General features: G+C 33.5%; 1 protein-coding gene and 1 pseudogene across 4 annotated transcripts; one reads left to right on the top strand and one right to left on the bottom strand.

The window, feature by feature from the left end:
• Window positions 1–8,701: 8,701 nt before the first annotated feature.
• On the top strand, window positions 8,702–19,763 carry LOC144367603 (dehydrodolichyl diphosphate synthase complex subunit NUS1-like; annotated as a pseudogene).
• A 19,252-nt stretch (window positions 19,764–39,015) lies between these two features.
• Window positions 39,016–111,995, bottom strand: LOC101973713 (complement factor H-like). Of its 4 annotated transcripts, XM_078022684.1 has the most exons (18): window positions 111,782–111,983; window positions 98,034–98,219; window positions 97,443–97,548; window positions 94,851–94,927; window positions 93,265–93,456; window positions 90,438–90,608; window positions 86,402–86,575; window positions 80,475–80,669; window positions 79,890–80,063; window positions 66,639–66,815; window positions 61,330–61,506; window positions 60,394–60,576; window positions 60,110–60,289; window positions 57,477–57,653; window positions 52,454–52,636; window positions 51,856–52,065; window positions 43,306–43,488; window positions 39,016–39,267 (listed from the first exon to the last, which is right to left on the bottom strand). In XM_078022684.1, exons 1-18 carry the CDS (start codon window positions 111,837–111,839, stop codon window positions 39,059–39,061), a joined length of 3,012 nt encoding a protein of 1,003 aa, XP_077878810.1. In that variant the 5' UTR covers window positions 111,840–111,983; the 3' UTR covers window positions 39,016–39,058. The 4 variants fall into 4 exon arrangements, with proteins under 4 accessions (XP_077878810.1, XP_077878811.1, XP_077878812.1 ...); XM_078022685.1 differs by lacking the exon at window positions 66,639–66,815 and having other exon boundaries at window positions 111,782–111,982; XM_078022686.1 differs by lacking the exon at window positions 93,265–93,456 and having other exon boundaries at window positions 111,782–111,982.
• Between the last annotated feature and the right edge of the window lie 25,826 nt (window positions 111,996–137,821).

Here is a 137,821-nt window from a genome sequence, read left to right as displayed (position 1 = left end):
AGGGGTGGGCAAAGGGACCACTGCCCTGGTCCATGGGACACAACAAATGACCCAATTAGAAACAGCAATGGACCCAAACTTAAAGATATTAGAAACCTCCATCACAGCTTTGCAGGAATCTTTAACCTCTCTCTCTGAAGTTGTTTCACAGAACAGGCGAGGGTTGGACCTCCTCTTCATGAGAGAAGACGCCTTTGTGCTGCATTGAGGGAGAAATGTTGTTTTTATGCCGACCATACTGAAGTTATAAAAAAACTATAAGTAAATTAAAAAGATGCCTTAAAGTGCGTCAGCGAGAGAGAGGCCCAAAAAGGGTGGTATGAGTCTTGGTTCACACAGTCCCCCTGGTTAACTAAACTTTTATTAGCCCTGGCTGGTCCTTTAATAATTCTTATATTGTTGCTAACTCTAGGACCCTGTTTGCTCAACCATGTAGTTCCCTTTCTCCAAGCCCAAATCGGACAAGTCAAACTTATGGTAATCAGACAACAATATACCCCACTAGCAGACACAAAATGTGACACCCCCCAATGATCACTTTTATGATTAAAAGTAGCCAGAAGAAGAAGTGGGGAATGAAAGGTTAATAAAATAGGTACTTGTCACTCCGTTTGTTTTTCTGTATACTTTGTAGATTCAAACAGCAATTCTTTATTCCCGAACTCACACCAGCCGTCTACAAACACGTTCTGGGGAAATTCAGGTTCTGCCTGCAAAATTCATGTACTCCACCAGGATTTTAATCCCCAAAACTTTCTGAATTCCAGGAGAACTCAATGGGAACTCAGGCAGCAGGATACGCCCTATTCCCAGCAGGAATAACCTTAAACCTGGAACCGCCCTAAACCCAGATTGTCCTAAACCTGGATACTTCCTAAAACCTTCAGGATACAACCTAAACCTGGATACACCCTGGTCCTTGAGCAGGGTCACCTTTCTCAAACATACATGCAATGTCACAGCGAATGTCCAAGGCAAGTCCATTTCCACGAGTCCTTCCTCTAAGCAACATGGGGTACGCTGGCAAGGAAATTTCGATGTGTCATTCCTACTTGGCAATGGCTCTCAGCAGGTCATTCTGTTAGCATCACTAAGTCTTGTGCTCTAGAAGATATTGATAGAAACAATGACTAAATTGGATTGTGATATCCTTAATAATCAACTTGGTCACTAATTAATATAAATTTTATTCTGACATAATTTATATTATCTTTGGTTTGCCCAGGAAAAGAATGGAATTCAATTTTGACCAGATAAGGTCTCTGTAGTGTGGTATTTTGAGAACCACATTGCTGTTGCATTACCACTGCTTTCTTCTAGAAGGGGCTAGTTTTTGAGTGACCAACATTTTCATGGGAGGAAACAATGTTTCTAATATTACATAGAGAAGAAAGCAATCTGATCTTCTTTGTTTTATTGCTGCGTTTTCCGTAATAGGTCATGTGGTTTCATGCCTCTTAGGTTTATACTAAGAGCTCATTAACCTGGTTATTTATCAAAGCATACTAATAGAGTAGAATATTGTCATTTGAATATCCATTTACATGTGGAAAATTTCATATAGAGAGGGGCAGTAAATAAATTGAACTCGGCAACAGAGTCCTTAAATGTGTTACAGTGACATCAGTAGCCCTGATGATAAATTATTGGCATATATCACAATTTCCTCCTTTTTAATTTTTTATGTCATTTATCAATATCATAAACATTGAATTCAGATAGTTATAATGAAAATTCAAGAATGTATGTTCTCTTTTGTTTATTCTCAACATTTTTCTTCTTTTTTTTTGTTAATAAGACTCATTACAAGTTAAAGAGTTTCAGAATATTTAAATCAAAAAATGAAGTTGACTCTTGAATGATTCTATTGATGTCCAAATAAATTACGTGGAAAATGTAAATACCACATTTTCCTGTTTCTTGCTTGGCCACTGCAAGTGTTTATGAGCTATTCAGAGTCACAAGGAGTTGTTCTTGGTTGCAGTTAGTCTATACTCTGATGCTTTGAAAAAAGGTCTTTGTTTTGCAATCACCATGAAGTAAGTAAATATGAACATGTGATAAGGCATCCCATTTCTAAGAGAGAAAAATACTAATGATAAGGAGGCTTTGTTCAGTAAAACAAACTTATTTGCAGTGTTGAGCAAATAAGCTAAACTACAAACTTGATTGTCTTGGTGGCTATAACCAGAACAAGAAAGTTGACTTACAGATAAGTCTATTCCAATACCCACTGATTGCTACTTCATGTGATTTCTGAATTCTAGGAAATACCCCTTTAGTAGTTACTGCTTAACTTCTACAGCAGGCATTTATTAATTACATAAATTACTGAAATATAAACATATTTCATTACTTTACAGAGAAAGACTCTCATGTCAACTGACTGGAGATTGCTGAATTAATCACTGGGCTCTAAAGTCATTTTCATTAATTCAAGAAACTTGCCATTTTTCTCTGATAATAATATCATGTGGCCTTACTGAAAGTCTTTTAGCTTTTAAGTGAAGCTACTGAAAGTCTATTAGCTTTTAAATGAAGTGAAGCTTGATATACTTATAACCAATATTATCAACCTTCTCTGATAATATTAGTTATAAGTATATCAAGTTAGTAAAGACATAAGATAGTTGAGAAGCTTTTCCTTGTCAGTTTCTATAATAGATAATTCATGTACATTCTCATTTTTTTCTTGTTAACATTAAGAAGTAGGAATCACTACCTCCATTGTATGCAGAAGAAACTGCAGGTTTAGGAAGAAAATTTATGATTCAATTTGAACTTTGGGTCATGTATTATAAATCTAAGGGATGAAGTTGAGAAAAGACTTAGCTGCATGCTTGGCATGTTTAAGGAACAGCACGTAGATCAGTGTGCCTAGAAGGTATAAGTAACCGAACTCTATTTAAAGATATCAGAGAGCCAGAAATCTAAGAGATTGTTTTTGGGTTTTTCTCCCCCTGACTATGATAAAAGTACTTTAAGATTTACAAACAAGAAAGAAAATCTGGCCTATTACTTAAAAAGATTTCTCTGTTCTTGGGCTTAAGTATTTTCTACCTTATTTTTTCACTTGGATAGAGGAACTAAATTTATTTAGTTAAAATGATATTTATTAAGAAGATTATCTTTAATTGACAATATTAATTGGGTATACTTATGGGATCTAATGTAATGTTTGAGTCTATGTATACATTTCGGGAAGATGTAACTAAGCTACTTAACATATCATTCAACCAATTTATAATTTTGTCCTGTGTGGTAAACATGTTAAAATTGATTTTAACAGTATGGAACTATATAATGTATTAACTATAGTCACTGAAACTGTGTACCTTCCAAGCAACAGTTTTTTAAAAAAATTTCCCATGACTTTTTTCCTCACAACATCTGGTAACTACCTTTCTGTTCTGTTTCTATGAGAATGACTTTTTGAGGGGTGGTAGATATAAGGCTATCATGAAGCTTTCCTTCAGCTAAACCTCAAGTTGAATGCTGTTACAGCTCAACCCAGGAAAGACCATAAATGACAACCTCACAGCTACATTATTCTCAGTGGTGAGCAGTTGAAAGTGTTTCCCCTAAGATTGGAACAATGCAAGGAGGCCCACTCTCACCATTTCTATTTAATATACCACTAGAAATCCTTGCCCAGAGAGTTAGGCAAGAAAAAGAAATAAAAGGCATTTGCATCGGAAAGGAAGAACTGAAATTGTCTCTATTGATGATAACATGAGTTTCTATGTAGAAAACCCTGAAAAATACCTGAGAAATCTGATAGATGAGAGCTGATAAACAAATTCAGTAAAATTACAGGTCACCAACTCAACATACATGCAGCAATTATGTCCCTATAAACTAACAGCAAGGTATCTAAAAAAATTAAGAAAACAACTGAATTTATAATAGCACAAAAATAATTTAAGAGTAAAATAATAACTTGACTAAGGAGGGTAAAGGTCTCGAAATTCAAAACTACAACAAAACTGTTGGAAAAAAATTAAAGAAGACACAAATAGGTATAAAAATATCCCATGTTCATGGATTGAATGAATTAATATTATTAAGAGGTCAGTGATACCCAAGCAATTTATAGATTTAATGTAATTCCTATCAAAATTCTGGTGTTATTTTTAACAGAAATTACAAAAATAGTCTTTAGTTTTGTAGAAGATATTTTAAAAAGCCTTTAAAAATGTAATGGCCTTGGTATTTGTGAACATAAGCAGTGACCCTTATAACATTTTACATGAGTCTATTTCCACACTCCTTCCATTAGAGTAGGTCTTGTAATGTACTTTGATATAGAAAAAGGAGATAAAATCTAGATCTTGAGAGGACTTGCATCATCCATCTTGATCCTTTTGGAGTGCTACTCTGATAACAGCAAGGAAGCCAGTCAAGCCACCTCGAGAATACAAGGCACTCACGAGGAAGGACTGAGGCACTCTCACCAATGCTGAATCCTGACCATCCAGCACAAGAGTGAAGCCACTGCAGGGCTTGCTTTCCAGCCAGAGCTCGAGCTGAACACAGTCACATATACTAGTCTAAGAAAACCTCAGAAGTTTCTCGGACAACTGCAGAAATCTGTAAAATGATAAACTGATAGTGTTTAAAGCTGCTATGTTTTAGGGAATTTATTAAGCAGTAATAAGAAATCAATACATATCCATGAAATATTTTTTGGAGTCTAGTCTATATTATTTGGGAAGAGTTTAACCAGTTCTTTTGTTGTTGTTGTTCATTTTTGGCTATTGTGTATTTTGTGCTAAATACCGTTATACTGTCAGAAATTAAAATATAGATAATGTATAATTATTGTCACCAGGGTAGGTGATAGTTGAGTAGGGGTGATAAATATTAAATGTTAAATGTACATATTATTGTAAAAGTTCACCTAACTAATACATGAACTTATACATACATGAAATTCAGAGGGAACTCTGTGACTTAGTGTTCAAGACAGGCTTCATGAGGAAAGTCCCACTGAGGTAGTTCTTAAAAAAACTGGATATATGTCAAGTATTGGAAAGAGAGATTTTAGGAATAGATTGAAAAAAGGTAGACATATAGGGGACAAGGTTTATATGTTATGCTAGATAAATAGTCAAGCCATAAGTGAAGGAGAGCTAATGTACTCAAAAATACAAAAATAAATTAGATCCTTATGCTGGAATCTATAGTTCAATATTTAGCATGTATCTGTTGTTGAATAACAAGATGTCCCAAAATGTAGTGCCTTAAAGCAGTACAATTTGTTATTTCTTCCAATTTCCTGGTTGGTAATTAAGCTTTCTGCTGATTTCAATTACAATTACTCTTTTGATTTTAGTCATCTGATAGCCTGACAAATGAAGGATTCTAGATGATCCCACTGTCATGTCTAGCAGTTGGTGCCGGCTGAACATGTGGCCTCAAGTAGACATTACATTAATCCATGGCTTCCATTGACCATACCAGACTCCACAATACGGTGGTCTCAGGGATTCAAGAATACAAGAAAGAACTGGCAAGGACTCTTAAGGCCTAGTATTTGCAATCACACAATGTTATTTCCACCATATTTATTGTATTATGGGGAGACCACTCAGAAAATACACTAAGCTTGAGTTTGAAATGAATCAAGGAATTTCATTTTATCTATCTTTTCCTGGCTAGGGACTACTGCCAGAACCCAAGTGGCTTTCTGATAGAAGTGTGCTGGGCAGTCTGTGGTTCCAATATTTAAGGAAGAAAACCACATCCTTTGGAATCTGAAAATTGCCAGCAAACAGGATACAAAGACTGAGAAAAGTAATTAGTAGAGTAGAATCATTAGTCACATCCTGGGTTTGAGCACAGTTGTGGTTGTACATTCTGGGTTCGAGTACATTTGCAGGTATATGAAACTTAGAAAAACAATTTTTAAAAAAATACTTCTTAAAAATAGCTTATATAACAGTTTCACATGGGAACCATAAAATTGGAGTTACTTGGCTATATCTATTTAGGCTTGTCTATAACTACACCTCATACTTAACTCTTGTTTTATTGGCCTATACTTACCTGTGACTTAACTTATACTTGTCTGTACCTGTCTATAACTACAGTTAACCTATGAGCACACACTTACCACCTTATATTGTCTATGTCTTACTGCTAGCGACATTAAATCCTATCACTTAAAATTGTATTATTATTTTATTGCTACTTCTTCTACTTTACTGTTAACTTCTTTTACCTTATAACTAGGGCAACTAAGGTAACTTAACATCACTAATTTTATAACACTTATCTTAGAATCCTGTTATCTGTATTATTTCACTTATGTATTTTATTTATATATTTCCTAATCTTATAACCTATAACCTATTACTTGTATTGATTAACTCAGCAATTGATCAAAGCATATCATTAAACCAGGTTAGATTCAAGAACATGGAAATACAGACGTCACATCTTGACAGGAGAAACAATATCATTATTGCAAAGGGGAGAAGAACCTAGGGAGATCTGATTATTTTGACAGCTATTATAATAATCGATTATAACACAAATTCGAGATTCTCACTTTAATCAGTGAGAATCCATTAGCCTTTTTGAACCTGTTATTGAGCTGCCTTTAAGCTGTGTTTACATAATTTGAATATGGCCATTAACATTAAGTTACATTAGTGAATGGATAGATTAAGACCAAGAAGCACAGTAGAACACTTTTTGGTAACTTAAGTCTAGATAACCAGTCAAGGAAAATGTAACAAACTCAGATAACATTTGACTCCTTAGAAATTTGTAACTTGGTTTCATTATCTTCCTTTCTTTATTCTATTTTCTAATGAAGCTTAAAAGTTATTTATAACTTGTTCACATTCTCAGATATATCTTATTATATATAACATTTCAAAAGGCCTAACTCCACAAAAATATCTGTTATACATTTCTTCTCTTTAGTTATATTCCATCTGAATAGCTTCACAATTAGGTGGTTAATATTGCCCAGGAGTAGCAGAGCAAATAAACTTGATATGAATCAATTTTCTATTTTGGGTATTCTTATGTATCACAAAAAATTCCAAAGCATAGAACAAGGGCAATTTTCCTGAACTATTTTGGACAACGGGAGTTAAACAAAACAAACCAAAACCCCAAAACACAAAACAAAACAAATCAAAAGAACCCAAAGCAAGAATAGTTTCTCTTTCAGAAGTAAAATAAGTGCCTTCCTTCCCCTCTTCTGTTTCTTGAATGATCTACATATGTACTTATTCTTTTGCCTAACAATTCACCACCTGAGACTTTGATGTTACAAGGGTGGGGGGGGATAGACATATTTAGAGATTTCAGACAACTGAATATTTTTGATATGTAATAGACAAACAGGGAGAATATCTAAAAAAGACTGGAAAATGAATTTTGGGATTTAAACATTGAATCACCATCATAATTGAGCTGTCTGCTTGTTGTACACAGAAGCTCTAGTGGGTGTCCAAAACCACACACTGATATTTTTTGACAGCTTTATAAAAGCACAATTTATACGCCATAAAATTCATTCATTTTAAGTGTAAATTCAATCCTAATTTAACATATTTACAGGGTTTTGTAGCCATCACCACAATCCAGTTTTAGAACATTTCCATCTCCATATTCCCACCATCAGTTCCAGGCAACCACTAATCTGCTTTCTGTCTCTTTTCTGGATATTTCACATAAACAGAAACATGTGTGTTCTTTACATCTGACTTCTTTTACTCAGGAAGTTTCTGCAGTTTATCCATGTTGTAACATGTATCACTACTTTATTTATCCTCTCCCACCCTTCTTTCTTTTTTTTTCCTGAATTGTATTCTATTTTTGTGCTAACTGTTATAACAAAATATTTGATACTGGGTAATTTATAAAAGCATAAATCTATTTCTGACAGCTCCAGGTTCTAGGATGTCCAAGTTCAAGGTGCTGCATAATTGCTGTCTGGTGTGGACCCTCTGTCTACTTCCACCATGGTCCCTTTTTGCTATGTCCTCACATGGTGGAAAACAGAAGGGAAAAAATGGTCCTAGCTCATTCTCCCTAGCTCTTTTATAGAGTCACTAGTACTACTCATGAAACCTCTGCCCATTACTTAAATCACTTTCCAAGTCCCCATTTTTTAATAGTATTACATTGAGAATTTAGGTCTCAACATAAATTTTGGAAGAAACACAAATGTTCAAACCATAGAATTCCACCTTGGATTCCCCAAATTCATATCTGACTCTTCTGTAAAGCTCATTCATTTCTTCCCAATAGCTCCAAAAGTCTTAACTTGTGTAGTCATCAAGTCCTTGAGGAAAACAGCACTAAATCCTGAGGTTTGAAGATTTAATTGATTACCTGTTATAAGTTTTGGACATTCTGGCCAGGGCTTGGCCACTAAGACACTGAGAGATTCCCACTTCCATGGCTTTTTTGGATACATCCCACAAAGTGGACTTCACAGTTTGAAATCTGGTGGTCCCGGTGTCCCAGGAGAAACTCCACCCATGGGTCTCAGGAGTTTCCCGAGTGGCACCACTGTGGCACTTCTCCCGAGCCACAAGGCCGTCCAGAACATCCTTTGAAGTCAAGGTAGAAGCAGCCCTTCTTTCCTAGCTCATGTAGTCTGCATACCCGCGGAGTCAGCACTGTATGCCTGCTCTGAGGTTGACCACTTGTATCCTCTGGAGCAGTAGCCTGAGCCATGTCTGTGCCTCCTGAGGTTACACTTGGGCCCCTGTGAGTCACACCTGTGGCTCAGGAGCACTGTGCTAGAATGCAGGGATCACAACTGAGGTTTCCTTGGGCACAAAGTGCCACAGGTATCTCGGGTTCCTCCCTTGAATCCTCTTTGCTCCAGGGTGGGCTCCATAATACCTTCAGGGTTACTTTTTCATTGTCTGGGTGAGTGGCATCTGGCTTCCTTCTGTCCCTACCATTCTCCCACCCTTGGAGTTTTCTCCTGAACACCATTTTTATTCTTTGCAATCTGGCCAGGATGAGAATTTTCCATATCTTTATGTTCTGCTTCCCTTTTGATTATAAATTCCATCTTTACTCCATTTCACTCTTCTCTCATTTTAGCAGTCAGGAGATACCATGCAGCACCCTTAGCATTTACTTACAGATTTTTTCTGCCAAACGTTCTAGTTCATCACTCTTAAGTTCTTCCTTCCTTCTGCAAAGTACTAGGATATAAACATATTTCAGCCAAGTTATGCCACTTTGTATGAGGATGGTCTTTCCTCTGCTTTCCAATTAAATATTCCACGTTTCTAATAACTCTTCAGAATGGCCTTTACTATCCATATTTTTGGTCTGCTGCTATAAGAATACCTGATACTGTATAATTTATAAACAAACAAAGAAACCAACAAAAAGCACCTTATTTTTGACAGTTTCAGGGGCTGTGAAGTCCAAGATCAAGACCCCCTAGGTTTAGTGTCTAGTGAGGACCTTCTCTCTACTTTCAAAATAGTGGGGGTTTTTTTGCTTTATTCTCACATGACAAAAGGCAGATAGGCTAATAGGGCCTAGCTAGTTCTCTCCAGCCTTATCTAGGCTCTATCCTCATGATTAATTTCCTCCTAAACAGCCCACCTGTTAATAAATATTGCCTCATTAATAAATATTGCCTCATTGAGGATTTGTTTCACCGTGACTTTTGGAGAGAATGTCATCTTTCAAATCATAGCAATTATGCACTAATTTTCATATTGCATTTGCTGTATTTCTCTACAACACGCACAATATGTTTATCATTCTTAGTCATAATGATTTTTGAAACTAGTACCAGCAATATTTCTAATGCCATTTTAACGATTCCAATTTGGGGGTACCTTGTAACAGTTTCTTACTTTCACACCATTAATGGCTTTGCTTAGATGATTGTCCCATTTATGGATTTCTTTTGAGAGTCACTTGGCGTGTTAGTTCACTTTGTGCTGCTATAATAGAACACTTCCATGGATTAAAGCCCACTTTCTTGGAGCTCTCAAGGATGGGTTTAAGGTTGCATGCAGTGGTGCAGGCCTGTAATCCTAGTGGCTCAGGAGGCTGAGGCAGGAGAACCACAAGTTTAAAGTCAGCCTAAGCAATTCAGCAAGGCCCTAAGCAGCTCAATGAGTCTCTGTCTCTAAATAAAATACAAAAAGGGCTGGAGATGTGGCTCAGTGTATAAGTGTCCCTGAGTTCAATTCCCAGTAGAGAGAGAGAGAGAGAGAGAGAGAGAGAGAGAGAGAGAGAGAGAGAAAAGAATGGATTTAATATCTTGGCAAAAGGGATTTCCCTGTCCCTGTCCCTTCTGCCACACGAGGACATAGTAGGACAAGTACCAGGCCTTACCCTGTTTGACCTCAGACTTGTTTCTCTTTTTTTCTTGGCTCTATCCATTTTAACAGGGATCAGATCCTTATTTGCTGAATTTCCAAGGTCTCCCTGTCACATGTCTGTTGTCTGTGATCAGCCATTAGAGGGTTTGGAGGGAGATTGGCTGATTGAATAGAAAGGTCAATTTTTTCCCTTCCCCATCTTTATATTGTATCTGTTCATCAAAGGCAGCTCTTCTTGTCTGTTTCTTCCACTCAAGACCCCTGCTGTGGTTCCAGCTTGTTCCAGGTGATCTTGGGTTTTGGACTCTGCACTTTGTCTTTGGGATTGTAATGGCTTCTTGCTGTTGCTTGTCTCTGGATTGCTATACAACCATCTGTTTGGTCTCTCAGTTCTTCTATCACCTCATATAATGAATTCTCCGAATTCAATTATTATTGAATTACTATTCTGTTTAATATAAACAGAATTTCCACTAGAACTTTCTGCAGTGAAGGAAATGTCCAGCACAGTAGCTACTAGCTACAATGGCTATTAAATACTTGAAATGTGGATAGTGCAATGGAAGATGTAAATTTTCATTGTTTACCAATTTAAAATCAATCTAATTAATGGATTTAAGTAGCCACATCTGGCTTGTGGCTATTATATTGGACCACAGAACCCTATATTAAAGATATAATTCCTTTCTCCTAGTTGCAGAGATTAAATTAGCCTCATATATATATATTTTTTAATTTAAAAGTGAACATTTTTTCTTTGAATTTTATCCCAGTGCTTTTAGGCTTCAAGCTCTTCCCATTTACAGCCCTGGCAAATGACTTCTATTTTTTAATTTTTTTCTTTACATTTACATTTTGTCATCTCAAGTCTATTTTGGTGACAGGTCTGTCTGTTTTAAGTCATCTGAAATGTTTTATGACTGCTTTTTAAAATTTCCTTTTATTTTATACTAGGTCCTTAGTTTTGAAAGAGATAGGATTTAATGTGGTCCAATCTTTCCTGAGTTGTTAGTACCATATTTAGTGTAGTCACACCCTTCTTCCACAGTCCTCCCTTACCCCAGCCTTTTCTTTTGTGGCTGTATCTAACTTTTAGAAAATTAAACCTTATATTAATACTGGATTTATTTTTCTGTAACTTCTATCAGTTGATTTTATTTACATGATTGCTCTCAGTGATAATCCTACTGAGGACCTTTTCTCTACTTGCAAAATGGTGTTTTGTTGCTGTATTCTCACATTATAAAAGGCATGATTCTTTTTCATGATAGTACTTTTGAAGTTTGCTACCATCTTCACTGGAGTTCTTTTTTCTATGTTAAATGTTCAAAGTTATTCATTATACCTTAGTTAGTACAATCCTAGATTCCATATGTTCTCTGCATGGCCTTAGGCTGACTGGATCAAAAGTCTTTCTAGGGCTCTCATTTAACCTACTTTTATATAATATAATTATATTTCAGGACATGGTAGGATATCTGGTAGGATTAGCTAAATTCTTAGTTTTCCTCTTGGTTGATTAAAAAGCCTGTTTCCCCTATACATTCTCTCTGTCCTTTCATCAAGCATAATTGATTTGACAGGTTTTTACTAAACATGTAGTGCTGTTGTCACTGGAGATAGAATTGGTTGTTTGGACTCAAATGCAGGATGTTATATTTTACTCCTACAGAATTGTATTTTGTTGCAACCTTTATAAAATAATAAAAAAAGCCTACTCCCACAGGCATTAATCCATACCAAGAGTGGACATGTCCCACTTCTTAATGCATAATTACAATGATAAATAAATTTGATCATGTGTTTTGTCAGGGACAACAAACTATAGCATTGGATAATTATTAACTCAAGACTTTGCTGTATATATACAGTAAAATGACTTTTGATATTTTTACAGAAATTAGATTTAACAAATTCTTGTCCTTTGTTTCCTTAACGTGCCTTCAGTATCTTTGTGTGTTATCCATGAAATTAACTCTATTCATTGAATCATTATTCAAATATACTTTATGATATTTTTGGCTAACATTTTTGGCTGTTAATCAAAATAAGACTATATCTGGTTAGTATAGAAAATACTTCAATATTATATTTCTCTGGGAAAAATATTGTGAAATATAAGAGACCAACTGTTGAATGGTTTTATTAAATGTGCTTTGACTTTCAAAATAATAATGGTGAGAAATAATATGTTCAATTTGCAGTTTTAATTTTAATGCATTTTTGCTTCTTTAGCATTTGTGGAATCCAACATTTGGAACCAATAGGAAAGAAGCTGAATCTCTTTGATTCCCTTTATTTCTGCATTGTGACGTTTTCTACTGTGGGCTTTGGGGATGTCACTCCTGAAACATGGTCTTCCAAGCTTTTTGTTGTTGCTATGATCTGCATTGCTCTTGTGGTTTTACCCATACAGGTAAATATAACCTTTCTAAATTTTATAGAAGTGTTCAAAGTCTTGTAAAGTTGAATATTCCATATTTTAATAAAAATACCGGGTGCTTTATTCATCTAGCAGTAATATACCGCTACATTCTCTTATTATATCTAATCAATTATGTAAATTATTTCAGGAATTCCATTTTTTTTGCTTTATTAGAAACAGTGAGGTGTTTTCTTCCTTCAGACACAATTGATAGCTCACATCTTGTTTTAATTATTTGAGTTGCTTTTCTTTATATGGACAGTGTTAAATCACATTAATTATGGGATACTATGATTCTATTATTGGATGATAGACAAATTTGTGAAGGGTCAATTTCTCTCAACTCTTGAAAATAAACCTAGAAGCCATAAACTTCAATGGATTAGAAGTTGATTATCTATGTTCAACTAAACCAAAATTTGAACATGGTATTACAACTAGTATACAGCATTTTGGGAGCTGAATAGGAGGTTGCAAAAAGATAGGGATATAAAATGTGACTTAAGATAAATAGAAGTAATTGCCAACTCCTTCTTGTAATGACCCCTGGGTGCTCCTAAGTGAGCATGTCAGAACAGAGATATGATAAAGTGTAAATTAAACTTGCATGTTCAATCCCAACTTTGACAATGAGTGTATCTAAATACATCCTTTGCAGCCACAAAAATTACCTTCTATGTCTTGTTTCCTTATACTCTTCCCTTGCTCCTCCACTTCCTCCAGATAGGGTGTGGTGTGGCTTTTGTGTCTTGATAAGGGAATTTCCCATTGCATGACATGTGGGTAGAACTTGACAGGAGAATGCGGAGGGATGCTGACGATTTTGCTCAGCATATGGCATAACTTATCACATTCTACTGTATATAAAGAAGAGGCATAAGCCTTTTAGTGGCCTGATGTGATATAGTAACACAATTGTGGTAATTTATTTCCTTAGATACCTGAAAGTCATGGCAGACACTTATAATCTCTGAAGAAATCATATGACAAATCTGTTGTTGAAGAGAATACTTAGAATCTCAATGAGTTCACCTAAGAAATTGACTGTACCTAATAAATGATGATATACTGGATTGATTTTCTTTTGTATTTTCATGTATGATATTATTCATTCATATTTCAAAAATATATTTCAGTTTGAACAGTTGGCTTATTTGTGGATGGAGAGACAAAGGTCAGGTGGCAATTATAGTCGACCTAGAGCTCAGACTGAAAAGCATGTTGTTCTGTGCGTCACTCACTGAAGATCGATTTACTTATGGATTTTTAAAATGAATTCTATGCTCATCCAAGACTACAGGTACATTTAGTGCATGATACTGGATCATACCTACTAATATATTATCAAATTCAGTTAACTGACAGTGTAGCCTGCATTTGGAGGTTTTTAATTTATACAACCAAAGGTATAGAGAGTAAATGAAGAACTACAAATATAGCCAAGAACATAAAAAAAATGCTGGAGGAATAAACAGCATTTTCAGATTCTTTCTGTATCTAAAAGACAGATGGAATTATGTTAATTCAGAAAGCAAGATTTTCTTTGAATTAAATGTTGCTTTTTCTCTCTTGGATAAAACCTAAATGACATTTTTATGAAACAGTGAATTTTAAACATAAAGTATAATAAAACAATGAAGGAACCATTTCAATATCATCTGTTCACTTGAATGCTACAGAATTTCATGAAGTTTTGCTGCTGGAAATGTGGAAGTCTGGAAGTTCCTCTTTATTCATTTATTTTTGTTGGTTTGTTTCCTGGAGTATAACTAGGTATTATTTATAGTAGCAGTAAATGACCCAAAATTGTACAGTAACTAGATGAATTGAGAACACGAATTCAGAAGGGTTTCTTCATTTGCCTAGGCAGATGAAATCCTTGGATATTTCTATTTTTCAGGATACATGGTCAATGTAGATTTATTGGTCCTTCCTCAATATATCATTGTCATGGGGTTAAATAGTTCCAGTGATGGAGACATTGCTGATAGTATGTTTGTTCATTCTTCCTTTATTAAAAGGAAAAGCATAGATTTGTGAATATTTTTTAGAGCTTTTAAATACTATATTTTTACATTTAAAAAACATACTTTAAAACTGATAACTGTATCATATAAAAATCTTCTGTTTTCATATCAATTAATGGTGATTTTGAGAAATTTTCATTCGTATTTTGGATTTAAAATTTTTTCTTATTATAATTTCTAGTTTGCTATGATAACTAATAAGGAAAATCTCTTTTGTGGAAAATTTTGATCCTATAATCATGAGTTTTATCTAGTATCAATATAGAGAATTCTTAAAACTCCATAACTTCCACCAGGCGTATTTTAGAGCAATAAAATAGTGAATGGTCACCAAAGAATTTCAAGTCATACTGATCCATTTGTTTTAAACCATATTATCGCTTTGAATAATTTAGTATTTTCTCCAAGGGACCATGTATTTTGAAAATTTTTTTATCCCAAGCTCTTTCACGTACTTTGCCAGTCTTTTCAATGTTTTTATGAATTACTCATTCTTCAAAAATTATTGTAAATTATTGTCCATAATATATTACCAAATGATAATAATCATCACAGTTTTGTTTTAAAAAGTAATAACTTGAAGGAGAAATTGGTTTTTAAACACTTCTATGTGCCATTCAAAGTATGTATGTTGGGATCATTCTATAGTTGCAACTAACACTTCATAGGCTAAAAGAGGGTTTTGTGTATGTGGTATAATCGCTTCCATTTGTGGTACTAATATGATTGAATGAGGTAAAGAGGAATGATTTATGAAATTCTGTTTGTCTCAGTTGTGTTTATTATAGTGTAATGCTATTAAATGTAATTTATTTAATATATGCTGAAGTTTATATATAAACCTCTATACGCAGGAGATCATTTCAATTTCATTGTATTTCAAAACATTCAAATATTTTAATTACCTAGGTAAGACAACATAAAGCATTCTTGTTTTTTCCCCATTTCCCAATTTGTTTTGAATAGGATTATTATGTGGTGATTTTGTGTCCTACTGAAATGGATGTGCAAGTTCGAAGGGTATTACAGATTCCAATGTGGTCTCAAAGAATTATCTACCTTCAGGGTTCCGCTCTTAAAGATCAGGATCTACTGAGAGCAAAGTGGGTATCCTTATCTGTTTTCCATCTTGTAGCTTGTGGTTTTGAGTGCTTTAATATCTTTTTTATCTTCCAAATCTCAGCAATTTTCAATGTTACAAAATGTGTTAAGGATGTTTGAAAATAGAAATTAGCCTTAGTTCTGCTATGAGTCCAATTAAAATGTTAAAAATATAAAATTGGTTTATTTGCTCCTCTTTCCCAGCCTTACCTTAGGGATGTTCAGCAGACTGTGTCCACAAGTTGCAATGAGAAGTGTGGCATGGTCTAATTCTCAAGCTGTCAGAGGTGGGCCAATGTATCCAGACTCACTGTTACAGTAGTCTCAGAGTCCCTGCATTTTGTTTTAATTGTGAAAATAGAAATCTTGGACTAAGCATTATTTGAGATATCAAAGTAATGAGTCAAGGGCTAGGGATATAGCTCAGTTGGTAGAGTGCTTGCCTTGCATGCAGAAGGCCCTGGGTTCAAACCCCAGCACCAAAAAAAAAAGTAATGAGTCAAGTTTTAAATTTTAAAGAGTTTACAAAAATATATTAGGCAGAAAGCACTTGTGCTTTCTGGGATCAGGGACAGAAGAATCCCTGGAGGCTGAAGGAATCTAGAGGGTTAGAGGTCTTTCTAAACTGTCCTCTTCCTGTTGTACATGTCTCAGCCAATTTAGCTTTAGGTGATATAATCTAGGGCATGGAGGTTCTGCCACATGAGCAGAGTGAAGCAAGAGTGGGCAGCCCGTGGGCCCCTGGAAATTAGGGCTTCATCAATACTAGGTCCTTGGTTTCAGAAGTGAAAAGAAAGCCTTAGTTTTGCTAGATGTTTCCTGATGCTGGAAATGTTTTAAACATGTCTTCATGTTCATCCTGAGTTGACCTATGTGCTACTTAAGATTTAAAAGTCTCATGAATATTAGAGCATAAGCTTTTTTGCCCCCCTGCAAGGCGTGTGTGTGTGTGTGTGTGTGTGTGTGTGTGTGTGTAGAGAGAGAGAGAAGGAGAGACAGAGCTTGAGCAAGCGCATGGTCTGATAATAAAAAGAGCAGAGGAAAAGTAAAAAGCTCTTTTTTGTTGCTTAATCATTCAAGTGGTGACTACATACCTAGCAATTAGGTACTCTGACATTACTTTTGATTCATAAATGGCAGAGGTTTGTTTTAATGACTCACTTTCTAAAGCATGAGGTCACATTAGAAACTATCAGGATATAATGAAAAGTAAAACTGGTAAATAATTGTTTCTGAGAGTTTATTTAGTACTATGGTGGATGAAATGTGTTGTTTTATGTAAGAGAGTTTTTGGAATCACAGATGTTTCAAGCACCTCAAGCAATCCCTGAATTTAGGTGTTTGACATGAGTTCTGTTCATCATTATTTGGGTGCTCTAGAGGAATTGTTGCTTAGACGGTAATATAATTTGTATGTTCATATTCATTTGTGTAGATAAACAGAATGCTTGATTTATTGTATGACTTAAGTTCTTCACCCACTAAGCATACATAATGTCTGTAGAATGTTCATTATTAATTTGTGTGATAAATGAAGGATTTTTTTTGGTCTCAGAAAGTAATCTGAACTGTTTAGATCTAAGCTAGATACTGTTTAGGATTAACATAATCAATGTCTGATTAAAAATTCGAAAATGGTTTCTCAGAAAAAGCAATCACACTTACAGGAAACAGTGCTTCACTGGAATCTCCACAAAAGAAAGGGGATGAAGGGTGAGAGGGAGCCAGCTGGTAATACTCAAAAAAGGATGGGTTGATAGACTTAGGGTGACAGTTTCCATTTTTGTGTTCATTTCTAGTCCTAATTTCATATAAAAGATGTGGATGTAATGTTAACTAACACGTTCTTCAACACAATGCCCCATGCAAGGAGCAAGGAATAGGGTTCTCCAAATAAGTTTCAAAGGTCAGTTGCATGAGTTTTGATTTGCTTTGTTGAAAGTGATGCTTAGAAAATGTTATCTTCGTAATCATGGCTCAACATTTATTCTTCCTTTTTCTAAAAATTTCTTACATCTGCTTTCAGTGTGGACATTCTTTATAACAATTCAACTTGGCTAAAAACAAAAACTTACTCAATACTGATAAAATTCTTCACTTGTCCTTTTCATCAATCTCTTGCTCTATTTATATTTATTTTTCTCAAATTCTTTCTCTATATGTCAGCTTAATTATCATTGAGAAGAACACTGTCCAGAGTCTGCAAAAGTTCCAAAATGGAGAACAAAAGGAATGACAGGGTCTCTGATGAAAAAAAGTAAGCTACATCATCTGCTCAGAGGTTACCTTCATAATAGCACAAATGCAGGACTTCCACAGAAAAGAGAAAGTTTAAAGATATGAAATCATATGCCATCAGGATTTAAGAATAATGTAAAATTTGTCATAGTTTCTTTTAAGAAAGGTCAATTCTAATTGCCTAATGAGATGAAATTTATCTACCTAAAGGTAGAAATTTATCCGGAAGGCTGAGACTCTTATGTGAAATGTCATTGTTAGCAGTTTTCAGGATGTTTTTGCACTCATTGGTACGTTAGAGAACTTAGTCCTGTGACATCAATTCTGTCTTTAAAACTTATGTGTAGTCCCTTTTCATAAGAGTTTGAGAATTTCCTGCACTTTTTAAGTGTTCGGTAGAAATTGTTGAAGTAGATAGTACAGAGCATGAAATCACCGGTTATCAAAAACTTGGGGAACTTTGAAAGGAAGATTATTTTCTTTTTATTAGCAGAATCCTGGAAATAAACACTTGTCCTGACTTCCTAAGAGTTAAGTAAATTTTTTAATTGGGGCTAGTGAGATGACTTCCTACTTTGGAATTTTCAGTTGTTGACCTTTTTCAGTTGTCCCATCAAATGTCTACAACAAAAGTACAATCATTATTCTGATGGCCCGCGACGGCAGCAGGGGAGGATAAAAAGCCATCACCCGCGGGTGCGGGTGGGAGGGACGGGTGGGCGCCCGAGCGCCACAAGAGTAAGACCCGGCTGTAGGCGCTGGTGCGGCGGTTGCTACTCGCGCTGCTCCGCCTGCACCGCGCGCTCACCTCCTGGCTCCGCCTTCGGTTGGGCACCTGGAACTGCATCTGGAGGCGCTGCTACCGTGCCGCCTCCGCCGCGGTCCTAACGCCCCTCGGCTTTGCGCTCCACAAGCCCCCGGCAGTAGGCAGAAACCGCCGTCACCACCGGCTCCCGCGCGGGGGCCGGGTCCAGCCGCCGCCCACCCCCGCGCGCAGACGGCCGTTCCCTGGAGAAGCTACCAGTACTTATGGGCCTGGTGATCACCGCGGAGGAGCAGGAGCCCAGCTTCTGGGACGTCGCCAGCATCGTGGTGTGGTGTTTGGCTGTGGGGATCTCCTACATTAGCGTCTAGGACCACCAAGGTATTTTCAAAAGAAATAATTCCAGATTGATGGATGAAATTTTAAAACAACAGCAGGAACTTCTGGGCCTAGATTGTTCCAAATACTCACTGGGGTTTGCAAATAGTAATGACAAAGATGATCAAGTTTTAAATTGCCATTTGGCAGTGAAGGTGCTGTCCCCAGAAGATGGAAAAGCAGATATTGTGAGAGCTGCTCAGGACTTTTGCCAGTTAGTAGCCCAGCAGCAAAAGAGATCTACAGATTTGGATGTAGATACGTTAGACAGTTTACTTAGTTCAAATGGTTACCCTGATCCTGATTTAGTATTGAAGTTTGGTCCTGTGGACAGCACATTAGGCTTTCTTCCCTGTCAAATCAGATTGACTGAGATTGTCTCTTTGCCTTCCCACCTAAACATCAGTTATGAGGACTTTTTCTCTGCCCTTCTGAAACCCTGTGCACACCTAGTTCATATTCCTCATAATTTATCGACAAACACAAAAAAGTGTCTTACTTGAGAGTGAGTGTATGGAGGTGTGTGTCTGTGTTTGTGTGTGTGTGTGTGTGTGTGTGTGTGTGTGTGTGTGTGTGTATGGAATTAAACTTATAAATGGGGGAAGTATTGGATAATGAAATATATAGACCTACAACTTTGAGCATATAGCAATGTTATAGGAGCCAAGATTTCAGATATAAAGCTTTGGGCCCCTACTACTTCCCTGTTTTTGTGAGGAGTAGAGGGAGAGAGTGACTAGAACTGTTTGGGTTGTTTGGGGAGAAGGGAATAATTTTTGTTCAGTCTTTCCTAGTGACCAAACTTTAATATTTAAAATAATATATTATTAAATGAAGGTATTCTCAGTTTGAGGGAGTTGCAGGGGAGTGGAGTTCTGTGTTGCTCACTTGTTAAAAGCTTGCTCCTCTTCAGAGGAGAGAGAATATCTATCTTGAGATATCCGTCCACTTTCATTTCTTACTTCATTGTAGTTAAACAGTTGATGGCTTGAGAATGTTCCTCTGGTGGTCTGGGTTCTGTGTTGTGAAGAACATTTGAAAAGAACTCTTGCTACACTGAAATGCAGAATTTAAAAAATTTAAATGTTGAATTAGGCAATCAAAAGGGAAAAAAGTTGAATAAGTTGTAATCTTAAAAGTAAAGATGGAAAATTTCCTAGAAAAGAAAAGTTTTGATTTCCTATTTTGTGTAATGAGTAGTATGCTGCATAGTACCCAAAGTTGGTTTAAAAAATATTTCCAGTAACTATTTTTATTTAAAATGAGCATTTGAGAGAAATTATCAGGGCAGCTCTTTTCCTTAGTAGTAACCTATTCATCTTTGAAATAACACCTGGGATTTTTTTTTTCTTTTCCAGTAAATTCCAGTGGTGACTTTGCATAAAAAAATAAGTAGGATTGAGACCTGTGTGTGGGGAAAAATATTACCAAAGTCTACAAAAATAATTTAGATTAATTTTATATGTTCTCTTTTATGACAGAGACCTCATTGGTTCTGTTTTTTTTTAATGAATAAATGATTTCTTGAAAGATGTTTGAAATTTTCCCCTCACTGCTGTTCCTTGGACAGAAACCATACTTTATATTTGATGGACTGTTTTCAGAAAACTCTCTTACAACAAGTGTACAGTAGTTATCTAAAATTGTACTTTTAGAATGGAGTAGTGTAAATACTAGGTCTCAGAAGTCTGAAAAACAGCAAAGAAGACAGAATTTGGAAAGCATGGTCTGGATTATAAAACCCCATTTATGATTTTAAAAATACACTTGAAATAAAAATGATTAAACTAAATTTTGGTCCATTGACATTCCTTTGCACTTCATAGTTCTTTATTCAACCTTTTTCCAAAGTCTTAATTTATTACCAAAAGTTTTGTGTGAAACTGCAGCATATCTAAAATTTTTGGGAGACTTTTTCATTTGTTTCTCTGTGCTGTGATCCATGTTTCATTAAGAGTCTCTGTTTTTGTTTTTGGCTAACTTAAGACAATTTTTGCCTTTTACAAATACTATAGATATGTTATTTATAACCATTCTGGAGTATATTCAGCTTTAATGAATTAAATTAATTGTCCCAGTTGAAGTGAAGGGTTGTAATGTTTGTTAAAATGAAATTAGTCAAATAGATTACCCATTGGGATATAGCTCAGGTACCTAAAGAGTTAATATTGAATTTTTATACTTTTCTCCTATTTCATAATAGTGTTTGTACATCAAAATAAATCTATAGCCCATCACCTGAGTCTAGGAAGAAATACTTGAAACATGTTGCTAAAGGTTCTGAATTTGGATATAGACGTTCCAGTACCTCCTCAAATGAGTTTGACTTCTTGTACAATCTACAATTTGAATAACATTGGTCATTCTATCATCCCTGCCAAAATTATCACAGCTTCTGCATCTTCAGGGCTCCCTTTGCACTCCCCCCACAAGAATTGATAGCTGGAAAGAAAAATGTGTCTTTATATGTATTGAAGTTATTTTCTTTCAGTTTTTCTCAACACTCCCCACAATGGAAAAAAATTACCAAATTAAAGCTACTATATGGATGGCAGCTTGTAGCATAGCAAGAAGTTGGAGAGTTTGAATTCCATTCCCAATTCTGGTTGTGCTTTGCTTCTTAAAACTAATTGGTTCTGTTATAAAGTTTAAAAGCTGGTTTTAATGTGAATAGCAAATTCTGGGATATTGTGACAAAGGCTTTAGAATGCCTGTCTCTGAGAAGATGTCATATTAATGAGCAGTGCCAAATACACTGTGCTATCTTATAATTTAATCTTTGAATGTATATTACTTAATTAGCTCCCTCCTGTGATGGTACCATGCATAGAGTCAATTAAATCCTTGTGATGTTTTGTATGGCTGTAGACTTTGGCGCAACATGTAAATAATGTGTACAGCAAGTTTTTATGATTAAGGAATTAAATTTATTGAATTTTATTATTGAGAACAACATGTACGAACAAAAGCCAATAAAAGAATATACTCTTTTCATGAAAAAAATATCCCTTATCCAAAATGCAATCAAAAAGTAGTATTTCAGATTTCATTTTAGATTTTGGAATATTTGCATATACATAATGAGAAATCTTGGGGCTAGGACCCCAGTCAAACTATAAAGTTCTTTCATTTTTCATGTATACCTTGTGTGCACAGCTGGAAGGTAATTTTTTGTAATGTGTCTTGTTTTGACTTACAACTATCACATGAGGTCAGATGTGGAACTTTGAATTTGTGAAATGACATCGGAACACAAGAACATTTGGATTTTGCATCTGAAAGATTTCTGATTTTCAGTTTAGGATGATCAAACTATATTTAAATAATAATTTTCTGAGAGCCTACATTAAATAGTATTACACTGATTTGTGTCTATGCTCTTTGTATGTTTAAGTTGAGGAATCTGATTGCTTTTTCATTTTATTTTACTAATAAGGGATGACCTTGAAAAGAGTCACTGTGTGGTCTAGCCTTCTTTTGCTGATAAGTACTCAGGGAGGTGCATTTGTTGTGGAGAATTTTGTTGGGACTCTGAGAGGGGTAGCCAGGGAGAAAGAAAAAGGTAATTTAACTCAAAAATGTTAATCATGTATATATTTTTAGAATAAGTCCATCTCTCAAATTTCACTGATAGATCCCTTGGGATCAAGACACCAAATTCCCCATTGGATGTGGCAGCATGGACATCAATCATTACCTTGAAAAGAGTAGATTTGGTTTATGTTTGGGGTGGGCAAGGTAAATCTGCACAATTTCTCTTCAGGAGAGAGTGGGATATAATTATGCACCAAGAGCAAAAGCAACTCAGATTGCAACATTCTTACATATGGAGGGACCAGAAAATTAGAATAATGTATGAAGGATATGTGGAGTCCAAGGAGGCTTTTTAAAAAAATTATATTGAGATATAGCATTTTGGTATGCTAATGTGAATGTTCTAAAAAATGATAAGATAAAATTGCAGCTCATTTCTGGACTAATGTTTCTATATAAGTGAGAGTCATTTGAGATCCATTCCAAAAGTAGAGTGTGTGGACTAAGGCTGGTTAATTATTCCATTTTAGGAGAAAAATCAAGGTTTATGGGTACAGCAGGGTGGAAAGTATAATGGTGGCAGGATGACAAATTCCCTTTGGTTGCATTTATCTTTCCATAATGAAATAATTCAAGGACATTATCTGTACATATGAAGGAAACACGTCATAATGGTGATGTAAAGAAATAATGATTGAAACCATTCTCTTGAACAAGAGAATATTAGGAATCCTGTCCATTTGTCCTGAGTTGGTGGTTAATTTCTACTAAGTCAGAGTGGTTGGCATTCCCCCTGCACTGTTCAGGTACAGACTGCAAATAAGTAAGGAAACTTTCTGGGTAAATGTGAGAGACAGAGACAGAGAGAGACAAAAAGAGGAAGAGATATATGAAGGAAAGAGAAAATAGATTATTTCTATAAGTCTTTCTATATTAAGGGTTCTATGGACATATAAGAGAAGAGATGGTCAGTGAGTTACTGATTGTCTCTTTGGATTGGAGCTCCTGGTAGGCGCAAAGAAAGTTTAGAAATTTGTTACTGAATGAATTTTAGTATCTCTCTGTAATATTGTATTGCCATTTTAGCTATAGCTATTTGCACTTTTTTCAACATTTCTCTGAAGATTATATTTCTACACTGAAGTTGTCAAGGTCCATTTCAAGTTACTGTTATACTATTTCAGAGAAAATAAAATAATCAAAAAGCAGAGCAGTTACTGTGTGCTTGTGTATGTGTGTGTGCACATAAACTCAATGTGCTATAACGTTGTAATATTTGTTTTAAACAACTATTATTGATTGAATAAATTAGAAGAGGCAAACATATTTCAAAATGTTTTCCTTCATACTTTCCACAGTGGGGGCTTGTTCTTCCTCAGGTCTGAGTCTTTGTTTGGTGTCAGTGCCACCATCTGAAGGCTTTCTGTTGTGTTTCTTAAAGTTCAGGTCTGTTGGTGACCATTTGTCAATTTTTCTTATAAAATGACATTTTTTTCTTACCTGGGGAGGAATATTTTCTTTGTATTGAGATTTTTTTTTTCTTTTCAGAACTTGGAAGATATTGTTTCACTGGGTTCTGATCTCCTTTGTTTCTGAGAAGAAATCTGAGGTAGCTTGCATCATGATTCTCATTATGTAATATAATCCATAAGTTTTCTGAACTTCAATTGAATTATTATTTAATGTTTCTCTTCCAAAGACATAATGGAATGAACTTACATAATCTATCATTTTATTCTCATTAATTTCAAGATTTTATTTTTATTTTTGGTATTAGTAGTTTGATGATTAAACATCTAAGACTAGTTTTCTTTCTTTTTATTGAACATGATTAGAAAGTTTATGTTTTTTATCATATGTGGTATATTTTCAGTAAGCAATTATTCAAATATGCATTCTCTTAATCTCTACTCCTACTGATCCAATGTTGACTGTGTTTCTTCTGATTTCCTTTCAGACTTTGTTTTTGTCTCTCTTTCATATCAAATTATTTTCATTGTTCTATCTTCAAATGCACTGACTTTTCTTATTGCCCTTGTTTTTGTCTGATTTTTAAGGTCATTCAGTGGATTTTACTTTTCAGATATCACAAACTTAGGCTCTAGAATGTTCATTTGTTCTTTTAAAATTTTCACTTCACTGTCAAGCCCTTTCATTTGTTCTACAGTTACATTTCCTTTTCAACTATTTAGTGTTTAGACATAAGGAAAAGCAGCTCTACTGTTTCCATTCAATATCTGAGTTGTCCTGGTTGGCTCCCGCTGGAAGCCATCTCCCTGCACAGCATGGTGTGTGGGGTCTCCTAAATGTGTCCCTGGATGGCAGTGGTCCAGACAACTGCTCCCAAGACTCTGATTTACACAGAGTAGAAGATGGATGGGTTGAATCTTGTGGCCAGTAGAGCAGTGGAGTGTTCTTGAAGGTATGCCCCGGGAAACTTGATTACATCTGCTGGTTCTACAAGAAAGGAGCTTGAGATAATCAGAACTAATTTATTTTATCTTTTTCAATGAATATAATTCCTCAGTGACTAACTGGTTTAATGACATGGGAAGTATGATCACATTGGCTGACTAAGTTGCTAAAGCATTTGGATTCTTAATCAACAAAGACCGTGCTTTGGTATATTGCCCTTAGCAAGAAAGAAGGGAGGACCTTGTAGAAAAAGCATTGTTTTCAAGTAAACCCAAAGTAATTTTATTTCAGAAAGTAATTTACTAACATTTATTAATCTATTGTCTTCATAACTTCGTTGCAGGACCATTTGATGGAAAAAAATTAATTCTTTTTTTTAAGAAAATTCATGACTTCAGTTCACTTAATTTAGCAGTTGCCATTTTCCTAGGGAAATTGGCAATCTTCTGTTAAAAACAGAGGTTGAGAAAAAGAAGTATTTCTATAATTTTTTTCTTTCAATCTCATTCACTTAAAAAATTATTTATAGAAACCTTAACACATGTACATACACACATGTACATATAAGAGAGGAAGATAACACATTTGATTTCCCCAAACAAATATCATTTTATTATAATTCAAATATTAAATACATTATGTAACACAGAAATAACTCCATAATTCAGCAATTACTTTTATTGAGTAAAATTTATGCCTAAATTTTGGGGAAATGATTTCTTCAATAAATATACAACAGGTTTTTAAATATATTAATACATGTATGATTTCAACTTTTAATACATTATATGTAATGCATATGTAACTTATGTATGTAAATACATACAGTGTATATATAATTTATCTTAACAACCAAATTCCTATTTAAGAATAAATTAAAGAGATTCTGGCCTCAAAATAACAATGGATGGCTACAAACAACTCTATTTAACAGCTGGATATTGTCATTAATACTGAGGTTACCAAAAATAAAACCTAAGATGACAATTTGTCTTCATTTCTGGAATCTTCTATACGTAGTATCATGAGTTCTGATATTTTCTTATGTTGTCTTTAAACCTCAACCTTCTTACCAAAAGACCAAACTCACACTTTGGGTTTCTATGGCTTCATTGGGCACCATGAGAGGATGCCATCTCTTCTCTCACACGGTGATCTGACTTGTTTGTCCTCTGATCTTCCTCAGGTCACATCTCTCACTATGACAAAGCTTTGACTTCATATGATACCTTTATGGTTGGAGTAACTGACTTTATCCCTTTTGTCTCATGCAATATACATCTATTAAAGATAAAGGTACATAAGTTGATACTTTACCCATATTTAGAGTAGAGAACATTTTACTCTGCCATTTACTTTGCCTTTCATTTGAGAAGTCATTTATACAAAATACATATTTTTTCTGTTTTGCACAAGTCTCATAGTAAAGCAACTACCTTCTGCAGCAAAATGAGAAATTTACGAATACGTTCTGACATTTTGGTTTAGTATGTGTCTTACAAAACAGATTGGTTTTGGTTTTCATTGAGAACACCTATTTTGCAGTCATGTTTCAAAGGAGCTACCTTCCTGAGGAAGTTCCACTCATTATTCAAAACTACTCAAATGTGACTTCCAATCTGAAGCTGCTGCTGACCTCCCAGGTAGTACTGAGCTGTGTTTCAGTCTTTGCATAACTATCTCCTATTCCAATTACCCTATTGTGATAATTATTTGTTCATATCCCCTGCTATCACTCTACTGCACTAATGTAGATAGAGGATTATATTGCAAACTTTTTTTTTATAGTCCTGTCTTTTGGTATATGATGTAGGAAAATAACATAAACGTACATTCGCAGAAGAAAAAGAAAAAGGTTACCTACATATTTATTTAAAAATATATGAAAACCACTGGGCACGGTGGCACACACCTGTAATTTCAACAATCTGGGAGCCTGAGGCAGAAAGATGGCAAGTTCAAAGCCAGCCTTAGCAGGTTAGCAAGGCACATAGCAAAGCAGTGATACCCTGTCTATAAATCAAAAAGGGCTGTGGATGTGGCTTAGTGGTTAAGCACCCCTGAGTTTACTACTCCATACCAAAAAAACCCAAAAAACAAACCAAAAAAAAAAAACAAAGCATATAGGAAAACATAAGTACTATATCATTTCAATGTGCATAATTGAAATTCTATGCCTATCTCTTGTTTGCAAAATCAATCTCATAGGCATGAAAAATTACAAAGATACTTTTAAGTATCTAATAGACTAAATATTAATTTATAAAGACATTGCAGCTAAAAAAAAAAAAAAACAACAAACAAACCTAGCATAGAATCTTAAAGAATGAAGGAGAACGGGATGTCATGCAGTTGAGGTAAATCTTGGGGGCAATTGCTTTGAACTGAGCCTCCAGCAAACCAAGCCAAAATGAGGCTGCTCATTCTAAGGTTCTGTGTCCCAAACAGAACCTGGACTCCTTAACCTTCTGAGGAATGAGGAGAAAGATTACAGTGAGATACTGAACAGGCCAGTTTTAGCCTTCATGGTAAATAAGTCGGCTTTGCTTTAGGGTTTAAAAGGAAAGAAGCCTGAAGTAGTCTGAGGCTCTTCAGTCCACGTTTGTAACATCCTCTTTGTTTCTTTAATGCTACTTTATAAAGCCAACTCCTCGGCTGTACTCACAGGAACCTTTTTCTGCACCTTCAGATGAGACTGCTAAATCCATGCCTCAGTAATAGAAGCCACTGAGATCTTTGTGGTGATTTTGTCTTTTGACATAATTTTACAGGCAGAAAACTGGCCTTCACTATAATGATGGATGATGCATTGAGATGCAGTAAAACAAGTTTTCTTTAGGTCATTTGTTATTGGATTCCCATAGTTGAAGTTGGCTCATTGGGAACTTAAATTTAATTACTCCTATTTCAAACTTAAGGGCCACTAATAAAAGCCTTAATGGAAATAAAGGCATATCTATCTAATACTAATGTGTTTGTCATTAATATAGATGATTTTATTGGTAGTATTATTATTTTATGATAAGAAATATTTTATATAACATAAGCATTTCATAGCACTCAGGTATTTTCTGAATCTGCATGGGAAAAAAGTAGAAGATTGAGAAGGAAGAATTTCAACTTTCAATTTTACCAAATTACTAGAGCATTATTATTCATATCTCAATGTAAAGATGACACATATTCAGTATTTACCACTAAAGAGAACCTTTTCAGAAAATACTAGAAAATACACCTTTTAAATATAGAGGCAGTTGTATTTAGTATCAAAAAAGCTATAAAACACATGACATGCTTCTTGTATACCTTTGCTTTAATAGTTCATAAAATGCTATTTCTTCTTCTGGTAATAAAATTTACTATTCCTTATCAAGGTCAATAAATAATGTGTGTGTATATGTATATGCATATATATGAAATGTTATAAATTTCCAGAGTTCGACCATTGAATGATGCAGACTCAAAAGAATCCATAGTGAACTTATAAAAGTCAGAAGCTTTTAATACTTGGAAGTACAGCAATTCATTGTTAGATAATATTGCTAAATTAAACTAACAGAATATTTTTCAAATACAAGGAAAACTATATCCCGTAAAAAATGTATTTTGTCTTATCAAATTTAAATGCATATTATTTAGATAGTTTATATATTCTCCATGGTACATAGTAGAGGCTCAAAGGTTAAACAAGATTAATTCACTAACAAGACAACAGCAAGTCAGAGAAAAGCATGCATATTTCCCTAATTCATGAAACGCCAAAATTTTGCACTGGAATATTAAAAGTCTTGACAACATATTGTGCCATTTTGTTCTTTCTGGAAAAAAAATCTTCTGTTCTATTATTGCACTGATTATTTATGTAAATTTAAAAATAACAAATCAAGGAATATACATGGTAGAATATTACCTGAGTTTTATACTAGCTTATATTTAACTTATACTAATGTAAGGGTACGGCGAAACGTCGGAGTAGAGACCACAAGAGACTCTCTTATGCAACAGCAGAAGGGTGGGTTTATTTGGAGACCAGCATGCTGGGGCTCCCTCTATAGCAAAGAGAGATAGAGCCCTGAGAACCGCTTGAGCAGAGTTTATATACTTTTCTTGGAGAGGGCAGGGAGGGAAGTTCATTGATGGGTCAGGGTGAGTGGGCAGTTTGCCTGCAACCGAGTGAGGGAGTGCATCCTGCAGTTTGGCAGTTGGGGACAGCACATTCTGGGAACAAGATTAGCAAAGAGTTCACAGTTGGGGACAACACATCCTGGGAACAAGATTTCAACAGTGTTTTGTTAAGCATATAGAAAAACAGAGTGACAAGTACCTATTTTATTAACCTTTCACTAACATCACAATTTTATACTTTAATCTCATTTTATTTTTTATCTCTGTAATCAAGAAATATTCCCAAGGGAAGATGACTTAAACTGCTAATGTCATTTGAAAAACACAAACAATAATCTACACTGATGGGTATGGGCTCTAACCTGAGATTGCAGGTATTACTTGCTGTGCAAAGAAGTATACTTGTAAAAGTAAATAATCATTTGATTTTCTCAGGTCATCGTTATCAGTTAAACAGTCATCATGATTTCTGCTAGGCAGATTACTAGGCAGAAATTTTTCTAACTGGTAGAAGAAGGAAAACTTATTCTAGATATTTAATCAGGTTTAGATTTATTTAAACTCTCAGTCTAATATATGCAAAAAGGCTTTCTCAGTCTGCTTCCAGGAATGTGTGAACAGGCTTCAAAAGAGAGAGAATAGCATGATCAAAATGAAAAGAACTTAGGGATCTGGGAGGGCAATGTTAATTTTTTATGATATATTTTAAGAAAATAATGTAAGGTAGAACGGAGTGAGACATTTAAAGCCAAACAAGAACAGCCTTGTGACACATAGTCCAGAGATCCAGAGACCTGACTGCCACATCTTGGCCCATAGATCCAGAGGAGAGGCCCACCACATGCGGCCAGGAGGTCAGGAAGAGAGACCTGTCCCAGGCCCAGAGATATGCATTGAGCCACCCCACACTGGGGTTCCTTATTCACCAAAGCATGGCTCCACAGCCTAACATCAGGGTACATGTAAGCTTGAGGCTGCCACCACCACGAAACTGGATAACATCATTTGTATCAAGGGACAATGATAATGACCTGGTGAGATATCATAAAGGTCCCTGTGTGCCTGGCTGCACCAGACGTTTCTCTACTAGAGGTGCTAACAGTTATCCTGTTGTTGAGGTAACAGGGAGTCTTGCATGGGGTTACCTGTCTCATGTTTCTCCTACTAACAGCCAACCTCTTATGATTATACTTTCACATGTCGTATAATCTAATACCTCCATATTCTAATATCCTACTTCATAAACATCTCAGCCAACCCCCCATGCCCCACTTCTACCATGAGAAACTGTAAACCATTATGCAAACCTACTGACTATAAGGTTGAAGATAACCGAACTCATCATTTCTGATGAGTAAAATACAGAAAGATGTAAAAATAGAAGCTAACTGATATATGGCTGCATGTTGGGTACATTGAGTGCTGTAATATTGATCTCTCCCTTAAAAGTGAGGTATTGGTAACCTATAGGAACACTATAAGACAGTAGGGCAGAAACTATCATACCTCAGGTCTACACTGCAAGAGAGGAAGACTCATAGACATCATGAAAAAACAAGGGAAGAAAGTGCCTCAAACAAACCAAGATACTACAACAATAGAATCCATAGATAGTGAAGTAGGTGAAATGTCAGAGAAGGAGTTCAGAATATGCATAACTAAAATGCTTCGGGAATTAAAGAATGACCTAAGTGAGCAAAAACAGGCAAAAACGGATCACTCCAACAAAGAGATAAGAGAGCAAATACAAGTTGCAGGAGATTACTCCAAGAAAGAGATAGATATTGAAAAAAAGGGGGGGGGGAATCCTTGAAATGAAAGGAACAATAAGCCAATTTAAAAACTCAATAGATAGCATCACTAACAGACTAGATCACTTGCAATTCAGGACCTCAGACAACGAAGATACAATATACAATCTTAAAAGACCTCACAGGGAAGATAGTAATGAACCGTGAATAGAATATCTAAGAATTATAGGATACCACCGAAAGACCAAATTTAAGAGTTTTCAGGATAGAGGATAGTTTAGAGATTCAAAGGAAAGGAATGTACAATCTCTTCAATGCAATAATAGCAGAAAAATTTTCAAGCATGAAGAATGAACTGGAAAATCAAATACAAGAGGCCTATAGGAAACCAAATGTACAAAATTACAACAGATCTACATCAAGACATGTTATAATGAAAATGCCTAACATACAGAATAAGGATAGAATTTTAAAGGCTGCAAGAGAGAACAATCAGATTACCTGTAAGGAAAGTCCAATTCAGATCTCAGCAGATTTTTCAACCAAGAGTCTCAAAGCCAGGGGATCCTGAAACAATATATACCAAGCTCTAAAAGGTAATGGATGCCAACCAAGAATCTTATATCCAGCAAAATTAAGCTTCAAATTTGACAATGAAATAAAAACCTTCCATGAAAAATAAAAAGTAAAAGAATTTACAGCAAGAAAGCCTGCACTGTAGAACATTCTTGGCAAAATATTCCATGAGGAGGAAATAAAAAACAATAATAAAAATCTGTAAAGGGAAGAACTACAAAAGGAAAAGCCAACCAAAGGAGAAACCAAGTCAAAAATAAATATCAAAAATAAACGAAAATGACCTGTAATACAATTCATGTCTCTTTCAACTCTTTTTGATAAATTTTTACACATAAAAATTTAAACAACAATATCTCATTTTTCAGGTTTTTGTTTATTTCATATTTTTTGTTTCCCATTTCTCCTCATAAAGTTATATAAATATGTTCTTTAAAAATGTTAGCATTTTATATGTTATATTTTAATATATAATTAATCTAGTATGTGTATATACATTGCCTGTGATATGAGAAGAGGTATAATTTACTCTCTTATAATTAAAAAGCCATTATTTAAGATTCAAAGATGGAAAAGATGAATCAGACGAAAAATTGTTTAGTAAGGTATTTATAAAGGTAAGGGCAAGGTTGAGGGTAACTAATAAATTTTGTGAAGCTCCTTTCCTTCTGTAAACTTGGAGAGGTAGGAGGTGAAGTAAGAGAGAGCCATTATGAAAATCTTGTAGGAGAAGGTGACCTAATTGAAGTTATTCCTACTAAAAGCATGTAGAAACCAACTCACAGTCTGTAATAGAGTCTTATAGGAAGGAATAAAACACCTTGCTCTTGTATATTTTAAGTTCATCTCCTTGGTGTTTTTTTCTGATGGAATGCAACAAGAAACCACATAACAAGGAGACTTATCATGCAGCCTACAGCATGTGTCTCATACAAAGGTGAAAGATGGATAAAGGAGCCAATATGGCAGCCATTGGTTACAGGAGGCCACTGAGTATTTGAAGTGTGTGTAGTCTGAATTGAGGTGTGCTCTGTGTTAAATAGACATTAGATTCCAGAGAATTACTAGGACTAAGAAAATGAACATGAAATATCTTGCTAACAATTATTTTCTTTGCAAATGATATCGGTTATCCATTGGGTTAAATGAAATATATTAAAATTAATTTCTCTATTTGTTTAAAAAAAAGAAGTAAAGGAGAACAAGGTAACATTCTGTACCTTGCTGGTAGTACCATATATCCATATATACACATTGTCACTTTTTATATTTTTATTATCAAAATACATATAACTCTAAACTAAATGGGGTAAATTGTATCATATATAAATTATATCTCCACAAACATGACTTTAAAAAGAAATCTAGTTTATGAAGTGTTTTAACAGTTTTGGGCACACACTAACAACCTGATAAATAATGACTATTATTGTGATTCATTAAAACAACCAGCATCAAGCTGTTTCATAGTCAGGTAGGAAGGGGGAGAAATAGACAAAGTCTAGATAGAGTGGGAGGGGAAGGGAGGAAACATGGGGTTAGAAATAATGGTGGAATATGATGGACATGATTATCCAAAGCACATGTATGAAGACAGGAATGGTGTGTATATACTTTGTTTCCAACCAGAGATATGAAAAGTTGGTCTCCATATATGTAATATTACTTGTAATGCATTCTGTTGTCATATAAAACAAATGACAATAAAAAAATAAAATTTTTTTAAAAGTTAAGAAATGGAAAAAATGTAACTATAAATGGCTACATGTGGACAATGGCTATGATATTGGACAGTGCCACCATTTGAGTCTCTTCTCCTTCCAGCCTTAAATATGAGCATGACTCCAGGCTATTTTTGATTTCTTGCCTTTAAGCTTTCCTTTGAAGGCCCATCTGCTGGTTTTTAAATTTTTTGTTTATGCTTTGTTTTTGTTTCTTTGTTTAGTAATGGGGATTGAACCCATGGGTGTTTTACACTAAGCTACATTCTCTGCATTTTTTTCTTTTTTTCCTTTCTTTCTTTCTTTCTTTCTTTTCTTTTCTTTCTTTCTTTTTCTTTTTTTCTTTTTTTTTTTTTGTTGTTGTTACTAGGGATTGAACTCAGGGACACTCAGCCACATCCCAGGCCTATTTTGTATTTATGGACAGGGTCTGACTGAGTTGCTTAGTGCCTCGCTTTTGCTGAGGCTGGCTTGGAACTCCTGATCCTCCTGCCTCAGCCTCCTGAGATGCTGGGATTACAGGAGTGGGTCACCTCTCTCAGCTTTTATTTTATTTTGAAACAGGGTCTTACAGTGTTGCTAAAATTCTAAATTTCCCAGGCTGGCCTGAAACTTGCAATCTTCTTGCCTCAGCCTTCCCAGTCCCTGAGGCTTAACTTTAGAGAGGTGGGCTGGAATTGCAGGAATGTTGAGCTTCCACATGAGCCTACAAAATCCAGTGTGATGGTGCATACCTGTAATCACAGAGACTCAGAGTGCTGAGGCAGGAGGGGTCACAGTTTGAGGACAGCCTCAGCAATTTAGTGAGAACCTGTCTCAAAATAAAAAGTATTAAAAAGGTGGGCGATGTAACTCAATGACAGAGCACCTCTGAGCACCAAAATCCTCAGGAATAAAAAGAAAAAAAATATTATAGAGTTGGTAATTGTATTAGGTGGTAATTGGCCCTGCTATGTTTTATTGTTATGAATTTCATAGTCCTAAGGGTAAACATATCTTAATAAGATAATAGCTACAGATGCCTTTGTGCCAAATAAACATAATATTACAGGGCAGTATTCAATACACATTTTTAATAAAATGTTTTTAATAAAATATTTCACGGTGAAAGGTTAATAAAATAGGTACTTGTCATTGCGTTTTTCTGTATGCTTAACAAAACACTGTTGAAATCTTAAGAACTGTTTGCTAATCTTGTTCCCAGAATGTGCTGTCCCCAACACAGTGGCTGGGAGAGAACCCGCAGAGGACCTGGGCTGGAGCCCTAAGTGCACAGACTTCCGCTGGACCGTGAAGCCCACCACCTGCGAGTGCTGGTGCCTGAGCAGGAGGTATGTTGCCATGGCTTCGTCAAACTTTTGGCCCTTCAGGGACGTCCAGGTGTTAGTGAGGTGGAAACCCAGGTCAAGCATGACCTTCACTGTGGAGGGATCTGGGCAGAAGCGGCACCGGGACTTCCTGGCAGCAATCACAAAAGGCTCTGACCCCATTTCAGCCACTGGTGCATCGTGACATCAGCCTTGCTGGGCCTGTCCATGGGGTCCACGGTCAGCATCTCCGCCACCAGGTCCTGAGCTTGCAGGGACACGTGGGCCGGTAAGGCCCAGGAGCAGTGCAGCACCTGGTCCCTCAGCTCCTCGAAGGTGACCCCTTCAAAGGGCAGGTGCCCCGTCAGCATCAAGTAGAGGTCGACACTCAGGCTCCACACGTCCACCGCGGGCCCATGATACTCCTCCAGGAGGAACCTCTCCGTGGCCCAGTAGGTGACCGTGCTGCACACCGTGTCCAGCAGCTCTCCCTGCCTGAACTGGCAGCCCAGGCCGAAGTCGCATAGCTTGACAAAGCCTCTTCCGTCCTCACGTCCCTGTGCTCGATGCCCTGGGCGTGGCACGTGCGCAGGGCGCTGGCCACCTGCTCGAACAGTCCCTGGGCCGCACCTCTGGCTCTGGCAGGCCCACCCCATGTGGGATATACTGCAGCAGCTGGCCCCAACCAGCGTACTCCATCACCAGGTACACGCGGTCCGTCTCCATCACCTGGAACAGCTGCACCACGCTGGGGTGCTCCAGGGCTTTCATGATGGCTACCTCGACCCTAAGGAAGGCTGGGTCCAGCTCGCCTTTGCGCACGGTTTTCACCGCCACCTCCGCCCCCGTCAGGATGTGGCGGGCCAGCCTCACAGTGCCAAAGCTGCCCTGCCCGATGCACCTCAGCACCTCATACTGGCCCTTCAGGGCATCCTCCGAGGACGAGCTGGCCTCCAGGCCCCACTGGGGGCTCCTGGGCGCCCTACTCTGACTCTCACTACTCTGTCTACACATCAGGAGCGGGCACGCCACCCGAGGATGCTACCTTAAAACAACACAACAAAAAAACCCAACAAACAAAGCAAGACTAAAACAACACAACAACACCCCAAATCAAAGAACAAAGACACAAACCAGAACCGCCAAACCACCAACCACCAAACGCACTAACTAGCTGGGAGTCCGACAGGTCACCACCAAGAGCTTCCTGCACAATGGACGAAGCCCAGCTGTGGCCCCTGCCTTTTATAACGCCCTGTGGAATGCCTTGACAATCGCTCCTTGTGAGGTCCTGGCCACAAATGGCCCTGTGCGCCCTGCCTGGCCCATGGTGATCCTCTCCCTGGGGGTTCTGGCCCCCAGGACCTGGCACTGGTCATGATGTGAAGATCAAAGTCCACAAGCTCAAGGATAGGTGCGTCCTGCCCACCCACAGTGTCTCGCGCACCTACCAAAACCAGTAGTGGGCTCCAATGGCCCTGGTGTGTCTGGTCCCAACACCCAAAGCTCCTTTGGCCTTCGGCCCATAGCACCTCCACCCTCCTTTGTCTGCCGCCTCAGGGAGGTTGGTGTCCTAATGTGGTGGCCCTTCACTCACATCACCGCACCCTCACACAATGCCCTGTCCCCTAAGACACCCGGGTCCAGCTTCTTCACTCCAACAGGCTGAGAGCAAATGTGCCTTGGTCCACATTTCCCCCAGAATTTCTGAGACACCTCCCTCTCCAGGAACCCTGGAACCCCCAAGGCAGTGCTTTCAACTATGCAAAGCGATCCAGGACACACCTGTAGGCCACCAATCCTAGACTCTACAAATGGGTCCTGCCGTGGCACAGAGAAACACAGGTGTGTCCAGAGGCCTTGCCCTGTCACACTCCTGCCCCTCGCCATCTTAGGCTAGCTCATCACAATAAATCCAAGCGTTCAAGTTCTGGGTTTTCCAGGGTCTGATGAATCCAAGGTCAGGTGGCCAGGAGATTTGGTGTGTGCACAGAACTAGCTTCCTTCTCCCTCACTCGGCTTCCTTGCTTTGTCCTCAAGAGGTGGAAAAGAAGAAGGAGTAAACTCAACTGTACCTCCTCCTTCCCCCAGCTTTCCTACTACCACCTTCCTTTTTTTTCTACCTTCCTTCTTTCTTCCTTACATTTTTTTTCATCCCACTAGTTGTGGACACCGGAGACTAATATACCACACAAGAACTTGACCCCTTAGCTCTACACTGTTTCCCAGATGAACTTCAAAATGGTGCTCCCAAGTCCTCAATCTCAACCTTTGAAGGCATTTCAAGTGGGCACCATCTTACCAGGCTTCATAATTGTGTCTGCATGTGTGTGTGTGTGTGTGTGTGTGTGTGTGTGTGTGTGTATGAAATGACCTTTTTTTTTATCTCTGTCTTCCAATGTTTGGCTGAAATTCCTCTGTGAATGAGAAGACTAAACACTACTACTGCCTTTTGGTTCTGTGGCACGGACTGTCTTTTTCCTTCCCTATTCTCTTCTATGTCCTGAATGTTTGTGTCCCCCTAAATGTCACCATTTCATTCCTAGTGACCACAGTGAGCATATTAGAAGATGAAGTCTTTTTAGGTGAATAGGAGATGGGGTTCCATCCTCAAGAGTAGAAACAGTGCCCTAACAAGGAAAGACTAGAGCACTTCCTTGCCGCTTCTACCTAGTGAGAAGACGACATTTGCAAAACAGAATAAGTTCTCCTGGGACACCAAGTTAGCTGGTGCCTTGATCTTGGACATCTCAGCTCCAAGAACTGTATGAAAGATATGTCTTTTTAAAATAAGCCACAATGGACAAGTTATATTTGTTATAGTGGCCCAATGGGACTGAGTTAAGTATATTCAGGTGTTAAAATTAAACACAAGGATTACTTGCTTGTTATAACCAATTTCATTAAAATTGAAAAATCTGTCTCAATTCAATTTATCTAAATCAGAATCTCAAACAAGAGGAAAGCATTTAATATAAGCTTTATGATTTTATGCAATAAGAGGTAACAATTTATCACCCTAAAGTTTTGTACATTTTTATCTTTATCTTTATTTTCATCTGAAGATTATAGCTTTTTAAAAATAAAAAATGTTTCTAGACAAAGTGATTTTAACTAAATAGTGCTGTCTGAAATGCAAAGATATAAAATTACCCTTCAAGATCTTGCTACTGAAACTTTAAAAACAGAAAAAAAAATTCTGCAACAAAAAATCCATTAAAGCATTATTTGACCTTGAGATCATTACCAATAAGGTGTTTATATTTCTCCACATGATCACCTTGGTTTTTAGGCATTATTGTCTTAAAATGACTTATTCTCAAATTTCAAAACTGAGTATATTAAAGGTTTAAAAATTGTACAATTTAATATAAATGTTGATACTCAATTTAGAATGTTACATCCTGATTAACTCATGATAAATCAAAAATTTTTTAAGTTGAACATGCATTTAATATACCAACCTATAATATATCATAGCTTAGCAGAACAGTAACCTGTAGTATAGTGATTGCTCACTTTTTTGATTACAAGGCCAGTTGGATGCTTAACCATAAAAGTTGTCTACCATGTATTTCTAGTCGCAGAAACAGATTAAAGTACAATTTCTACTGAATACATGTCACTTTCATACTACTGTACAGTAAAAAAAAATTACAAATTAAATCACCATAATTTAGAGACTGTCTCTTTAAAGGAATTAAACAAGTAAATCCTCTCATCTCTAAGCACAAATATAGTTTTTACAGATTTTATTGCATTTTCTGCCAATCATTTTTTCTATAGTTATATAGTAACAGTTATGATAGTTTTACAGTTATATATCCAATTAAGCTTCTATTCCTCTTTATGATTTATTTACATAGTTAAATGTACTAGATTCATATATTTTAGAAGCTCACATGTCATCTTTTTACATTTGCTTATGGATAAGTAATAATCAGTGATTGATTATATTTTTGACTAATATAAGTCATTACTTAGTTTGGTATTTAGATCTTTCTGAATTTTATAATTTTGAAGATGGAGATTCTATCTTTTCTGAGACTCTGTTCCACAGAGAGTCCCAAAAGTTATGTAGAAAACTTTCAGTTTGGAGAATGATGGATACAGACAAGCATGAAGTAATTGCATCTAATTTCTTGCCACAGATGTTTTATGAATAGGATGCATGGCACTTTGGTTTGCCAAATTTGAATGCAGTGCTTTTAAGATGTGGGGCTCTAGCCTCTCAGATTCTAAACACATCAGCACGTTTCAACACAAATTCTAATTTATGAGTAAAAATGAGTTAAACAATATTTTAAAATAAAATTGAAAACTAGATTAATAATAAAAATTCTGAATTTAAGTGCACATTTTAATGAGATTAAGAGTATCTGTTCATACAAAGGGGATATTCCAGGTGACCATCAATACACCTTGTAAGAAATGATTGACTTTGAGTTGATGGAGAATATCCATATTTACACACAAATTCAACTGTGTCCCCTGATGAAGCATAAAGCTTTTGCTGTTCTTTCCACCTGAAGGTAATGTGGTATCTTTCCATGATTTCTTTTGATATTACACATGCATCTGAAAGAAATGAGTATAATATTAAGTTAGAAATGAGTCTTTTACCAAGACTTTGGGGTTTTCAAGTAGAATGGTTTTAATATTTCAGAAATTCTTCCTGAAAACTCTTCCTGAACAAATTCTGTATGAATAACAGATAGATTAAAATAAAGTTAAAATAGTAAATGATGTAAGAATTAGGTGGCTAATGTGTGATAATTATATTTTATTACCAATTCTTAAGATCATTTATCATATTAAGACCTTAGCATTTTAGAGTGTAAAACCATTATGGTATCATGGCTGATCTTGTTTTTCTTTTTTGGACTGGAGATTGAAACCAGGGGCACTTTATCCCTGAATTACATCCACATTCCTTTCTTTTATTATTATTATTTTGGGACAAGGTCTCACTAAATTATTGAGACTTGCCTTAAACCTGTGATTATCCTGCCTCAGGATCCCATGTTTCTGGGATTACAAGAGTGAACTACCATGACTGGCTGGTTTTTCTTTAATTAAAATATTGGTCAAAAGGCTAGGGATATAGCTCAGTTGGTAGAGTTCTTGCCCTGCATGCACAAGCCCTGGTTTCCACCTCCAGACGAGAGAGAGAGAGAGAGAGAGAAAGAGAGAGAGAGAGAGAGAAAAGAAATATTGGTCAAACGCTATAAATTTTCAGTTACAAAATGTATAAGATAGAGAGGGTGTCACATACATAAGCAGTAGAAAAGACTAATGAAACAACAAGTTGGTTATCATAAAAGGTAAGAACAATGAACACACCTTTAATAAGACTAACCGAGAAAAAGATGACCCAAACAAAATAAGAGATGAAAAAAAATGAAAGACATTACAACAATACCTCAGAAATACAAAGAATCATTAGGGATTACTATGAGAAAATGTATGGTAACAAATTAGAGAACCTAGAAGAAATTTGTAAATTATTAGACACATAGGTTCTGCCAAAATTAAACCATGAAAACATGCAATCCAGAAGAGATTGAATGAGATTGAATCGGTAATAGAAGTTGAGGAAAGCCCATGACTAGAGGCTTTTACTGATTAATTTTTCGAAATCTTTAAAGAAGAATTAATTCCATTTCTTTTAAATTTGTTGAAAAGATTTTAGAGAGAATCATTCCCAACCCATTATCTAAGGCTAACATTACCCTGGTACCATAGCAACAAGAACACAAGATAAAAGAAACTGTAGACTAGTAACCCTGATGGACATAGATGTAAAATTTCTCAATAAAATATGAGCAAATCTGAGCAAATCTGAATGTGATTCAACAGAGAATCATAAAGATTATTCACCACAATCAAATTGGTTCCATCCCAGAGATGCAAGGGTTCAATATATTCAGATCAATAAACATAATACATTCCATTAACAGAATGAAGGATAAAAATCATGCGATTAATAGATATGGAAAATGCATTTGAAAAATTTCAGCATCACTTCCTGATAAAAGTCCTAAGCAAATAAGGTTTGGGAAGATCATACCTCAGAATAATAAAGGCCATACAAGACATAGCCACAGGCAATATACTGAAATGAGAAAAGTTGAAAACATTTCCTCTAGGATCAGGAACAAGGGAATGTATTCTCCTTGCTCTTATTCAGTATAGTACTAGAAATTTTAGTCAGAACAGTGAAATAAGAGAAATAAAGGGCATACAAATTGGAAGGAGAGAAGTCAAATTATTTGTGTCTGCAAATGATATGTTTAAATATATAGAAAAACCCAAAGACTCCACCAAAAGACTATTAGAATGGATAAAGTCATTAAGGTAGCAAGATACAAAATCAATATGCAAAAATCAGTGAGATTTTAATACACCAATAATGAATGTGCTGAGAACCAAATAAGAAAAGCAATCCCATTCATGAATCTTTAAAACAAGCAAACAAAACAGCAAAGAACAAAAGACATCTACCACACACTGATTAAAGAAATTGAAGGAGATACAAAATAAATAAGAAATTCCCCATGCTCATGGATTGGAAGAATTAGTGTTGGTAATAATACTTTAAACATATATTCCTTCAGCAATAATACCTTAAGCAATTTACAGATTAAAAGCCATTCCCATTAAAATATGAATGCTATTCCTCACAGAACTAGAGAAGAAAATTCTAAAATTCATATGGAAACACAAAAGACCCTGAAGAGCTAATGAAATCTTGAGGAAAAAAATACACAAAGGCTGTAAGCATCACAATAACTTATTTCAAGACATACTACAGTACCATAGCAACCAAAATAGCATAGTATTTGCATAAGAACAGATGCAATCACCAATGGTACAGAATACAGACACTCTCCTTCTCTCTCTCTCTCTCTCTCTCTCTCTCTCTCTCTCTCTCTCTCTCTCTCTCTCCATATATATGTGTATTGATAGATAGATAGATAGATACATACATACATGCATACATATAGATATATCCATGCCTCTGTATCTGCTGATTCCTAACAAAGTTTCCAAAAAAGAAAACATTGGATAAAGTACCACCTCTTCAATAAATGATGCTAAAAATGGATATCCACATACAGATGATTGAATCTTTTTTTTTTTTAAAGAGAGTGAGAGAGGAGAGAGAGAATTTTTAATGTTTATTTATTTTTTAGTTCTCGGCGGACACAACATCTTTGTTGGTATGTGGTGCTGAGGATCGAACCCGGGCCGTACGCATGCCAGGGAGTGAGCTACCGCTTGAGCCACATCCCCAGCCCCAGATGATTGAATCTTGACTTCTCTTTCCATGTACAAAATTAAATTCAAAATGTACACAGGCTTAAATGTAAAACCTGAAAACTCTAAAACTACTAGAAGAAAATATGGAGAAATAAGAAACTGGTTCAAGCAACAATTTTCTGGATAGAATCACAAAAGCACAAGAAACAAAAGCAAAAATTGACAAAGTTGATATATTAAATTGAAAACCTTCTGCACAGCTAAATAGTCAACAGAATGAGACGAGCCATGGAATGGGAAAAAACTTGCCAGCTATGCATCTCACAAAGGGTTAATATCTAGAATGTATAATGACCTCAAAAAAAACTAAAAACAAGTAATCCAATTAAACATTGGGCAAATGATTTGTGAATAGACATATCTCAAATAAGTACAAACAGTCAAAAATACATTAAAAAAAACCCAGTCAATATCATTAGCCATCAGGGAAATGAAGATGAAAACTACAATGAGATACCATATCGCCCCAGTTAGAAGGTCTATTATTACTAATAAACCCTAAAATTAATAAATGTCGGTGACTATGTGAGAAAAAAAGAACACTTACACTCTCTTGGTGGGAATTTAAATTGGTAAGATCATTATGGAGAGCAGAAGATTTCTCAAAAACTTAAATTAGATCTGCCCTATGACCCAGCTATCCTGTTTCTGGGTACATATCCACAGGAAAAGAAATCAGCATACCAAAGGGATATCTGCATGCCCATGCAGTGTTATTCACAGTAGCTAAGATATTGAATGAGAACATGTGTTTATCAATAGGTGAGGAGATAAAGACAATGTAGTATATTTACACAAGGGAATATTATTCAGCTACGAAGAAAAATTGGCTCTTGTCATTCACAGCGAAATGGAAAAAACTGGAGGACATTATGTTAAGCAAAGTAGGCCAGACACAGAAAGATAAGTCCCATACATTCCCTCTTATATACGGAATATTAAAAAGGGTGACCTGAATGTAGAATAGTGACCAATAGAGATTGAGAATGGATGTAGGGTGAGTAAATAGAGGTTCGATGTGATCATGCTGAGTGTATGCATATATGGAAATATATGCATTAATAAGGGCAACTATTACATGCTAATAAAAATTTTAAAAAATATATAATTGTATTAATTATTTTAAAAAAATAACTTACTAATCTTTATTTCCTCACATATGAATACTTGGTAGAGAAGCATTCCACACAATATTTCTTTTTTAATATGTGAATTATTGCTATTTTACACAGAAAAGTATCATACTCAAGGTGCTGATTTTCCCAGGTCCCATGAGATTACTGAAGTACTTACGTAAACATTTTGGTGGGTTTGACCACTTTCCATTTCTACATATTACTGTCTTGCTACCCTCAAGTTGATATAAGGATTGGCACTGATATTCAACTGCTGATCCCGTAGGATATACTGCTAATGGGAATGAAGTGAGGTCTCCATTGTCAATAGGTGGAGGAGGTCCACATTTTCCTGAGGAATCTGGAAAAATACCATTTCATTTATGGAGAGAACAAATCAAAATACAGGATAAAATTAAAGCCAGGACAAACACATCACTTTAGATAGCATCAAGATTTTATGATTTCTGGTAACAAATGATTGCTCACAGAAATCTTAATCATAGAAAATGAGAGTTACATTTTAAGCTCTTCTTTTCCTCTCACTGAAGGCGCATATAAACCATCGACAAATGTGTCTGCTTTGTAGTGATTCAATACTAAAAAACGTGTCTTAACATATAAATCCTGAACAGGTAGACAGTGAGGACAAACTAAGAAAGTTTCTTGTTATTATATATGACATTACTCAGTATTTATTGTGTTCCTACTGACTTCTTTTTAATTTTCTTTTTTATTACAAAAGAAACAAAAACTCCTTGAAAAAAGTCCGAAGGAAGTAAATTTGTAGAGAATAATAGGGAAATATTGTCTTCCTAATTTGAACAAGATGAGTAAAAATCATTGTTACCTATTCCTTTTTTTTCAGGTTTTGTATGTTGAGTTTTTTTAAATTTTAATTTTTTTATGTATGACAGCAGAGTGCATTACAATTCATATGATGCATATAGAGAATAATTTTTCATATCTCTGTACACAAAGTAGAGTCACACCATTCTTGTCTTCATACAAGTACTTAGGGTAATAATGTCCATCTCATTCCACTGTCTTTCCTCTCCCCAAGACCCCTCCCTTCCCCTTTTGCTAAGTATAATTTATAATCTTGGACATAGTAATTTTTAAATGCCAATATAAAAAGACTCTAGAAGGTACAGAGAATTCACTCTGGCTATTCAGGACTCAAGGAATGGCAAATAGGTTGCTATATGAGTTCACTTTGGGGCTCCTGTGTGTTCTAGATGGAGCACTGGAGAAGGCTGATGATCTCAAGAATGATATCAGGTAGAGATAAATAAAAAAGCTCATGCAGAGTCTCATCCCTTTAACTTAAGGACCAGGAAGAGAGCAGCCTTGCAAGACTAAGAGATCTTTAAAACAATACATGACCTAATCTAGAGAAAATAATAAAAACATAATGACCAGAGACCACCCACATATAGGGGTGGCAGAACAGATCCTGTTTGTCTGTAGAGGCTGAATGAGAAATCTGGACTTAAATCCAGCATGGCTGTAAGGGAGAAGCACTGAACAGGAAATTTAAATAAAATGGGGGGGGGTCTCAAATGTAATACCTAAAATATCAAGTGTAAAATTAAAAATTATTCATCATATTAAGGATCAGAAACATTTAAAAACAAAAAAGAGAATAAAAGAGAATACTGATGTGATAAAGATATTGATAGTCAATGTTTCTTAAAAGCTCAGTAGGATTTAGAACAGATAAATATAACAAATTAAAAACAAAACAAAATGTCTCCCTGGACAGACTGAAGAGTTTGAGGCTGCAGAAGGATAAATCCATGCACTTCAAGATATAACAACATAAATTACCTAGTGTGAAAATAGACTGAAAAAATCAGTCAATGAATCAATCAAACTTCAGAGAACTTCAGAGGAAAAGAAAATGCTGGAGGCCCAGAAAGAGGGAAGAAAGGATAATTGAGCTATCAAACAAATGAACAAACTAAGGAGGAAAAAGTCTATTATATTATATATTCTTTCTTTTATCAATTACATTGTCATTTTCTCTCTCCTGTAATTGCTAAAAGGAAGAATATATAACATAATACACTGTTCCCTCCTCAGTTTGTTCATTTATGTTTGATGTTTGAAAGAAGTTTATATCATTTGGTAACAATGTTCAATGTATGAACAAGAAAAACACTAAAGGGTAAATGGATTTAAATGGAAATAAGGTTCCCATATTTTGATCAAAAATAAAATGCCGTTACTAGTAGAATGGTAAGTTGCAAATATATTATGTATATATTGTAATTCCTAAAGCAACAATTTTTAAAAGAAAGGTGGTGGGGGAAGCTATCATAGAGATACACTCAAAAACAGAAAGATAATCAAAATGAAATCTTTTAAAATGTTCCCTGAAAAGAATGGAAGAGATCAGAAACAAGAATGAGAAATAGAGAAAATAAATAAAACAAGAAACAAAAAGCCCAATATTTATTTTAAATATAAATGATCTAAATATTCTAGGTGAAAGTGCAAGTAGGGCAAGATAGATTTGTAAACCTAATTCTGTGGTGTACATAAGACTGACTTCACCATTAGCAAATGGTAGAATCAAAGTAAAGTAAGAGAAAGTAAATTAGGAAAAAACATTTTTTAAAAATAGAAATGGATGATGTAATATCTTCATTATTCATTTCCTGAATTCTAAAAATTAGAATGCTGAGGACCAAATATCCAGACTTATTTTTATAAATATAGTGATTCCCTGGCTGGCCTCAGTCACATATTTTCAAATATACGCTATATACTGAAGATGCCCAAATGTATATCATATTCTATGATCAATCTTCAATGACCTATTTTCTGTTTCTCAAAGTGGATATCTCTTGGAGTTGTCAAAATGTACTGACTGTCTCAATGTTTAAGATGAGGAATTTTCTCAGATTGTAACTGGTCTATTAATTTGGTCAAATGTATCTTGAAAATAATATACCATATTTCTTAGTTCATTTTGCAGAAAATAAATCTTTAGCAAAATCATATTATTTACATTTGAAAAATATAATCCATGAGAATGACTTTATTTTATCAACATATATTTAAATTTTATATTTATTTTAAATATAAATGATCTAAATATACTAGGGGAAAGAGCAAATAGGGCAAGATAGGAACTTTCATTCTCAGTGGCTTTCAAGGGGATAAAATATCTATCAGTGTTCTAGAAAAGGATAGAGAAGAGATTTAAAGGCATGAAAGGTTAGCTCTGACAAAAAAAATATTGCTAGATCCATATTTCTTAGTTCATTTTTCCAGAAAATAAATCTTTAGCAAAATCATTATGTCCTCAAGCAAAGAAAAATTAGAAAATATGGACTTCTACCTTCACACTGAGGTGACTCTAAGTTCCATTTAGACACATCACTTCTACTTCCCCAAACATTTCAAAAGGTTTGATACATTCATAACCTACTCTATCACCAGATGGATACTTAAGCATCTGGTTTGATATTATGTTAGCATTTTACACTCTGCATGGATTCACACAGGAAATATCTGAATAGAAAGAAAAGAAAGTGTCTTCACCTGGTGTTCATTTTGAGTAGCTAATCAATGAATAAAATTCCAAATACATTTTAAATAGGATTGAAGTAGTTCCTCTTTGTCATGAAGAACTTTTCTGATTTTAATGAATTCACATGTAACACAAGGAAAAGAAGATATAGCAATATTTTTTTGTCAGAGCTAATCTTTCATGCCTTTAAATCTCTTCTCTATCCTTTGCTAGAACACTGATAGATATTTTATCCCCTTGAAAGACACTGAGAATGAAAGTTCCTGAATATTTCCACTTGGTTTGAGTACAACAAATATTACAAGTTCCATAAGTGCAACATGAATTTTAAAATGCAAAAAAGGAGTAATAAGATTATATTACATCACTCTTTGGTATACAATTATTTTGCTCAATAATTAACTTTTTAGCCTGTTAAAATAAAAACTGAAAGAGGCATCTCTTTAGAGAATAAGTCAAGAATTAAGAACACAGTTTGAAGAATATTTTTTTATTCTTAAAACACAGTTCAAAAATGTTATGTACAACTATAATGCTCCAATAAAAGCAAAAAAATAGTTAAGTTAAAGTTTAAAAAGAGGAAGATTATCAATTAAAAAACTAAAGATGTGAGAAAGTAACAGAAAAGTACACCTATATTTATAGAAACATAGCTTTTAAAATTTATTTATAAGTGCTTTTGGATACTATGATGAACTATGTGTAATTCCTCAGAGAGTTTTAGGTGCATGGATAGTAGTAACAGGCTATAGCAATGGTTCCCAAATTTTGGAGTATGTAAAATCCTTTTTTTCCCAGTAGGCCTAAGATGAGCTCAGGAATTTTCATTTGAATTCATAAAAATCTGTTCAAAAATTTGATGCTGCTGATCTAGGGACCACACTCTGAGAACCATTGGGCTGTGAGATTAACCACTGTATATTTAATTAGCACCTTTCATTTCTAATCTTAAACTTACTTTGTCTTGGCCTGAAAATTAATCTATACTCATTTTTAAAATGGTATAGAAAATTTAATATTTCATAAGACACTATACATAAATTTATATTGCCATCAAAGTACTTTTGCACATTGGCTTTCCTATCCATTTGCCATTAATACATGTTATAGTGTTGGACCCATCCACTTGGTAAAATTTTGGACATCTGTAAGTCACTTGATCTCCTGACTTATATGATTCTTTCCTCTCTCCTAAAAGCGTGGCACTATCAAAGTTGGGTAAATTAAAACAATCTGTTCCTGAAACAGAAAAATATGTATTTGTTTACTAAATTATAAAATATGTAATAATATTCTAAATAATACTTAGCTACCTATAGATCCAATGAATAATGAATAATATACTTCTGACAACTTGGCAAAATACGATGTTTTGACTTAAATTGAACTGTTCTAAATTTATCAAATGTATAAGATAGGAATAATGCTTGAAGAAATATTAGTAGTTCTAATGGATTAGATCAGATTTTTACATTCAAATTATTTTTTGCCCACACTTGCCAAATGTATTATGTATTTCTACTTTTGGCTTCTGCAAATGTGAACTACTTACAATAATTATTTCAAAGTTTTATGAAATATGTATTTTGTAGTGAGATTGGTGATGAACTGAGCATGAGATGGATGAGTAGGGGCCAGTTTCTCTTAGAACAGAGAGAAATAAGAATTCTGAGAATTGATATTAGAGGATGCTAAATGTTCACACAAAATGATGTGAAAGTGAAACAATTTGGCTCACAGTGTCAAACTTTTTTTAATTATTAGGCTATAATTCTCTGCCAGATTCAAGAAACTTCAGGTACCTTGTAAAATTCTAGAATTACAGCTTACTTTCTTATTTGTACTATTTATACTTTGAATGAGGGAATCTATCACACATATTATAAAATTAAATACAATGTACTTATGCATTCTGGTGAGGAAGACCATTTTCCTCCTAAACATTTTATAAATGCAGGTCCATCAATTCCAAAACCTTCAGAACAATTATAAATAACTTCTTGTTCTTATGGGTAACTGTCTAACTCATGAGACACGACACCATTAGGAATGCAATACTTTTCAAAACATAGAAAATTCAACAAATAGAAAATTCCTTCACAAGGAAGTCCTAAAAAATAAAATAATGAAAGAATGAATCCATGTTTCACAACTCCAAAATTCAATTTTATAAGTCAATTTTGATATTTCACAGTTTTTGAAAAGAAATAATAATAAATAAGCTATTATAAAGTCACAGAGAATGTGCATAAAGGCTTCTTAAGTCCACCTTTCTCATGTATGTCCACCTCTCAAACTGTAAAAACATGTGCAAGAATTGAAGGCATTCCCTCTAAGATCTGGTACAAGACAGGGATGCCCTCTCTCACCACTTCTGTTCAACATAGTCCTCGAAACACTGGCCAGAGCAATTAGACAGACGAAAGAAATTAAAGGCATAAAAATAGGAAAAGAAGAACTTAAATTATCACTATTTGCAGATGACATGATTCTATACCTAGCAGACCCAAAAGGGTCTACAAAGAAACTATTAGAGCTAATAAATGAATTCAGCAAAGTGGCAGGATATAAGATCAACACGCATAAATCAAATGCATTCCTGTATATCAGCGACAAATCCTCTGAAACGGAAATGAGGACAACTACTCCATTCACAATATCCCCCCCAAAAATAAAATACTTGGGAATCAACCTAACAAAAGAGGTGAAAGACTTATACAATGAAAACTACAGAACCCTAAAGAGAGATATTGAAGAAGACCTTAGAAGATGGAAAAATATACCCTGTTCATGGATAGGCAGAACTAACATCATCAAAATGGTGATATTACCAAAAGTCCTCTATAAGTTCAATGCAATGCCGATCAAAATCCCAACAGTATTTCTTGTAGAAATAGAGAAAGCAATCATGAAATTCATATGGAAGAATAAAAGACCCAGAATAGCAAAAACAATGCTAAGCAGGAAGTGTGAATCAGGCGGTATAGCGATACCAGACTTCAAACTATACTACAGAGCAATAGTAACAAAAACAGCATGGTACTGGTACCAAAACAGGCGGGTGGACCAATGGTACAGAATAGAGGACACAGTAACCAATCCACAAAACTACAACTATCTTATATTTGATAAAGGGGCTAAAAGCATGCAATGGAGGAAGGATAGCATCTTCAACAAATGGTGCTGGGAAAACTGGAAATCCATTTGCATCAAAATGAATCTGTATCCCTTTCTCTCGCGATGCACAAAAGTTAACTCAAAATGGATCAAGGAGCTTGATATTAAATCAGAGACATGGCGTCTGATAGAAGAAAAAGTTGGCTATCATCTACATACTGTGGGGTCGGGCTCCAAATTCCTCAATAGGACACCCATAGCCCAAGAGTTAACAACTAGAATCAACAAATGGGACTTACTCAAACTAAAAAGTTTTTTCTCAGCAAAAGAAACAATAAGAGAGATAAACAGGGAGCCTACATCCTGGGAACAAATCTTTACTCCACACACTTCAGATAGAGCCCTAATATCCAGAGTATACAAAGAACTCAAGAAATTAGACAATAAGATAACAAATAACCCAATCAATAAATGGACCAAGGACCTGAACAGACACTTCTCAGAGGAGGACATACAATCAATCAGTAAGTACATGAAAAAATGCTCACCATCGCTAGCAGTCAGAGAAATGCAAATCAAAACCACCCTAAGATACCATCTCACTCCAATAAGATTGGCAGCCATCATGAAGTCCAACAACAACAAGTGCTGGAGAGGATGCGGGGAAAAGGGTACACTTGTACATTGCTGGTGGGACTGCAAATTGGTGCAGCCAATTTGGAAAGCAGTATGGAGATTTCTTGGAAAGCTGGGAATGGAACCACCATTTGACCCAGCTATTCCCCTTCTGGGTCTATTCCCTAAAGACCTAATAAGAGCATGCTACAGGGACACTGCTACATGGATGTTCATAGCAGCACAATTCACGATAGCAAGATTGTGGAACCAACCTAGATGCCCTTCAATAGATGAATGGATAAAAAAAAATGTGGCATTTATACACAATGGAGTATTACTCTGCATTAAAAAATGACAAAATCATAGAATTTGGAGGGAAATGGATGGCATTAGAGCACATTATGCTAAGTGAAGCTAGCCAATCTTTAAAAAACAAATGCCAAATGACTTCTTTGATATAAGGGGAGTAACCAAGAACAGGGTAGGGACGAAGAGCTTGAGAAGAAGATTAACATTAAACAGGGATGAGAGGTGGGAGGGAAAGGGAGTGAGAAGGGAAATCGCATGGAAATGGAAGGTGATCCTCAGGGTTATACAAAATTACATATAAGAGGAAAGGAGGGGTAAGACAAGATAATACAAGTGGAAGAAATGATTTACAGTAGAGGGGGTAGAGAGAGAAAAGGGGAGGGGAGGGGAGGGGAGGGGGTATAGTAGAGAATAGGACAGACAGCAGAATACATCAGTCACTAGAACGGCAATATGTAAATCAATGGAAGTGTAACTGATGTGATATGGCAATCTGTATACGGGGTAAAATTGGGAGCTCATAACCCACTTGAATCAAACTGTGAAATATGATATATTAAGAACTACGTAATGTTTTGAAGGACCAACAATAAAAAATAAATAAAATAAAAGGTAAAAAACAAAAACATGTGCAAGAAATTGAAATTAAAAAATGTTGATGCTTTTAAGACACCACCAGAGATTCTCTAATCAACCATGAGTGATAAACAGAAACATACTCAGAATGAATAACATTGAATAAATTGATGAGATGGATTTACCAAGTATTTTAAGACATCAGAAGGAACATTGTAAGGAAAATATTTTTTAAATATTTATAATCTTGTTTGCCAAGCAGACACTAAAACTTACATAAACTTAAATTCACTACATGTTTTATTTTTGAAAAAAAATGCCAAATTAAAAAGTGACTCTATAATAAAATTAATTAATATAAATAAAAAATTAATAGAAATAGGATTGATTCAATAATGCAATAGTATTTTAATGGTAAAGTATTTAAATGATTAAATACATATTATAATCTATATTATTCTATACCCTGACTTTGACAAAAGCATATTATATTCAATTATTTGTACTCTCAATTATTTAAGTATTTGTATTCTCAAATCAGAATTCGAGTTTTCATGCAGTCCTCACCTACACACCGAGGTGGAGGACTCCATTTGCCCATGTAGCATGTTATCTCATCCTCCTCAGAGGCTGTGAAACCATCTTCACAAATATAATTCAATTTAGTGCCATGTGCATACTGTCTGGATTCAATTGCTTCTTTCCTTTCTTCTGAAGATCTAGATGGACTAATTCTTCCATGGTCTATGTCAGGTGGTTGAGAACATGAAAGTTTTTCTGTATGAAAAACAGAAATCAAAGGGTCAAACATAAATAAAATGTTTAAATTAAAACTAAAATCAAATACGATTTTTAAGTCTGTCATCACTATATCTATGCCATCCTATTGCCCCAAATCTCCCTTGATTTGTGTCTATTTTATTATATGAAAAATATTCATAAAGAGGAGGAATTTGTCTGCTGGTTACATAATATCCCAAAGAGTTGTCCAATTTTGTTCACAGAAATGAAAATTGGTGACTGGTTTATGTACCTAGATCATAACTTATTAGGATCAAGTGCAATAGATAGAGAAAAGGTCCTCATCTTTTTCATTTACATAAAGCAGAGGGGATTATTAACTTCAATTGAAAGCATGTTATAAAGCAAGTTGCACAGTACTGACCAACACAGTGTGGTATTGACTGCCATCTTCCATTTCTGCACACAATTTCTTCTGCTTCCTTAATCAGATAATTTTCTTTGCAAAGAACAGATACTTTTTGTCCGTCCTGATATTTCACTGTGGTTTTCATATCTTCAGCATTGGGAATCTGAGGTGGAGGTGGGCAGAAGTTTATCTCCACTTCTAGAAAATATTAAAATTAGATTTCTTGAATAAAAAATAGTAATTTAAATATATTAAAATACTTTTCAAAAATTATAACATTCAATAACTATGTATCACAAGTGATGATGTAGTTATGTTCCATGTTTATATATGTTATACTTTTCAATTTGGATGGCAGTTTAACATTACCTATTTTGATGGTCCTCCCATTTCTTCTTTTTTAAGCAAACTTCTTTATTTACAAGAAATTTATTATTTGTAATCTTTAGATAATCTTAACTGATTAATAGATTTTTAATCACAAGTATTAAATAAAGTATGCAATGAAGGTGTTTTTAGAAATATACATGAACAAATGTATTGGGACTGTATTAAAACCCTTTTGAAATCTACCAACAGAAGCTGATTAACTAGAGTAAAAATTTGAAGTCAGTTAACAATTTGTATTGCTTCTAGATCATTAACCATAATTGCAAATAATTTACAGTGTGCCATTTGAAGTTTCAACCCTTCTGAACCTACCATTTAGAAGCACACTTACATTGCCTAGGGGTATATAAATTCAGGGTATTTTTTCAGTTTAATGACTACACAGTTTAACTGTAGTTACACAATTAGTAGGGTATAAAATACCCCTCTGCAAACTTATATCTCAGTTCTCATGAAGCTAAATTCCTCAGATGTATCTTGATGATTTATAATGTGAAGATGAACTATATCCCTTTTGACTGGGAGAGGGCTCTGGATGAATCTGAAAGCAATTGGACCTCTGATTTCTTGAGCTTGCTTTCTCCTATTTTACTGTATTTTTTAGTTCATTAAAAGCCTTATGCAAGTGTACACTGGGAAATACTGTAAATCTTTTCAAGTGTTTGTTATGCTGTTAATAGCTCTTAGAGATATTTTACTGAATAAACTTGATTCATGATTATTATTTACTCCAAGGTTTCTGTTTCTGTTTAAGGCAATATGAATCATATTTTATCAATAATGTTTTCTAATTTCTATTCTTAAATATTTTGACATATTTCTCAATGCTTTCATTATATATTTTCATAATTTCATACATTTATTTTCCTCAATTATTAATAATATTTAATTATTCTTCCCATTTGCCTTAAGTGTGTTCTTATTTGGCTTCTAGATTGTTTTATATATTGCTTTTATTTTGTTCTTGGTATTCTAATGTATATTTTAATGCTATAAGTATCTCTGCATTAAATCTGTTCCATAGATTTCAGTTTATACTACAATTACTGTAATTTAATTTACAGTAATTTTTGGTAGTAAGCAACTGATAAGGAAGTTATTTGTTTGTTTTCCTATTTTACAAATTTGCAAGATGAGCATTTAAGATATGTAGTTAGCACTTTTCATTACTTTAATTTTCAGTTTAGAGAAAATACTTTAGGAAGTAGATTATTTAAAATTTATCTAGATTTCCTGTATCACACAGATATGATCAGTTTTTTAATGACCTGGCTACCTTAAAATTAGATAGTATAAAATTAGGATAAGTGTTTAAAAACTTGGAAAAAATATTTTATAACTATAAAAATGGTTACTTCACAAGAACAAATGTTGAATACATGTCTAAAAATATCAAAATACATAAAAATAGGCAGAAATAAAGAAGAAAAAGGCAAATCCCTAATCCTACATAGCAGTATTGACACTCTTCATGCTATGACTTACTGAACAAAAAGGTAAAAGATTTTGAAACAATATGGATAAATTTGAAAACCACTATTCACTTTAACCTTATATTACTACTAGAATATATGCATATTTTTAAAAAATAATTATTTTTTAGTTGTAGTTGAACATAATATCTTTATTTTATTTATTTATTTTTATGTGATGGTGAGCATTGAACCCAGGGCCTCACACATGTGAGGCGAGTGCTCTACTGCTGAGCCACAACCCCAGTCTCATAAATGCATATTTTAATGTGAAAATGGGGCTATAAATAAGATAGAAACATAGAGTGGAACTTTTTAAAGAAATCATAATATTGAAGTATTGCATAGTTTCCTGAGAACAGAATTAAATAACTACAAAGTCTGGTAAGAATAAGTTATCTACAAAAAATAAATATTTGAAAATCAAAGAGCACACTTCAAAATAATAATTGTTGGGCTAAAGGACAAATCACAAAGAAAATCATAATACATTTCAAATGGAATACCAATTAAATATAAATTATGTATAATATGTATACAAAATTTAACTTTATCAATAAATACATTTTTAAATAAATGTACATTTTATTTATAAAATACGTAGTTAGATATTCATATACATATTTATATAAGTAACTCTGGGACACAGCTAGGGCAGGTCTGTAAAAAGTGGAAATTTGAAGTTTTTATTTCAAATGTATGGTGATTTAAATACACACACTAATTTCTAACTTAAAATGGTAGCAGTGGGCTAGGGATATAGCTCAGTCATGGAATGCTTGCCTAGTGATGGAGGTGCAAGGCCCTGGATTTTATCCCCCATACCATGCACAGAAAAAAATGAATAAAATAAAGGTGAATGGTCACAGTAAAATTAAACTCAAAGTCTTTAGAAGGAAGAAAACCATAAAGTTAAAAAAAATGACAAAATTAAAAAATGAGAAGACAGAAAGTTGGCAAAGCTAAAAATTAAAACTTTAAAAATCCAAATCTGAATGAGAGAAAATGGAAAAAATAGGGTGTTATTGGTTACTAAAATTATTAATATTAAAATTGGAGAAAACTGTTATGATTTGGCCCCAAACTTCCTGTGTTGGTGCAGAAATGTTTAGAGGTGAAATGATTTGTGACAGCTTTATCTTAATCAAACCATTCCAGTTTGAGTGGACTACATGGTAACTGCTAAAAGGCGGGGGAGGTGTGTCATTAGGAATATGCCCTAAAAGGATGTTCACCAAGCTATCATGATTTAAGCAATACTTCTCTGCCATGCTCTTCTGCTAGGATACCCTGCCTCATCTCAGGCTCAGAGCAATGGATATGGTCAACCATGAACTGAACCTCTGAAACTGTGAGCCCCAAATAAACTTTTCCTCCCTAAGCTGTTCTGGGGTATTTTCATCACAGCAATGAAAAGCTGACTAACAGAAAAATGATAAAGAATCATGATAGAGGACAACATATCAAGAATGTAACAAAGAAGTGACAGAGCAGGAATCCTCAATCCTCCTTTTCCCCATAGACACACTGGTCAACAATACATGAACCAATTCTGTTTGAGAGAAATCTACAAAGAGGTTGAAAGGTACTTAATGCCAGGTGAGTCCTAAACAAATGCATCAAAGCCAGTAGTAAAATTCATGTCTTTCCATATCCTCTCCCCCAGCACAGAGCTACACAATTGATAATAAAGTCCATTTCCAGACTTTTATTGGGCAAAGAAAGGAAGATTGGAGCTTGTGTTAATGCTCTGAATTTTCTGAAATTTTGTGTCAATTGTCTCAAAGCCATGATGCGATGGAATATACTTCAAATGCTCAAAGACATGCCCCCAGTGATGTGCCTCCTCCAGTCATATCTTACCTGTTTTTAGTCACCTGCCTCTATAAATTCTTTTTAAGCTGGAAGTACAGTACCGTACTTTTAGTCAGTAGTCTTTTCATATTAATAATCCATCAAATGGATTACTCCACTGATTAGGTTACAGCTCTCATTACCTAATCATATCACCTCTGAACATTCCTGCATTTCATACACATGAGTTTTTTGGGGACAACTTATCTAAAACATAAAAATAACCAATAAGCCAAAGAAGAAATCAAAAGAAAATTGAGACAGTATCTTGAGACACATGGAAATGAAAATATAACTTGCCCAAACTTATAGAATTCAGCACAGTAGAACTGAGAATTACATCACATCATGTACCAGTAGAGTTTTTCCTCAAGAATGGAAGATCTATGGGCTGCAGTTGTGGCTCAGAGGTAGAGCACTCTCCTAGCATGCGTGAGGCACCAGGTTCAATCCTTAGCACCACATAAAAATAAAATATTGTGTCTATCTACAACTAGAAATATAAATCTTTTTTAAAAAGAATGAAGGGTTTAGGATTCTTTATATGTATGTGTGCACACCAACATGTAAAATTCACTGTGTTTTCAATAAAGAAAATGTATTTAACATTATTCAACATCCCCCAATGATCAAATTTTCTTAGCTAACTAGGAACAGAAAGAAACCCCCTCAATTTGATAAACAGCACCTATGGAAATCCCAAAATAAAATGACACTTATGGTAAAATATTGAATGAAGAGTGCTGAAATAAATCAATACTTTCATAGTAATTGATTCTTTTTCATACATATTGCTTGAACAACTGGCTATGCATACAGAGAAAAAAATCAACTGCTACTTAATCCTATATTCAAAATTAATATAAGGTGATAAAACTAAATTCTAATACTATAAAGCTATAAAGCTTCAGGAAGAAAAATGTAGAAGAATGTGTGTGCTTCACTGCATGTAAATTGTTTCCTTTTATAAAGAAAATTATCACGTTGAAATATATGTCATAGATTTGTTTTTTTAATTGATATGGCAGTACTTCCTATATATTGGTATGGCAGACTGTCAAAACTATTGAACCTAGTCCTTATAATTATAGAGAAAAACACAGATAAAAACTGAAAGACTAGAATGCTCTTTGCTATTCAACTGGAATTGCAAGTGTCAGTACAACCCAGAATTTTCAAGGCAGATAGAGACAAAAATTACCTTCCAACTTAAAAAGAATTTATTTCAACACATAGCTAAATTTAAAAAAATACAAAATATGACTTTAATAAGTGAAGAAAAATATAATAAATTTTCAAAAACATTGTACACAAGAACTTACTTGTGCAGGTTGGTTCAGGGTCCCATCGTCCGTTGACACAGATTGAATGTTTCTGCTCCAACTTTCCCCTACATTGGTAACTGAAGTTAAAATTATGATTATATTCATTTTTATCTGATTGATTTGCTACATTTGCAGTTAGTCTTGGTGCTTGACACTTCTTAAGTTGATCTGTTGCTATAAAATGAAAATATTTCCATGAAAAGACCAATTATAAGAATCAAGTCAATGTAAAGTAGCTGTACAGTCAATATCAAATGAAATTTTGATTTATGCCTTTAAATTCTATCAACCAATTTATTCCTGGTCACCACTGCATGAGATGGGCCTTTATGTCCTATCTTTGAATGATCATATCTGAAATAAAGATATTTTGTACTTTGGTAACTGAAAGAGCACAAGAGACTCATTTTCTCAGAAGATCTGCATACTAAATAGTTATCAAAGGACTAGATTTGAAAAAAAATTTTTAAAAGACTAGATTTGGTTCCATATTTTAAATCTGTGCAAAAGATTCATACTTATTTGTTTTCCTGATTGCAACCACCACCTTATCTATAATCCAGAATCCTTAAATATTAAAATAAAAACATCCTCTATGGAAACATAATATAACAAGTTGTTCATTTAAATAGATTTTTTGAGAGTGCTAACATAATATAATAAAATCTATTTAAAATATATTTTGTAGGACATGAATAGTTAAGCAGATTTGTTATATGATGAGAGAGAGAGAGAGAGAGAGAGAGAGAGAGAGAATACTTGGAATAAGAAATTGTGTGCTTTCAATAGAAGTGTAGCTTGGTAGAGGCTGGCCTGTCATTTCCAGGCTCTAAGTTCAATCCCTACCTCATAAAAAGAAAAAGTAAAAAAGAAACCAGGTGCTTTAAAATCATAATGTCCCTTTTTCCATTCTTAGAGTCTTTGAGAAACTATTATATATATCAGATCATACTATAATCAAATAATATTATAATACCATAACAACAAAATTTTGCTGACTCTGTTATGAGTTCAATAAGTACTACAGGAAGCTTTCAATGTACCATATATTTCAATAACTCAGGTAAGATGAGAGTTATTTCTGAATTTGATAAAATGTCTATACTGGTCTCTGATAATATTGGTTATTAACAATTTGAAAAGCAGAGTCAAGTGAGGATGAACAGAGCAAAGAAAAATCAGTAACTAGCAAAGCACAGTAAGATTGTAAACCAATCTTTAAAAAATAATCCACAATGAAATGGGAAATACTTGAGAATTAGTCTTATCCTTGGAGCTGGTCCACTGTGTTGAAAAGGAAAAATAAGAGGTAGTAACTAAAGGAAGATCTTTGGTCAAGGGAAACTGTGATTGTGCCCTGGATTTTATCAGTTTCTGAAAGGATTTCTTTCATTTTGGTGAGTAAATAAATACATTGAGAAGCACGAAAAGCTAGAGTGGTGGAAAGTACAAAATGAATATTGAAAGGGTAGAATTATAGACCAAACTACGAGAGCTGGAAGGACTTATATGAAGCAGACTATAGGCAGTAAGCAGAAGATGACTCACAGGATGAAAAACTCTGAGATCAGAAGAAATAATAATTGTAGCAGAAGTTTGGGTATAAGTTAGAATGAAAAGTTGAGAGTTCTCGTGCCTAATATTAGTTTTCCTCCCATATGAAATCAGATAAAACCATTTGTGTAGGAAAAAGGATAAGGATGAAGTGAGATTCAAAAGGATTGAAGACACTTTTATTCACAGAAATGTGTTTAGCAAAAAATGTAAGGGTTAATAATTAACACAATTTATTGATTCATTTGACAAAAACTTAATAAATGCTTCTGTATGTCAATCCATCTTCATGTAATGAGAACAAAACAAAGGTAAGTCCTGTTCTGGAGGAACTCTACCTTGTTCTGAGATTAATTAGGTCTAGAAATCCGATGAATAAGTAAGACTGGATACCCAGGACAGACTTAAAATGAAGGACCCAGGGAAACTCTAGGAAAGAACTCAGTCTAAGAGAAAAGTGAAGAATCTTTCCTTTGGTCATCAAAGACTTGATCACCAACTGGGCAAGTGTGAAATCACTCAGTGATATTTGTTTCCTGACCCAACACCAGATGTGTAATGTTGCTAAGTTACTACTAACACCTGTGCTGCGGCTCATGAACTTCAGCTTGCTAACTTTGAAACTGAGAATTTATCCTTGTCAGAATCTCTGACAGAGAAAGATTCTTATAGGAAAAGATAGTAACAAGTGGGTATGCTATGGGCTTTATTTGTTTTCCAGGGCTTGAAAGAGAGAGCACCATATAGAACAACAACATATTGTTTTTACAATATCTATGTAAAATAGTTATATTTTCTTGGAAAGGAATATTCACATTTTAATCATGTGATTAAGTAAAATCTAGCTTTACACTTATAAGGTAAATAATATTAACAGGGATATAAACTTTAATAAATTCTATTACTACTTTTATTTATTTCTTCTGGAAACTCATATTAAATGCTGAGCAATAAAATTCATTATAGTTAAGACTAGACTTTTTCAAGAATATCTCTAATTTTATGAGTAGATTGCAAATATCTTTTCCATAAAAATTAAACTTCATTAAGTGTGAATTTGAGGAGGGCAGTCTTACCAACACACAGAGGAAGTTGGGTCCACATTCCACTAATACATGTAATTGATCTGTCTCCAATCATTGTAAAGGTTTCTGTACAATGGAACTCCACTGAATCCCCATGGTGATAAGGCGGGTCAGAAGGCTGGGCAAAGCCATGGTCCAGTTCAGGTATAGCTCCACACGTTCTCTCCTCCTCTATGTAAATTTCACAAATACATGTTGATAATGAAGACACAGTATGTATGCTTGAATAAATACAAAAATGTTTCAGTTTAAATTTAATATTTTTAATATATTACCAATACATTTTGGCAAGGATGTCCACGTTCCATCAACACATTGAATCTTATTAGGTCCCTTCATCAAAAATCTAGGATTGCAATTATATACTACCACTTCATTGTGTCCATATTCTTCTTTCTTTGTTTCTTTAACTTCCCCATTGAATAGTGGAGGAGGTGGATGACATGACTGTACTTGATCTATAGAAGAAACAATGGTTAATGGTTAAATTGTCCCATCTTGCACTTAAAAAATCCAGAGAAATGGAGACATTTCTTTTTTAGTTGATTATTTTTCATATGATTCATTGTAAAATTCTTAATGAAAAATGAATTTTTACATTGTATTCATATTTCCATGTTGGATTACATCTTTTATAGTAGCATTGGAAATATTTTAAAGCTTTGAATATTTTCAATGATGTAGATATTTTGAAGATACATACAAACTTATAGCAAATGTGGTTGTGTAAATTATATTAATTTTTCATTCTATAGTAACATTTTATCATAACTTTTTGAGAAAGTATCATCAATGGGACAAGCATTTGATCAACATCTTTAACTGATTTTCTAATACACTCCACTGAGTTAACTATAAACTGCTTAAATATTGTTTAGATATACTTTATGAAACTTGAAAGAAGTCGTGTATATATGCCCAGTATTAATGGTAGCAGTGTAGGAAAAGTGGAAAGTAACAAAGTAAATCTCTCTAGTCTCAGCCACCATATTTATATGTATGAATACTTCTACTACACATTTCAAGAAATAACTGGTGATTCAATTCTTAAATAAACTAGTTGTGCTTTCTGCCACATAGCACATATCAACAACTTCATTAATTAGATTACAGATACAGTGGAAGCCAACACAAAATTAATAGAAGAAAGAAAAAAGGTTTATATTCAAAATTCTAATCTTTATATTTACAACAGAAAGATAAATATTCACCTTTACATATTGGGATATCCGGGGACCATCCAAAATGGTAGCATTGTACTGAATCTGGTCCAACTCTTGTAAGTCCTGATCGGCAGGAAAATTTCAACAAATCTCCAACTTTATATTTATCTTTCTTGGGATCAGCCATTAAGAATTTTCCCATTTTGGGAATCCTGCATTCCCTTTCTAAAATAAAAAATAAAATAATTTAATAAGAATATATAATTAATCTTTGACAAATTACATTTACATGTCATTTTAAAATGAGGTAGGTGTTCAGTGATGCATATACAGGACAGTATCAAACAAATCCTCTTCCTGGAAAAAATGTTACGGATTAGTTTTATTCACTGCCTAAATTTTCTCATCTAGGACTCTGAGAAATATAGTGTTATTGAATGGCATTATATCTCTCCTGTAATTTAACTTGCAAATTCAGGATTAGTTTTCACTGAATCTGGCTTACTATTGATATTTGTAAAATTGATTATTTTTCATATGATTCATTGTAAAATTCTTTATGAAAAATAAATTTAATGTTAAATTTAAATGTAAAATTTAAGGTTATATTTTTGTACCCTTAAAACACAGAATTATTCTCATATTAAATCAACCTGCTTTGTATAAATTTTTAATTGTAAATGTTTTTAAAAACTGGCTTTTCTTTTTAAAATAATTTAGAAAATAGATTATATTAAAATCATTTCTAATATATTTTTAGTTAGAGGAACATTAAAAATCATATAATTAATATATTACAAATAAAGAAAACAAACTAAGAAATAGTTCAAAGTCAAACTCAGGTGTCTTGAATCCTTGATTTAATATTCAACTATTTTATTATAATTTTTATTAATGATTATTAATTATTTTAATTCAAATGTGGAATACTGTATAAAATTCTCTCACATTTTTTAATTTTTAAAAAGTAGGTAACATTAGCAAATAACATTGAAAAATTATTTTTCTTATTTGGAATACCTCTTCCTTACAAATTCATAAAATTAAGGCTATAATTAAAAAATTAGAACCATGGTAGAGAGAAAATGCTTACTATCAAAATTCAAGTACTAAAACATTAATAAAATTAAATGTACAATAAAAACTATTCTTAAGAATAATGCTCCAAAAACTACAAGTTTTTTCTGTGGGGCTGGTGATGAAGCTCATGCTTAGCAGGTGTGAGGCCCTGAATCAATCCCCAGAACCCCAATTAATTTTGTAATTTTTTAGAGTATTGCAGATTACTTGAGAAAAAAAACTACACTTGAATGAGAGTCACCGGGATTCCGCTCCTTGAATTCTATTACAATCCTCTACATTAAAGTCATTTTGTCTTTGGAGGGGGTTTCAAGATGGCGGACTAGAGAAGTCACTCTTGTGGCTGCCCAAGGCATGAAACCAAGAAAGCAGACAGGTAGCTTCTTAGCAAGGTGGGTGTACAAAAAAAGAAAACAAAAACTGTGGGGGTGCTTTATTGGAATTTAATGCTGGACGTTCAAAGCAGATCAGGAACTCAGGAGGTTGTATAAAATAAAATAAGGAGGAAATCCCCAGCTCCACAGCCACTACCATAGCTGGAAGCACCAGCCACAGCAGTCCCACCATGACCAAAGTGGAGTGATAAGGGAATTAAAGGAGCCCACACTTGGGGTAGACTTGAGGCTTGTCTAGATATAGAAAGTTTAGAGATCAAAGACACTGCCCAACTAAACTGAATGGTCTACTTCAAGTATCCTTGTGTGGGAAAGAAGCTGCCATCTCCCAGACTTTATGCAGAGGACAGAAGAAAGAACCATTTTGCAGCCACGGTGTTGTGACCAGTACCCAGGAGAGCTGATTCCTGCAAAACCCAAGTTTGGCCCAAAATACAGGCCTGGAAAGCCCACACTCATTACATAAAGTGTGTCTAAGTAACCTGGAGAAAATCAAATGTGGAGAGAGGTTTACACAGAGGAGAAGTGGTTGTGGAAACCCCCTTTGCACTACCCCTCTCCCTCTAAACATGCTGCTTGCAGAACCAGCTAGAAGAAACATGCCTAGCTGGGAATTCAAAAAGGGTGGGGTGGAAGAGATTGGGTTTGGAGACTGAACCCAAGACCAGGAAGCATGGAATCAACAGGTGATGTAGGGGACTTAATATTGGCTTCTCGCCCACATGAGTGGAACCCAGGGGAGATCCCTGGGATGCAGTCTTCCAACATGGACTGAGGATTGCTGATCCCTGCATGATTTAAAGTCTCCAGACCAAGTGTCATTCAGTGAAGAACCTAGAGCCCACCTAAGTCTAAAGTCCGCCTTCAGGAATTCTACCTATGGGATTACCTCTCTCTCCCCAGCAATTCCACCTAACACTGCTGAGAAGGGAAGCTAAGAATCTTTTGAACTCCAGCAAACACAATGTTCATTTATCATCAAGATCTTTTTTTTTCTCTGTTAAATTGTGACCTTGAGTTATTCATGGACATTTATACATATACATATATATTGTTTTTCCTCCTTTATAGCATTTTTGAAACCAGTTATTTTTCATGGATCAGTATTTTGAGGACTAGGATGTTTGATTAGTATATTTCAGTTTTGTTTTCTATTCTTTTATTTTTATTTTTAATTTTAAAAACTTTTAACTTATATATGTATTTTTTCCTCTCACTTATCTGTTTCTCTTGATTTTCTTTCTCTCTTCTGCTAACAGACAATCTCCATTGTTCTACCTTCCACTCTTCCTTTAATTTTTTACTTCTATCTTCTCTCCTCCTCCCTCATAATCATTATATCCCACATCACTTTTGTTCTTTCCAGTCTATTATTTGAAATTGTAAACCCTTTTCCAAACATACTGTTTTTACTGTGGGCAATAACTGATCATGTAATTTCTGTTTATTGTGACATTTAGCATTGTAGATGTCATAATAGGAACTGTCTGGTTTAAAGCTATATATTGTTTGCATTGGTTATTGTGATTATTTGTTCCCACTTAAACAGTGAAGTACTGGAAATCTTCATGGACACTACAAGTCCACAAGGCAGAAACTCTGCTGCCTCAGAGCCAAATAGTCACATAGGTAGACACATAAACAACATGAAAAATCAAGGGGAACATATCGCCCCAAACAAACCAAGATACTTCAATAATAGAATCCATTAACACCAAAGTGGAAGAAATGTCAGAGAAGGAATTTAGAATTCCTTAAATTTAAATTAAATTTAGAAGGAATTTAATTTAGTTAAACTGATCTGCAAAGTAAAGACAATATAAGAAGTAAAATCAGAAAGAAAATACAGGAAGTAAAAGATCACTTCAAAAAAGAGAGATTCTGAAAAAAAATAAGCAGAAATCCTCTAAATGAAAGAATCAATAAACCAAATTAAAAATTCAATGGAAACCACCATGAGCATTCTAGACCACTTGGAAGACAGAGTTTCAGGCAATGAAGACAACATACATAATCTTGGAGATCATATTTCTGTGGCAAAAAGATGTTAAGATACCATGAACATAACTTCCAAGAAATATGAGATAACCTGAAAATTTACAATTTATTGGGATAGATGAAAGCTCAGAGATATAAACCAAAGGAATGCACAATCTCTTCAATGCAATAATATTAGAAAATTTCCCAAACTTAAAAGTTCTTTTTTTGTGTGTGTATATTTATTTTATGCTGTTTTATATAAATTCTCTATTTCATCATATTATAGAAAGCACTGCCCTTAACAAGAAAAAAATGATTTTGACTGTTGAGTACTATCGAACTGCTATATCTATACAGAGATAGTAACTAAATGTGTGATTTAAAGAGAAGTGTGAGTGAACAAACACTGGATGAGACATACTTGTCTTTGTCTAAATGTCCAAATCATATATCTTAGTGCTGATGAACAGAAATGTTAGTATAGATGTTTTTACTCTAAGGTGTTTACTACTTTAAGATTTCTGTAAGTCTGTTTTGCTTAAGTGGTTTAAGATAATAATGTAAACATGTCCCCATAGAAAAGAACTCCCAGGACATTTGAAAAATGTTGTATATCTGTCAATCTGTGTGCTGTTTTCTGCCACACAGCTGAGGCAAAAATACTAAGCTGTCATTTATTCATTCAATATATGGAGACTTACATCTCCTGGAAATGTGGTTATTAGTCTTCATAAAATTGGCAATTAAAAGCTACTTTGACTGAACTCGTTTCTATTGCTATGTCTCTGTCACTCTTACTTTCTCTCCTCTTCTGCACATCTTCACATTTTCCATGGCTAGTGACAGTGGAAAAGCAATGAGAATCATATATTCATAAGTCTCATTCAGTGCTGGAGATTGAATCCAGGGCCTTGGGCTGGGCAAGCACTCTACCACTAAGCTAATGCACCAGCCTTTTTTTGAAGATGGACACTTAGTATTGTAAAAGCTTCTGGCTGCATGTATCTGTTTATAATCACTTATATAAAACATACTAGAACTATTTTTATTAATTGGTTTATTATGTGCCTTAATTCATTGGATTTTGGATTGATTCTCTGATACTGCAATGAAAAATCCAGAAAGCAAAACTGGGTTTGTGGGTGTTTTTTTTTTTGTTTTGTTTTGTTTTTAATCATTTCCCCCTATCTTACAAACGGAATTGCTTTAATTTAAATGGATTAAATTTTAGTGGATGCTCAATGCTGCCAATCAAGTCTCAAGGTGTGGTATCTTCTACTACCATTTAAATTTAAGCCTTTGAACATTACAAGGTGTTCCTCATCCTCTTTCCCTCATGCACTACTCAACCTCAATGCCCTTGTTTCTTACTTCAAAATACAATAGAATCATCAGTATCTGATTCTTTCCAGCATTAGATTTACACACTCTTGTTCTTTACTTCCTCCTGTTACAAAATTGGGTGGTCTTGTTGGCAACCAGTACCAGTATTTATAACAGGAGCCCCATATTGCCAAAATCTACCACAATTTTATAGTCTTCTAATTGGACATATCAAAGAAACTACAATAATAATGTAAGTAGATTTCCTTGGCTGCATTACATGACAGAAATATGGCAAAAAAAAAGGTTACTTGGACTATTTAGCCTACTAACCAAAACAATCCTTTTTATATGGCCTACAAGAGGCATTAATTTAACTCATTGCTTTAAAAATAGATTATTATATTTAATGTTGAAAATACCCTTTCCTCCCAGTTTGTTAAATTAGAAGGAACATCTTGATTTCATCTTGTTCTTTAGAAATATCTCTAGGTAATTCAAATTTCTAAAAATTAAACACATGCAGGATTATTTTTTATACTGAAAACAAAGAAAACAAATTTCTCAAACAGTACTTACCATAACATGTGGGTTTATGTGACCATCCATTTTCCTGACATACTATGGATCCTTTGGCACTCCTGAATCTGTTTTCAAACCCAACATTACATTCATAGTCCAACTTGTCTTTGAGTTTAAACCAGGTGGCATTACTTTTGGTTTTAGCATTCTCAAATGCTGGCATATCACAAGATTCTAATGCATAATGAAATTGAGGATTTTATTTCTATTGTAATTTAAGTGACAATACTAGTAAATCTCACCCCAAGAACACAGACTTTATAAGTAAACATGTGATTAAAATTAAGTACTATACAAAAATAGCTTAAGACCAGTGATAAATCATTTTTTCTGAAGGTTACTATAAATAAAAAATATGTTCCTACATAACCTTTTTTGATTGCTTAAACCCTCTGAAAAGTTTAAAAACTTTAAAAGTTTAAAAAAAATTTAAAAACTTTTTAAAATTCTATTTTATTTAAGCATTTATCTGATGCTAGTATTAAAATAGTAATAAATTCTAGTAATAAAATAAATATGTATTACTTGTTTTAGAAGACTGGAATGGCATTTTGAGAATTAAGATGTCTGACTTATTAGTAGTTGTGACATAATAGAAGGTGGATTAATTAACAAAATTTAATGTATTTTAACTAAGATTTTCTATTTCTTAATAAGAAAGTTTCATAATGGGTTATTTATCAGAATTTAGCATATGATGATTTTATAAGGCAGCAATTTGTATCATTTTTAGCTAGTTGCTGTAAGCATAGAAATTGTAAAATAAGCAATAGAAATTAAGAAGAATGACTATCTTAGTCGTGTCATTTAAAGTATGTTAAATATTGCTTCCAAAATATTACTGAATAGCTTTTGTGTTTATTAAACACAAAGATAAATAGAAATAATCATTCCTAGAAAATCTTCATTAACCTTGGGTAGTATAGCAGGAAAATCTTTCAGCATAGCAAAAACTGGTACCATCTTGAAACATTTCCTCCTTTCCAATACCTAGATGTTTATGCAGATGTTTAAGGGGGAGGTTTTTCAGAAGTAGACCTATCTTACAATGTCAAACATATAAGTTATAAAGGTTAAAATATTCTGAGGTTATATACCAAGGTCCCATATTTTCACTAAGAACATTACTTGTATGTCTGGGAGAAAAGTCTTTGATATAAGAGGTTGACCACCTAAAACACAGTTATACCTAACAGTGACGAAGATCTCAGCTAAAATAAATGAGTTAGCACCAGAATACACATGAAGCTCCCTGAGTCACTTCTAAATCGTAGTATTCTTTAAAATGTGTGTCAGGGGAGGAAAGATGTACTTATGTTCTACCATACTAGAAATTCTGAGAAAAACAATGATGACATATACTTTTCATCAAATGTTTTTGTTTGCCTGTTGAAATGAAACCTCATAGTCACAATAAGAAAGAATAAAGTTAAACTTTAGTATATCATCAGGATAATGATACTAATATAATAAACCACTTTCTAACACAGGTGGTTGAGCTGACCATCCATCTTGGAGGCAGGTAATCTATCTGATGTATTACCAACTTCAATTGCATAACTTGGTTTGCATTTATATTGTGCTCTTTTATTTAGATTATATATAAAATCAGATTCAGAAAGAAACCCACTCTTAATTTCTATATCATCTTTTGAATATATTTCTAGAAGGGAACAGGATCAGGAAAAGACAAGCACATGTAATAATTATATAAAGACTCTAATAATATGACAGTGCAAAAATAATGAGCCATTTATGTCTAAATTTCTGGAATAATTATTAATCATCCAGGTTATTGTGCTAGAGAAATTAAGCAATGAGTTTCCAGAAATATTAAATAAAGGTCCTTAATAAAATACTTTTTTTTCTCTTTTTTTTGGGGGGGGGTAACAAGGTTAGAATTAAACATTCATAATCCCTTCTGAGAAATTATAAGAAATTTCAATACAATTAATTACAATTATGTAATTAGATTTCCTTGGCTACATTACATGACAGAAATATGGCAAAAAAATTACATTGACTATTTAGCCTATTAACCAAAACAATCCTTTGTATATGGCTACAAGAGGCATTAATTTAACTCACTGCTTTAAAAATAGATTATTATCTTTAATGTTGAAAATACTCTTTCCTCCCTGTTTGTTAAATCAGAAGGAACATCATGATTTCATGTTTTTCTTTAAAAGTATCTCTAGGTAATTCAAATTTCTAAAAATTAAACACATGCAGATTTATTTTTTTATATTGAAAACAAAAAAATGAAATTTCTGAAACAATGAATCCAGGATCTGACAAAATGCCTAACTCCATAGACAATGTGTTTATTTTCCCTTAGGACTTGCTTCACATCTGAAAATAATTTGGGTTCCTTAGGCATCCAAACTTCATCTAGCCAATTGGGGTTCCTGAGATCAGGAAATGATCTTAAAGAAACTGTCAGCACAGTTACTCCTGGCTCCAAGAATTTGAAATGTCATCATAATTGTGTGCTTAAAACATAATGGATGCATAGAGTTCAAAGAAAATGACAAAGACCAACATATTTCTTGCTATTCTCAGGCTAAAATGATGATTCCTCAAATTACATATAACTTAACATGAAACTAAAAGTTGACATCTGTCAGTTATTAGGTTTCTTTCCATAATAAAGCCTCATGTGTATATAGATTAAAAAGGAAACAAAAAAAAACATTAAATATATTTGACTGAATGATAATGAAAACATTAAATAAAACAAACTGACAATTAGTGCTGAAAGGGAAATTTAGCATTAAATAGCTATAATTAAATTATTAAAGAATAAAAATCAATAATTTGTTCATTTTAAGAAATTAGAAAGAAGCAAACAAAAGCCAACATGATTATCAATTCTGGGGAAATAAAATAGCAGAAATCAATTGGAAAACAAATGAGACAAAGTAAACAAGCAAGAGTGATTTTGTACAGAAATAAAACTGATGAAGACCAAGCAAGAATAATAAATGGAAACAGAGTTCCAGCCACAAATAATGAAGAAACTGAACTAATAGTCGAAAATCATTTTTGTTGCAGACTGGAATACAAGCAGCACCACCTGAGGACAATCTCAGAGATAAAATAGGAGGAGTTCTCCTGAAAACAGCAGACAGGAAGAATCCAAGCAAAAGAGAGCAGTTTTGATAAGCAAAGGAAACAATAATCAGTGTTTTAAAGGAGATTGAGGTCACAAGAATTTTTAGGATAGAAAACCAAAGAGGAAGAAATCATAGAGTGAAAGAACTACAAATCTGCACAGCAATCCCCTAAATCCTTTAGCTGAATGCTGACACGTTGTAGGACAAAATTCCATGACACTGGGCAACAAAGAACAACTACCAGAGGGAAGAAAACCACTGGAGAATAAGGTCAAAGATTCCAGAGCACTCACACATTGGGAGAAATTCGATTTTGAATGGTAAGAGTAGAAAGAGCCTTGGACTAGATCATTTAGTAAAGTCGCCTTATTAATATTCTGAATAAACTAGTCCCGGAGTAAAAGCTCCCTGAACCAGTGTTAATAATACTAAAACAGATAAAAAATGTTCAAATAAACTTAGTTTTTCAAAACAAAATTCAAAACAGGTGATCCAGGATGGGGATGTAGCATTTGCCTAACATTTGTGAGGCCCTGGGTTCAATCCCCAGTACTGCAAAGAATAAAAACAAAAAACAGATAAGTTTCCAGGTCTCCAATCCCAAACACCAAGAAGTAATGACAAAGAAAAGCCTGTTTCTTTCAGTCAGAAGATAGAAGGAAAGTGAAAGAAAAAACAGTTTTGTCAATATCTACGTCCCACCCCACATACACACAAAACAAAACTATTTGGGTAATGTTCACTCTTCTCCAACCACACATCAATGTACAAACCGTGTATCAAAATTCTGGAGTGCCACTGAAGCAATATGGAATGAATTGATGACACTAAGTATCTGTACAGAAAGGATTAGGGTTCCACATCAATTACTTTAGCCTGGGGGGTGGGGCTGTTGTTGTTGCTCAGTAGTAATGTGCTTGCCTCCCATGCGTGATGCACTGGGCTCGATTCTCAGCACCACATACAAATAAATAAATTAAAGGTCCATCAACAACTAAAAAATATTTTTAAAAATTACTTTAGCCTCTATCTTAATACATTAGCAAAAGAGGAAAAAATTGAATATGAAGTGTGCAGACAAAAGGAAACAACAAAAATTTGAACTAAAATAATAGAGCAGAAAAAAGGAATATTACATGTAATATAGAATACACATTACATATTATGTTATGTACGCACAAATACTATATATTAATACATGATATATTTAATATGTAACATATAAACATAATATGAATAAACAATAAACATAATATACATTTATTAAATGAATATACATGATATATAGAATATACACATATATATACACATACACACACATAAAAATTAGAAGTTTGTTATTTTAGAAGGCCCCTAAAATTGATTAAAGTTTTAAACAGGAAATAATAAAAGGAAAAAAAACAGAGAACATGCAAGTTACCAATAATAGCAATGCTAGGAATGGCCTCACTAGTTTTTATGTATATTAAAAGACCACAAAAGGAATATTTTGATTTATGTCAATGAATATAACAACTTAGTTGAATTAACTGAGTCATTGAAAGCCACAGACTACCACAGCTCACTCAAGAAAAAATAAATGACATTAAAAATATGAGTTATATGTCTAACAAATTACAGATAGGATCTTTATGCTGAAACCCACAAAACCAAGGTGTAAGTTTTCAAAGAAAGTATAACTAAATACAGATATATATTTATGAATTGAAACCCAATAATATTATATTGATAACATATATATATATATACATGCATACATTGTATGTGTGTATATCTCAGTCTCAATAAAGAACCAAGCAGTATTTCATATTTCTTTTTTTAGTGGGTGGATACTGGTGATTGAACTCAAGGGCATTCAACCACTGAACTACACCCCTCAGCCCTTTTTATATTTTATTTAGAGACTGGATATCACTGAATTACTTAGTACTTTGCTGTAGCTGAGTCTGGCTTTGAACTTGGAATCCTCCTGCCTCAGCCTCCTAAGCCACTAGAATTATAGGCATGAACCACTGTGTCTGCTCATATTTCTGAAAAAGCTGGTTCTAAAAGTTACATGAAAAGGCAAAGAGGCTACAATATCAAAATAATTCTTAAAAATGTTTGAGGAAATAGACATGTTTAATCAATTTAAATATATATGGAACTCTCACATTACCCCATTAATATGCACAATTTCTATGCTTTTATGTATCAAAAATTTTAAAAGGAAAAAAGAAGCTAGGGGACTTATACAGAATATTTTGTCTTATATGATGCAATAGTAATTAAAACAGAGATATTGCAAAATTATAGAGTAATGAAAGAGAATGTGTAGTCCAGAACTGGATTTATATCATGGTCAATTGCTATTTAACAAAGGATCAAAAGCAAAATCAATCAGCGGAGGATACATTGTCTTTTCAACAAAAGATTCTAGAACAATCAGGCATTCAAAAGGACAATAACAAGTCTCCACATAAGCCTCATACAAAAATTAACTCAAAAATTGAATCATCTACTAAAGGTAAAAGGTGAACTTTGAGAAAAGTATAAGACCTTGGTTTCAGCAAAGAGATTGTGAATTATACTCACAAAAAGACATGTTCCACAAATGAAAATTTTGATACATTGAATGAAATTAAATATTAAACACTTTGCTCTATGAACTACACAGTTAACAAAGTGAACAACAAAGCTACAGATGGGACTAAAATATTTGCAGCATGTCTACCCAATAAAAGGATATCCAGAATATATTAATATATATTTTTTATATTAATTAAAAAAAACCCAAAGTAGGCAAAAGCTTTTCAGACTCTTCACCCAAGATGTGTAGATGGCAACTAAACATGGTAAAAGAAACAGCAGTATTAAAACAAATGCCGAATGTTTTCTCTGATATAAGGAGGCTGATTCATAGTGGGGTAGGGAGGGAGAGCATGGGAAGAATAGAGGAACTCTAGATAGGGCAGAGGAGAGGGAGGGGAAGGGACACGGCAGGGGGTTAGCAAGGATGGTGGAATGTGATAGGCATCATTATCCAAAGTACATGTATGAAGACACAAATTGGTGTCAACATACATTATATACAACCAGAGATATGAAAAATTGTGCTAAATTTTTGTAATAATAATTGTAATGCATTCTCATGTTATTTATTTTTTTTAATTTAATTAAAAAAGAATAAGTAAATGACTTTAACTTTGAAACTGAAAAAAAAAAGAGAGATACCACCACACATGAATTAGAATGGACAATTTAATGGGAAACAACTCACTATTTCAAAGGGTGAAAAAGTAATATCTTCAGAAGCATCAAACAAAATAGCACTAATAATTCATAGCAAGTCATCAAAAAATGGTATTCTGTGATGCATTTGGCTAATTTTTATTATATTCAGTGACAATTTTAAAGGAAATTATGGACAATTAATACTTATGTAGAACATACTAATTTGTCTACTGCACTCAAGTATATTTGAATTCCTCTGCCTATTGTCACAATATGATTATTGAGGCTTAGATTTAATTCAAATAAAAATGACTGTGATTCAATGATGACTAAATATATATTGGCAATAGTGATGTCTCAATATGAATATCAACGTGAGATTGGTCAATTACATGACCACCATTGAGTCCCTAAAAAACTAGAGCAAAACACAGGATCCTGAAATTTACAAAGAAATTCTTATCAATAATTTGAGCCAGATAAAGCTGGGATATGAAAGAAAAAGAAAAAACAAATAAAATTAAGGTAGAGAGAGATAAAGTATAGAAGAAAGGAAATTTATTGAATGCTAGCTCTAAAACAAAAGCAAGAGACACAAAATTTGAATTTTTAAATATTAGATAAAATTTCACGTCAAGAGTTGAGAAAGATGGTGGGTGGGAGTTAGGCAAGTCTCTTCACAGCACAGAAAGGAGGCAGTGAATAAACACTAGAATTGAAGGTGGGTGAAAAAAATAAATGCTCTAAGACTAAATACTGTATAAAGTCTAAAACCTGGAGAGTCTAAAATCAGTTGACAGAGCAGAAAACAAGTACAAAGTTCCCTAACCTCCAACCTGAACCAGAGTGGGGAATGGGCTGTGACAGAGTATATTGATATAGAGTAAATACATACATCAATTTAAAAAATAAAGGAATAAACAGCCTATAAAAAAAACCAAAAACTTGTATAGTATCAGCATATACAAGGTTAGATGAGGACTTTTGCATCTTCTCTCCTTTTATTTCCCACCTAGAACATGGCTTATATATTTCATAAGCAAATTTCTATGCTTGTTAAACCTTTCACACATCTCAGAATTCACTAAGAGGGATCCATAACAATCTAGAAACAAGCATATTGAGATAGTGTATAAATTAATATATGAAGATGTTTAAGAAAATATTGATCAGGCCAAGAGATGGTGCAGTAACTGCATAAAAAGCTAAAAATTGAAATTGAAAGATAATACTCCTGAGAATTACTAACAATCATATACTCTTTGGAAACAGATATTTTAAGTAGAAAGCTCTTGAGACTGATGTCCACTGCATTTTTCATACAAATATTTTCTCTCATTTTGAGGGCCACCAAATTTTAGCCAATAAACTTTTGGCTTGATATACCATATTCAGAAATCCCACCTTTCTCTTTATATACCTAGGCATGGTTTACTAAACATCTGTTGAGTTTTTGCATAGACTTTTTCTTTCTTTTATTATACCTAGCCCATTAGTTTTGTCACATTCAAATTCATTCATTCTTCAAAAAGTAGTTTAATTAAATTTCCTATTGTTTTTTTTGGGGGGGGGGCCTTCACAGGGGAAGGCCTTTCAATTCCAGAAGCATTTACTTATTTTTTTTTTATTGGTTGTTCACAACATTACAAAGCTCTTGACATATCATATTTTATACAGTAGATTGAAGTGGGTTATGAACTCCCAATTTTACCCCAAATGCAGATTGCAGAATCACGTCGGTTACACATCCACAATTTTACATAATGCCCTATTAGTAATTGTTGTATTCTGCTACCTTTCCTATCCCCTACTATCCCCCCTCCCCTTCCCTCACATAAGATTATTCCAATGATGTCTGATTTTGGGTAGGGAAGCAACTTTTCTTATACACTATGACACAAAGTTCATCAAATATGGTTGTATCAGAGTTTTTGGGAAAACCCAAATATATCTTAGTAATTTCCGCATTGAAAAACTACTGTTACTTTAAAGAAAACAATTCATTGCAATAAATCTGAAATAGTTCTTTAATATTGCAGAACAGAAAATTGGTGTCATTATTTACTGAATGCCAATATTTTCCAATAGCACTCAGACCACAATAAATGTACCTTATATAGTTTAACATCTATAGGGGTACTTAATAAAATGAATAGATAATTAAAGTAAAGAATGAAATGAGACACAGAAACAACTAAGTATAGTAAAAATTATTATTACTTTATTTTAAACACTAGTGCACCCTTTTGCTTTTTTCCCAAAAGTTAATATTTTTAACCTTTTTGTATGATATTTCACTTTATTTATATAACATTGATAAATTGTACTGTTTTTCATATGCATCTCAAATATATTTGCATACCCCATCACCATAGCAGAATTCTATACACATTATTCACTAGAGAAACAGTAGTTACTTCTGAAATCTATATTGTCCTTTCCAAATGAGGTCTTACAGGTTTTTTTTTTCTTAAATATCTGAAATAATTAGGATGAACTGAGTTCTAATTAGCATATAGTAAATGCCTGATAAATATTTGTGAAAAGGATAAAGAAATTATAAGAGCATTTATATAATCTGTACACTATGGTATGTGGTATTTCATGTTTTAAGATACAATTTATTGAATATTATTACAATATTATTATGTGGATAAAATGTGGGTATGATGAACCAATAATAAATACAAATTGCATACTGTATTGTTAATAATTCACCAAACAATTTTTTCAAAAACAGATATTCTGTGTGGTTTTTGTCAACTAGTATATTACGAATGAATGAAGTTTAGTAAATGAATAATTGGAACTACATACTTTTTTTAGGGTGCCTATAAATCATTGTTAAAAAAATCTTTACTATAGAAAAATTTTATTACTCTTTGTCATATCATAATTTAATAGAATTTTGATAAAATGTACATTAATAATGCTGAAGTATTTTATTGAATCTTATCAGTTTATGAAATAAACATGCTATATGTGATTTCCTCAAAAAAAAAAACCACAAAAACTGGGCTGGGGTTGTGGCTCAGAAGTAGAGCGCTTGCATAGCACGATCAAGGTCCTGGGTTCAATCCTCGGCACCACATATAAATAAATAAAATGAAAGTATTATGTCCAAATACAAATTTAAAAAATGTAAATTTTTTTAAAAACCTACATTTAACAATTTCTTGACAAACGTGCAAGTCTCTCTTGATCAAAAAACACAAATACCACTCTTCCTTACGTTGTATTGCTCAAAACTTATTTAGATAGATAAACCTAAATTGGAAGGAGCCTTTATTCTAGATGTTCATGTGCCCAGACAAAGTATGCAGATTCCATTATAAGAAGGGGAAAATGGATATTTGGGGACATATGGGTATCTTTGGTACCAATGAATAAATGAATATTCAATTAAAATACAAGTTCTAAAATTTTTATTTTTTTTAAGAATGACATCCATATAAAAATAAATTCCATTTCATAAAAATTATAACAGTATGTCAATCAACATATGAATATGAGACATAGAAATATTACTGGAAAAATATGGCAATTTTGGGCAAATTTAGCATTGGAAAAATTATCTATATAGATCAAAAAATAACTCACAAAAGTTATTAATTTGGATTTCATCAAAATTTAGAATATATGTTACTGGAAACAATCTCTTAGAACCTCAGAAGATAAACCACAAAATGTGAGAAAATATATATAAACATATATCTGATAATGGAATTGCATCCTAACTATATATATCACAATGGAATGTTAAGATAACCTACACAATTTAAATAGGAAAAACATTGAAATTTACAAAAAAAGTATAACAATGTCCCAGCAGATATGATATCTAAGCAGATATAATAGTGCTCACCAAAAGAGTCAACCAGGAAAATAAAATGAGAGCACAATGACATACCATTACATATATGCCAATGTGGCTAAAATTTTAAAACTGGCCATCCTATTTGTCAGTGAAGATGCAAGTCAATTGGAACTCTTATATGTGGCCAATAGGAATGTATAAAATATTCCAATCATCTGAAAATCAATATGGCAGATTCTTACAGATTTAGTCATGTACATATCATATTACTCAGCAAAATTCACTTTTAGAAATCTATCCTAGATAAAGAGTAAAAATGTCTATACAAAGACTTTGTTCAACATTTGTTCAAATGTTCATAAAGAGTGCAATCATAATTACCAAAACATGAAAATAAACCTAAATGTTCATTAGTAGTGAAACAGAAAACCAAATACTCATTGATTTCTATAATGTTATATGACTTTGTAATGAAAAAAATAGTTGTTAATGCAAGAAACACCAAAAAATACATTTTGCTGAAAAATAAAGCCAAATATAAATGAATATGCTGTGTAAATCTATTGATAAAAAGTTGTCAAAAGGCAAACTAATCTGTAGTGATAGAAATAACATTGATTGCCTATGCTGATGGAATTGAGGATAGACTCAATGGATAAAGAACCAGAGAACTTTCTCATAATATTAAAACTATCTCAAACTTCATTATGTTTATACTTATATAATTTATCAAAGTCTTTCACCTTCACACTAAACACATGTGAATTTCTTTGTATATACTTCATACCTAAATAAAGTTTATCTTTTTAAAAAGTGAACCCTTAGAAATTGAAAAATGAGAAGGTGACCAGCAAGGGAGGAAGAAGGGGCAGAAGAGATAGTGGGGAATGAAACTGATTAAACTATCATGTGCAGATATGAACATGTCACAACATGTTCATATCTGCACATGATAGTCTATATTATAAATACATACTAATATAATTTTAAAAATCAGCCCTTAGAAATTAAATATGCAGTTTTAAAAACATTTTTAAATATAATTAAGTTACTGAAAGTAAAAAGTTAAAGCAATCTGTCTACATAAAACATAAAAAGTGAAAAGACACAGAAATAAAAGTTATACGTTCAAAGCAGATTAACCCAAATAACAAACACTTCGGATAGAAAAAATACAGGAAAAATAAGAATATAAGCAAAAAATAGTTCTGAAGAGAAAGTTAAAAACTATCAAGTAAAAGCTCAACACAAATTTTAAGCAAATTAATAATATAAATCTTGTAAATTTTAAAATTGCCAAAGATAAAAGAACATTCTTAGAGATTAAACAATAATGGATAGACCTGTTACCTACAAAGAATAAAGTTCAGAAAATCTCAAAGCTTCTCATGAGCAAATATGTGTATCAAAAGACCTAGATATGAAATACAGAATATATATGTAGAAATATATACATAGAAATATACTTCATTTCTAAAAGAGAAAGGTCAATATCATTAAGCTATGAATTCTTTGTAAATTATTCTGCAGACCCAAGAGAAATGCAAACAAAATCTAAACAGGGTAATTAAAGTAACATGGTAAGCTAAATTTAAAAGTTTTTAGAAGATCAAAGTGTCATCTCCCAAAGAAACTGATAAAAAAAAGATTGGAGTGAAAAGTCATGAATAGATACTTATTATGAATCTATAGTGATTAAGGTAGAAGATTACTAAAACATTATTTGCTAATATTGCAAAATAGAGTACACAGTATAAATAGTCAGTATTCATTTTTATGATATATGAAAAGGTACAATATAGATTACTGGGGAAATGTTGAATTTTCCCATATTGTTTTAAAAGGAAATAGTGTCATTATCATGCAGAAAAATCACCTGAAAATGAATTAATAGTATGAAGACAAAATATAACTTTTAGAATAAAAAGTAGGTCTACTTTCTGAAGAATTCTACAACTTCTAATTAATTTTTCCACTTTTCTTTATGTTTGATTACAGATCATTTTCAAGAAGTTTCTACTCTTAAAATGTTAATTTGCATTATACATTTTTAATTTTTGCTCATCTTTTGTATTAGAACATTATAAATATTGGTTTTATTTTGACACAATCAAATATGCAATAAAATCCACTGATAATTTTATAGTGAAAGGAACAATACTATTCATAGTAAACACTAAAGAAAAATAAAAGCCACATAAATTAAGAACACATATGTAATACATATAATTGAAAGAAAAATAATATTTAGAATTACTAAGAATCCAACAAACACCAGATTCCAAAAAGATAATTGAAAAAACTATCAATCTGCATTTTACAGATTAAAAAATGAACTACCCATTAGCCCATAACAATGTATGCTAAACCCAATTATTAATAGAAGAAGTACATATCAACACTTCAGTGTTTTACCACTTTATTACCATTTATCTAGTAAATATTAAGATACAATGTCACTTAATCATTATCAAGAACATAGAGCAAGAATGCAGCATTGACCAGAATGTATACTAGTACAAGCACTACAGAAACCCTAAAACCAAATATGTACAATGTCCCAGAAGACCCCTTTCTGTTAAATGTCCCAGAAATACTCAGAGACAAAGGGCAGAACTGCAAAAATGTCCCATCACTTCTTGACTGACATCTTTTACTCTCATTGTATTTATTTTTATTTATATCATAATTTTATAATAATTTTGAGTCAAATGATTAATTTCAATGTATATGCATATGGCTTAATTAAACCAAAAATATTGTATTCAAATTCTTTTTTTGATTTTTTTTTTCGATGGACACAATACCTTTATTTATTATTCTTTATCTGGTGCTTAGGATGGAACCCAGGGCTTCACACATGCAAGGCAGGTGCTCCACCACTGAGTAACAGCCCCAGCACCTGTATTCAAATTCTTTACTATATTCTTGTATACTGTTTACTAAGGTGCACTTATTTTGCTACATACTTAACAATAAATTTTGATTTCCACTTTTACACACTTGAAACATGGAAACAAATTATTATAAATATTTTCCCCAGTTTAATGTAGATGGGCCTTTAAAAAATCATGAGTATAGATATCAGAGCATTTTACTTACTAATCCGAATGCATTTGAGAGGAGGGGACCAGCCATTCTCTGTACATGTAACTGTGTTTTGACCATTTGAAAGACTATAGCCAGGATAACAGTCAACTTTAACAGATTCATTCAGTAAATGTCTTGTTTCACGTGAGTAATGTCCGTTTTCCACAAAATTGAAAATGCATTGTCCTAAGGAGCATAAAGTGATAAAAAGTTAAAACATTAATTTGAACAAAATACTGGACTAAAAATTACCTTTATAATATTTAGAGAATGCATAAGCACCCAAAACTGTGCAATTAAGAAAAACCTAAAACTACTATACTAGATGTTTGCTAAAAAATAAAAATCAATAACATTGAATTCATCTTTAGTTTTGTAACTAAAACATGTATAAATGATACAAGTTTTCTTGTATTTTTGGTTTTCATGTGATTTTTATGAAGAGCTTCTTATAAAAATAAAAACTAATTGGGTCTTTTTGCACACACAATTCTTCCTTTGGCCCTAATTTGTCATGCAAGACAGCTGTAAATACTTATGAGCTTCTTTCTTCCCTCACTGAAAGATACATGTATCATTGTAAAGACATTTACTTACTGATGCATGGTACTTCTGGCAGCCACCCTTCTTTTGTGCAACGAATGAAACCCCAGTATAATTTTGAAGGAGACACAAAATTGTCATCACATGCATAGAAATATTGTTGTCCTATAGGTACTGGAATGTATGGTCTATATCTTTCTTTATAGTATAGACGTCCATGTTTTATTTCTGGAAAATCACAAGGTTTCACTTGTGATAAAAAAAAAATAGGATAAATAATATTTTATTTTATTGAGAAACATATCAGAAATAAACCATTTAAGTAATGGATTATGTGTTATTATTAACATAATTATAAGGTTTCCAGGACAAGAAAAGTCATAGAAATTAGATGATTATGCTCTGTGAGGTCTTTGCTAGTGAAGTCAAATGATATCTTTTCAGTCACCAGAGAAATCAACTAGAAATATCGTTAATATCAAAAAATAGTTAAGATTATAATAAACAATAGTCTTCTCCTAACTTCAGTTGGGAAATGAGATGTTTTAATGTGCTAAAATGTTTTTCAATAAGGTATAATATAATTATATTTTAGTGACTTATTCTTATGTATTAAATAATTTAACACATATTTAAGTGCTGTTATTTATTTTATTGTCAGGTTTATTTTTATTTTCTTGAAAAAGTACTCTTTCATGAGATTGTTTAGAGAAAACCTAGTCCTTTTAATATCTAAATAGCATTAATTTTTTTCCATGCAATATGATTCTGTTTCAAGAAATCTTGTGTGATATGTTATAAAGAATCCCCCATCGCCTTCATGTATACACACATACAATAAATATTCTACAACTTCTAATTAATTTTTCCACTTTCCTTTATGTTTGATTACAGACCATTTTTAAGACATTTCTACTCTTAAAAATGATAATTTGCTTTATACGTTTTGAATTTTTGCTCATCTTTTGTATTAGAACATTATAAATATTGGTTTCATTTTGACAGGATCAAATATGCAAGGAATATTATTTCAAGCCCCATCCATCCTTTTCCTCCCTTCTTCTCTCCCTATATTCCCTCCTCTTTTCTATTAAAATTTCTTTCTTCTACACATGCAAAAGGGAAATTTCCTTTGGGATGTTTATATGACATGATTTGGTTAAATTCATGCCATTTATCTTCCTCCTTCTCTTCCTTCTTCCCTCTCATTCTCCAATAGCTACTATCACTGATCTTCCCTATATCTTTATGATATCTGATCCCTACCCCCACTGCCTTATTTCCCTAAATTTACTATAACTTCCTCATATGAGAGAAAACTTTCAATCTTTGATTTTCTAAGTCTGGCTTGTTTCATTTAGCATGATTTTTCTCCATTTCCATCCATTCATTAGCAAATGTCATTATTTCACTCTTATGGCTGAGTTAACTCTTTTGTATGTATGTACCACATTTTCCTAATTCATTTCTAATCTCTATTGATGGGCTTCTGGGTAGAATCCATAATTTGGGAATTATGCTGCTGTAAATACTGAAGTGGCTGTATCACAATAGGATGCTGATTTTTAGGCCTTTTGGAAAAACATTGAGAGTGGGATAGCTGGATCATATGGCAGTTTAAATCCTAGTTTGTTTGTTTTTTTTGAGGAATCTCCCCATGGTTTCCAGAGTGATTTTTCTAATTTGCAGTCCCATCAACAATGCAGAACTGCACCTTTTCCTCAAAATCCTTACCAGCATTTATTATTATTCATGATATTGATAATTATTGATTCCTTTCAAGTGTACTTTCTTGGTCTACAGTCCATATCTCTTGGTGTAGTTTTGATTTGCATTTCTCTAATTGCTAGAGATGCTGAACATTTTTCCATATATTTGTTGACCATTTGTGTTTCTTTTTTGTTATTCATTTTTATTAGTTGTAATCAGTTATACATGACAGCAGAAAGCTTTTTGATTCCTTGTACATAAACGGAGCAGAACTTTTCACTTCTCTGATTGTACATGACGTACAGTCATACCATTCATATAAGTATCTAGGGTAATAATGTGTGACTAATTCCACCATCTTTTCTACCCCCATATCCCCTCCCCCCCTTCCCTTGGCCCATTTCAAAGTTCCTCCACTATTCCCATCTGCCACCCCATTATGGATTAGCATGCACTTATCAGAGAACACATTCAGCTCCTGTTTGTGGGGATTGGCTTATTTCACTTAGCATGATGGGTTTCTTCTTTTGAGAAGTTTCTGCTTAGTTCTTTTGGCCATTTATTGATTGGCCTATTTATATTTGTTTGCTTGTTTGAGTTTGTTTGCTTTTGGCATTGAGTTTTTTGTTTGTTTTTTGTTTTTGTAGTTCTTTATATATTTTAGATATTAGTCTCTTGTCAGAGGAGTAACTGACAAATATTTTCTCCCATTCCAGAGGCTCTCTCTTCAACTCTATCATTTTCTTTGCTGAGCAGGATCTTTTTATAATTTAATGGCATCCTGCTTACTGATTCTTAGTTTTATTTTGTGGGCTTTAGGGGTCTCATTCAGAAAGTCAGTGCCTGCACCGATATGATGGAATGTTGATCTTATGTTTTCTTCTAATTTTGGCTCTGATCTTTATTATTTCCAACCTTCTACTGATTTTGTAATTAAGGCCTTGAAGTGTAACATAAGCTTATTTATTTGGTCTCTCTCTATATTTTTAATGTAGATACTCAATGAAATAAATTTTAGTCTTAGTACTGCTCTCATACTATCTCAGAGATTTAATATATCTTTGGTTTCATTTGTTTCTAAATATTTTTTTACTCCTTCCATCAATTATTCTTTGATCCATCCTTCTTAAAAGGATATTGTTTAAACGCCACATATTTATGTGGTTTTTGTTATTTTTCTTGCTTTTGATTTCTAGTTTCATTTCAGTATGTTCTAATAGGATGCATGGGATTATATCAATTTTCTTTTTGTATTTTCTTAGACTTACATTTTGACATGGAACATGGTCTGTTTTGGAGAAGGTTCCATGAATTGCTGAGAAAAAGATAAGTTGAGTTTGAATACATTCAGATTGGATACATCGTTATTTATTTTATGTTTTGATGACCTGTCTATTAGTGATAAAGATGTATTGAAATCTTCCAGTATTACTGTATTGTGATCTATCTGGGATTTAATGTCAGGAAGTATTTTTTTTTTTTAGTTGTTGATAGACCTTTATTTTATTTATTTATATGAGGTGTTGAGAATCGAACCCAGTACCTCACAGGCAAGTGCACTACTGCTGAGCCACAGCCACAGCCCCTTAAGAAGTATTTTTTTAATGTATTATGTTGACATTTGGGGCATATATATTAACTATTATTATTTCTTCTTGTTGGGTTGTTTCCTTTACTAGGATGTAATGGCTCTCTTTTTCTCTTCTGATTAATTCTTGCTTGAAATCTGCTTTGTCAGATATGAAGAATGGCTACTCCAGCTTGTTTTCAGAGTTCATTTGCATGAAGAAAATTCTTTTCAATCCTTCTGCCTTCAGTCTGCAAGTGTCTTTACCTATGAAATGAGTCTCTTGCAAACAGAATTTGGTTGGATCTTGTTTTTGGATCCATTCATCTAGTCTATATAATTTAATGAGTGAGTTGAGACTATTTATTTTCAGTGTTATTATGGATATATTATTTGAATTTTGGAATATATATTTTGAATTCTTGCTCAACCTAAATGTCTTTTTTACCAAAGGTGAGAAAATGATTTCTTCTAAGTATATTTTCTTGGTCTACAGTTCATATCTCTTATCATTGACAAATACTTCCTCACATTTATGAAGCTTCCAGTGTTGTAATTAAAATGCTCTTTAGCATTAAGTCTTGTTCCTTTTAGGTAACATTCACTTTTTCCCCTGTAATGTTTTTTTAAAGATTTTGAATATTTTATATTAACCCATGGGTTTTAGAAATTACATCATGATCTGTCCAAACCTGTATTATTCAACAAGAACAGTGCCTTGGACATGCTTGAGTTGTTTGAGTTGCAAGAAATGAGATTTTAAGATTAATCAATTAAATTTCCCATTTGTAGATAAGAGATTTGAAACCTGGTAGTTGCAGAAAAAATGTGTTTATTCACCTCCTTATGCTGTTTCATGGAACATCAATAAAATAAATTAGTTCACTCTGATGTATTTTCAAAATACACAAAAAGCAGAAAATTGACAGGTATAATTATTATGATAGGCCAAAGGCACTTGGTTATATTCTTCACACTCATGTGTGCACATCTAAACCTCATTAAAAGGGTGTTCCTTGAAGCAAATATAATATTCCACCAAGGACTGATCAGCAGAATGGGTGGTTCTCACAACAGCCTCATTCTACTACTTAGAGAATCCATCTGCTTATACTTTCACTAAATGTAGGTCATAGTCTCATTGCTAGCTATAGTTGTTCCATCCCAGTGTTGAGTAAAACTGATCTTATAATTGAATAAATATTCACTAATTTCATAACTGTTGCTAATCCATCTGTCCTAGGGAAGCTTATTTCTTTGACTCAAGCCCAGGATTTTAGAGTTACCATTGCAGAAGTTTCTCCTATTTGATTCAATTTGACATGTACAATTTTCTTTGAATGATATGTCCTAATGTAGATTCACTAACATCATCCTTTGTGTCATTCAAGTTGTGAATTTATACTACATTTTTCCCTGAGCCATTGAATAATTTGATGCCACCAATGAGTAATGGAGTTGTCCTGGGAAGAAAGTCCTCTTGCTTGATTATCAGATAAGATTATTTAATGAAATTGCAAAGAGATAAACCATCTAACTGGTCAATTTCATTGTCTTATCCATAAGAACCTGTGAAAGGCAGGTTCAGATATATGTGAGCAAATCCATATTTTCAAAGTCAACTATAAAATCACTAAACATTGACCTTATAGTTCTTATGCACTTTTTGAAATTTGTTTCACAGTTATAAAAGCTTTCTCTGTTAGTGACTGGAATTTTGCCTAGAACTAACATTGAACTCATTGACCAATCATTTGTATCATCACATTTTTGTTTAAGTGTGATACACCTTTAAAATGTACTGCTAGATAGAAAGAAAAGGAATATGACTGTGGAGACACACTAAAACTTGCAGAGGGCCAAGAAAGCATTCCATAAATAAAATAGTCTTGACCTGAGTGGAATTTTGCCACATGTAAGATTTATAGGAAACTACATAAGTCCTTCAGCACTCCTCCCTCAAAATAGGGGAGCTTTATTTTTATCCTTTTGGGGGCATGTTGGACTTAGTGTCTCATTTCTGAAGAATAGATGTGGTGGTAGCAAGAGTAGATTCTAAGTAGTATTCGGGCCTCCACTCACTCAGATCAGTAGCTCTGGAGAAAGTTAGCTGTCATTCAGGTAACCTAAGGAGAGGCCCAGCGGAGGCCTCATGCCAAAATCTATGTGAGTGGACCATGTGGGAAGCTGATCCTGCAGAACAGTCTATTACTCTGATATACTGACTGCACCACAAGAAGAAACTGACTCAGAACTACCCAGGGAAGTCATTCCCAAATTTCTCACCCACAGACACTGTGAGACAGCAAATGTTTGGTATTAAACAAATATGTTTGGGGGATATTTGTTTTAATGAAACAAATAACTAACATATTAACATATTATCTGTTAGAAGGTAGTATTTTTACCCAATGTTTTATTCACATATTGGAAGAATTTTATTAATTAGAGAAATACATTTATATATATACATATATTTTTTTGAATTGCAAGAAACTGTTTTTAGTTTACTAAGATGTGATTTTCATACTAAGAAAAGTAAATAATGCTTTTAAAGGCTCTATGTACATATTATGTACATAAACATAGACAACTATTTGGTCTTGTAACTGTGTGTGTGTGTGTGTGTGTGTGTGTGTGTGTGTGTTTAGTAGAAAAACCAATTCAGAATTCCAAAGTAGCTCAAGCTATAAATGAAACTTACAGCTACATCTTGGAAGAGGTATCCAGCCACTACTTGTACATTTTGCAGTATTTCCTCTGGTTGCAGGATAAAAATCACTTTTACATTCATATCTGATTTCATCTTCAGTTCTGTGCTTAATCCTTTGAGGTGAGTAAACACCATTTGGAATATAAGGAGGATTACACGTTACTTCTGGGAAAAAAATTAGGATGTGTGAATATTGTGGAAATCAGTACTCATTAAAATTAAGTATAAGAAAGTAAGACTATAGATAATATTTATTTGTCCCTAGAGGAGCACAAAATGACATTAAAATAAATATATCCTCACATATCTCTCTATATATATCCTCGTACATCACTCCTGTTTAACTTACTGTGGTTTTCACCAATATATTTGTGTCCCCTGAACTCTAAATCCCTCTTTGCTCAAAGCTATCACATACTTCATGATACTCCATGTCTGGCAATGACTTCATCATGATTATGTATAACTTCAAATATTTCTTCTTTTCTACTTTTGCTCTCATAAGGATTGTTTACAAAAATATACATAGACTCTTCTTTCCACACAACTGGTAGGAAATTACATCCATTCTTTGAATTAAATGTGGCCATATGACATAAGATAGTTCAATGTAATGAAAATAAAACAGAAGGGAGTTTTAAAAGACGTTGTGTGAATTTTCATGTTCTCATTCCCACATCTGCATTAACTGAAGAAGAACATTGGAAAGATGATGCCTGTCTCACCTGATCTTAGAACTAGTTTACCATATTTCACTGCATTATTATTGCCACTGTTACAGGATTCTTCCACAGAGAGACCAGGAACCAGGGCATTCAGCAGGAAGCAGAGCATATTAGTGTTGGCACTGGTCCAGCAGATTTGTATCCAAAGGCTGAGGCCTCAAAGCAGGAGGTGTTGCCTTATATACATCTTGTTAGCTCCTCTTTATTTTCTAGCATTTTGTCTCCCATATAAGGTAATATACATTCTAATTGAGCATTATATTTCTATACTATAGATTTGCAACAGTATTACAATAGACTTGTGGAATGTGCATGGTGAATTTGATGGTGCCATGTTTTCTTTGTTCTGAGAAAGTCCCTACCATACCACTGCATTAACATATGTTCATGAGTATTCCATGCATTCTAATCTTGCATCAAGACAGTTTAGTAATAAAGAATTTCAAGTAATGCCTGCACATTTTTTTTAATGTTTCATATGTGAAACATTTAGTAGCACTTCACTTTTGGGCAAAAAAAGAAAAAAGATATAAAGATTGCAATGATTTTTCAGTGAAATACTGTGCAGAGACCCTTCTGAAATGTATTAGAAGAGAAACAGAGTGTAGTTTGTTAAGATATTGATATACTGCAATCTATTTTTGGAAAACCTTTTTTGTAAAGGGTCTCTTTTGCAACTACTTAGGTCTGGCAACATAATATAAAAGTAACCATACCCAATACATAAATAAATGGACATTATTGTGTTTCAATACAACTTTCTTTACAAAAGGGAAGCAACCTTGATTTGACCTGTGAGCAAGTTTGCCTTCCTTTGATATCTCTTCTCACATATAAAACTCTTTTTTATTCCTTCCATCAATTCTGCTATATCCCAATAATGGATCAATTTACAATATTCTTTTTCTTATAAAGTAATATATATTTTAAGTACAGTGTAACAGTTATATAAATGTCTGTATTGATGCCATATTGTAGTCTGACCTAAAAACATGTGGTAGACATTCATAATTACTTATAATTCTTTATATGCTCATAATTTACCTCTTATTTCATTTTCCAATATAAGTGACTCATTGTTATTACACTTTCTTCAAGCCACCTAAACCAATTGCTCTTTTATCAACAAATAATAAGTCTTTGAACTTTAGTTTACATTTCTTTACTTGGGTTTTACTTCATGATATAATTTAACTTAATACCATTTTTTTAAATCCAAAGATACAAGTTACAAAACCAAAAGTTTAAGAGAATGACTAAAGTGTATTGGGTAGTTTTGTTAAAACAATCGAGAATCTAAACACTTCTGAAGATTAATCTCAAACTGTAGACATGAATTCATTGATGAAGCTTAATTCCTGCCTTTGTAATCTTTCTTAAAATAAACAATTTTAAAATTGCCTTACTATCTATTGCTCTCTAAAATAATAATATTCAAGACTATCCAAATGTATGTGGTCCCCTTTGCCCACTACCAGATAGATACATTTGAAGTAAGAATAATACTGCTTGATTAGCACCATATATTGTAAATCAATTTTTAAAAGTTTATGAGGAAAACAGATGGAATTGGATCAAAAATGACTTTTAATCTATTCATCTTGGCATGTTTAATTATTCCTGTAAATGATTTCTTGTAGGCTATCTTGTCTTGGACAGAGAAAACCAAAGTTTTGACAACTCTGTCAAAACCCTTGGCATCTATATGCCATGGATGAGATGGAAAGCAATTCAATTATTTTCTCCTCAATCATTTTAAATTTTGCTTTATTACTAATTTCTGAGCTTTGAGTTACACAATTTTAGAGAAATTAAGATTTCTGGGTCAGGAATTCATCATACGTCACCAGGTCACTTTTTGCATTGTGCCAGGAAAACAAAGAGAAGTGTTTGTAATATATTAGCTGAGGTACAGATGGTAGAGTGCTTTTATTCACAAGAAACTCTTCTACATCTAGTCAATGCAAAGTATATTAAAATAAAATGAAACACATTTTGAGACAGCGTACATGCTTATCCAATTTGGGGTAAATCTTTATTGTTATCAAAGTTTAATAAAATACCTTGTGATCAGCCAAATCCCTTTTAACATGGAATTAAGTGGATTATCATTGTCTTATATTCATTAATTATTTTCTAAAATATTTTGTTAATGATGCCTAAAAATAGAGATCACTCTATTGTGAGTAAAGATACATTTTCCATGGAACTGTTTGTAAACTGAAGCAAAATAAAATGTTTAATTATAAAATCAATTCAAAATTAACTGTACTTTTATAAAATATAACTAAAACAAAATTTAAGCATGTAATTACATACCACAGATGTAAAGTTCAGAGGGTTCCTAGGAGTTAACTCTCCTTACTTCCCAATATGGTAAAAATCTGTGAAAATCACTGGACCTATCAATGGTCCTTGTTTCCCTCACTGCAACAGTTCTCATCAAAAAGCTACCTCACTTCTTTTCAGAAATGCCTGAAAATATCTGAGGACAGGGATTATGACATTATAGCTATGTCTTCTTGCTATTTTTTTATGGTTATGATTTCTTAAACTCTTCAATCATCTATATTCTCTCTTCTAGGTCATGATCGTTGGAAGACATCACTTTAAAAGGAGGTAGGAAAAAAAGAACACAATATTCAGATATACTTCTTGTGGGGAAAAGCGCTCTGCCTCTCTGCATGACATCCTTCCATGAAGAAGCTGGGAGTTAGGATTTCTTTTTCAGCACCACCATCACTGTTGTTCCAAATTAGACCCATTGCTCATGAAAATCTCCACTTTCTGGATCCCTTTAATTCCATTGTCAATAGAGATTTACCTCATCTGATATTAATATAATTTACTCTTTAGAGCCAAATTCTAGGCTTTAGAAGAGCAATCTATGTATTTGAGAATTGCAGATTATTGAAATTGGAAAGCCTATGACAGTCCTGGCTCTGCTCCTGGAATGTTTTATCACCACGAACTAGCTACTTAATAGTATATTTAAGCCTCTGGTTCTATTTAAAAATAAATAATAAATAAATAAATATCCAATAAAATTCTTTTGGAGTGGGGTACCAAGGATTGAACTCAAGGACACTTGACCATTGAGCCACAACCCCAGCCCCCTTTTGTATTTTATTTAGATACAGGGTCTCACTGAGTTCCTTAGTACTTTGCTGTCACTGAGGCTGACTTTGAATTTGTGATGCACCTGCCTCAACCTCCCAAGCCCTGGGATTACAGACCTGCACCAGCGCACCAGGCCTGATAAAATTTTTGACAAAAGAGACAGAAAATAAAAATAACCTTACCTTCACATGAGGGACTTGGACTCCATCCTGAACTAGTGCATGTAGCATTGCCTCTTTCATTGTTTTCAAAACCTTGATTACATTTATATTGAAATATTTCATTCTCCTTATAAATTTTCTTTGGAGATACAGAATACCCATTTCTAATTTCTGGCGATGTGCAGGAAATTTCTAAATACAAGGGATTAAATTCTGAAATGTTTATTATGAACTAAAGGACTGTAACCAAGTTGTGTTTATATAAAAATAGAAATTTTGTTTCCATTAGGTAAATCAGCCAACCAAACAAAAGTTCTCTTTTGGCTTGACTGTTTTATCTGTTATTCTTAACATTATCTGTTGCTCTTCATTTTTGCCAGAAGCTAAAATTCTGAGTAAAATTATATTTCAACTTTAGTTTAAGGGTAAATTAGTCATTTGGCAGTAATTGATAGTAATACTCATCAAATGCATATGTGTTATTGAATATAGATTTACTGTGATAAGTATTTTCTCCAAGTGACCTGTAAAAATAAAACATTTTCTCCTTATTGATTCAACAGAATCTTTCTCAAAGAAATGTATTCAACTCATTGTTCATTACATCTTTGGAAGTAACTGAAATTCTGCTTTTGTGTCTTCACCGTCTATACAGGTTTTCTGTCAAAAACAAAAACACAACAAAACAAACACACAAACAATTACAACAGAAAACTGCCCATCATCTGTGACACCACTTCTCTCAAATACTTTTCCCTGAGATAGTGACAATGATAACTGTTTTTCCAAATCTTCTTCTTCCATCTTCCTAATCTGTTTTTTTTTTGGGGGGGGGTTAACTACAAAAACTTCCAAATGGTCACTTTATTCCTCCACTTGAAATCTTTCACCAGTTCCCAAATCAGTCTGCATTAAAGCTAAATTCTTAAGAATGGTGCATTAGCTTCTCAGTACCTTGTACTGGCCTATCTTCAGTTCATCACTGACTTATCACCTTCCTGTGCAAGGCCCCTGTGGACAGTGGACAAGGAACAATAGGACTTTACACTTATTGAAGCCTCACTGCCTTTTTATGTTCCTCTTCTGACCTTCCTGGGACTGGCATGCTTTTGCCTTCTTCATGATCACCTAAAAAATAGCCCTCTCTTCCCGTAAGACTTTCCTTAGGCATCTGCAATTTCAGGAAGGTTCTGCTAGCCATGACATCTAGCTGTGATCATAGAAATCCCATGTATGAACCTCTAAAGTATTTAACTTAACATTATTATCACAAAGCACTATTTCTGCTAGAATTCTTAAGAAATTTTTTTTATTTTTTGTTTTTTTTTACTGTAAGGTAGACTAGATAAAAAAAAGTGAATAAATCAGAGGTTTTAGATAATAAATTTTTAAAAATGCCAGAAACTTCTTCCCAACAAGAATAGGTTAAATGAATTATGATATTATTAAACTAATTGGCCATAATGTTTAACTTAAAAGCCAAAATCATTGATGAATAAAGATATACAAATCAGCTGTATCATGACAAAATAAATTGAAGAAATCATAGATTACAATTGGCTTAGAAATTTTTCTAAAATAAAATTATTTATTTGGTGGATTCAGTTGTGTTCAGCAGTTCATAGTTAACTTTCAGCATAAATATGAAAGAATCATTTCCTAGAAATAAGTTATCAAAGATGAGTTATTCAAAAATATAATGCCATCATGATGCATCAGTGGAAACAAATAATAAATATCTGGAATCCAGAATTAAAAATAGACTTTTCTGGAGATCAGCACAGAAAGGCTGAACATTCTCTTTCAACCTGTAAGAGCCAAGTACAGCCAGGAGTGGTGTTACACGCTATAATCCCAGCAGCATAGGCTGAGGCAGAATTTCAAGTTCAAAGCCAGACTCAGGAACAGCAAGACACTAAGCAACTCAATGAAACTAAGCAACTTAAACCCTATCTCTAAATAAATTAAAAAAATGGCTAGAGTTGAGTGCCCCTGAGTTCAATCCCTGGAACTCATCACCCTGAAAAAAGAGCCAACAACAATATGTTTATGGTTAGAGTATGGATGTTGATGTCAGATAATAACCTAGGTTTAAATCTAGACTCCCAATCTCGGCTGCATGATTTGATTTTTGTTAACAACCAAAAGCTCATATGTGAGACAATCCACCAAGATTTAGAGGTGCAATGATTGGGTCATGAGAGCCTTAACCCAATCAGTGCATTAATCCTCTGATAGAAATTGACTGAGTGGTAACTGAAAGTAGGTAGGATGTGGCTGGAAGAGGTGGGTCATAGAGGGTGCATCTTTGGGGTATACATTTTGTATGTTGTGAGGAGTCTCTCTCTCTCTCTCTCTCTCTCTCTCTCTCTCTCTCTCTCTCTCTCTCTCTCTCTCTCTCATTCCTGATCATCATATCCTGAGCTACTTTCCATTGCTTCATTATTTCACCATCACGTCCCTTGAGCCCCAGGGAATAGAGCTGGCTATCCATGGACTGAGACCTCTGAAACTGAGAGACCTCAAATAAACTTCTCCTCCTCTAATTGTTCTTGTTTTTTTTTTTTTTTTGATCAAGCAGCCAAGTAGCTGACTAAAACAATTTTGCACCAAAATTTCTCCAATCATAGAGATGATACTAGTACATAAATCATAAAACTGTTTTGTAGGTAGAAAATAAGATGACTTATACAGAAAACTAATATCAACTACAGAAATATTGTACATGATTAATAAACATTAGCTTTTTAAGAACTATTTATATTCATTATTGTGTACCACATTTTCAAATATATATTTTCATAAGAAAAACTAAGAACAATCAAGCAAGCAGTTAAGTACATCTTACCCACACATCTTGGTTTTTCATTACTCCAATGACCATTTACTGAACAATATATTTCTTTGTGACCTTCATGTTTGAAGCCTGAATTACACTCAAACTGCACGACTTGTCCAAAATAATATTCCTCATCTGGTTCTATCGCACTACTGATAATTCTCCCATTCTCTGGCTCTGTCACTGGCAAACATGTAACAACTGAAAAAACAAAAATAATTTTTTCTAGTAGAATGTGAAAACTTTGTAATGAAATTGTGTGTGTGTGTGTGTGTGTGTGTGTGTGTAAAATCATCAGCAAGATAAAATAGAGGAAATTACTTTAATATTTTTAGAAGCATTTGATACACCTGTTTGCAAAAGATAAATCTAGGTAAAATTAAAATTACTGTTTATCTCTGATTCTTTTCTGTGGAAGTGAACAAACAACTACTACTTTGAATGGTAGTTTGCAATTTCATGGTGACAAGTAGCTCAAATTATTAAGAAATATAAGTTTAGAATGACTAAATATAAAATTTCCATGTATGCCCTGAAATAATATAAACCAGCATTCTAAAAGATATAAAAGTAAACTTCATAGTATTTACTTCAATAGAAAAATTGTTCTTAAATTTCCTTCCTCTTCCACCTCAGTGTTCAAAATAACTTGAGTACTTATTTTGATTTTACTTAATATTTTCAAATATCCAAGGTTATGGAAGTCAAACCTTTTTACTCTAGAAGGACCCTGGATTCTTGTTATTATAAAAATAATAGGAGTGTTTCTCTTTCACCCCCAAAATACTGATTCAATAGGTCTTTTTTTAGTAACCCAAATCTCAGTTTTAACAAGGATCCGAAGCAATTTTGATTTATCTATTTATTCTCTCTCTCTCTCTCTCCTCTCTCTCTTTCTCTCTCTCTCTCTCTCTCTCATATTTATCTATTTATTTATTTATGTGGTACTGGAAATAAAACTCAGGTCCTCATGCATGCCTAATAAACACACTACCACTGAGCTATAACTTCAACTCCTATATTTGATATATCAAAACACAAAATATGTAGTAATAAAAGAACTTGTCAGGCATGTTTGTTACACATCTGTAATCCCAATGACTTGGTAGCCTGAGGCAGGAGGATCACAAATTCAAAGCCAGCCTCAGGAACTTAGTGAGGCCCCAAGCAATTTTGCAAGACCCTGTCTCTTAATAAAATCCAAAAAAGACTGAAAATGTGGCTTAGTGATTAAGCACCCCTGAGTTCATTCCCTGGTACCAAAAATAATTTTAAAAATAAAAAATAAAAGAAAATTACTAGATACATTGTTGCACTGGACGAGCAGAATGCAGAAAGAACAACTTTTTCACATTTTTCAAAAGTTTCTTAAAGCCACCTATCTGTAGGATAATAAAACTAGATATCCACATCGAATATCCAGTTAAGTAGTTAGTATTCAGCAAGGGAAGGAACTGCACTGTATTATAAACCAGAAAAATAATTTAAATAAAAAATATTTAATTATAAACTTAAGGATGTTTTGATGCCAAACATTTTGAAAAAGCTTAAATAGTTTAGCTATCTTGACAGATTGTAAACTTATTTTATATTACCTTTACATATAGGAATGTCATTTGTCCATCCTTCTGCTTTACATTCACGGAAATTATTCTCGCTTAACATTCGATACCTGAAAACATAAAAATAACAGACTGGCAAGAGATTACGTATTTGCATGCAGTTTTTAGCTTAATCCTATTCTGAATGTCTTTCAAAAACTCCTTTTTATGGAAAATTAGCAACTTATGCATTTCCTTCCTTCTTTTTCTCTTCCTTTATTTTACCTTCCCTACTATCCTTTCTCCCTTCCTACCATCATTTGTTCTTTCCTTCCTTTCTTCCTTCCTTCCTGTCTTAAATGTCTTTCTCTCCCTCTGTTTTTTTTTCTTTGAAAGACCTGTAGACTCACTAAATAATTTTCATGGGCCTTTGTTTTCTTCATTTGCAAATAAGGATTGTTCTGCTCATTGTACAAGTAAAATAAATGTTCTCCCTCAAAAAAAAATAAAAGGAAAATGCTTTTATTTGTGACTAATTCTTTAAGGAAAGAAAACATTTTCATAAACCAAGTTTTAGTCACAGAGCCAAGCATTTATTCTATGTATCATTCATGTAAAGGAAACAAAATAACTGACTACTAAGGCAATCCTGTAACTTCTCTACTACCTAGAATATACCCTCTTAACAGAGAAAGCAGATTTTCTGGTTATTTTTTTCCACCTGCACCAGAGATCCATTTGTTTCCCAAAGATGTTTCAGATATTCTGCAACATTCTGCAAAAGCCTCCCATGGCCCAAATATTTGGAGGAGGGAGGTGAGGAAAAAGAGAGAAGTTGCCTATTTGATAGTGATTGGCAAAAAACAGTAGCTGACAATACTCAAACCCAGACAAGCAGAATAATAATTTAAAAAAAAATTAAGGTTTTTCAAAACTTCTCAAAATTTTCATAATTCCTGTAGGATATCTGCACTGAATATTCAGTTAAATGGTTAGTATTCAGCAAGGGAAATAACTAAAGACAAAAGATCAAAAAGGGTTAGTTGACTGACAGAAACCAAGGGGTAAAAAATCTACTTCACTGGGCTAGGGCTGTAGCTCAGTGGAAAAGTACTTGCCTTGCCCATGTGAGGCACTGGGTTCAATCCTCAGCACTGCATAAAAATAAACAAATAAAATAAAGGCATGCTGTCCATCTACAAATACAAAAAAAAAAAAATCAAATCTACTTCACCATCTACAACCCGGTCAAAAGATTTATATCCCCTACATTCTAGCTAGTAGAGAAGTTAAAAAATTAAATAATTTTAAAATAACATAAATTACTTTAGTTTTCTGGATGATCTCAACACTTCATTTCACTGATAAATATCAGCGAATTCACTGACAAAGTTCTGTTGGAGACTGAGAATAGCAGGAACTCTCATAGTGAGGCTATAGCAGAGTTACCCCTAGTGGACACAGGGTGAGGTAAAGACAGCCAGAATCAGAGGCAAGTCTGTAGCTACTTTCTTTAACAAGTTGTAAATATGAATTTTTACAACTGAGGAAATCAAGTAAAAGAAATTTATGGATTTTGATTCCTTTCCAAGTCATTGTTGGAACCTAAAGGGAAGACTTCTCTAGAAATAAAGGGATATTTCAGAGGTAGAGCAAATCAAAAAGTTCAGGCCCAGATTGGCTTAACCTACTTGGTTACATATGAAGAAGACAGTAGTAATGAATGAGAGTTGGACTGAAAATGTGTTTGAAAAACTTCCTCTGAAGAGGCCAAACTATTAAGAACTTATCGGGCATTTGCAATATTCCAGGGTCTCTTTTAAGGACTTCAAGTATGGGTCTTATTTTCTTCTCTCACTAATCCCATTATGCACATGATATGTGTTCACTTTAAAAAGAAAGCAAAATACAAGTGAAGACCTATTTATACACAGAGATACTGAGATTTGAAGGTTTGGAACATGGGTTTAGTATCAAGCCTGAACTTAAACATAAATGTATGAGGGGAGAACAATGATTCAATTTATAATCTCTTGATTCATATTGTTTAGCATAAAATTACAGTGATCTGATCATGGCTTCCTAATGTATAAAATTTTCTGCAAAATAAGTTTTTGACCTAGAGAGGAATAATAATAGAGAAGCACAAAGACTAAGGAGGTACTGTGATGAGATCAGTCAGGAAACCTGACTGGCTGGTTAGAAGGCATAAAATCAATGATTCTGAAAGAGTAGCATTTTTGATATGAATGATAAAAAGAATTTGTATAACATGGAAATTTATATTATAGCATTTATAAGTAAAACTTGCAACCAAAAAATTGCTTCTTCCTCAATTTTATAAATTTATAATTTTATTATATGTCCAATTATCCCCAACATAAATAACCCAAAATACCCTGCAAATAGTACAATGTAGAAAAGATGCCTTGGGTGAACACTTACTGCCAACTGTTTTCCCATATACTTTTAAAATACTAAATCAGAGTAATCACAGCTTGAATTTCTTAATGTTAAGAAAACAGTATGATATACACATATAATAATTTATATTGTACCTTAATTTTCAAGTTATTTGTGTATATAAATTAGTACAGTTCCTCTGTAGTATTTGAGTTATATACCTTTTCAATATTGACTACATACCCCTCATCACATTTATAAACAACTTTTGCGCCATATTCAAATTTATTTCCTACTTCAAGATGAAAAGAACCAAATGGAGTATCCCCAGGATGTCCACAGGGTTTTTCTAAAATAAAAAAAACAATTAAAAGAATACACACACACACACACACATATACACATATATATATGTATGTTATGCAGAGAACACATTTTATATAGGAGTTGGTGGACAAAGATATTTGGCATTTAATTAGAGGACAACATTGATTATAAGGAAAATTGAAAATAGCAAAGCTATTATTTTATAATTGAATATATTTTTGAATTTTGTTGAATTACTGTCCTCTTTTTAAAAATAATCATGTATTGCTTTGTATTAAAATGATAAGAATGATATAATTCAACCAGTATTGTTACAATATCAAGTATTAAGCATTTTCAAAACTAAAAGATTTCATAAGTTTCCAAAAAAAAGTGAAGAACTCGGGGTTGTGGCTCAGTGGTAGAGGCACTGGGTTCAATCCTCAGCACCACATAAATGTAAAATAAAGATATTGTGTCCACCTAAAACTTAAGAATAAATATTATTTAAAAAAGCGAAGTACTTACTCTGACATATCCTGGCTGGATTAAGAGCCACCCATTCTCCATTTCTGCATGCCCTTTTGATGGTGCCAAGGGTCCTGTAGCCAGGGTGGCATTTGTAGGTAGCCTGAGTACCCTCTGTATAAGGCTGGTCAGGCCAGGAACCTAACAGAATTTCTGTATCTCCTATTGGAGGAGGTCCTTGGCAATCTGCAAATAATAAAAGCAAACATATGATATGTTGGGGTTGGCTTTGCTTTTAAAAATACCTATGTGGTTACTGATCCATCCCTTGTGGGAATGAGTGTCATGGGTTGGTTTCGATGTGTCCCAAAAAGCTCACTTATAAGATAATGCAAGAAGATTTAGAAGAGAATTGAATGGGTTATGAGAGCTTTAACCCAATCAATGAATGTATCTATTGATTGAGGGATGAGGATTAACAGAGTGGTAAATAAAGGTGAGTAGGGTGTGGCTGGAAGAGATGGGAAGAGTATTTGGTCATTTTGTATCTGGCCAGTGGAGCCTCTCTCTGTCTCTCTGCCTTCTGATCATCATGTGAGCAGCTTCCCTCTGCCACATTCTTCCCTGCTGATGTTTCGCCTCACTTCAGACCCTGAGGAATGGAGCTGCCTATCTATGAACTGAGACTTCTGAAACTGTGAGCCCTCAGATAAACTTTTCCTCCTCTACAATTGTTCTGGTCAGATCTTTTAATCACAGCAACAGAAAGCTGACTAGAACAGTGTGCATGTAAAACAGTGTGTGTGTGTGTTTAAAAGTAAATTGTGGGGTGAAAGGATTAAAATAATTAAATCCAAGTGAGAAAGCCCTATTTCATGCAAACATATGGTCTTTGGCTATTTCTTACCTGGTTATGACTGCCAGCTGTGGATATGGATTGACGATCCAAATTTGAATAAATAGAGGAATAGTAATGAAGAAAGGAAGAACCAGATGAACTTTGAGAGATTACATCTAGCATAAAATTTTCTAAAACTTTTTTTAGAATCAAAGTTCCCTGCAGAGGTTTTGGACTGAAATTTCCCATATTCTCAGACAAAATGTCCAAACAGGAGAAGTGGCCTGCTTTAAGTAAACAGTTAGTATCTTTATTAAACATATTTGCTATATTTGAAAATCACTCAGGATCAAATTTTAAAACAGCAGTCAAAGCATCAAGAAGCAGGTAAATTTATCAGTCTTTTGGGATAGAGGAACAAGATTCTAACCAGGTTCTCAATTGAAAATATATGAGTGTGCATGCACGCACACACACACACACACACACACACACACACACACACACACAGAGAGTCCTCTCTTTGCATCTTTTCATACCAGAAGTGGACTGACTTAAACTAAAATCTAACCCAGGCCCAAATGAGTTTAATTATATCAAAAGAAAGAAAACACTCTCACTGGTGGGAGTAATTACATATACTTAAGTTATCACATTCCATCTCATACAAAATGGATGGACTCAAATGAAAATTAAAGCACACATGAAAGGAGAAAAAGTATGTCCAGGAAGAGAAAATAAAGTTAGTAAATAGCAGACACTTAGCTCCTGAAGCTACAATGCTATCAATACCTTTAGAATAACTCTTTTAAGTATGTTAAAGAAACTATATAAAGAAGATGTAAATGAATAAAAATAAAAAGATACCCCCCAAAAATGACTATAAAAATCATGTGCTATTCTGAAAGTACAGAATAAATATGTGAAATAATGCCTTATGAGTCATATGGACACAGAGGGGAACATATTAAACTTGAAGAAAGTCTAATGTAGAAATGCCACAAGTGAAATACAGAAAGGCTAAAGTGCATAAACAAGAACAAATCAAACAGAGTAAAAAAAATGAGTCATGCAGTGTCAAGTAACACAACATATGAATAACTGGAGTTTCAAAGGAGGGAAAATTGACAGAAGTAATAACTGAAAAATTAATAGCTCAAAGGAGCCTAAAATTGATTAGAGAAACCAAAACACAAATGTAAATCTTGGCAAAATCCCTGAGTATATACACAAAGGAAACCTATATTCAGGCTCTGCTAAAACACACACATAAAAAACAAAAGCAAAAAGCCATACAGAAAAAAAAATTATTTTGATAACAATAAAATAACAACTGAGTCTATAATAGTAAATGTTTAAGCATGAACTCGTTGTCTTACATTTCTAAAATTAGGTGCTTAAAATTTCATTTCTAAAATTAGTTAGGTGCTTAAAATTATATGTAAACTGAGAATTCGTAAAGAAAAATTTATTTTGGCATAATAATTGATAGATGAAAATGGCTGGGCCTCCATCTTTTGGTATTACATCAAACACTAATCTATGTGCTGCTAGGAGGGCATGCAATAAATCTATTGATTTTACTCCAGGTGATTATTCAAGGTAAAAATTCTGGAAGGAATTTTACTGTGGACAGCAGTTGCCTTCCCTGAGAGTTCCAGTCTGTTTGTGACCTTCTCTTTCTGACTTCCCACCATGTAGGTTTCCTAAGCAACTAGAAAGAATCATTTTTAAGAGCAAGATAGATAAATGGGTATATTTATCAACTGATTGACATTTATATAATCTTCTGCTGATTAAACTTTTCTTCTGAAGTCTGAGTGATAAATTAGCATCAGACTTTGTTAAGAAGGCTCGTGCTATGATATCCATGTTTGTTTCTTCCCCAACATTCATGTTTGAACCTAATCACCATGTGTTGGTATTAGGAGGTGGGGTTTGGGGAGGTAATTAGATTATGAAGGTGGAGCTCTCATGAAGGGGATTAGAGCTATGTTAAAAGAAGCTTTAGAGTGGTTTTACAAAGGAGGCTGCCCTGTCCATTCCACTGTGTGGGGACACAAGTAGAAGGTGCTGTCTATGAACCAGCAGGTGCTGTCAGTTGATCCTCTGCTGGCACCTTCTCACACATCGCAGCCTTCAGAACTGTCAAAAATAAACATCTGATGTTTTTATAAACTGCCCAGTTAATGATGGTGTGCTATAGCAGTCCAAATGAATTAAGACAACTAGTTTTAATTCCTAGAATAATTGCCAAAGTTATAGAAGCAGAATTTAGATGAAATTTTTAACCTACTTGAAGGGAAAGATTAAATCATGAAAATTAACCAATTCAGAAGGCAGCAAGATCCTAAAGAGAATCAAATACAGTAAAAGGGATTAAGCTAAAAGGTTAGATTTTTAACTGCAACACATCAGTAATTTTATGACACAGAAATGGATTGAATGTTCCAGTTAAATGGGGAAACTGGCTATCCATAGGAAGAAGGATGAAACTATACTTTTATCTCTCACCCTGCACAAAAATCAACTCAAAATGGATCAAAGACCTAGGGATTAGACCAGAAACTGTGCAACTCCTAGAAGAAAATGTAGGATCATCACTCCAACTCAACAGGCTACCTAACACTCAGGAAATAATGGCAACAGTTCATAAATGGAATAGTATGAAATTAAAAATCTTCTGCACAGCAAAGGAAACAATTAAAAATGTGAAGAGAGAACCTACAGAATGAGAGAAAATCTTTACTAGTGACTCTTCTGACATAGGTTAATATCTAGGACATATAAAGAACTCAAAAAACTTCACACCAAAAAAATCAAATAACCCAATTACTAAAAGGGCAAACAAATTAAACACAAATTTCTCAAAGAAGAAATACAAATACATATGAAAAATTATTCCACATTATTAACAATCAAGGAAATGGAAATCAAAACTACACTGAGATTTCATCTACACCAGTCAGAATGGCAGTCATCAAGAATACTAATAATGCTGGGAGCAGTGGCGCATGCCTAAAATCCCAGACCTCAGGAGACTGAGACAGGAGAATCCCAAGTTCAAAACCAGCCTCAGCAATTTAGCAAGGCCTTAAGCAACTCAGCAAGACCCTGCCTCTATATAAAAATATAAAAATGGGCTGGGGATGTGGTTCAGTGGTTAAATGCCCCCGGTATCAGTCCCCAGTACAAAAAAAAAAAAAAAGTCTAAAATAAAATATGAAGCACCTAGTAAAAAGTATATATATGTTTCAAAATTACTGTTGGAGACAGTGTGTACCTCTTGAATAATTGAAGAGAACAAAGCAAGAAAAATTCTTAAGGTTATTTTGAAAAACTTACAAAACAAACGACTTACTTTATATACAAAGAACACTGTACCCAACAATGTTTTTTAAAAAAAAAATAAAATATTTATGAAAATAAATTACATTAGATGATAATAATGCAAGTTCTGATAAATTTCAAATTATCAAAATCAGAATATATTCTTGTTCCCCCATGTTATAAGAAAAAAAAACAAACAAGAAAATCGCAATAAACAAAAATTGGTTAACAAATACATAAAGTCTTCTATAGGTCAATGAGAAAATCAGTGAGAATTAGAAAATATTTTGAAGTGAATAATAACCAAAGTTGTATACAAACATTTAGTAAAAATAAGTGAAAATACAGAAAGGAGGTAAAACTTAAGGAAGTGAGAATTCTCAAAAAGCTAGAAAAATAGCTGTGTAGAAAGAAATTAGTAAATAATAGTAAAAAGAGCAGAAATAATAAAATGAAAAAATACACAATATATAAAGCATTAAAGAAACTAAAAGCTAGTTTGGGGACAAAACAAAATTAACGCAATCCTGACAAGACTAATCAAGAGTAAAGGGAGGGGGCACAAATAATCATCATTAGAAATAAAACAGATGATTAGAATTATTTGCAATAGATTATGTTCATGTTTTGTTTACTTATATGTATTATATTTTACAATATAATATGAAAGAAAAATCTATATATTATTCTTACTTGTATTATTAATTATATGATATAAAAATAAAAACAAAATTAATAAATACAGGGGCATGGGGGAAGGAAGGATAGTAGAATGAATCAGACATTATTGCCCAGACATTATGACTTTATGACCAGTAGAATTTTACATCATGTACAACTAGAAGGATGAGAAATTTTATTTCATCTAAGTGTGATGTGTAAGGGTGCATTCTACTGTCATGTATAGCTAAATAGAACAAACAAAAGAAAAGAAAATAAAATGAAAAAATAAATATGCTGGTTATTAATTTTAATTGTTAATGCTTTTAAGACTGTGTGCTGTTTAACTAAGTTACAATAACAGTGATATTAGATTGCATCTTAGTTTTTAAAAATGATAAATTTTAAGTTATTTATAATCACACATATTAATTAGATTATTATTTAAATTGTCAAAATTCTTTTATTACTTGGCTTTATAATACTGGTAATTATTTAGCATTCTGTTCTGGAATTTCTTTTTACAAAATATGGGGAAAGTGGCTAGGGTTGGGGCTCAGTGGTAGAGCACTTGCCTGGTGTAAGGCACTGGGTTCGATCCTCAGCACCACATAAAAATAAATAAATAAATAAAATAAAGGTATTGTGTTCATCTATAACTAAAAATATTTTTTTAAAGTAAGGAGAAAAACTAACATAACTGATACAAGTCCTACATATTCAGCAAAAAAATTTTTACATTTCATAAAAACAAACAAACAAAGACACTCCTGTGAAATTGAATTTTGTGAAAAAATAAAATATCTGTGTAGGCTGTAATATTCATTGATTTTCCTCTGAAGATTTTGCAAAATATTTTAACATTAGTGTTAGTGAAGTTGGTTAACTTGAGCTTCCTCATTAGAGCTTTGATTTTCATAATTTAAACAAAATCTTCTCCACTATGTGGTGCTAATATCCTGTTACAAAACACCACCACTCTCCACCCTTCACCACTACCAAAAAGCCTGATGTTTTTGTTTTGATATTGAAATTTTATGTCTAGGTTGCTACATGGAGAATTTCTCTTTAGTTATAGGTTGCACTGTGCGTCTTTAACTTTCAAAATTCAGATCAATTTTGTGGTGTTCCTGTTACTAGGAAAATACATTAGTTAAATATCAAATGTAGTTCCCAACATTGTAAGTAGAGACTACTTTCCACGACCTTAAAAATTTTTTTTTTTTTTAGAGAGAGTGAGAGAGGAGAGAGAGAGAGAGAGAGAGAGAGAGAATTTTTAATATTTATTTTTTAGTTCTCGGCGGACACAACATCTTTGTTGGTATGTGGTGCTGAAGATCGAACCCGGGCCACAGGCATGCCAGACGAGCTCGCTAACGCTTGAGCCACATCCCCAGCCCCACGACCTTAAAATTTTGATAAATCCAGTTCCTTTGCCTTTATTAAGTTAATGGGACAAAGAGATGCAAAGTTTCCTATCAATTTATTTTATTAAAATCACTTTTATTAAAGGAATACCTCTACCCAAAATGTAGTTCATCTGCAAAGAGTTTGCCCCAATAATTTTTTCTGCTTACTATTCAAATTTCAAACAATATGTTTATACTTCTAATTCTTGATCTTTCAAATTTAGTTACTTTTAACAAGAAATAAAGTATAAGGCCATATCTCTTCCTACCAGCTCCTCACAATCTTACTTTGTATATAGGTGTTTATCAGACCTAAGGAATTCTCATACGATTACCTTTTCTTTCTTTCTTTTTTTTTTTTTTTAACCACAAATAATTTTTAACACTCTAGTGCTTTCTTTCACAATTTTAAGTGGCATCACTGGATTTTGTAAGAAAAGAAATCATCATCCCTTCTCCATTTCCCCACTTTCTGTTACTGACAAGCCTAACTTGACTCTAGGCCTCAGCTCTTCTATTCTTCAGGCCATTCTGTACAAAACCACAAGTGATAGTTGCAAATCTGATCACATCACTCCTGTGATTAAAATTCTTCTAAGACTCCTTTTTACTAAGGAGTCTTCATTCCTTACCTCCACCTGCTATTTTCTCCAATCTCTTCTCATATGTATCCCACTTATTAACTGGGGTAGCTCTACCCTGGTTTGTTTATAATTTGTTAAGCATTTCAAAACTTGTCTCTCTTTAGTTTTTTTTCTTTTTTTTAAGATTTTTTTCTCTAGTTGTTTCTTCCTCTAGAATATTTGTACTAGATATTTTTGATGACTGGCTTTGCTTCATTTTTCAGATCTCTATTCAAATGCTGCTTGCTCAAAGTCATCCAGTTTTTACTAGTCGATACCCAAGTCTAGTTCATCTAATGTCACAACACAGTTCCACCCCAAGTCCTTTCCTTTGGCCCTTGTTTCCTTCATATCTTAGTTTTTTATATTTATTTTTTAGTTTTAGGTAGACATGGTATCTTTATTTTGTCTTTATGTGGTGTTGAGGATTGAACCCAGTACCTTGCACATGCCAGGCGAGTGTGCTACCACTTAAGCCACATCTCCAGCCCCATATCTTAGTTTATAATTCAGTCTATCACTCTCAAAGTATAAGCTAACTGAAATTGAGGACTGTCTCTGTTTGTATGGTAGAATAATTTTCAATAATATTTAATATCTTCTCTCTTAAAGTACATCTTGACTATTTTTGTTGTAATCCCCAATACATGGAATTTTTATTACCAACTATGTCATAGCAAAAATAGTTCAAGTAATAATTCACCATATTGAGTTATAACAATAGTTAAGCATTTCTTACGTTAGGATGTTTATTTGCCTGAATTAACAACAACAACAACAAAAAAAAAACCTACAGGTTCAACCTTAATAAAAAACATTCTCAAAAATTTCTAAGAAATCAATAAGTTATTTTGCTCCAAATAATCAAACCATCAACATGTATGTACAAAATTTCTTGAATTAAATTGGCAGTTCTTAAAGAAAATTGAATAGGGACTTATTAAACAGGCAGCATAAAAATATTTTTCAAAGTGTGAAAATGTTTTTTTCATGTTTGACTTATCTTAAAAGTTTTAAAAGTTTTTATGTTATGCTTCCAATTACAGATTAGTAAGTAAAGTCAGTGTTCTTATATCCAAGTATTTGTTTGGATTTAAACAACAAATGTTTCGTCCTATAAATTTATTGTCATTTAATCATCATTTACCTTTTATTTACTTTCAAATTTAAGAGAATGTATTATTTTCTTTGTATCTTTGAGTTTTTTTAATTGTCCCATTATGATTATAGATAATAGTGGGATTCAGAAAACTTTACTTAAATGTTTACTTTTTTTGTACATTTGCTCTATTTTTCTAAAATCACTTTTTTTTGGAGAAAAAAGAATACAGTAGGAGATATTTTTAAATAGCCTACTTCTTAACTTAGATTATGGTAGAATATACTAAAAACCCAAACTACAAAATCAATTTAGAAAAAAATAAAGCAAATGAACAAAATGAAAATGGAAAAAAGCAAATATTTTGCATCAAATTTCTTTCCTATCTTCTCATGGATATACATGAGTATACTTCATATGCATATATATGGTATGATCCAAATACCTTCTAAAAATGTTATTCAAATTAGAAGTATCATGAGAAGAAAGGTAATTGGAAAAATTGGTGTAAAGAAAATATCAGTGGCAGTAAGGAAGTTTTGTATTTTTTTTAAAAAAAAAACTCTAAAAAGGAATAGAGTTTATGTTGCACTTAATAAGCTTTCAAAAAATAAAATTATATATTTTTTATATTTAAAGAGGTGATTGTGAAATTTCTGTGTAAATTTTTTTAATAGTGAAATAGTATGATGATTATTCCAGGCTGGGGCTGGAGTTATAGCTCAGTGGTGAAGTGATTGCCTTATGTGTGTGAGGCTCTGTGTTCAATCCTCAGCACCACATAAAAATAAATAAATAAAATAAAGGTATTGTGTCCATCTACAACTTAAAACAAATTATATTAAAAAAATTATTCCAGAATCATAAAAAGAGAATGGAAAAACAGGTAACAACCATAAGAAACTGGGTAAAATAACAGGGATGCCATAATTAGGTTGAAATACATTATTATCAGAAAACAGCTTGAGATTCCACTGAGATCAAATCTCTTGAAACATATAGTGTCTGAGTAGCTATTTCCTACTGCCCATCATTATTTCAGCATTAAAATAAATTGTTAGTATATATGGAATGAGTTTTCATGACGCTTGACTGGCGGCCACAAAAAGCAGCTTAGCCACAGGGCAACGTTAAAATGAGACCCTGAGTATCCTGCATTAGGAATAATTTAGCATCTGAGTAATTATCAGCAAATTTTGGGGATAAATATTAAAAGAGAAAGGAAGCTGGGCGCTGAATCCCAGCGGCTCATGAGGCTGAGGCAGGAGGATCATGAGTTCAAAGTTCAAAACCAGCCTCAGCAAAAAGCAAGGTGCTAAGCAACTCAATGAGACCCTGTCTCTAAATAAAATATAAAAAAAATGGCTGGGGATGTGGCTCAGTGGTTGAGTTCCCCAGAGTCCAATTCCTAGTACCAAAAAAAAAAAAAAAAAAAAAAAAAAGGAGAGAGAGAGAGAGAGAGAGAGAAACACATTGTACAAAATTCTATTGCTAGCAGCTGTGAAATTTAAAAACTGATGGAGCAAATAGATACATGGAGACAGGTTTGTACATTTGATGTTCCTCCGTCTTTAATGTCTTCTTTGACTACCTTTTCTGGCTAACTCCTACTCAATCTTCAAAACCTATCTTGGGGAGCTGGGGTTGTAAGTTCAGCTTTATAGCACTCGTCTAGCACGTGTGATGAACTGGATTCAATCCTCAGCATCACATAAAAATAATAAATAAATAAATAAATAAATAAATGTCCGTGTGTGTGTGTGTGTGTGTGTGTGTGTGTGTGTGTGTGTGTGTGTATTTATATATATTCTAAATCCTATCCTGGATACCACAAAAATCTTAACATACTTCTCTCTTTGTTCCATCTTTTAAAAACCAACTTCCCAACTGTACCCTACCCTATCCATATCTCCCAATTTATTTTCCTGCTTTACTTACATAGTCCTATAGTATCTTTTGTTTATATCTGTCATGATAGTTTATGATAAAATACAATGTATTAATATACTAAAATATTCATTTTTTTGTTTATTCTTCCTCTAAGCTATCTCCTTTAGAAAATACTTGTCATACTGCCTAGTACTTAGAAGTCACAAAGTGATCACCGAATGAATGAATGGATGAATGAAAATGAAACTATCTAGGAGATTTCCCATTTGATCTATAGGTTTTGGCCCATAGGAAAAGGGCATATTAGACAGCAGCAAATGTAAAAATACAAAAGACAATGAGGAAACAATGTTTAGTGCACTTAAAAGCTGTTCCATGAACCCAGAAACTCCAATTTCTGTAATTCCATTGTGCATCTGTTCTATGTATCCCAAGTCTGAATTTATGATAGAGTTTTGAACCAAGGAATCACTTTAATTTAGCTTGAAAAAGAAAAAAAAAAACTTTCAGGAACCTTTGAAGGAACATTCTATAATCACTTTTCTATATATTACATTTCCAGTTAACAAGGTTTATGAGAAAGTTGGCTTTCTAAGTTAAAATGTCAAAACAAATAAAAGTGCTCTGTCAAATCTTTATGTTCTTTTTCTTTTATTATTTCATGTTGGGTATTTTTTTCCCCATCTGTTCCATTACTTTATTTTCTCCGAGTTATTTTTTGCAATGCTTTTTTATATAATTTTAAGCAAAAAATGAAACACATTTTCCAAATTACCTCATGCCCTTTTTAGGGTCAAGGTTCTGAGATTTATTAATGTTAAGAAATGGATAAAGTGCACATTAGTTAACGGAGCACAAGACAGATTGGTTGGCAGAATCTCAAAGACCTAGGCATGTGGGGGGATGGTGTGGGGGGAGGAGGCATAACTGCAAAGAAGGAAAAAGTGGTGGACTGAAAAAAACAGAGACTTAGTGGATAAAAACAGATCAATTTCAACTTTGGATCAAACCTTAGTAACCAAAGGCCAAAAATAAAAACTGTTTACTAATCTGTTTTTGAACTTACATGTAGAAACTTACTTCTCCCTTAGAATGATGTCAGTTTGCAATGTGTAAATATTTAGTTTCAGTTTAAAATTGTATGCAGGAAGGGCAGCATATGCTTTGCCAGAATATGCCTAAATTTACAGTGAACAAGACCCACCTTAGTACACCTCTCACTTTCCCACCATCTCTGAGGATGGTGTCTGGACCCCTGGTCACTCTCATCCCTCTCCTCTACATGGGAGCACTTGGTGTTCGAGAATTACTCTGTCCTTTTCTTGTTACCATCCATTTCTACCTTCCCCCACTAAAATGGTAATAACATTGCCAGGTTATAATAATTCACAGGAAATTATGGAGGATAATTAAAGTATTGATTCAGAGTATTTGTCATTCCATGTAAATTACAGATTGGTTGAATTTATGACAACATCAACTTGCAAAGTATTTCAGGAGAAGAGAAGATATTAAAGACAACTCAGATACTGTATGGGATTCCACTTTGTGTTCTAGTCATACAGGTAAAAACCCATATACCTATCTCTGATTATGTGGAGTTTGGGTAAATGGGGGATTTTATTTGTCACACCATTTGAGATAATATACTATCACTTTTTTTGGATAAGAAAATGACATATAACACTTATATGTTTATCTTTATCAAGAGTAATTTTTATTGATGTGTATTTAGTTTTTATATGATATATAATATGTTTTTTTTCACATTAGGGTTAACTCAAATTTTAAAATATCTTACACCTGAAACCAGTAGAGTTGTTTCTACTACAACATGGATGTGCTATTGCTCAATTCACCACCAGGAACTGATATCACATTTAAACAACATTGAAGAAAAATAAAATACAAGTGAAACAAGCCAGCTGGAATTGATTATGCAAATGAAGAATTTAAATCACTCTTATTGAATAATCATGTATACTGTGCTGCACTCCATTTTAATAATATTTCAAATTTCACTTTGTAATCATTTAAACAGTTCAATTTAACTTGGCCTTAATTCTTTATTTTGAAAAATTAGTTATAAAAAATAAAATAAATCTTCTTTACATGTTAAATGATATCTACATAAAATTTCAGCAAACAGTATGTAATGTAAAACATTAAAAGCATTCCCATAAAATAAGAAAAGTCAAAAATATTTATTTAAGGGAAAAGAAGGTTTGCTATGATTGGTAATATTCACATTCTTTTAGAACATTTGCAGATACAATAACACTTTATTTTCAAATTCAAATTATTGTATTTATGTGTGCAAGAAAATTATATCTGCCTGGTTCTAAAAGTAGCCAAATTATGCTATATACTTGTATGAATATACCACAATGAATCACTAATGAAAACATTAAATAAATAAATAAATAAATAAGCACATAAATACATAAAGTTTTTTTTTTTAAGTCACTAGATATGGGTAAGGATATAACTCTGATAGAGTACTTTCCTTCCACTGTATGAAAGGCCTTGAGTTTAATTCCCAGTACTGAGGGGTGAAAAAAAGTTGCTGGATATTAGGTTTATGAGCTAAGAAGCAATAACATATTAGAGAATATAACTTAAAAAAAGGTTACAATAATTCAAAACATATTAACTTTTTAAAAAAAAAATCCTAAAGAACATAACTGAAAAAAAATCTGCATTTATTTTCTAGATTGGAAAAACCTCAAAGGAGAATATTTCTGTAACATTTGCTAATACTCTTCAGGGGCTAGATACTATATTGTAGGCACTCAATCAAAATGTTTTAGATAAATAAAAAGTTGGGGAAATTATGAATGATATGTTATTCAATTGACATTATAATGTTGCTCAAATACCTGTCACATAATCTAATTATCTATCATGAATTAGCAAAGCAAACTTCCTCTGAGGATAAAAATTTAATCTATTGGTAATTATAGGTAGAATTAAATTTAATTATAGGGGCTGGGGCTGTGTCTCAGTGGTAAGCACTTGCTTTGCATGGATGAGGCAATGGGTTCAATTCTCAGCACTACATAAAAATAAACAAATAAAGATATTGTGTCCATCTACAACTAAAAAGAATTTTTAAAAATTTAATTATAAATTCAGAATTTGTTTTACTATTATAAAAAAAAATCCTAGTGCTCACATTTACTAATCCAAAAGAGTTCTCACAGAAAATATGCCTTATAGAAAACCATAGGAAAAAAGAAACCAAATGAAAAAGTTAAATGTGACAAATATTGTATATTCAATTGTGTTTCAAACTGATATGGTCTTCTCATTCTAATAATACAAGTAATGTTTTTCTACAAAACTTTTAAGGCCATGGTAAAATTATTTGTAAATTATTATTTTTTAGGAAGAGTTAAAATGATATCTGAAATAAATCCAATCATTATTGATTTGAAGGCTTTCTTTGATTATGTACATGTACATATCTCTCACTACTTTCACATAAAGCATTTTGATGAAGCTTGAAAACAAAAAGCGTAGACTGTATCTTATGTTAATTACATGGGAAATGATCATACCAAATTAGTTTTCAGAAACACTTATTGAAATAATTTCTTAAATTATACATGAAATAGAATTATGAATAGTCAGGTATGCCATTCAAATAAGGTAATTACATTTTTAAAAAATATTTATTTTAGTTGTAGATGAACACACAATATCTTTGTTTGTTTTTATGTGGTGCTGAGGATTGAACCCAGTGCCTCACACATGAGAGGCAAGCACTTTACCACTGAGCTACAACCCCAGCCCAGGTAATTACATTTTTAATGTATAAAATGTTAAAAGCCAAACACTGAGCTACAACTACTAATTAAATCACATTTTCTAGACTAAATTTTAATTATGTGAAAACAACATCAGCAAATGTTTCCTAAGACACTTATGAGGAAAAAGCTTTTTTGTTTTCATCTTACCTTCTGCTGTACAAACAGTCCACAATATCAACCAAATAATCTTTGCAGACAATCTCATGTTTCGAATCTTTTAAGGGCACATTTATTAGCTGAGAGTGCTCACAGGGTCCAGTTCACCTCTGCTAAAAATCGAAAGCAGTACAGGAAAGTACCTTCTAAAGGAAGTTGAAAGAGCTTGGGAAATAGGGATTACTAGATGCTCCACCCATCAGAAACTTTGCAAAGCAAAGGAGGAGAAGAAAAAAAAAAAAAACCTACTAATCCTAGCATCACCAGAACTTGATCAGGATTCTTACTGCACTCCCACTGAATGCTAATGCTGTGAACTTTCTTTGATTTGTTCTGGAAAAGGAAGGCATGTTCTCTATAGGAACAAGCTCAGGTCTCCTGGAATGTAGAAGCAGCAGGGGGTTATCACCTCCTGGGATTTCATAAACTCTCCAGTAATCCAACTCTGTTCAGTTCTATTGCATGTAAACCACGGAACAGGAAGTAATGTAGTAATGTCTTTTTAAAACCATTTACAGAACTTTAGTTGAGGCAGTGGTTTCTCAATCAACTCCCAGACAACATAAGCAAACAAGGTAGTCCTGTCTGATAAGGGGAGCTTGCTTTACCAGCAATTTGTGAAATCAGTCTTTAAAGACTTTTTAATATGCATGCATGAAGCAACTGGTTCACTCTGACATAAATGAGTTTAATCATTCAAGAAAAATTGAAATGTTGTTTTTTAAAAACCTTGATAGTGAAGTGTAATGTGCATAAAGAGAATAAGAGCAAATGATTTGCTGAATATTAATGTGAAAACACAAAACTGCCATCAAGGTCAAATCACTGAACTTCACTATCTTCCGAAAACTTCAATACTGCCTTTCAGTCAGTGCCCCTTGCCCTCTGTCCTCCTGGCCCTCCATGTGGGATGAACACTATCAGGATCTCTAAGAACATGGGATATATTTACCTGGTTTTAGTACTTTATATAAACGGAAAATAAGCTATTTGCTCTTGTGTTTAGTCTTTCACAATGTTTGGAATAGTCAACTACATTGTTGGATATAGATACAGATTATTAATTCTATACAATATCCATTGTTTGAAATATTCACCATTTTTAATTTATCAGTATGTTTGTTAATGAGTCTGTGGCTAGATTCTAGTTTGGAGCTAACACAAATAGTGTTGTTATGAACATTAAATTATGTTGAAAGACCCTAGCCCAGTTAGCCCAGTTACCTAAGGCCAAGATATGAAACCAAGATACCAGGCACCAGGCATGCTTTCCAGACAACGGGTTGAAGAACAGAGCACCCACATCCTGGGGCATGAATGAATAAACAGGAACAGATAAGCAGGAACAGAAAGAATAGAATGCAGACCTGTGGTTTTTGGAATGCAGACCTGTACCCCCTAGGTGGCCTATATGTTAGATTTAAACAAACCAATAAGAAACCTGTTGCTTCCAGCGAGCGCGAAACCTGTCCTAAACCCTATAAAAATCTCTGTATCCCCAAGCCCGGTGTGCCAGTTCACCAAAGCTCCAGCTGAGGTTCTGCTGGGCACCTGCAGGCGCCTGTGTCCCAATAAACAAACCTCTTGCTTTTGCAGCCAGTGTTTCGTGTGATTCTCCTTGGACAGGGATACCGGGGGTCTTTCATTGGATGGGGGTCTTTAACAATGTGGGTTTTGGCAAAATTGTGTCCACATTTCCAGAGAGTACCTAGTTAGGAGTGGACCATTAGGCCACAACTTATGTTTAGGTGTGGTAGATATCAGACAGTTTTCCAAACTGGTTATACCAACTGGCATTACCTTCATTCAATCTTTGTAATTTTAGCCTTTTTAGTGACCATAAAGCAACAATTCTCTATGATTTTAACATAGAACAACTTCTAGGAATACTTCTACTATGCCTGAGCCAAATCAGTTGATGTTAATGCATAGATGTAAATAAGGTCTAAAGATGTAGAATATATGAATATTCCAAATTGCCTGGCACAAGATATTTATGGGTACTGAAGGATGAATATGATTTTTTAAATCTCGCTGGATTTTAAAATTTTAAGAGGATTTTAAGAGGATCATTCATTTTAATTGATTCCTAGTAAGAATGGAAGTTTATTCCTGTCATGAATAACATATTGGTATCAATGAAGTTACCATAAACTCATTGTCTTCAAAATGAGAACATTGACAACAAACTAGTTTAAATGTCTCAAAATCCAAGGGAATTACATTAACCATATCACAAGAACTCTTTCAAAGCCCTAAAATTTTGCTATCCATTATATCAAGGACACTTGCCAGAATTTTTTTTTCTAATATTTGACAACAATCCTAAAAATTTATTGACATTGTAAATCATGAGTGGTGACCCTGTAGTGATTTTTACAATATTACAATAAAAAGTAACAAAATTTTAATGAAACATGCTAGAGGAAAGTCTGGATAATTTTTCTATTTTATCTACATTGAAAAAATTGTAAAATTGGGTTATATGAAGAAATGCTTGGGCATTCAGTCAAACAATATAAAAATTAAAAGTATCATAGAATTTATTATATAATTAAAATGCATATCATGTTTCCTATTTTTATAATTTCTTTTCTGTTTGTCAATTCTTTAATACAAATATTTATTTTCATACCTATTTTTGTCCAAGTTGTAGTCTTAGTTGTATATTGCATATAAAAATCTCCTGATCTTCCCCAATTACAGCATAGTACTAAAAGTAACAGATACTTTGAAATTTTCAGTACGTAAGACTCTTTATAAAAAGTCCTAAAGACATATTTTGAAGGAAAATATTCTATGCCTCTGGTGCCTCCTGAAACTAATCACTACATAGAAATATTTTTTCTATTAGTTTGAGATGGGCAATTGGTAGCTCTCACTTCTGAATTAGTGTCCATAATGACAGTGTCAAATCACTTATTACAATTTAAATATAAATTAACTACAATAACATTTAATGAAAAATTCAGTTTTTTACTTCTTGCCAACATTGAACATAGGGACTAGGTTCACCATTCTACTTGAAACAACTAAAAACCACTGAAAAACTGACAAAATATGTATTTTGGATGGAAACCCTTTTAAAAATGGTTGGCAAACATTTTCTTCCATGTGCAAAATAACCATACAAGAGACACAAATACTTTTTTCTTTGGAGTCACTGTGAAGGCTTCTCTGACCTTAAGGGTCAGCAGGAAGAGATACAGAGAGCACACACTGACCACTTTTATTGAGGAGAATTTATTCAAATGAGGCAAGGATTCAGGTTTCAGGGGGCTGAGTCTATCTTCATGATGTCCACTTCAGCAGGTTGACTGACATCTAGGTAGGCCACACCCAAGGGCACAGTAAAGAGAAGGAGACACACACAAAGCACTTCCATGGACCATTATATCCTAAACAGGGCAAGGGGTAATATTACAAAGGAACAGGTGAGCATAGCTCCACCCATGGGGCTATAGGAAGACAGATGGGAAGACACAGTCACTGGAACCCTAGAAGAGCAGGGCAGTCTAGCAGCTTGTGTGCCTGATGCTGCATCGCCTAGCAGGGGAGTTAACTCAGTCACTTGTGAGGTTAGTCTCCCACACATGTCAGCAAGAGACAATTTCACTTCTTCCTTTCCAATAGGGATGCCTTTTATTTCTTTCTTGCTCCATCAAGACCCTCCATCACTATGTAGAAAACAAATGGTGCAAATTAATGTGCTTTTTCTTGTCACTGCTCTTGGAGAAAAAGTTTTCAACTTTTCCTCAATTTAGCATGGTGCAAACTGTAAGTTTGTCCCATAAATTCCTTCTATTCCTAATGTATTAAAAGATTTTATTATGAAAGAATAATGAATTTTGTCAAAAACTTTCGGCCTCTTTTAAGATGTTAATGTAATATTTTTGCCTTTATTTGATTAATGTGATATATCACATTCTTGCTTTGCATGTACTATACCATCCTTGATTCCCATGATTAACCATACATAATCATGGTGAATAATTTTTTAATGTGTTGTTGAATTCAGTTTGGTAGTATTTCACTGAAGATTTACATATATGTATATATGTTCATCAGTGATTCTGGCATATGATCTTAGAGTTTCTGTATGGTTTTAGTATCAGGGTCATGTTGGCCTTGGAAAATGACTTTTTAAATTCTCCTTTTATTCAATTGCTTGGAGTTTGAGAAGAATTAGTATTCTTCTTTAGACACTTAGTAAAATTCAGCTGTGAATCCATCAGAATTTTTTTTTAGTGGGATACTTTTTAAATTATTGATTCCATCTCCTAGTCACTTCTGATCTATTCAGATTTTCCTTAATGATTTTCCTTAATGATTCGGTTTTGGTAGGTTGTGTGTGTTTGGGGATATAACCATGGCTTAGGTTATCCAAACTGTTGGATATGTAATTGCACTTATAACATCCTATAACCTTTTATATTTCTCTGTAATCAGTTGTAATGCCCCCTTTTCATATCTGACTTTGAAGAAAACTTGAGTCTTTTCTGTTTCATTGCCTAGTTAATCATTGTTAATTGTTTATCTTTTTATAATCTTTTCTATTGTTTTACATATCTATTGTCATTTATTCCACACTTTTTAAATTAAATTATTTGTTTTAATTTGTTATACTAATGACAAAATGCAAGGCATTTCATATTAAACATAGATTACAATTTTTTAAGTCACTGTCCACAAAGTATTTTTACATCATTTTTGTCTTTATACATATACTTAGGGTAAGGATGTCTAGCTCATTCCACCATCATTCCTACCTCCTTGCCCCCTTCTTTCCCCTCCCTCTTCTTTGCCCTATCTAAAGGTCCTCCATTCCTCCCATACTCCCCACCCTATTGCCAAAATGAGTCAGCATCCTCATATCAAAGAAAATATCCTGCCTTTGGTTTTCTGGGATTGGCTTACTTTAGTTAGCATTATATTCTCTAACTCCATCCATTTACCTGCAAATGCCATGATTTTATTCTCTTTTATTGCTGAATAATATACCATTGTGTATACATGCCACGTTTTTATCCATTCATCTATTGAAGGGCGTCTGGGTTGGTTCCACAATTTATCTATTGTGAATTCTGCTGCTATAAACATTGATGTGGATGTGTCCCTGTAGTATGCTTTTTTTAAGTCCTTTGGGTATAGACTGAGGAGAGGAATAGCTGGGTCAAATGGTGGTTCCATTCCCAGTTTTACAAGTGTTTCCCATACTGCTTTCCATATTGGCTGAATAAATTTGCAGTCCCATCAGCAATGTATGAGTGTGCCTTTCTTCCCACATCCTTGCCAACATTTATTGTTTGTATTCTTAATAGCTGCCATTCTGACTGGAGTGAGATGAAATCTTAGAGTACTTTTGATTTGCATTTCTCTAATTGCTAGAGATGTTAAACATTTTTTTCAGATGTTTGTTGATGGATTGCATATCCTCTTCTGAGACATGTCTGTTCAGTTCCTTGCCCCATTTATTGGCTGGGTTACTTGTTTTTTCAGTGTTAAGGTTTTTGAGTGCTTTATATATCCTAGAGATTAGTGTTCTTTCTGATGTGCTTGTGGTAAAGATTTGCTCCCATTCCAAAGGCTCTCTATTCACCTCACTGATTGTTTCTTATTCTGGGAAGAAGCTCTTTAGTTTGAATCCATCTCATTTATTGATTCTAGATATTAATTCTTGTGCTATAGGAGTTTTATTAAAGAAATTAGCACCTAATCTGACATCATGGAGATTTGGACCTACTTTTTCTTCCATTACGCACAAAGTCTCTGGTTTATTTCTAGTTCCTTGATGAACTTTGAGTTGAGTTTTGTGCATGGTGAGAGAAAGAGGTTTAATTTCATTTTGTTGCATATGGATTTCCAGTTTTCCCCACACCATTTGTTGAAGAGGCTATCTTTTCTCCAATGTAATTTTTGACACCTTTGTCTAATAAAAATTTACTGTAGTTATGTGGGTTAGTCTCTGTTTCTTCTATTCTGTACCATTGGTCTACATGTTGTTTTTGATGCCAATACCAGGCTGTTTTTGTTACTATTGCTCTGTAGTACACTTAAGGACTGGAATAGTAATGCCACCAGCTTCACTCTTCTTGCTAAGGATTGCTTTGGCTTTTCTGCGTTTCTTATTTTTCCAGATGAATTTCATGATTGCTTTTTCTATTTCTATGAGGAATGTCATTGGGATTTTGATTGGGATTGCATTGTATCTATGTAGCGTGCTTTTGATAGTATGGTTATTTTGACAATATTAATTATGCCTATGCAAGAACAAAGTAGGTCTTTCCATCTTCTAAGGTCTTCTTTAATTTCTTTCTTTAGCATTTTGTAGTTTTCATTGTAAAAGTATTTCACCTCTTTTGTTAAGTATATTCCAAAGTATTTTATTTTATTGAGGCTATTTCAAATGGGTGTTTTTCCTAGTTTCTGTTTCAGAGGATTTGTCACTGATGTACAGAAATGCCTTTGATTTATGGGTGTTGATTTTATATCCAGCTACTTTGCTGAATTCATTTATTAGTTCTAGGAGATTTCTTGTGGAATGTTTTGGGTCTTCTAGTTATAGAATCATATTGTCTGCAAATAGTCATAATTTGAGTTCTTTTTTTCCTATATATCCCTTTAACTTCTTTTATCTGTCTGATTGCTCTGGCTAGAGTTTCAAGAAATAAGTTAAGTAGAAGTCGTGACAGAGAGGATTCCTGTCTTGTTCCAGTTTTTAGAGGGAATGCTTTCAATTTTTCTCCATTTAGCATGATGTTGGCCTGGAGCTTAATATAGATAGCCTTTACAATGGTGAGGTATGTTCCTGATATCCCTAGTTTTTCTAGTGCTTTGAACATAAAGGGATACTGTATTTTATCAAATGTTTCTCTGCATTTGTCTCCTTCCTTATACTAAGTTTGGACTCTGTCTTTTTTCCCCCTAGTTTCTTGTTTTGACTTTTAACATTTATGTTAGAGATGAAATTAGCTCTACACAACACCATTACATTACTGGAGGGTTATGAACATGGATACACATTAAATAATAAATATAAGAATACCATCCAGCTTTGTACTTCATATGTTTTAAGTTAATAATTAGCAGCCTTTTGTTTAAACTTCAAAATCTTGCTTAATAATTCCTGCATGGCAAGACTCATGATGATGAAATTTCCTAGCTTTTGTTTTCCTCAGTAAGTTATTTCTCTCTCAAGCTCTTTCAAAGTGCAGAAAACAAGGCACTGTCAACTTAGAATTCTATATTCAGTTAAAAAAATAGTGTATAAAAATAAACTTTAAAGACTTTTTAGATATACAAAAGCCAAAGGAATTCATTTGAGCACTAGATCCACACTATAAAAACTGATACAGAAAGAATTCAGGCAGAAGAAAAATGATACTACTCAAAAATATAAAACTACTCCAAGCAACACAGAGCATTGAAAATGGAAATTGTTGCTACACTGCTTACTGTATGCTAATGAGACATCAATAAAAAATTTTAAATGTCTTAAAATCAATTCTTCTGTTTCACCAGTCACATCAAGGACTCTATGTATAAATATAGATAGGGATTATTATACTAAACAGCACAAATATAGAGCATGTCCATCATTCCTCAAGTTTGATATGATGAGCTAACTAATATGATGGTCTAAAATCAGTGGCCCTTGTGCCCAGAAAGGGATAGAAAATAGAGCATCATATTCTATATGCTGATCCTAATATATATTCAAAAGTGCAGGATATTAAACATCATAAATTATTAATAATAAAACTAGTAGTTACCTCTGATGGGTAAACCAATTTGACTCACTTCTTGAGCATCAAAGATATAAATGGTATTATTTACATATAAAGATTCTGTCATTTATTATTCAATTTGTTTTCTAGTTGTCATGCTTTGGGCTTTCCATCTATACCTGGACACAGCCAACTTTGGGAACAAGGTTCATACAAATTAATGCACAGTATGAATTAAAGCTGCAAAAGCAAAAGAATCATGTCCATTATCCTTTAAGCTCATTATCCTTTCTGTAATACAGTGAACAACTTGTCATTTTCTGATTTTAGGCCAAATATTCTTCCACTTCTGACTCAGATGATCATCTTCCCCTTATGATAAAAAGAGCTTATAATATCATCATTCTTTGTTGCCTTCCTCTTAGTAGTAGGATAACTACTCCCTAGTTCTCCTTTTTTGATCACAAGAAAAATAATATCCAATACACACACAATATCAGCATGGCCTAAGATAGAGGTCATCTTTCTGATTTATTTTAGGGTAACTCTTTCATTCATTGAACATTCTTGAATTCTCTTTTCTGCTCATTAGAAGACTATGTTTTTACTTATTTCCAAGGGGACACACTACAAACACCATCCAATTGCACAGAGGTGAAGAATAATGACTGGGTTTTCTTTCATTCTTGTTAAGAAATGAAAACATACAATGTCTCCAGACATATTTATTGCACTTATTTAATCAGCTCCATTTCTAAAACTAGATTGGTAGCTCTTCAAATAATTTAACCATCTGAAGGAAAAAAAATATTATTTTCCTAATAACTTTCCCCATTGTGCTGGATTTTATGCAAAATGTTTCACAAAACTTCAGAGAAAATTGGTCCCCTACCTTTCCCTCTACTAGGTTCTGCTTCTAGTACCTCTTCCCTGGCTGAGTGAGGCATTTATCCCAGTGCACAACATTCTGCAGAATGGCACAGTTTTCAATCTTTAAAACCTTGTAAGATAGTTTTATAATTCCCCTTCTCTGCACAGAGAAGCTGATATGCAGAGAGGTTTAAGTGATTGCTTAAATCAGCAGGGAACTTGAGATCTTAACCAGGCTCTCTGATTCCACAGTTGAACATTTAAACATTAGGCTTACCACCTTTCAGACTCCAAGCATGTATTATTCTCAAATAAGAAGACACTCTTAAAGCTGGTCTTTTCCATTCTCTAATGAAAACTCATTGAGACACAATTTTGTACTTGTGTAATGATACTATTCTATTAGAATATAATTACATACTGTATGTTATTCACAAGAATACATATTATTTAATGAATTGTGTACAGCAACATATCTGATAGAAGTAAACATTTAATGGGAAAAACCAAATGCCTTTCCATGATGTGTAATTACATAGTGACTGAAAGTAAATTGTTGATTATTGAGTTTTGATAACCACTTAGGTTAGTTTATATGTCATTGTTCAAATGAAATTGAAATTCAAAATAATTCCTTAAAATTCACATCCATTTGGGCTGGGGTTGTAGCTTACTGGTTGAGTGCTTGCCTCGCATGTATGAGGCACTGGGTTCAATCTTCAGCCTCCACATTAAAAAATAGATAAATAAAACAAAGATATTGTGTCCATCTACCACCTTTCAGACTCCAAGCATTGTCCATCTACAACTAAATTTTTTTTTAATTCCCATCCATTTAAATTTTAACATGTATTCTTTTAGTTGTATTTTCTCCTTGGAATAAAGAAAAATCTATCCATCTTTCTCTAATTAATTTTTAAATCAATAAGCAAAAAATACATGTACATGTCACACTGGGTACATCACCAGGATTAGATGTAAATTGTATCAATATGCCATTGAAATGGTTACTTTTAGTTCCATTGTTACAGTATTAATTCTATTAAGGATCCTATTTATTTATTAATAGTTAAGCATCACTGTTGGAGACCAACCTTGCACGTGACTGAGTCACAGTCCCAGGCTGGGTGCTGAGGCGGTCAGTCACAGAAATGTGACAGAGCTTTCCCTACCCTTCTGGGTTCGAGGGTCAGTGTCTAGTTCATGGGTGTGTCTTGCTACAGCCCCATAGGTGAAGCTATGCTCACCTGTTCCTTTGTAATATTACCCCTTGCCCTGTTTAAGATAGAATTTTCCTTGGAAGTGCCTTGTGTGTGTCCCCTTCTCTTACTGTGTCCTTGGGTGTGGCCTACGCAGATGTCAGTCAACCTGCTGACAGTGGACATCATGAAGATAGACTCAGCTTCCTGAAACCTGACCCCTTGCCTCATTGGAATAGCTTCTCCTCAATAAAAAGGGTCAGCCCATGCTCTTGTTCTCTCTTCCTGTGTACCCTTAAGGTCAGAGGAGCAGTCACAGCGACTCCAATGAAAAAGGTATTTGTGTCTCTTGCATGGTTATTTTGTGCAGCCCAGTTAGCCCAGTTCAACTGGAGTAACCCCTGAGCCTTTTAATCATGAGAACAGAAACCCAGCACATCATACTAGTAATAATATCCCTATTAAATATACAAGCAATTCAACAAAAAGTCTTCTGAAACTATATTAGATAGTCTAAGGGAATTAAGATTATTCACATATTCATTCTCAAAAACAATTTTAAAATATACTGCAAAAATTTAATTTTATAGAAATGTTGTTGTTTGAGAATAAACCCACACCATAGTTTCAATAAACTAAAGGAGCAAACTTTTAACTACCTGGGAACTTTCTTAATAGTGTAGAGATTTCCTTTTTCTCTGTAATATATTTCCAAAATGTACATGTCTTAGGTAACTTGTCTATCCCCTAATGGATAATCATTGAAATTGTTCCAACTTCTTGTTACCTCAAAATGATGCAATACATTCCTTTTTACATGTGTCTTAATGGATGACTATTAAGATATTTCTAGGTACATTTTTGGAGCTGTATTCCTGACCCAAATAGTTTATATACAGCAAATATGATTTTATACTAATAGATTTTTCTCCAAAGTGGCTAAATCTGTCTATATTCCTACATAGTAGGCAAAATTTCTTATAATCTATAAGGATATAATATATATTAGAGTACAGTTTCTAAAGAAAGGATATTGTGTGTATATCCTTCTATATCACTAATGTTTTAATTTGTATATCTCTAGTTACTAATGTGTATAAGTATTTTTCTATACTTCATATATTTGTTAGCCATTTTTTGTTTCCTTTTCTGCCAAATTTCTATTCATATTCTTTTCTGGGTTTTTTTTGTGAGAAATCATAACTTTTGACTGTTATTGTGGTTGATATTCAGAAATTTATCATGGGGTATATTGCTTATGCATTCTAAATTAGTCCCTTGTTGATTTTAGATATTGTAAATATCAGCTTTTTTCAATCTGTCATTGATCTGTTAACTTTAACTGGGTGTCCTTTGTTCAGAAAAGCTATTGATTTTGTAAGTTTACCTTGGCCAAATAATCTTGATGGACTCTCTTATCAATGTTGAGAGTTGTCTATTGATTCAACTCCTCTAGTATTTTTCTTAGTTTTATTGTTCTGGATCAACTCTTCCTAGAATATGTTATCACCTTTTAGTCTATAAATAAAGGATTTCCTTTTTGCTGAAAAATATGGTTATATATTTAATTCTAAAAATGTTACTTATTCTCAAATAATTATTACATGTTGTTTTCATAATTGTTACTAAGTATATGTTATGTTCTCATATTTAGTAACACCACTTACATGTATATTGTATTTCCTTTGTCTTCCATAACTATATTTTGACTTTTTTAAAACTCCACTTTGATTCTTTCAAGTCTGTCTTAATGTCCAAAGTATAGAATAGAAGTAAGCAAACATGTGTTCAGGGCATTTGATGTTGAATTGTTTTCTGTATTGTGTTTTATTTCTCTATTACATCATATTTTCTTCTTTTTTGGGGAGGTACTATTCATTGAACACAGGGGCACACGAAGCCCCATCCCCAGCCCTATTTTATATTTTATTTAGAGACAAGATCTCACCGAGTTGCTTAGAACCTCACTTTTGCTGAAGCTGGCTTTGAACTCGAGATCCTCCTATCTCAACCTCCAGAGCCACTGGGGTTACAGGCATGCACCACTGTACTCAGCTATTCCATCTTTTTCTAAGCTCTGTAAACTTATTTTTATTTTCTGGTCCCATATTTTTTTTCTTCATGTTTAATTTATTGAACTCAAAAAAGACTTAATTAGAAGTTACCTTTTCATTTATGGTTTATTCATCTAGTAATATTTTAATCTTTTTTTCTTGTTCTTTTTATGCTAATTGAATTTTTAAAAATTTCTGAGCATGCCATCCATGCCTATTTCTTTCTGTTTTTTAAATCAATTTAGAATGGGACACAAACATTTGGATTACATATTTGCAGAAATATAATTAAGAATGAAGCAATGAACACCTAGAACACATTCTTATCATCTCTGCTTTGTCATGTCCTCTGTAAGAGACTCCACTCTAGTTTACCTTTACCCCGGTCTCCTGAGCAGAACATCTTCAGAGTTTTTACAGTACAGCCCCCTTGTTCCAGAAGTCTGACATATTTAGCATCTGATAATTTATTTTCAGTTGACTTCAGGAGTCACGAATATGTCGAATATGTCTGTGGGATGTGCACTCCACATTATTTGCTTTCTGGAAAGATATTGAGTCTATTCAGCTTCTGATTCAGCCTCCTTTTCACATCATTTGTACTTTAGAACACTGTACTGCACTCACACTACCCGTGTAAGTTATCTTTGATCCTTTTAGAGTTGTGCCATCTACTTTGAGGGACCTTCAAATTATTTAAAATATCTTCAGGAGTGTACTTCTTTTAACACCTTCTCCTTTTTTTTTTTAATTGTATTTGGAGTTTGTGATTTAGGGTGTCATTATTTCCTCCTCTCATTGAAGATAAAGAAGTTTTATTTTTATACTGGGTTAATGTTTCAGTTGTCATTATAGGAAAAAAAAGGATAAATTTACCAAAGGGGAAAATGCTCAATTTATGAAGTTAAAAATCACATCAGAATCATATTTTAAAATTGCATAAAGCATTGGTTGGTAAAATATATATATATATATATATATTTTTTTTACTTGCTAATTTTGGAAGTCTGCCTTTGTGAAATTTTCCATTTTTTTCTAAGGGGTCAGGTGGTCCAAAGACTGTGGTGGGCATGTAATTACTTCAGAATGTAAAAGTCAGGACCTGAACATGGAATATTATTCCATGATAATGACTAGAAAATTAGCATCCAAATGGCAGTGGAATTTGCTGACAAAAAATATTATAAAATTGTTACACTATTTTGTTTTATTGGGAAAAGATTCTGGCACTGGGCCAATAATGACTGATAATTATTCATGGCACTTTTGAGATTGTCATATTTTCTTGATTAGAATTTTTTTTTAGGTTTTAATAATAGAAATTCAGTTTAAGTCATCTTAAGCAAAGAGAACTTATCAATTCCTGTGTTTGGGTATTCTAGGATTTGTGCTTACTTTAGTCACAATCAGATCCTGAGACTTAAATCTCGATGCAATGTATTTGCTATTTCCAAGCTATTCACAATAAGAATATACATAAGAAAACCCTTATGATTCTAGCAGGAATGACTTGGCTTCTGGTTTGCTCTAAGGATAGTTGAACTTCGTGTAGGAACTTGGAATCAATCCTTCATCTGTAGTTGTGTTTATCAAAGAGATAATCTTTTGTCAGAGTGTTTGACAATGAAGGGGGGAGTGTGGGGTAGGTTGAGAGAGATAGAAGGAGGGAAATTTAAAAGAAAATTATTTGATTCATTATGTTTCTTTTGTTTGCCACACTTGATTCATGTTCTAATTTAATTAAACTATAGACAATATATTTTTGAAGGGTTGACTTAATAAAATTGATATGCCATAGAAAAAAAACATGGCCTTGTAGAATTTAGTAGTCAAATCCTGGGACAATAATCCATTCCTGACTTAGAAAATTAGTTAAAAACTCACTTTTAACTCTTAGATTGTTAACCTCTGATGACATTCAGCATTCAGTAGAACAGCATTCTGTTCTACTCTGTGCAACTTGGTATTTTCCCCAGGGCTCGAGTCCAAGTGAGCTTGTGGGCAAAAAGAAAGGAACCATAAAATAAAAAGGACAAATTTGAGTTTGTTTTCTAAATCTGTGTAAATTCCTTGTCAAAAATTTTAGTCTTTCCATTCTTAAATATATATTTTATTTTTCATGTTAATCAGAATTTCAATATATTTTGAATTGATATTTGAGTAGGAGGTGATGAACTTTTTCTTAACTATTGATTTGGTGATGACATATCCAGATTGCTTTTTTGTCATATCCTTATTTTATGCAACCATAAAGTTTGCATGGACTCAGTGGAAAAATTGCATTACTCATTTAGCTCTGTAGGCACATGTTCATCTTGTGGCATCTGAAAGCAATATGGTATGTGCAAATATAATGTATGTTTTTGTTGTGCATGTGAATAAAATTTAAGATGTTTATTTTAATTTTATATGCCTATGTGATGTGATATGGCTTGTAATTAAAGAATATTTAAGGCACTTTTCTGATTATTTATATTTATTTTTTATGGGAGATCAGAAAATTACTGAGCAAACACTTTTTGCATTTTCACTTTAGTACATTTATGTTTTTTTCAATTGTTCTGAGGGTACGTACTTTAGTGTATTGCTTCAAAGCCAATCAAAGCTGTTCAACCAGTTGTGTGAAATTTGAAAAGCACAACTAAATTCATTAGTTGATAACTAGCAAAGACGAGTTTATATTAAGAAAATGTCTTCTAAAAATGTGGATGCTTACTTACACTTGGAAAAGCACATATAATAACAATTGCAAACTATGGTGAGCATTATTCTAAAGTATTTAGGTGTATTAACATATTTGATCCTCTATCCAATAAGTATTTCCTTTTATACATAGGGAAATTGAATCACAGTGAGTAATTTGCCCAAGGTCAAGCTGCTAATAGATGCTGCTGGAATATAAATTTTTACAAATTACACTTCACCATGCTACTCAGGCTGGAGTGATCTGGGAGAGCAAAGGTAGCACTTATAAACTATGTCATATATTAAGCACTGTTCTGCATGCTGATCAGATAGTCAAGGTCCCTGCCCACCTTGTGTTATCATTGGAGTAGAGAAGTAGGGAGAAAATGCAAAGAAATAAACACAATAAACCAAACATTGGTAAAAATTTTAACAATACTGTTAACATTGTGGTGTAATAGTGTGTTATAATACAGTGATTAAATGGCAGCTTTGTGTTGTGTGATCCTGTAGGTCTCATACAAGGAAATGATACTGACGTTGTGAGGCAGCCTTGTGAAGATGGGGAAGGATCAGTCTAGGGAAAACAAACAAGTAACAAAAGGGGAAAAGATTGTTTGGGGTGGGGGGAAACTAACTGATTCTTTTCTCTCTGCTCTTACACACTTATAACACAACAACACTTCACCTGTGGTCACCAAAATCGATGTGGGTATTTTTTGTACAAATAACCAATCAATCCTCCTGCAGACATCAATCAGATGTTCTAGATTTGATCTAAATTCTAACACTACCCACCTGGTGATAGTTTCAGTTTCCATAGTCCCAATAGACTGCTTCCCATTTCAGATGCTAATTGAGAGCCCTAGGATGTTTTACTAGTTTTTTTCTAAACAACTGGACATAAATTGGAGCATCCTATTAGGTTTGATTCATTTGCTAAAGTTTCACAGACCTCTGGGAAACATTTTACTCAAATTTAATGGTTTATGATAAATTATATCACAAGGTATACAGATGAAGAGCAAATGAAAGAGATGCATGAGACAAGGTTATGTGGGGAGGGGCGTAGAGTTTCCATGCCTTCTTTGGGCATATCACCTTCCAAGGGACCTCTATATACTCAGCAAGCAACACAGAAGATTCCAAACTCTGTCCTGCATTTTTTATTTTTAGTCATTTTTCATTGGAGGTGTCATTATGTAGGTATGATTGATTACATCATTGTCTACTGATGATTTAAATCCCCTCTTCCCTCCTTGGAGGATACTGCAGTAGAGTGGTAATCTTTCTAGTGACCAGCTCCCAACCCAAAGCTACCTAATGGCCACCAGTCACTAATCATCTCACTAGGATACAGAAGACACTCATCTCTCCAAAGATTTCAAGTATTTTAGAAGCTGTGTCTTAGGAACCATGGAAAGATACCAAATAATATATTTCCTATAATATCATAATATGAAACAAGGCAGTTGAGGATGGAACATAGTGGATGAGTAAGATTGTGGTAGTCCACTTTGATAATTTTATCTTATAATTTAGTTCACCAATTGGTACACATCAACATTTACTAGTGATTGAACACAAATTTTCTTTATCAGATATATCGGGAAGAACATATTATAGGGAGTCAGCAAGTCAATTATTTGAATCTTGTCTTAGTATCTTCTATGCTAGTGATATTTTATGAGCTTAATTTTTTTCATTTTTCAAATTAGGACAATTTTTAAATCTTTATTTTAAGGCTCTTAACAAAATACCTGGCATATAATAGTTATCCACAGTATAGCTATGAGTTTTTCTATTATTATTAATAGTTGTATGCTTTTATTCTTCAGCAGTAACAAAGTTATGAGCCTGTTCACTCAATGATTTAGCTTTTTACTCATCCTCTTTAAACATTCACTAATCATCCATTTATAGTCAAGTTTGTGAAAAAGGCAAAGATGAATTAGCCATTACCTGTTTTAGGGTAAAGGTGAAAGGATAATCATGAATAGTGGTCCCTCCTTCAATCTACCAAAGAATAGAATCTAGGATACTAACATAAATATGGAAAAATTCAAGAAAAAAACAGGGATTTCCCTCATAAATAATATATATGTTATGCATATGGAAGCATAATGTAGGTATGATTTCTAGATTTTTATAAGAAAGCGTGCTTTAAAGTTATTAATGACATTTGGTATTAAATAATTCCCATTTTAGCTCTGTTATCCACCCCCCCCCAATTCAGTCAAAGTGAACATTTAAAATTAGATAAATGGAGGTGATAGGTATATTTGTTTTTTGGCATATATCCCTCAAATCTCATGTTAGGCAGTGTAGCATTGTGCAGAGGTAAAAAGATTATGCTTAGGTCTCTGACCTCATCAGTGGATTAGTCTATCTGATAGATTAATAATTTAAATGGACTATTTGGTAGTACTTGTTGGCAAGAAGCAAGTGAATGGAGGAAGTTGGGCACTAGGGGTATGGCCTTGGGGTTCTTTTTGTCCCTGGTCCTTTCCTCTTTCTCTTTGCTAGAGGTGCCAGGAGTTGAGAAATTTTCCTCTGCCACACCCTTCCACCCTGAGGTTTCTGCCCTGGAGCCCGATGATCAAGGATGAGACCTTGGAAACTATCAGCCCCAAATATCACTATGTAATATTCTATATACTTATTTAATTTGGATTTTGGTTCTCACTTCTACAAATTCCATGAAAACAGTAAACTTTACTGTCAAGTTCAGAACTGTATATTCAGCTGGTATGTTAGTATTTGGGCCATAGAATACTCAATATTTTTTGAATAAATGAATAAAGAAATGATGGGATGTATATTTTAAAATGGGGAAAGTGTTGTATTGGGGCACTATTTTTTTCCTGTTTTAAAGATTACGATTGAGTAATCTTTTAACATACCACATGCAACATGCAACAAATTATGTCAACTCACCTCATGAAAATTTGAAGCTGAATCACTAAGGCATGTAAACATTATGTGACAGTGTAAACAATAAATGAAGGCATGACAGAGAAGTGTCAAATAGCAGATCTATAACTAGTTACCCATCCACCCTAAAATGTAATGAAAGTTAACAGACACATGCAATGTACACCTAATTTTGGAAATTGAAAAGGATGGTGAAGGAACAGAAGAAAGGAGAACTGAAAAGCAACCTCATGTATGTAGTCACACTGCTCTAAATATTTGTTGGTTTCAACATTTAAAATCAATAGATAATATAGGAAGAATAATTTATCCACTTTTTCCATTTAAAGAAAAAATTTAAATGGTATCTAAAAATGTCAAAATGAATGTAAAAAAGACCAAAATTGGGAAATAGAAAACTAGGGATGAAAATTGAAGGAAAGAAGAGGGAAACAAATGCCATTTTTCTTATAAGACAGACATACACATGTATTATTAATAATTTAGGGGAAACAAAGTCAACATATTCTTTTAAGGGATAGACTGGGGATTAGAAGGAATAGAACAAAAGCAGATGCCTAGAATCCTAACTATAAGTTATTCTGATTATAATTTCTAAACAGTGGCATGACATTTATTTGCAAATGTAAGTAGAATGCCATTTGAACAGTGAGCTCTTATCTCTATGGGGAGTAATTTATTGTAAAGTAAGGGGTTTTGGAGCTGGACTGAACTGGGCAGAATCCAGTTTTTGCCTCTCTGGGGAATCTAATTAACACCTCTGAGCTTTAGTTCTCTCATCTATGAAACAATTGTATGAAATGCCTTAATGGGCACAAAATGCCTGACCATATGAAAGCTACTCAATAAATGTCAAACCTGTTTCATTCCTTTTTTCATTTTTTATTAAATGGACTTGAAATTTTGTTCTAAATTATACATACTAATGGTAAGAATGTTGACTAAAACTCCAACCCTATAAAAGCATGTAAGATTTGTATAAAAATAGTATTAAGTTTCAAATATTTAAGTGTTATGTGAAAGGAATGTATATATTTTCTTTAAAAAGTATATATCATGTACTTCTTTGTTTTAATAACATCAATCCAGAATAATCAGAAATCATTTTGACATGAGTGAAACTATACTCAATGAGTTTTTTTTTAAAATGATTTTGGTCATTCAATATAAAGAGAAAAAAATGACTAAGGTAGTTGCTCTGGAACTTCCAAATTCCCTATTACCTTCTGATTTTCCTATGAACAATGCAAAAATTTTATACATACATAGTTTTCTCATGAAATGTAGTCCATTCCAAAGCCGAGTCCTTTTTGTAATCCCCATTAATTTTCATGTAGTTGTTATCAGAACTCCCCCTTCCTGAAATCAGGAAAGTGTGCACAATCAATTCTTCAGTTGCAATGAGTGCTCTTCCTGGTGAAACCATTTTATTAAAGTAACAAAAGAATTTAGTCATTTAATTTTTCACACTAAGAAATAACAACAGAAAGAGTCCTTTTCCAAAATAATATACCATTGACATATTTCAAATGTCATACTATGCCAAAGAAAATAATATTTAAAAATCAGAATGATTTATAACCACATTTAGGAAAAGTCCTTTACAATTTTACCTAATAGTAAGCCAGGTGTGGTGGCACATGCGTGTAATCCCAGCGAATTAGGAGGCTGAGGGGGAAGGATTGCCAAATTCCAGGTCAGCCCAGCACTTTATGGTGGCCCTAAGCATCAGTGAGACCTTATCTCAAAATAAAAATACTAATAACAATAGAAAGGTCTTGAGATGTGGCTAAGTGGTCAAACACCTCGGGTTCAATACCCAGACCAAAATAATAATAATAATAATAATAATAATAATAATAATAATAATAATAATAAATTCTAATATCAAAAATTGAACTATACAGATTTTTAAAATACATTTTCTTGCGTATTTCAGATTATACTAATTCACACACTGGAAGCGTGTGAAAATTATGGTGACACTGATTTGATCAGAGTAAAAGTAAAAAGTTAATTTTCTAAATTAAAAATATAAGATTTACTGCATGTGAAATGACTAAATTGTAACAAGACTGGATAGTCACAAAGGAGGAATTTTTTTCATCTACTCTTTCCCAAATAGAAGAATTTAAATAATAAGAAAAGCAAAATTTTTTTTGTACTAAGCCCTCAAAAAAAGCTGTTCTAGATATTTTCTAAACTGCAGAAAAGATGTGTTTGTTTATTTTTTTTAACTTTATTTGTTTATTTTTATGTGGTGCTGAGGATCTAATCCAGTGCCTCATGCTTGCAAGAATGTTTGTTTATTTTTGAGGAGTCAAAAAGTAGTGATTCCACTGCTCCTGAATAGATTTAAGCCAAATGCTGGAGAAGGAGGAAGAGTGGTGTGAATTTTGGAGTTGTTTAACCAACCTCAATGTAGAAAAAATGTAGTATTGTTTACATCAGCAATTAGTCAACTCTTTCCTAAGAAATAAAATGTAACATTTTCATTACCAAGCAATATGGTGCTCTCTATGTTAACATTGTTTGCTATTTACATAATGCATAATTTGCCTAGGTTTTATTATTTCTATGTAAGTCAAATATTTTGGATTCCTGTGTCCACCACCTACATGTAAAAGTGATTTTAAAAAGAGATGACTAAAGCCAATTGTTGCATACAGATGTGAGAAATCTAGGAATAGTCAGTCATCCTTTTTATAACAAGTCCCTGAAAATTTGTCATTCAAAGGGCAGAAGACACCTAGGTGAGATCCTTAAAACCAAGTGTAAAACATCTGAGAGACTCTCCAGTCTGCCAAAGGGATTAAGATGTAGATTCAGAGCCTCGTGTGGATATGATTCTTCCTTATCTTACTATCAAAACTTAAAACTCCATTCATTTCTAGGACCTAGTGATACTCTCTTCATAGACCTTATTCAAGATGCCCCAGCAGTGACATTAACTTCTCTGTTAGATTTCTAAGAATTGAGTTGCTCTCCCAAAATCTACTAACCCCTTGCTATTTTGCTGAACCTTCCACAGCTATATCACACCACCGCTTTCACTGAACTGTTGTTAGAAACTACGAAGCTGTTGAATTATACCTGTTTTCCTAGATTTCCCTTAGTATGTCTTGTATCTTCTCCTAAATCACATGTGTGAATAAGACAGCATAATTTCATCAGGTTTGGGGATGAAAATTGAATTTTAAAATATATAAGTATATAAAATATATATAATTCAATTGCAAATATGCCCATTCTTTTATTGTCCTCCAAAGGGTTACATAAAGTTGACACGTAGAGGAACCCATTTGCTTCCTCATAAAAAGTCTCATTTTTTACCATAGTGATGTTTTTTCCTAGATAAAATTATATTCCAAATTCTACATAATTAAAACTATTATGAAAATTGTGTATACATAGGGCAAAAAGGCAAATTTACTAATTTAATAAAATACAACAGCGAATCTCTCTTGAGAATATGCCATATTTCCACTCCACAGAGGTAGTTACTTTAAATCCCTAATTCTAATTATTCTCTTATTGCCTCCATATCTAAATACGATTCTTACTATTTCATGATTTTTCAATTGTAAATATCTACTTGCTTAGAGTCAGAGAAGAACATATTTTCTTGTACCCACTCTCACCCCATCCTCAATCATAATTTCCTACCTCCTTTGAATGTGGTTCAAAAATAATTCTGATAAGATCAACACTCAGTATTCCATTATATGATTATTATTTATAATAAAGCATAGCAGGCACTAATTTTCTTCCAATTGCGTCTCTTGATGCAATTCTCTACTTTGGCATTTCTTTAATTCTCTAATTATTCATTATAGTTGTAAATATAGATCAGCCCATTCAGGCTGTCATAACAAAATACCACAGGCAGAATGGCTTATACAACAAAAATTAATTTTTTTCACAGTTTACCAGCTTGAAGTCCAAGAGCAAGGTAATGACAAGGCAGGGCAGGTTTCCTCTGAGGCCTCTGGCCTTGGCTTACAGATCCCTGTCTTCTTACTGCTTCTTCATAGGCCTGCACACCAGTGTCTCTCTGTGTATCCATATTTCCTTTTGTTATAAGGATATAAGTCACTGGCTTAGGACGAGCCCTATTGGCCTCATTTTAACTTCATTATATATTTAAAAGTCCCATATCCAAATACAATCAAATCCTGAAGTTCTTCAGGTTAGGGCTTCAACATGTAAATTTTAAGGGGGCAAAAATCATTAAGAAACATTTGGCCAGAAATGGAAATCTCTTCTCAGCATACACAACTACACCAGGTAACACGAGTTTCCTGGTTTTTTTTTATTAATTAAAAAAATGACACTGTAATGCATTATAATTCTTATTACACATATGTATCACAATTTTCATATCTCTGTTTGCATATAAAGTATCTTGAAACCCAATTTGTGTCTTCATACATGTACTTTGGATAATGATGTCTATCACATTTCACCATCCTTGCTAATCCCCTGTCCCCTCCTTTTCCCTCCCACCCTCTTTCCTATATAGAATTCATCTATTCCTCCCATACTCTCCCTCCCTCCCATATCAAAATCTCTGGGATACTAAGAAAGCAATACTAAGAGGAAAATTTATTGCAATGGAGTTCATTCCTTAAAAAAAGAAAAAGTCAACAAATAAAGGACCTCACACTACATCTCAAAGCCCTTAAAAAAGAAGAACAAATCAGCAGCAAAAGCAGTAGATGGCAAGAAATCATTAAAATAGAGCTGAAATCAATGAAATCGAACAAAAGAAACAAATGAAAAAAATGACAAAACAAAAAGTTGGTTCTTTGAAAAAATAAATAAAAATTTACAGACCCTTAGCTACACTAATGAAGAGAAGGAGAGAAAAAACTCAAATTACCAGCATATGTGATAAAAAGGTAATATCACAACAGATACTACAGAAATATAGAGGATAATTAGAAATTATTTTGAAATCTTATACTCCAATAAAATAGAAGACACTGAAGCCATCAACAAATTTCTTAAGTCATACAAACGATTTGCCCAGATTGAATCAGGAAGATATACTCAATTTAAACAGACCAATATCAAGTGACGAAATAGAAGATGCCATCAGAAGCCTATCAACCAAGAAAAGCCCAGGACTGGATGGCTACAAAGCCTAGTTCCACAAGACCTTTAAAGAAGAACTAATATCAATACTCTTCAATTTATTTCAGGAAATAGAAAAAGAGGCAGCACTTCCAAACTCATTCTATGAGGCCAATATCACCCTGATCCCCAAACCAGGCAAAGATACATCAAAGAAAGAAAACCTCAGACCAACATCTCTAATGAACATAGATGCGAAAATTCTCAATAAAATTCTGGCAAATCGAATACAAAAACATATACAAAAGATTGTGCACCATGATCAAGTGTGATTCATCCCAGGGATGCAAGGTTGGTTCAACACAAGGAAATCAATAAATGTAATTCATCACATAAATAGTCTTAAAGATAAGAATCATATGATCATCTCAATAGATGCAGAAAAAGCATTTGACAAAATATAGCATCCCTTTATGTTCAAAACACTAGAAAAACTAGAGATAACAGGAACATATCTAAACATCATAAAGGCTATCTATGAATGTCATGTTTTTCTCAGAGGAATTCCTCCATTCTCTATTGTGGTCAGGGCCTGCTGCTCAGTTTGCTGGTTTACAATCTTGTGTCACCACACCCATAGAAATTTCTACTCTCCTTCCTATGGGGGCTAACCTGAGTCGTCATCTTCTTTGCTCACATCTTGATTTTAGTAAAAAAAAAAAAAAAAACATTTTGTAGCAAATTTCCATGAGTTGTACATCTCTTGAAATCTTTAATCTTTACAATAACTTTCTTTTAAACATTTTACTTGACTAAAATTTTGCCAAAATACAGAATACTAAGTTGAAAATTATTTTTCTTCTGAATATTGACAGCATTTTCCTATTGCCTCCTGGCTTCTAGTATTACCATCAAGAAGTCTGAAGACATACATATTCTCCATCCGGAACTTTAAATGTTTTCTTCTTGTTATCTGTGCTCTCATTTTAGTTCTACCTTTAATGGTCTTTCTCTTATCTCATTCTCTCTAATCCACTTAGGGTTTTCCTATTCATTGTCCTATAACAAGTGGGCTTTTTGAATTTGACAATTTGATTCTGGAGAATGTGATTGGATTATATTTTTGATAATGTTGTTCACTATTATTTCTAGGTTCCCTTTCTTTAACTATGACTATGTATATATTGTTTTGTTCTGATTAATCTTCTAATTTTCTCACATTTCAACCCTTTTTTCTGTTGTTAAGTATTATTACTCATTTTACTATTTTGCAATCTTCCAAGGTCCTGAGGTTTAACTTCTAGGCCTTTTATTGAATTTTCTATTTGTTACTCTATATTGGGCTGGCTCCCCAAATGTTTTTTTCTTTTGTTTTGACAAGTTTTGGTTTACAGCATACTATTGTTTTATGTATGTACCAGATTCTTATATTATTATGAAGATATTTATTATGTGACATCTTCCAAATATATATTTTAAAACTGATATCTTTGCCCAGAATTATTTGGTGCTGTTCACAATTCCTCTGATTACTCTTTATTGCAAGCTTTTTGTTTGTTTATTCATTCATTTATTCTTTCTTTTTCTAGTTAGGAATTCTCTCAAATGTCTGGTAATTCCTATTGTCTGAATGTATGTGGGAAAGAAGCTCTTGAAAGCTGCTCAAACTCAAGTGAATGCAGGGGTATTTTCATGAGGGTTTTACTCTAAGGTGATCATAGGTGGTACTACTCTGCAGAACTCTAGACATTATTTATGTTTTATATGTATACACAGAATTTTCGCTTAAGATGGACCATGTCCTCAAATAAATCTGTCACTGTTGTTCATGGAGATAGGAACCTGGCTGCAAGCATTCTGTAAGACACTGAAAGAGGAAGAAGCATGTGATATTCAGTGAGGCAACTGGCTCCTAATTTCCCTAATTTTAGCACATGCTGAGTGTCTCTGAAAAGAGAGTATCCTTAGATTAAATTCTCTAAACAGTAAACTTCTTTTCCCAGGGCTAAGAAAGTAAACAGCAATAGATGCATGGAAAAATTAAGGGAATCTGCTTTTCTCAGAGACTTTTAATTGTTATTGGTACATTTAGTCCTACTTATAACCTTACTTTCAGAGGCATCTGGTGCCTCTATCTCCTGAGACTTGAGGTTCCGTTGCAGAATGCAGCCTGCTTCTGATTTATTTCCTCTTTCAACCTAAATTTCAACTTCATTCTGGCTCAGCCAGTTGCCATTCTTCCACCTGCTTGCTAGTTTCCAAAAATTCTCATGGGTTCTCTAACAGAGAACCAAACCGTCTGTTCTTATGGGTATCAGTCATTTTATTCACTCCCTATCAACTTAGTAGAGTGCTGGGAGGAAATAGAATGCAATTGTTTAACTGAAAGCTACAAATCCACATTGTAAAGGGTACTCTAGAAGATATCATGTGTTTATTTCCTAATGCTTAGACCTCCCTTGTGACCCAAAGGCATTAAATATACTGAAAGACTGAATGTATTGTATACCTAAGTTACACCCGAAGGGAAAAAAATTACATAAGTCAAATAATTATAGAAACACAAGATTATGTTTAGTTCAAACTCATTTTTTCAGTGTATATGTTTGAAGTACCTACTATGCCAAAACCAATTAAGAAACTACTGAAGTAGTGCTTATGTAAATTGAAGAGGATCTGGTCTGAATGACCTAGTAAATGAGGAAAAGGAGGAGAGTAATGATTTTTTTAAATACATATTTTAAATAAACTATTTTGTAAGTTTTCCAATCATTTGTTTGGTCTCTGCCCAGCTACTAGTTTTCTGGGGCTACTATAACAAAGCATCAAAAACTGGATGGCTTAAACAACAAAAATTTAGAGGTCTGAAATCCAGGCATTGGCAGAGTTGGTTTCTTCTGAAAGCTGTCAGGGAACAATCTGTTCCAGGCCTCTCTCTTAAGCTCATAGCGTGTTGCTTTCATGTCAGTTTGGAGCTCTTGTATATACATGTCTGTCTCAATTTTTTTTAATATTTTGATATGACATCAATCCTTGAAGATTAATGCTTGCCCTAATGGCTTCATTAAAATTGGATTGCCTCTGAACAAATTTAGTACCAACGTTCACATCTGAGTACTAAGAGTTAGGACTTCAACATATGAAATTTGTGGGAACACCATTCAAATCACAGCAGCTTTCTTCAAATGGAGGTTGAGAAAATTGGTCGGAATTATAAGAATGAGTAAGAACTTTAGGAAAATTAAAGGAAGGCCACCTTAGAGCCTGCCACATTCAAGCTTTAGAGTCCTAAATTAGTGCCACAGAGTGTGCCTAATCGATGCTCCAGAAATCGTCAAAATATGTGCTTGAAGACCTCGGCTTATTTTGCCTTTCTCCCAATCACTCCAGAGGTAATTCAGAAATCGTCAAAAATATGTGCTTGAAGACCTCGGCTTATTTTGCCTTTCTCCCAATCACTCCAGAGGTAATTCAGCACTCTTATTT

Source organism: Ictidomys tridecemlineatus, chromosome 10, assembly GCF_052094955.1.
Source record: "Ictidomys tridecemlineatus isolate mIctTri1 chromosome 10, mIctTri1.hap1, whole genome shotgun sequence".
Classification (NCBI taxonomy): domain Eukaryota; kingdom Metazoa; phylum Chordata; class Mammalia; order Rodentia; family Sciuridae; genus Ictidomys; species Ictidomys tridecemlineatus.
The sequence above is the reverse complement of the archived record's forward strand: the minus strand, read 5'-3'. Positions and strand labels throughout refer to the sequence as shown.

Coding starts and splice junctions, on each gene's coding strand:
- LOC101973713 (XM_078022684.1), bottom strand. CDS start 111,839: ATGAGATTGTCTGCAAAGATTATTTGGTTGATATTGTGGACTGTTTGT. Junction 90,609..93,264: donor TGAAAAACCAAGATGTGTGG/GTAAGATGTACT, acceptor CCTTGTATTTAG/AAATTTCCTGCACATCGCCA. Junction 60,577..61,329: donor GGATATCCCAATATGTAAAG/GTGAATATTTAT, acceptor TTTCTTCTATAG/ATCAAGTACAGTCATGTCAT.